This window comes from Eutrigla gurnardus (assembly GCF_963514095.1).
Source record: "Eutrigla gurnardus genome assembly, chromosome: 10".
NCBI lineage: Eukaryota > Metazoa > Chordata > Actinopteri > Perciformes > Triglidae > Eutrigla > Eutrigla gurnardus.
Genome location: NC_139924.1, coordinates 9,592,165 through 9,733,724, shown reverse-complemented (window position 1 = coordinate 9,733,724; position 141,560 = coordinate 9,592,165). Strand labels below are relative to the sequence as shown.

Sequence of the window (141,560 nt, the reverse complement as noted above, 5' to 3'; positions counted from 1 at the left end):
GCCTCTCCCAGGAGGTGGTGACGGGCGGCAGAAGGGCACGGATTCAGAGCATTTTGGTGTTAATTGAGCTTATTGGCCTGCTATTCACAGCCTTGACATGTGATTGATTTAAAGGATGGTGTGAGGCTGCGACAGGGCTGACCCTTCAGTGGCGGCTCCTTAGATACGGCCTTAGGACTGCACAGCTGTGAGGAATAATCCTCTCCCTCTCTCAATTTTTTTTTTTTCAAAGAAGTGCAATCCTCCCTCCTTCAGATTTTATTCGTTTTCCGACACTACGGAGATTACTGAGAGGAGGGAGAGATATGAGGGAGGGGCTGATACTTGAACCTGTGCACCACAGAGGGTTTTGGTGCAGTTAGACAGATATAAGATTCATCGGGGCCTGTTTACTATAAAAGGTTCTTTAACCTGTTATTGTCTACTATAAGACTGGATTTTGGAGCCTTAGCTGCATTAAGACTGGAAACAAGAGAATCTCACTCCAAATGTAACAAAAAAAACACCTACCAACACCTTGTAAAGTTCAACAATTAACAGATATTATCTAATTTGTTTAGTGTTCGAAATCTGAGGTGCAAAGGCAAATAGTCAGACACCACATAACACTGCTTTTATTTGACTTGACTAAGTTTTGTATTTTGATTTTGAATGGAATATATTTTAGAGGTGCTAGGATTGTGTTACTTTTGGACAGAGCTAGGCTAGCAGTTTTCCCCGTTTCCAGTCTTTATGCTAAGCTAAGCTAACAGGATGCTTGTCATGTGAAGTGTCAAGTGAGTCACAAATGTCCAAATACTTCACTCCCTTCTGTCAGAGCATTTACTGAGCATATTTGAAATTCAATCTTCATTTTCATTCTGTAAGGACAGTTTCTAAAACTGATTGGCAGGCCTTGACAAAATAAATGGCAACTGCAAGTGTTATTTCAAGTCAGATATGCTACTTGTTCCTTTTAACCTTGCTCGATCCACCAACCCCCCCTCGGTCCATTTTTAGTCCTTGCAGGCCGGCCTGTCTGACAGTCTAAAGTCGTTCAGTAGCTGGGCTCCGACTCATAGTGAAATACAATCAATCCCAGCACTTACCGGCACGGGACGCCTGCGGAGAGTTCATATTCCTGGAAAGAAGGATATAACATCTCCGGTTATGGAACCTTACAGGCATTGTTCCTTTTCATTTTTGCGCCCACAGAAATGTGAACAATTTCAACAACTAGATAACATTGTTTAAGCTTTCCCTCCTCTAAAAACGTTATCTTTAAATATTTCTAAATCCTCTGACCCCACTTTCCCTCCATGCAAAGCCTCAGCCATTCAAAACACCCCCCACCCTTCATCCGCTACGACTGTGCGACCGCGCTGCAGTATTGCTTTCAACTGCATTGCTCCCCAAGGACGTCCGAGAGTGGCCCTGAGTGTGCCCAGAAACTTCAGCCTTTAAAAACAAAGCCGAGACATTTAACTGTTGCAAATTGGGCCGGTCAGCGTCAGCCTTCCAGTGCAAACACCCCACACGTAGATAAACACACATCAGTCGTCTTTATTCTTTTTTTCGTTTTTGAACCTCTTTTATCTTTCTCGGCATTATCTGCTCATACAAACACTTTCATGAATCCTTCTCACTGGAAGAGGGCCTGTTTATTTTAGAAATACTTCACTCTTGTTGGCACCTCACATTCAGGACATATTTACGGTGACTGCGTGTTGACATTAAGACTTTGTGATCTCTCAAAAAGTCTGGATAAAGATCCTGAAGTTGAAACATAGTTATTCTCCAGACCGATGAATATTCAATACCTTCATACGACGGAGTCTGAGAAAAAACGTCAAAAAACGTTACATTTTTCTTCCCGCTGAGGACGCTCGGTGGTTATTTGCCCTTCAGGGCTGTTTTTAAACATCTCTAAATCTATTTTTGCGTTTCTCTGTTTGCTTTTTTTCTAGTTGATGATTCAGCTGCAGGACTGAAACCCTATAGACCTCTCTCCCACTGGAGCCATTTTGAACTTATGTCACAGTCGTTGTGGGATAGTTCGGAGTGAGGCCAGCTGTTGTGTACCAACTGTTTCCATGCAAACTATTATTATTCTCTTGGACATATTTATCAGCTGTGATGAACTCATGTAAGAGCTAATGAGCTACTTTCTCTTTTCAAATTAATTCATTAAGATGAATAATTACAGAACCCAGTTGCTGGCGGGAGTTTGAGCTTTGAGGTATTTAACATGCAGATTTTGTAAAAGGGGCTGCGACTCACTATCAGAAAGATTTACATGCACGTGCAGTCAAGACCCTCTTTTGTAATGTATGTGGCACTTTTTTTCCTGAATCAAATATCGCCAGCATTTTTTCTTTTTGGTTGAATTGATTTGATAAGAGCAACTAGTTACGAATCTGCAACTTTCTGCAATTTAATAAAAGTACACATTATAGGTGGATACATCACAGGTACTGCACTAAAGTAATGTTTTACGATTAATTAAAGATGTGCCACCAATTGACATGCATATTATGGAACATCACCACCAATTAAAAATCAAACATGCTTTCAAAGGTTTATTTCTTTAATTTCTGTGTTTTGAGCTGTTGTTTCCGCCATCACAGTAACTCTATGTGAGCTTCCACTGTGTATTGTTCTGGGGACCATTAACAGCACGGTCATAAATCAAGTGATTAAAGTATCCATGCTGGCATTTGTAAGCTTGCAAGCGTGGACAGAATGTGAGTAGTAGCTGTTGGCTCGATGCATTTATATTCAAAACACAGATACAATCAGCCATTTGTATAGAAACACATGTCAAAAGAACTTGGGTCATTTTTTGGGGGGTCAAATGATCTGCTGGTTTGATTCCAGTGAAGCTGATATTTTGAGGATATGACAGCATAGTCATTCTTTTCTACCTGCCACGGGCTGCAAAGGACATTATCTCATTTCAAAACACCGGAGGATGAGGAATACAGACGGACCGATGTGATGAGTCAGGTCCGTTCAATCACTTAATAGTACTACATAAAACATTGCATAACGGTGAAACTGAGACGCTTTGTGCACACTGTCCTCTCGTTACAGCAAATAATCATTTCAAATTGCGGCTCTGGAAAGAAGGGAACACTTAAAGCTTTCACTCGTCTCCAGTGTCTGCCCCCCCCAGCAGTGCATAAATTACAGATTATTACAACACAATATGAACAAAGACATGATTACATGAACCAAGCCTCAACAATTTCCCCTTATCCTCCCTGTCAGAGGCAGTGCGCGGGTCCAGATGTATTGCTTTTAAGTGTGAGGTGTCTCTTATTACACCCATAACAATCTCAGACAGGCCGTGTCTCTGGGATAGTAATGTCATGCCTGGCTGTGGCGAGGCCGTCCTATTGTTCTCCCCAGGATGTTTATAGCTTTGTGCCTGATATATGATAACCAATAAGTAAAAGGTAGTAATTACAAGGCCCACACTCCACCGGATCGCCTGATGAATGTGTGAAATAAAAGACGGGGGGTTCTTTGCGGAGGCTCGTTATAACAAAGACATTCGGAGACTTGACACACGGCGGTGTTATGAGAGGGCCGAGCGAGAGCAGAGGGAGAGATGAATAGCGTATATCCATTTCCCTCCGCCAAATGGCAAAGTAAATAGCGCTGACCTTCTTAAAACAAATTAGCTGAAAGCCACCGACCGTCCAAATAATAAAATACTCAGTTTCACGTATTCATTTCCCCCCCTCATTCTCCTTTCAGGTCATGAAAAAAATAACACGATTAGGTAGAGATAAAAATACAAAACGATAACACAATGGTTTCCTATTGTGGAGTCGAGGACACAGCAGCGGTGTGGTCAGACCTCGTGTCTCCTAAACTTGATCAGTGCCATTTATTCTTTATGGATGTCGCCATAGGAATGCAGAGGAGAATCAAAAGCCAACCAAACTCAATGTGCCCAATTTATAATTTCTAAATGAAGCCAGGCAGCGGTTTCACGTTGGATAACAGGAACAGTTTGACATTTTCTCTTTTGCTGTTTGATCTCGATGAGAATATCTATACAATGTTTGTATTTGTCTCTAAAGGCTAGAGCCAGCAGCTGGCTAGCTTAGCTTAGCTTAGCATATTGACTGGAAACGTTAGGAAACAGCTAGCTTGGCCCACTAGTGAACAGTCTCTGTTTAATCCGTTTAAAGTCAGACATCCAAAAGTGCCAGCTGGAGCCAAGAAACCAATATGCGCAAATATGGAAGTTGGCTTTTCATCTAACCCGTAAATGATAAACTATTTCTTTGAATTTCCCCAAAATCTTTTCAAGCAAATAAATCAGTTGGCTTCGTCGTTCTTAGTTCAACCCTCATGACACACAAAGAGGGTCAGTTAACTTTTAATCCAAACCGATTTGAGGGTCCAAGTTTGATCCACCAGAGGCTTTGTGACTGGGATGCTAATGCGTCCTGATATGTGCTGCGTACGCCGGAGAGAGATAGCTGTCCGATAATAATCTGAGGCCTTCTAAGGGCACACTCGGCTCCTCCAGGCCCTCTCCAATGACCCCTTGGCTTTGAAGTGTGAACTTGAACATGTTAAAGTGGAGAGAGGCTGCCGAGCAGTAATGGAACTTCAGTCAAAGCATTTCTTATTTGATTCACCAAGAGCTTCGTCGCTGACGTACAATGAGATATCATCTCAGAGTCTGGAATGCATTTCCTCCCGCGCTCGATCAGGCTTGATTTGAAGCTGGAGGCTTTTTTTTTTCTCTACCTGATGCCAGATCTGATAAAGGAGCACACAGTGCCTTCATCTAGCTCAATTTGTCATCTAGAAGAGGAGATTTCCTTTCATAAGTCACATTTATAGCCTGCTTATACAAAGTGCAGTATTTAAGCAGCAGTATTTTCACACCTCATTTGACGAGATATAAATATTGTGGGACACAATCAGCCCAAAGGAATAGTTTGCCATTTGAAAAATGCATGTTGCTTTTCTGCTGAGAGCTAGATGAGAATAGTCAGCAATTGGTTAGCTTAGCTTAGCTTAGCAGAAAGAGTGGGGGAAACTATAAGTGTCGGCGTTGTTTTTCCGAATAAACATACTTCAAAACAAGGCTCTCATTTACTTGAGAAGCCAAATGTCGTGGAAGAAAACATGTCCCTCCTCTTTAGTTTAATCCAGTTTTATTTTGGTTTGGGTTTGAGACATTAAGATTCAGGCTCAAGAGATAATCAGGATCAGTGCTGCAGTTCATCAGGTCAGGGATGTTTTCCTGGAGACACCGGGCTCCGTGTCAGCGATGGATTAATAACTGTTCTGAATGAACAGCATCATGCGTCACCGCTTTGCGTCGCTGCCATCGCTGTCGTGACGACCCTCCTCCTCCCTTGCACTGGGTGTCCCTGTGTTGTGTTTCTAGTTGTCTGTTGCAGGTGCTGAAGGGAGGGTCATCGGATGCATGAGCCCCACCTGAGCCGCTGTGTGCTCCGTCTTTGTCCCCCGGGGTGCAACACTCTTTATGGATTTGTAGCACTACTGTATAGCATGCCTGTCTGAGGGCAACACCAAAAATAAGGTTTCACATCAAACAGTAATTCATGTTTTATTAGGTTAGAATTCCAAACACGGGTTGAGTCTAATTTTTGGGACAAACAGGACAGTATTCTGGATTTGGGACAGCAACGCAGCAATCCATCTACGTCTGGGAACCAATTTATTGGTTATTGCTATCGGTATTATTTGAATTATACAGGCTGATTTATGTTGCATTAGCCCTGTTGATTTGACTATATGGGATAAGGGTTAATCCAAGAGCTTTTTTTTCTGGATGAGGTCCATCAACAGGTTTTCTCCTCCATTATAAAACATAACCAGGATGGAGCATAACTTTGGATAGAGTGAAGCTAGCTGTTTCCCCACTCTTTCAGGTTTGCTAAACTAAGCTCATGATTTTCCAGCCGACAGACATGACAATCTTCTCATCTCTCCATCTACAAAACAATGAATATTATTGCCTAACATTTTCAACTACTCCTTGAAAGAATGTTGCTGTTTTAAATGACTTAATGTGCAAGAGGCTGCAGCATCATGCTCATTTCTCAACAATATTTGTTTCCAGCATTGATCTAAATGTTCCCAAAGTCACAAGTCAATCGCCAGACCAGATCAGTGCAAAACTGCCTTCGGCGGAGTTTCAACGAAGGCTAATAGAGACAGTATGCAGTTGACAGCCACTTCAGTCCTGCAGGGCGAGAGGCCAAAATCCTTGAGTTCCACCCCTGTTTGAGAAAAGATCAAATGCTCGGTACAACAGCTGTGGAGCTGCATGATCTCCCCACTCAGCCACTAGATGGAAACAATAGTCCTCTACAGCGCACAATCACTGCTGTTTTGCCGGATTCATGTGCACTGGTTTTGTCTTTTGCCAATTTAAATCATTCTATTTATTGATTCACTGGGCATTTTTAGGGAGACCATGCTTCAAAATGTGTACAGCCTTGAAGAATCTGCCCCCTGTCGAAGTGCCCTCAAGCAAGGCAATGAAATCTGCACCCCGGCTGCAGGAGAACTTTGAAGAAAACTGACCTGCAGCGCTCAATATGGTTTCACATATGCATGAACACATTAGCAGAAAATGGTGAGTAATTATGAGTCAGCAACAGTGGCACGACACTGGGACTATAATTTTACGAGTGGAGCACATTTTTACACTATACAAGAATACTGGTGTTTGAGCAGTAGATCCTGATGAATCCAGAAGGGGAAGTTGTTGCCTCACATTTTTTTATCGCTTAATACATTTAAATAATACTTTCAGATCCATTTGGTGGTTGTTAATGTGGCTCTCTGGTGATAACTGACTGTTCAGGCTGCTCCTGATTGTGGTTCAAAGTGTTGAGTAAATACTCGAGTGGTACTAAAGTCGAACTCAGAGATACATTTTATATCACTTAAAATAAAATGGGCCAATGGAATATGATTCATTTTTGTGGAGGGGTCTCCAATGTTATGATAATTTATACTTTTTACTCCACCACATTTATGCAACAATTACAGTTCCTGGATACTTTGCAAATGAGAACAAAGAGAAGTGTATATGTATAACGTATTGCTTTGAATAAAAGTATTTTTGGTGTGTACATTCATCTGGCGCTTATATAGTGCAGATTCTTTCCTTCATTTTTATTTAATCAACTTGAGGGGGTGAGATGGGGCCCACAGCTCCATGTTGACCCCAGGAGCCCCAGGAGGGTTAATCCGGCACTGTTTTTACTCAACAAATTCTGAATGCAGGACCTTTACTTATATATTTCTACAATTACCTAAGCAAATACTTCTGCCACGACTGTGCACGAGTTATAATGATCCCACCATGTGTAGAAATGGCCCATTATTACTATTATATTACTTAATTATTAATACCATGCATCAATGACTACGAAGCTTATTTGAACCACTTTCCACAGTTTCTTAATTCATAGAGTGGGCTCAGCAAACTCTGTCAAATAAATGCAGCAGGCTAGGCCCACGCTTTTTTTCTTCTTCTCTGAACTGCAGTGGAGTTGAAGTGCAGCCCGAATACGAAATGGAAATACTCAAGTTTAATAAAAGTGCATGACCATAAATTGTGTAGTGAATGTTAAAAGAGTGCAGGCCTCCTGAATGCACTTCTTTTCACCTGTAAATTAGTAATGCACTGGGTTTTTTTTCCTCGGGTAAAAAAAAAAGGGTCTGAGCAACAATCCAAAGCAGAAATGTCAGAGGTATTTGACCATCCTCCAGCATCTGTCTTATAATTTTCCTTGTGTGGTGCTGCTGCTGCTGCTGCTGGTGAAATGTGAGCGTCACGCAGCCCCTCCTCCTCCCCCTGCGCCCCCTCCTCCTCTCGGTCTCTCCCCCGACTGAAGTCCCACTGTGCGGCTCTCAAACTTCAGTGTCGAGGCTGAACGCGGAGGACGAAGAGCCGACAGCCAAACAGACCCCTCTTCTTCTCTTTTTCTGGGACCCGCAACGAAATATCGGCCGCTTTGATATCCGCTCCTCGCTAACGGTCACTAAACGCTTTGAGGATTTACACTCAGCTCTCCGTGTGTGTGTGTTTTTTCATTTTTGATCCATTTTTCCTCCATTGTTTGTCGAAGTTTCCGACTGTCACGTCTTAGTTACGGACCCTTTTTTGTGATATCGACCTGGCCGTGGGATTAACCGTTTCAATTCAACGTTAAATTGTTGGACAGTTACTTTCTCCGTGAGGCTGTTTCTGTCGGAGTGTTTTCTGTCTGACGGAGCGGTAACGGTAAAGGTAAACTTCGCCATGGGGAAATAGCGGGGGGACCTCACCGTAGCCGACCCCGTGGGCTTTTTACTTTTTAGTGACTGTTTCGGAGCTTCCGTTTTTGACCCGACTAAAAAAAAAACGATGAGCATGGACGGCTGTCCGCTGAAGGTGGTGATTTTCCTCTGGTGTCTGCTGGTGATTTCGGGCTCCAGCTTCGAGATCGGCTCCTACGACCTGGAGCGAGGCAGACCGGCCAAATGCGAGCCCATCGTGATCCCCATGTGCGAGGGGATCGGCTACAACCTGACCCGCATGCCCAACTTCATGGACCACGACGACCAGAAGGAGGCTGCCATCAAGCTGAACGAGTTCGCCCCTCTGGTGGCCTACGGCTGCGACGTGCACCTCCGCTTCTTCCTCTGCTCCCTCTACGCCCCCATGTGCACAGACAAAGTGTCCACCTCCATCCCCGCCTGCAGACCCATGTGTGAGCAGGCCCGGGAGCGCTGTGCCCCCATCATGAAGAAGTTCAGCTACACCTGGCCGGACTCGCTCGACTGCTCCAAGCTGCCCACCAGGAACGACCCCAACGCCCTGTGCATGGAGGCCCCCGAGAACGAGACCAGGTCGGAGGGCAAGAAGGGCGAGGGCATGCTCCCGGTGCCCCCTCGCCCCAGGCAGCCGGGCACTGCCGCAGGCCGCTCTCCAGGAGGCGTGGGGTCCTGCGAGAACCCGGACAAGTTCCAGTTCGTGGAGAAGAGCCAGTCCTGTGCCCCCCGTTGCTCCCCCGCCGTGGATGTCTTTTGGTCCAGGCAGGACAAGGACTTTGCCTTCATTTGGATGACGGTGTGGTCCATCCTCTGCTTCGTCTCCACCGCCTTCACCGTGCTCACCTTCCTCCTGGAGCCCCACCGCTTCCAGTACCCCGAGCGCCCCATCATCTTCCTCTCCATGTGCTACAACGTCTACTCGGTGGCCTTCATCATCCGCTCGGTCGCCGGGGCCGAGAACATCGCCTGCGACCGGGAGCACGGCGAGCTGTACATCATCCAGGAAGGGCTGGAGTCGACGGGCTGCACCATCGTCTTCCTCATCCTCTACTACTTCGGCATGGCCTCCTCCATCTGGTGGGTCATCCTCACCCTCACCTGGTTCCTGGCTGCAGGGAAGAAGTGGGGCCACGAGGCCATCGAGGCACACAGCAACTACTTCCACATGGCGGCGTGGGGCATCCCCGCCCTGAAGACCATCATCATCCTCACGATGAGGAAAGTGGCCGGCGACGAGCTGACAGGGCTGTGCTACGTGGGGAGCATGGACTCCGGGGCGCTCACGGGCTTCGTCCTCATCCCCCTGTCCTGCTACCTGATCATCGGCACCTCCTTCATCCTCACGGGCTTCGTGGCGCTCTTCCACATCCGGAAAGTGATGAAGACGGAGGGCACCAACACGGAGAAGCTGGAGAAGCTCATGGTGAAAATCGGCATCTACTCCATCCTCTACACGGTGCCGGCCACCTGCGTCATCGTGTGCTACTTCTACGAGAGGCTCAACATGGACTACTGGAAGCTGAGGGGGCTGCAGATGAAGTGCGGGTCGTTCAGCGGCCTCAGCGGCGACTGCTCGCTGCAGACGTCCGTGCCCACGGTGGCCGTGTTCATGCTGAAGATCTTCATGTCGCTGGTGGTCGGCATCACCAGCGGCGTGTGGGTGTGGAGCTCCAAGACCCTGCAGACCTGGCAGGGCCTGTGCAGCCGGAAGCTGACGGACAGGACTAGAAGCAGAAAGCCGTGCAGCGGCGTCAGCTGCGGCAGCACGCACTGCCACTACAAATCCCCCGCCGTGGTGCTGCACATGGCCAAGACTGACCTGCACTCAGACAACCCCACACATGTCTGAGAGGGAGCACGACACACACACACACACACACACACACACACACACACACACACACTGCCAAAAGCAACCACATAAATTCACACACACTTACGCCCTGAATAAGGAGCTGCTAAAAGACTTTGTAAGAAGATGAGTGGTTGAATTGAACTGTCAGTTGCTGCTCTGCTGCTGAGGGACACACAGGTACAGACGTCACTATGAGAAACTATCTATAAAACAGTATTCAATGCATAAAGGGAAATGTTCAGTATTTTTACCCGTTTTTCTGTTTCATAGTGTTCTGTGCAGTAGACATGCCCAGTGTTTCAAAGATAAACAAAAACAAAAAAACAGAAAAGAAAAAAGACTGTTATGGGAGGTATCTTGGGAAATATTCTCCTCCCCAAAAGTGTCATGACTAACTGTATAAATCTGTATAAATGTTTTATTTATTGTAAATATATTTAATTTAAAGTTGGCTCTTATCAGATTTGTTGTTTAGATGCATTTATTAAAGCTAAAGGGAAATGAAGTGCCTTTTATAAGAGCTCTGGTTCTGGCCTTTTTTTTTTTTGGAGGATAATAAATGTGTGGAATTCACGTTCACCGTCCTCGCTGGTGTTACTGTTTGTCTCACAAGTAGCTCAGGATGAGCATTTAAAGGAGTCATCACCTGGAAATCGCAATTTCTCTTGTTAAAACATGCATATCTGTGTTTGACCTCAGTTGAAACTTGCCTGAAAGGCTGGAGTTTGAAAGTGGCGCCGTTTTTTCGCTTCTGCTCTTTTTCCGAACAGGAATAGCACACAAGGGTGTGCATTCCTAAAGCACGAGATTTTGATTCTGCGCCTTCGGTGACGTCACCGTGGCGGCTACTTGCATAAGCCCACCCCTCTTTCACCACCCAACCCCGCCCCGTCCGCTACCTGAAATCGCCGAAGCGCCGCCATTATGTTTTGGAGTCTGCATGCAGGCAAGCCCCCCCGGCTCTGTCCTTCCTGCGGCGAATCAACGCGCGCCTCATTACATATTATACAATGCACATCCGGACCAGTCAAAACCTCGCGCGTAATCTCGCGTGATAAAATCGCGGTACGAAAAAGGGTCAGAACAAGCTCAATGTTTGATTAAATTTTTTTTTTTTTTTTCTAATAAGTTTTACGAATTGATCCAAAGCGATCCAAGGGGGGCTGGATACGTATAAAACCAGGTGATGACTCCTTTAACCGTTTTAATAGCCGGATGTAACAGTCACAAATGATTGCTCATTCCAGTCTTGTTTTCTGATTTTCCTGCCATGCTTCTCCGGGGATTCACATTTCTTTTCTCTGTTTTTTTTTTTAAATGGGGGCTCCCTGCCAAATGTGTTGTGAGTGTGCATGATGCTACACATCCCAGAGGCGTCCCCAAACAATAATCCTCAAAGAGAATCGCTGATGAATAGAGTGGCAAACCATAGCAAGTGTTAATGTTTGCGTCATCGTCTTAAAAAATGCAGCAAGCGGAGAGGAATATATTTAATTAATGTTTTTAATCCTTGCACACAATCACCGTTGTTGCCCTCCTCGCTGCTCCATTTGATCCCCGTGCAAACACTCAGCACTTTGATCAGAGAGGAACCGATGTGAAGTGGATTTTAAGCCTCAACTGCACGGTTTCGCTGACAGATTTGAGTTTAGCGCAGGCACTCAAAATTGCGGTCGTTCATTGAGTAGATGGATTTTTCACTTAATATTCCAGTTTATGTGTGGTTTGTGGCTCCTGGAAGCTGCATTTCTGGTATATATTAAAGGGACCTCCACGATTATAAAAGATCCAAATTCCGATGTTTAAATGTCTGAATTTGATACACTGCAGGGTCTATACTTTTCCTAAAGAAACAATGCAACTACCGTCACGTATAAATAACCACTGACAGATCCAGAGGAAAAGTGTTCGTAGCATTATTTTCCTTAAATAAATCCCACTAAGTTGGGTCTTGCATCGAACACTTTCAGTAATAAAAGCCCGTTTTATTACACGCGAGACCCACCGTGTTCTCACATGGTCCAATAAAAAAAAAAGTGAAAATAAATACAATCGCAGCCACACGCGGCAGTCATTTCACAGCAAAACACAGTGGAAATGACAGTGTTTGACAGCAGTGGGATTGATTATTATGTCTGTGTAAGTGTGTGCCAGCAGCACATGGGGTTGATAGCATGGAGAGAGAAAAACATGACCAGGAGCTTATTTTCATTTTGTGCTGGAACTTCATGGGCGACGTCTCCGGAGGTTAAGAAGTTGCTTTGTTTTTGTCCAGGAGAGGCAAGTTTGTATACGACGGCACATTAGCATTATTATAGCATTATTGACTTAATCGGGTTGAATCAAAGTTGCGTTATGTCTCCGTAGAAGATGAACCACACTTTCCACAGTCTTGTGTGGATCTGTGCAACGCCCGAGTTAACTTGAATGACTTATTCCTTCCTTCTGCAGAACAACGTTAACTACCAACATCCTCCCCTTTTTTTTTGTTTTCATTACTTCAGTCATTGTAGACGTCGTCCATGGTTTGGCAGGCGAGCGTGGCGAGTCCTGGACCCTGACAACGTGTGGATCACATTTAACTATAGAACGGGGGGGGGGCTGTTTTGCTTGGAGCACCTCATGGCCAAGGGGGGGATCGGCCGGTGTGTGTTTTTGCAGCCACATGTTCCAGTTCACGGGCGCCTGAACGGGGGCGCGTGCTTCCTCCCCGGTTTACACTCCAGTGACACGACCCAGAGAGGCCGAACACTCGCCGTGTGAGACAAACCAGCCCGTCCCACCTGCACCGAGCTGCACTGATTAGATAGGAGGGAGGTGGCTGCAGAGGGTTAAGGACACGGGGGTCACTGCAGAGGGCAGGGCTCGTTTAAACCTCTTTTCCCTTCTCAGCAGTTCTGTTTTGCATTTTCTTGCCCTTTTCTGCACTTTTTTTCTCCACATATTGCTGAATATGACAAAGGTCAACATAAATGACTTGTTACAGCAGCAACAGGATGTGTTCGCTGTGTTTCCTTTTCCACAAAATATGAATTCTATCTGTCACATTTCCAGGTCACTGACAGCTATTTTTAGTCTCTCTCTTTCTCTGTCTCTCTCTCTCTCTCTCTCTGTCTCTCTCTCTCTCTCTCTCTCTCTCTCTCTCTTACGGAAAGGAATCAGTGGTGCACAGAGCTTCAGATAGAGGCAAGAAAGAAAGGTTCATACCAGTTTGTTTGAGCTGTGGTTTCTTTGGCGCCAGAGATGTGGCTGCCGGGAACACCTTCTCATACACACACACACACGCACACACACACACACACACACACACTCACACACCTGAGGTCTGCAGCGCCGGGGCAGCGGCAGCCAATCAACACCGAGCTGGTCGTGAAGAAGACCCCACCCCGACTTCCAGTAATGTCCAATTTCAGGAGCGAGTAAGCTCAGTCTCGCTCTAAAGATTTAGTTTGGCTGAGATCTCCGCGCTGTTTTTCTTCTCCTCTGGCTCACGAGGTTAAATAGTGTCAGTCGACATTTGTCCAGGCCAAAAGTGAGACTACTCCCAGAAAAAGGCAACACTTTTCCCTTATAGGTTTTTTTTTCTCTGGAATATTTCATTGTGTTGCCCGGGAGCGTAACCGCACGGCATTTATTTGTTCTGCAGCAAACAGAGGACGGGTCTATTTACCCAGGATTTGCACATTTGTTTGTCATAAAGAGGCGTAAAAACACCTTTTCCCGCTTCAGCTGCTGACGGCATGTTTTTGTCTGCCGAGGAGAAATCCCTCCATCTGGTCATGGGTCTGATTAAAGGCGATCATTATGGCATCAATGCGCCTCCCTCATAGACTTAAACCCCTGCCCACCCCTGAGGGGGAGAAAGAAGAAGGAAAAAAAGAGAGAAAATAAAGCATCCTTCATTACCCCTGCCCTCCCCTCCCTTCTGCAGTCCCTCACCCCCCTTGAGCGCTATCCCTTTCCTGTGCTGTTTTGATGTGTAAATGAGCGCATTGAAAACCTGCGGGCCCCCAAAGAGATGCTTTCCATGAAAATGCAGCAGTCAGAGAGCACCGGAGTTCACACAGCTCGCCACTCCTCGCAACCGGACTCCAATCAGACACCCAGTACGGGCTGCTGCTGCTGCTGCTGCTGCTGTCTGACACAAACACACAAATCGCACAATGACTCATCATCACACAGACATAAACATTGACACTGCGACCTCTGGGAAGAAACAGCTCCAGAGGTACAAATAAATAAAATAAAAAATGCACAGGCGAGTTTGAGAATTTGTCTTTTTTTTTTTTGTTAAAACGAGGATACAGTGTCAAGTGTCTGAAGCGGCTGAAGAAATACAGCAGCTGAGATTTCTCTGCAGCATCTATCACGTCAGTGAAATGAAAGGCTGGGAGATTAAAAGGCTGCTTCAGAGTACAGAGGATTGTCTGTGTTGTTCTGCGTCTTGGAATTTCAGAGGCACTGCAGAGGAGGAGACGCTCAAAGGTTGTTTTTTTCTTCATTCTGTTCAAAATAACATGTTATCTAATCAATAGCAAAACAGGAGCATATACATATATATATGTCAGATCAATCACAAGTCCCTTTCACGTCCCCTTTTCATTTACAGGTTTATTTTGTTCTTCCCAGATTGAGATAATGCCAACTATTAGTGGAATTTTCAAAAAATTTGGTGGCACCCTCTCGAACCATGACAAATATGAGGCGTTTCTACTGCACCATCGTTTGTCATTCAAAGCCAGATATGTTAAGGCTCATTAATCGACATACCGATCAGTTAACATGGAGATTCTCTGCAGTGTGGATTCAGTCCAAGCCGTAACTGCACTTTTTCTGACCCCCCCTCCCAATCCCCCCCCCCCCTAACTTTTTAGTCTCAATTTCCAGACTTCCATCCTTTCATCTCCATATAAAAAGAGAGAGCGGAGACATACCACTGAAAAAAGGAATGCACTTTTGAATTTTAATCAGAGCGAACTTTCAATAAAACATTGGCCAAAAAACGACCCAAACACATTATTTGAACTCGAATGAACTCAAATCCAGTCGGTTTTTAATCGCGGTACCCAAAAATCAGAAATCGCCATCAAAGGGCTTAACGATCTGCACACCAAACTACACCCTCGACAACGGTTCCATCTAATGTGTAAGAACAAGTGTTGCAAAGAAACTGTCATGTACATTTCAGCGATGAAGCTGGTGTTGTTATAACGAAGGCAGACGACATGAAAGGTTCGTGAAAACACTGTGGAGGGAAAAGAGAGCTTCAACGTAAAGCAGAGGAAAGGATTTCATTCCATGATGCTGAAGGACAGCGGAGTCACTACCCATCATGCAGCACTGCCTTTAAACTGTCAAGCTGTTTATTTAGAACTGATGCACTTCCTGCAGTGATTAAAAGCATCTATGGATGCATATTCTTGTATAACTCTTTGTTTGTTTTTCATATTCCGTCACAAATGTTGATAAATCACCACGTCAGATTCCCTTGTATTCGCAGACTTGGTGATAAACAATTTCTGGTTCTGGTTCTAATGCTGTCAAAGGATGCAGACGGGTCAAAAATGGATGCAAAGGGAAAAGCTGTGCTGTAACGCAAATTGTTAAAAAAAAAATGAAGAGTGAAATCCAGGCAGTTTATATTAAGAACACAGAGAGAGAACGGGGAGAAAGTTTCAAGCAAAAGTTTCAAGCTTTTTTTCTGTATCTTTTTTTTTTTGAGGGGGGGGGGGGGGGGGTTCATGTCCTTTGATCAATAGGCAGAAGACAGAGAAGTAAAGCTTCTCATCCCCCTGTACTCGTTCCTGTGCTCCGTCTGCCTGTGGCTGAAGGAGAGATGAATCAGTGAACAGAGGGAGGTTCCGCCGCTCGCTCTTCGCTCTTCTGAAGCCAACAGCATTGCTGTGATCACTGCTAATCTCCTTTGCTACTATGCTGCCATCTCCTCAAATACATTCATCTCATTTCCAATAGCGCGCGCACGGCCTCTTCCTCCTTTCTAATTAGACACCGTCAAGATTTCAGAAGTCACCCTTTGGTGCTCCGCGTCGGGACGAGATTGCTCTTTGAGCTGTTGGGGGGGGGGGGGGGGAAGGGGGGGTCAGTAATGGCAAGTATTTGTTTGAGGGTTAAATCACAGCAGGCCTTTCATCATGTTGTTATGTTGCACGATCAGAGGCTCGGGATTATGTAGGTCAGATGTTGGAGAGTGAGAGCGCCCCTTTTGTAGCTGCCATTTTTATTCAGTTGCTAGGCAGCACCCGCTCTAATCTCTTGTACCAAAGAGTCTCTCCCCGGAGAAAAAGAGAGAGAGTTACAAAGGACGGAGGGGAGGGGGGGGGGGCGTTGAAAAAAAATGTGAAAACAGCATCAACAAAGAACACAAACCCATGCAAGGACTGCTTTTAGAAACACTCTAAAGGGAGGGAGTGGAAAAGGACAGGATATGGGAGTCTAAAGCATGGCCCTAAAACCTGCTCCGGCCCTCCTGAACATCTTTAAACCCCGGTGGTTTGTTTGTGCATCTGAATAAAAGGACGATCAAGCAGTCGCACAACTCCAACCGCAGTGTGGGTTCAACAACAATGTCTGCACCGCTTTGCAAATGCCGGTAAAACAGGATTTCAGCGTTTACGTCACATCTTTCAACCCTCGTGTCGAGCTTTTTGAGGACAAGTGAAAGCGGGACAGTCGATGGGAGTCCAGAGTTTGGCAACCGGTTGTCTGTTAGCGGGTACCGAAATGGATCCCAATCAGATCCGGGGGATTCTCGACCGTCTGGCAAGTGTGTCTGCTGTCACACCGCCCCCCCCCCCCCCCCCCCATCCCAAATGTGCCCGTGTCACGCTCAGCCATCAAAGGCTCACCCCTCGGCTCTGCGTTCTCAGAGAGGAGACCCCCCCCCTTGGGACTTGGTTGCGTTTCATATTGGTTGTCTTGATTCATGAAGTTTCCAGACGATTCTACAGACTTGGCACTGTAGCACCACCGGTCTGTATGTGAACTATTATGCTACAGTTCGTTGCAGAAATAATCACGTTTTAGGCTCTAGTTGTGTGTTTATGGGGAGTTTTTGTTTTTTTAAACAGATTCATTTGCGAACTTTCGTTGTCTCGTTAGCGTCGGACAGAGCCAGGCTAAGCTAACCAGCTGCAGGCGGAGGCTGAATGTTTACTGTGCAGACATGAGAGAGGTGTCATCAGCTTCTAATCTTACTCTCAGATAACAAGCGTTCAGGATATCAAACTATTTTGGGGCTGTAGCGAATCGTTTGAAGTTTCAAAGCTTCATTCTTAGTTTTTTTTTGTACAACTATTTAAACCCAGAATTTCTGCACAATTGCAGATACAATGTCTGCTACCTACCACACACACAGAGAGCAGAGGAGAGACAGGTTACAAACCTGGCTCAGTTGATATTATTATAATATTTATAATTATACTATTTGTAATGTTTGCAAACATTTCCAGACTCCAGAGTTGTTGAGTCCAAAATTCAACATTTAGTGAAAAAAATGGATCTAGGATAATCATTTTCAAAAATTTTATTTGACGAAATATTCCACTTCAATCCATATTTGTTGGCGTTAAGTCTTTAACATAAACATTTTCACTGCAGTCAGTTGATGCAATAAAGAAACAAAAATCACTTTATTTCATTGAGGACTATTTCTTGTTTTTTTAAGGTAATGAGCATAAAACATGACGTTTGAAAACCAATGGAAGCTTCAACTTTAAAATAAGAACATTTGTTGCAGCCCTATTGCTTTATATTTCCATGTTTTTGGTAAGGACCTTTTTTTTCAAATCAGAGTTGGCAAAGATAAATCTCTTGGAACTCCAAAATCTTTAATCTAATAATAAAAAGGGAATAAATGAAGAATATTTTTCTGTCACACCAGACCAGATCCTGTTTCCAATAAGCTTGTAAAGCTACGCTAACTGGCTGCTGGCTGCAGCCTCGTAGGCCTTAAGGTCAAACACGAGGGTGGTATCAGTTTACTCATCTAACTCCCGGCAGGAACGCCAACGAGGATATTTCCTAAATGTTGAACTATTCCTTTAAAAGTGAGCGGGACACATGAAGGAGCCTCAAACAGAGGAGGGATTTTACTCCACCAGACTGTCTAAAGGTATAAAAGTCCTTTGTGGACCGGCTCAAAGGTTTGTATGGAGGGATGTAATTGGCTAATTAAAGAGACGCGGTGTGTTTTGGTGCCAGTGAGAGAGAGAGAGAGAGAGAGAGAGAGAGAGAGAGAGAGAGAGAGAGAGAGAGAGTCCCCATCATATCACCAGCAGAAACAAATCTGTTTTTTGATCTTGGCTTCTCCTAAATAAACATGTTAATTAACATTTGTACTTTTCAAGTATCTGCTCAGGTTGTTTATATTTCGTGGACAACATGAGATGAAAACCCAATTGGACATTTCGAGGAGGGGGGGGGGGGGTCAAACACATTTGGCCCCCAAAATTTCCTATCATCAATTAAGCCCTTTTTCCGGCCAGGACTGTTGACTCAGGCTGATCACTGTACATTAGCCAGTCTGTGTAGTAAAAGGAACCAGCTGGGGCCACACTCACTCTAACACTGGACCTTTTGTCAAGGTCTCAGCCCCCCTACAAGTAAAATAAAAACCTTGTTGCATGAGAGATACTCTTTGTGCGGAGGCAGACATTGTTCCTATTGTGGCGTGTCAAGGCTGACATGCCAGGTCCAACACAGCGCTGAATAAACTGTGGTTTGTGTACATACTGTAACTGTAGGCTGTGGAAAAGGAGCGAGGCAGCGGTCTGTGATGATCTTGGCGGCTGGCGAGGATTTTGGCATGCGGACGGAGCAGCAGTACCACATGCGGCCCTTTCCTTCAGGATAATAACTGCTTGTGGAGCGAGAGAGGGAGCGAAACCTGCGAGGATCAGCCTTCCTGTTCGCACCCCGTCACGCATGAGCTGGCAGGGTCCTTGTGTTGTTCTGGTCATGAGACATTTCCTGTGTGTGTTTTTGGGGTTGCATCTGGGCTTGTTTACAGCCCAGGGTAGAGCCTCATTAAGTGGAACATGGTACTAGACGGATGTGGAGGGGCTCAAGTGCCTATTAGTGGGGCCGGCCTGTAGCCCCAAACCAGAACCCAACTGGGCCAGGTGCTTCGTGCTCCAGCCTGGTTTCCACAACACAGACAAAACAGGGCTAAGACGGGGCTTACTCATTAGAAAAGTGTGCATCACTCATTTTTGCCAAAAAAAACCCAACAACTCTCAAACACCACATGTTTTCATCATCCGTGATTTGTCAGGTTGAACATTACTTTTTACAACTACATCAAGTCTGTCTTCTCTCAGTGCTTTTGAAATTCTCATCCCCACCTGTGGCACCTGATGGTTACCAGCGAAGGTCTCTATATCACATATAGTGTCACTGAATAGGGGGGGCTAACAGACGTGGATGTTTCGATCATACAAAGCAATACAGGATATCTCAGATCCTCGGAGAGGAAGTTCATTGATCGGGTGAGCAAAGACTGAAAACCGTTTTGAGCACACTGAGGTGTCCTTGGTTCATCCATTATCTCTTTGCATGATCAAGTAGCCCTACCTTGTTCATTGTGTGTGTGTGTGTGTGTGTGTGTGTGTGTGTGTGTGTGTGTGTGTGTGTGTGTGTGTGTGTGTGTGTGTGTGTTCATAAGCATGAAAACCTCACATCACACATGCCCCCCCCCCCCCCCCCTTTCAGCAGCAGCAGCTCCATGAATTCCTCCACAGCTCCAGTGTGAAGTGTCCTGCAAAGACTAAAGCTGTGCAGCAGAGGACAAAGCGGAGAGGGATTAGCGTTCCCCCCCCCCCCCTCCACCATCACCACCACCCCCCAACCGCCTTTCTGCTCATGCACACCCGCACTGTGTAACACTCGACATAATCAAACACTCGCCCAGTTTGACACACAACACAACCAAACACTCTTCTGGGGGCTATGCTACTAAAACAAACCCCGGCGCTGGAACCCCAGGGGCCCGAGGAGAGTGGCGGAGGAGCTGAGGAGGCGGATGTGAGGGAGGCCAAGAACTCGCCGTGTTTATGCTGAACAGCCAGAGAGTGGGAAACGCACAGGAACACGATCCCCATGTTTTCCCTGCCCCAGCTAATCTGACAAAACGACAGAGGGAGCAGATTCCCTTACAGAGAAAGCTGCCACTTAGATATTTATCCTGGCTAAGGCAAACATCTGGCCCCGGTGGGCTCCTTTCATAGGGCGATATGAGTGGGTGTGATACTCGGCTACATTTATTTGGGTGTGAAGTTTTAATTAAAAGTGAAAGCCATGCCCGCCAGCCAACCCCCCCCCCCCCCCACCCCAAGCTTTGTCTATCCCCTGAGCTTCGTCTGAGTGTGGAATGAAGGGAGGGAAGCAGAACTAGAGAAGAAGAGATAGACAGATGGCAAAAAATAGACGAACAAACGCAGAAGACATGCAGGTGAAGAGATGGGAGATAGATATAGAACCATTTATCTGCTCGGGGGTGTGACGTTCTCCCTTCTCGCTGTTTGTTTTCAGTTGCAGTCGGACGGAACGGCCTGAATTACAGACGAGGTGCCGTCGCTCCCACACACAGAGGAGGGCATATTGCTTACAGAAGAAATCTGCTTACTCTCCAGAGTCCAGAAGCACCCTTGTAAGATCGACCCCCGTTCCTCATTCCTAACATCCATCCTGTTTTGTGGGTTTTCAGGATTTTGGAAAATCGTCTCTGGAAAGATTTTTTTTTTTTTTTTTTTTGCAAGATATTTAAGTTGCTGCAGCTTTTTGCATCGTGGTCACAAGTCAGAGCAACGGTTTACGAGAGAGCCTGAGCTCATGTTGTGTTTACCGATCGCCTCCGGATACAAAGTGCTGGGGCCTCATTTATGAGCTGGCCCATGGATTCTCTTTAAACTAAAAAAAGCTCATTGTACCTACATCTTGTTTATAGCAACACAGGTAATAAAGCTGAACCTATCAGCTGTAACTGCCTGCAGCACACAGAGAATGTGTGAATGAGCTTCAGCTTTTCCAATGAAAGTCGGGGGAACGTCTCACTAACGGAGCAGAGAACTTTTAAGCATTTGTCAAGTAAAACAAATAAAAAAAAATGTAAATGCAGAGTTCTACAATCTTTACGTCCAATCCAAATAATGGATCCACACAGGGCAGGCAGGAAGGGTGGTGAATGGGGTCTTTATACATAAGAATTTTGTTTGCAGTTAGCTTAGCTTAGCATAACGACTGGAAACAGGAAACTTGTCTGTAATTTGTCTGTAAATGACGAATAAGAAATCTCCCGTTTGTTCAATTTGTGCAAAATCAAAGCGTTAAAGCGACACGCGGTGGTTTCACGTAGGTTTGCGTTCCGGACTATTTCCTCCTGTAGTCCTGTCGACATTGTCACTTTTTTTTTTTTTGCCCCAATTACACAAATTAAATTTAGTTAGAAACTGTTAGGCAGATTTTTATGACCTGCTAGCTGTTTCCTCGTTTCCAGTCTTTGTGCTGAGCTGACTCCACTATTGGCTCTCACCCTTCTAGGAAAAAAAACAAACAACAAAAAAACCCGCTTGTCTCGGTATTATCACTGACAGATGTCCAGCGCATGGATACGCTAATGAGTGTCACCCCACCACACTGTCTGCCAGGCTCTTTGCTAGAAGGGGTCTGGCCTATCATGTGTTACCTGGCCGTGCTCTCAGTGTGAGAAGATGTTAATTGGCGGTGAGGCGCCAGTCTCTCCCACCCCTCCCCTGGCGTCGTCCGGAGCCAGGAAAGGTGGCATAAAGCCTGGCCTCGGAGCGCTCCAGACTCTGTGGGTCCAGAGGGAACCAGGAGGCATGATCCAGTGTGTGTGGAGGCCATCCGTGAAGCACACACCTGGCCTGAACTTGTACACTTGAATGGAAAACCCGCGCAGAGACCACCACAGGGAGGTTGGTCTTTTTTCGAAATAAAAGAGGGCATTATTTTCAATGTAGCAGCGGCTCAAAGAAACACTCCTCGCTCGTGCTTGGTGTTCCCTCCTGGCTGATTGGAGTTCGCCCAACAGTGTGTGTGTGTGTGTGTGTGTGTGTGTGTGTGTGTGTGTGTGTGTGTGTGTGTGTGTGTGTGTGTGTCTGCTGGCTCCTGTCTGCCGTCTGCCTCCCCTGGATTGGACTCCTGTCGCCTTCCCAGTGAAGGACCACTCAACCTGGGTGGATATTCTTTCCCTCACATCTGCTATGAATTTACCAGAGCCAAGCCATTCAAAGGCTCCTTTATGGAGCCGTCAGCAGCCCTGTGACTGCTTCCTATTAACACACACACCTAGGCACACACACACACACACACACACTCAATTGTACTCATGCACACATTTACACTCATTCCTACCTTTTTTGAAAAGGTATTTCCTTAAACAATGTGTTGTATTCTTCTCCGTCAATCAGTTATTTGTTTCTTTTTTTTCTTCACACACACACACACACACACACACACACACACACACACACACACACACACACACACACACACACACACATAAATACACATATAAACACACACACATAAACAAACACAAACACAAACACACACACACACACTTACTCACTGACCTCCAGCTTCTTACTCAACCAAAGATCTGAACTTAAGTCAGCCCCAACAGCTGCAGCCTTCTTGTGTTTTTTTTAAGTGAATCACCCGTGCATGGTGAAGCGGTGCAGGGGTGGTTATCGGGCCATTACACACTTTAATCTATTTATTGCTGACATCCCCCCTCACTGGGCATATGCACACTCCAGAGAAACGTGAGCCGGGACAGCAGCAAGGCCATCATGTAACTTTAGATGGATCTGATTTGGAGAGAAAGGAGAGAAAATGTAGGTGTAAAAACTAGGGTCCGTCTTGCGATGGGGTCGCACCAGCTGTGACACCAAATCAGGCCCAATATGGTTTCCCCGCTTCCTACCACCCTACTTCCGGATCTTTTGCTTGGAACCACTCCCATCTTTGAACTTCTGTTTGACCTCACACCTGCAAAGTTTTGCGACTGCATCTTGCATGGTCGTGATGCTCTCATGGTCCACACACAGGCTGACTAACTCCGTGGTGGTACTTCCCGCTACAGAAGGTGCCTCCAGGACCACATTTTGCCATGATGACTCACAGACTGACTCACATGTCGAAAACAAAACCGGCATCACTGCTTTGGCTGGTAGCGATCCATGATCAGTGTGCAGTCATAGTGTTAATTCTGCAAAAAAAGATGCTTTGGGTAAACAGGATCTGGACTGCTGTGACAGGAAGTTAGAAGTAGGAGTTAGATGTTTGATTAAAAAAATAAAAGCTAATTCATAATTTGCCAAGAGCCTGGCTTAGCTGAGGTCTGAAAAGCCAAGACTGATGTGCCTTGAACTTGCATTCTTTCTACTGGCCACCAGGGGGCGACTCCTCTGGTTGCAAAAACTAAGTCGTGTTAGAAGTTGTGTAGAAGACTTTGACAGAAATAATTTGTAAAAAAAAGATACATTTTCTATTAGCGGGAATAAGAATCAGCAGAGAAGCTGATTTAATGCAGCTCTGTTTCATGTGTTTCATGTTAATTGGCTTTCTATCATCCATTGCTAAGCCTTACAAAGACTTTCTATTTATATATATACATAAATATATATTTATATATGTCTATATACATATATAGCCTATTCAACATTTTGGATCAGGAGCTCGACTGAACGGTAAGATGAAGCCTCAGTGTGAATCATGAAAGGCTTCAGCCCACTTATTACGTCTACAAGTTTGACTGCCTTTCATCTTCCATGTAGCGCTCTCATTGTTGCTGCATCCATATCTGGATCCCAGAGTTCAAAGACATCTCCGGGTGATTCTGAGCTTAATTTCTCAGAATGCCTGACACATTTTCCGATTTATACATATATTCTATATACATTGCTATATTATTGATAAAGAAGGAAGCAACGTGTGTGTGGGGGGGATATCCTACATTTACCTGTTTGAATCGATGAACCAGCTGAGGAGAAGCAGGTCCAAGTGTGTGTCTTGTGCCGGTGTCATGGCAGAGAGGATGCATGACTGACGTGTAAGTGCTGCTGTTTGGTCTGCAGGAAGATTCAGACTGTTGCAGGATCCCCTTTGGGGGCGAGCGCTCTGTGTTCCCAAGAGAAAAGCCGTCCTCTGAACTCCTCCGTCTCCTCACTCTCCTTATATCATCAAAGGGAGAGGACACACATGAGTGGAGAAAATTGGGGGAGACGGCTCTGTTTTGTGAATAATGCATTAATAATCATTTTGTACGTGAACTTAAAGCAGAGAGAAATTTAGGGCATGCACTGCGGTCACATAAGTTGGTTTTGGCACCCAATTTCCAGGTCACCTTTACGCTCTGTGAATGATTATGTTGCTTCTCTTCTGCTCTGGCAGACTGTCAGGGTTTTTCTCCCCCCCACCCTGTCCTCATTTTCTCTGTGTGCTTCCCTTGCAGCTGCCACCGTGATAGACTACTGACTGAGCTCATTCTGAAGCGTGCCATGATATGACACAAATGGAGTTTACGCTTATAGCTCAAAACTGCCTTCATCGCAACACAGACTCCAGCAGGAGAGCTGGAGCTCGCTGCGTCTTTTTAATGTGACGGCGCCGGTGGGACAGGTGTCAGCAGGCCTCAGTGTAACCTCATCTCAAGCTGGAGGCTCGTAGGAAGATATTTACAAAAGATTTGATTTCTTGAGTCATCCGAGTAGCTATTAAAGGTACAGACGGGTAACGGGTTTAAGTAAGTGAGGGAAGGTGTCAGGCCACCGCAAGCCTCCAGAACAGATTTTATACTCTTATTTTTTTACATTTCTCCACTAATTTATCAGTCACCTAATTGTATTAATTACTATAAACACATTTTGACATTTAAAGAGCTAACTCATTCCAGGCTCACTGTTTTTCCATCAGTATCATAATAATATCATTACGGTGAATTATTTATTCATGACAGCCCTACAGCAAAGATGTCATCTAGATTATTATTGTAGTTCTGTCGCGTGTCCCTCATTCTTCAGGACTTGCTGTCATTTCCATTTCCCCGGTTTATTTGAACTGAGGCTGATTCAGATCACCTGCAGCTGTGAGCGATTGGCTGCTAATCATCAATTAAGAGCAGCTTGGTGTATTCCTCCTATTGGCCGATCAGGGTGTGACGACGCCCCTTCTTTAAGGCATAAGAGAAGCTGAAAAAGTTCCACAACTCTCGTTTTGGCAGATATTGTTTGCCAGAAACGCACTTCTTTAGGCCCTTTTCTGTCTTCTTTTGCTGGTTTTGAGTGTTCTGAGACTGAAGTGGAGAGAATATTTAAAAAGTAAACCTTTCCTCTCAGGCCTTAGTGCTACTCCTACAAGAGGTTGTGCGTGCCATGTTGATGGTTTCCTTACAAAAGAGACATTTGTTTGTTATTTAAGAGGCATTTTTATTGGAATTTAAAAATCTTTTCTTTTTTTCATTGTGAAGGCAACTCTGACATTTGATTCTCCCAGTGAAAACTTGTGAATTATGTGGTTGAAAACTGGTTCTCAGGCTTCTTCCCGGCCAGCTGAAATCTGTGGGGATCGGAACAGCCCAAGTTAATTTTAAGTTAAAAATTAAAGAAGTGGGACATCGAGGTGGAGTAATGGTTAATTCTGTTATTCATTGGGTCCTGCTTTGTTTCATCTAATCACTGAAATGAAACACAAATGACAGAAGAAAAAGAGTGAAATATAGAAGAGAATGACGTTTAAACAAATTAATGTTTGATAAATGATTGAATCACTTACATTAGATTAAATAAACATTTTAATATGAGCATTGAGTTAACGAACAGTAAAACCAAACCCTGCCACAGTTCAGTGCTTCCACTGTCCTTTTAAAGTCCTCGCATGTCACTCCACAGACGGGAAGCACATCCCGTCTGCTGGAATGAGAGTGAGACGCACACTTGTTCTCTCCTTGCCAGATGCCCTCTGCACCGACTTGGACCGGGGGGTAAATATTTGCAGGGTGGGCTGCTCCGCTCTGCTGTTTTACACACTCTCTGTGTGGATGTGTCGGCCGTACTGCTGCTGTCAGTTTGCTCCGGGTTCAAAGATTAGTCTGCGCGTGGCCAGTGTTTGCTTGTCGTGGAGCCAGGGCACCTGCTGCTCCTGCTTCAACCTGTCAGCTCAGGCTCGCTGGTGTAACAGTGGAGGCAACACTCAACCTCACGACTCTATGAAATCCTGTCAAATTTACAAGTTGCTTATTAACACATTCACTAGTTATGGAGCAATATTTTTATCAGACGCGTCAAAAGTGCAGACATTCTCTACTCAAGTCAAAGTACAGCTACTTGTGTTCAAAAAGGAGTTCTGATTCAACTTCTTTACTCGAGTAAAAGTGGAAAAAGTACAGGCTCTAAAATGTAGTTGAAGTCAAAAGTATCCCTATCAAGGACATTTCTACTGGCTGGGAAAGCCTAACTCTCACGTCACATTAATAGGAAAACAAATGATCAATAATTCCCCTCAAATGCATTAAAACTGAAATAATGAGCCTGTTTTTAAACCACATGGAGTAGAAAGTACAGGTATTTGTTTTAAAATGTAGGGAGTAAAAGTAAAAGTTACAGAAAAAAGTACAGTAACGAAGTATTTGTACCATTTATTATTATTATTAATTTGGAGTCGTGTTCACCGGATGAACATCAAATATTCACACTTTTATCTCCGTTTTGGTCTCCACCGACCCCTGAGAGAATTATCTTGCTCTTGTGTGTGCTGCTGAGCAGGTCGTGAACTTTTAGAGCGCTTTCACCAAAAACGGCAGCTCGCTGTAATCAATGCAAATGCTCGAATGGCAAATATGGCCACAATAACAATGTTAACGTGCTCATTTTAGTCGTATAACGTCCACCATCTTAGTTTAGGTGTGTCAGAATACTAATGTTTACTTATTAGCGCTAAAAGAGTGTGATGGGGATGTCATTATTTAGAGGAATTAAGAACCAAAGTATTTGAGCCCAAAGATGGCAGAAGAGGAAATCTAAAACAGATTGTTTACAATTGATCCCAAGGGAGGGCATGAATGTCTGCACTGAACTTTCTTCACATGAACTGTATTTTAAACTATTTCAGGATCTCTTTGTCTTCTACCTTCCAAAACTCAGACATTCATTGTCATTCTTTTACCTCAACAACGAGTTAAAGCAGTGATTTAAAGCATGTCTCCACCTTTTTCTTGTTCCGCTAATCCACCAGAATTGGAATAGTTAATATATCATGACCGCGTTAATTTTTTATTCAAGGGAACAACAAGTTCTCGAACCCTAAAAGAGGCTGGAGTTCATTAGGAGTTCAGTCAGAAGCTCAAGTTTAATCAATGTTCAGGTTCTGGCTCCATTTCCCAAAAGAGTCAGCAACCAAAAACTGTCTGTCACAGCGACTCATTCAGCATTTAGAAGCAGAAACAACAATAAAAGACCTGTTTCCCTCCAGCGCCCTCAGGTCGTGGAACTCATAATGTCCTCTATCTGCCGTCATCTTCTTTTCTTGTACGTCACTGACCTCCGACCTTTTTCTCCTTTTATGGCTCAACATGCTGCAATGATTTCTGGGGAAGATGGGACACATTATACGCTGTAAGAAATGGCAGCTAAATTAATTATTTAATTAAATGGGCAAGAAACATCCCCAAGTGAAGCTTCATTCTAGCTGAATACAGTTGTCACCGTGCTCCAACGGCCCACTAATCAAGCAGTGTTTCCACTGACTTTTCCCATCTCTGACCTTTTACTCTGATCCATCTTAGCCGCCGACACCTGTTGCCAAATTACAGGAGGCTCAGAGGCTGTCCACACTTCAGTAGATGTTTCATAAGCTGCCGCTGTCCTCGCTGCACTCTCCTCTGCTCCAGACGTCGCAGACACACACTTTATTGTGGGCTTCATGCCTTTGGGATTTTCCAGTTGGTAGTAAGAGAGTTCCCTTAGAGATCAGCTACTACATGAGATGCAAAATCAATATTTTGGTCCATAAACAACTTTTTTTCAAATTCTACGGCAGTCTAGACACTTTAATAACCTTGTGTCAATAGCTCAGGTTTCTTGTGTCCACACCAAACAAGAATCGGTCTCTACACTTCTTCACATTTTTTCCCTCTCTGCAGGTCGACCAAATTAAAGGAGGATATTAATATTGTGCCTAACTCCTCTACATGAAGGGAATTACAGAGCCTGAGGCCAAACTCGACCATCATGCGCTTACCATACCTTACCGCAAAATGTTTTCATGGAACAGTCTGTAAAGAATCATGCCATTTATCCTCTAATGTCACCTTTTGGCTTCAACGCACACATTTATAAAAAGCTAATTTGGCTTCTTTTTGAAGATGCAACGTTTCCGAGAAATGAGTCCACTTCAGAGAGTAAGCTTGATATTTTATTAAAAATTAAAAGTATATAATCAGTCGGTAGTCACGGCAAACCCGTTTTCTCTCTTGAACAGATGGCAGTGATGTGTGTCGGACCAGATGCACACAAATAAAACAGGGAGAACGACGGACTTCATCCATAGCCTTTATTGGAAATTCTATACATGTGAATCCTCCTAACCTGCCCAAACCCAGCTTTAGAGACTATAAATATATATATCCATATAAAAAGAGAAGTGTAAAATATTTTTTTGCAGTCCCTCCAAGAACAAAAAGCTTTTACAGTCAGTCTCAACTTGAAGAGGGACAGTCACCTTTTTTGTTGCCAACCAGTGATTTTTAACAATTGTTAATCATGTCAGGAACAACGGCCGAGTTAAAACATATTTTAATAGAAGGAATGGGGGTAAAAAAAAAACAGTGACCAAGTGAAATCAAGGTCTTAAATGATGAAACACAGAAGCACAGCACAGAAAGAAGAGGGAAAACCAGTCCCATAAACTACAGGAACTTCTGCACTTTCAAAAAGGTTTAAGTTGTCTGAGCAGAAGTTATCACAGAACAAGTTGTAGAGCTAAAATACACCAGCACCATGAAACTCCCCCTGTCCTTTGATGACCGGAGAGCACAGTGAGAGTCACAGCTAAACAGCACGTCACTGAATTACTTGGAAACTGCTGGGACTGAAGTGTTCAGAGAGAAGGAGTAGAGCACCACCTGCTGACCGCACCAGGACATGCAGGGAAACTGTCATTTGGAGCCGTTTCACCCACATTTGTCACCTAAATGAGTGACATTTTTATTACAAGATGTACACGTGACCAATTAAATCATTTCTGCCACAACAATGAAAAGTAAAAAACAACCGACACGTTCTCTGCATTGACTAGGAGAGCCCTGCTTAATTAAACCTCTCCATTTATTTAATGTAATTAGGAGCAACAAGTTATCATTTACAATACAAAATAAAAATGTGCAAAAAATATCAAATATTCAAAAGAATGCCCATTTTCTTAACAAACATCACATTTATTGTTTTAAACACTGTTTACAAATGTTTATGCACATCATTTCAATAAAGTCTGGTCCTGCAGCTGCTGGCATAATAGGTGCAATTTACACGTGAGGAGTGCAAACCGACGGAGCATTGAGGTACCGGTTCGTTTAAAGTGGCAGGGCACTACAGAGGAGGAAAGGCTGGTCAGCTCTACGCGCCGAGGACGAGACTCCGAGTTGGGATCCCGTTTTTGAAAATGTCCAGGCACCGAGAGCTGAGATGAAACTTGTGATTTAGCACAAAAGTGATGTGAACGCATGTGCGACCTGCAGCCTCGACCCAGCTTTGTGAGAAAAATCTGCATCTGGGATGAAAAAAAAAAGAAAGAATACCTAAAACTAGTAAAAATTCTACCATGTTTATCTATACATTTGCATTTGACAAAAAGATCATCTTTGTGTCGTGATGCTTAGCAGTAAGAACGATTTAACAGGTGACGGGAGGAACTCGGCCATCAGCGCCGTTCTTCAGGCAAAAATGATTTTTCGGAGGGTTTCGCTTAAATGGACGCCATCTCTTTAACTGATGGCATTTAAAGTCAAATTACGTGTGTGTGTGTGTGTGTGTGTGTGAGTGTCGGTGTGTGTGTGAGAGAGATGCCATCAACTTGGAATTGAAATTCAAATCAAAGAGTCTTCAGAGCTACGAGAACCCATTCTTTATCTCAAATGTCTCAATTTTCTTGGTTTGGGGGGAACAGACATCACCAATATTAAACATGTTACAAATATAAATGTTTTCTTTTGTCGTTTTTCAAAATATGAACAGAATTTCAATAACACAAAAAGTCCTTCTGAGGATTGAGGAGAGAGGGCTCTTGAACATTTTTAGAAGAGCGGAACAGTAATTTTAAAGCAAAGAGACGACAAAAAACAAAACTAAAAAAAAAAAAAAGCACCCTGGACTTCATGAGCGTTTCTGTCTCTTGGAATGTCGCTGCTGTCTGGACCGGTCCTCGTCGCTGCTCGCTCCCCCTGCATCGTCCCGGCCCCCCCGATGACGAGTTCTCCGTGTGTCCCGCTCCCCATCGCTATCCTGCTCCCTGTAATCCTTCTTGCCCGTCGCGGCAGAGGTCCGCTTACTTCTCCTCCTCCCATCATCATCCTCATCGTCGTCCTCCTCACCACTCTCGCTCTCCTCTTCCCTTCGTCTTCGAACATTTCTGGTCTTCTTCCGGTTTGATTTGCCATTCTGCATCTTCTTCTTTGGTGCCTCCTCCTCCTCCTCCTCTTCCTCCTCATCTTCTTCTTCAGATGTCGCAGTGGCTTGGCTGACTCGTTTGCGTGAACGCCGGCGGAGGTAGCTGAGGCCAGGCAGCCCTTTTTGGAGCAGCTCGGTGAACGTCTGCTCCGTCTTGACCATGCAGGCGAGCACCGTGCTGCCTTGCTGGTTGTACTCCTCCGCGTTGGCGAAGACTTGCTTCAGGTCTTCAAGGAAATCCTGAGCGTTGCGATATGAGCCCTGGCTGAACTTTCCAAGCATCGTCTGGAAATCCATGGGCTGGGAGATGATGTCCAGGTAGTCTTCTGCCTCCTCTGGGGACACCGGCTCCCTGTCAGAAGAGCAGAGCGTGAGATGACGCCAACACTAATCATTTATGATGTCCGAGGTCAACCGACCAAGATAAACTCGATAGCAAACCAGAAAATCATTTCTGATTCATTAATAGGTCTCAAGAAACCAACACCTGTACAATATAATCTCAAGGATAATCTGGTTTCTTCGTTTCAGACCAAATAGCAACATAGAGCCTATGTCACTCGCTCACCTGAAAGGCCAGCTGTAGCGGAATTTCATCAGTTTCTTGAGGATTTCTTCACACCTCTCCAGTTCCACCACCTGCCTGCGCACCCCTGATTGGGAACTCTGTCGCACCTGCAGACACAAACAGAACAAGGCTGAGTCTATGATCTCAGCGGAAATGTAGTGTTTCCTGCTTTAAGTGTATTCTTTAATTCTTCCAAGTACGACGGAGGTGGTTTCTTACCAATTCATCGATGTCTGCAGGGCTGTTGGGGCCAGTCCTGTGTTTGCTGCTCTGACTACTTGAAGGCTGCTTCTTGGGTTTACTTTTTGAGCTTTTCTGTCGAGACGAAGACTGCTTAATTTTCTTCCTCGGTCTCACTGTAAAAACAATGTCATGTGATCAGGACAACAAAAGGACAAGGTCTAAGGCATAAAAACAGCAACTCCTATGGAAAGACTAATATTTTCTAAGTTCAAAAAAGGGGTAAAAAAAATGTATCATGTCACAGAGCCTGAAGATGTGGATTTATATTTTGGAAGTTATTGAAATTGATGGTTATTTAACTATTAATGCAGCATTAATGCAATGCCGTGACCTATCACAGCATCTCATGCTAAAATGAGGAGTAATCCGTTGTTAGGGGCCTGTTGGGGTCCTCTCCAACTATTCAGCAGCGTTGCATAAAACATTAATCGTCATCCTTGACATGCAGGCTTGAACTGACAGAAGGGATCATCCTGCCACATACTCCGTGTGAAGCCGGACTGAGACTTGGCTTCAAAGCAAATGTCCAGACCTGAGCTGTGCTACATGACAACACGCAGACAATAGAGACAGGGAGAGGACAGGGCCTCAAGTTCCCCCATCAGCATTCCTCTCATTCCCAACCATGGACCCCCATTTCTCAGAACCAAATACAATCTGGGTTTTAGTTGAATTGTTGTATTCTCTTATTGTTTTATTCGGTGTCATACAAATGTAATTCCAGTTTGAAGTTGGTACATTGAAGTCAAAAGAGGAACATGAACAGTAGTCGATACTCACAGCTGTGACCCATGGCTTTGTAGTCATTGTCTTCCTCATCCTCTTCATCTTCCTCAGAGTCCTCCTCTTCGGACTCCTCCTCGTCCTCTTCTTCATCGGTGTCTTGGTTGTAGTTCCTGAAGTTAAATTAGGAAAAACAATCACACACACTGAGCTCGTACTAATGTGTCAAATCCTATGTCGGTCTCACTCATGTGGAAGCCACCGTTCCTGCCGAGCGTGAGGCGGAGAGTTACCTTGAACGGGAGCCACGTCTGGCCACAGTCGGCTGACAGGCCGGGCACCGCCACTCTCCGGTAGGAATGCCGTACAGGGCCGGTCGCAGACAGAACAGGTGGAAGGCCTTGTTGCACTCATCACAGAGGATAAGTTTCTCATCATCACCTGGAATAGATCATAATAAATGTAAAATAAATAACAAGATAAGACTGGAAATTATTATTTTGATTCAGTATGCCCACATTTGTGTTCCCGTCTTTCTATGCTCCCTGTGCAAGAAACCAAATTTGTTGTGTTTTCTTTAATAGTCATCTTATCACTACAGGTTCACCTGTTTGCCTTCGGAGCAGCCAACTGCGCATGTAGACCTGCCTGACACAACTAGTCTGTCCTGCTCTGAGCCTGTCACTGCTGCCCTGTTTGGACCTGGGTCTAGACTCCATCAGCTTCAGCAGAGATGGTCTCTGCCTGAGCACTAGACGGGGAGTAGAAGGGTAGTACTGTAGCACTGCTCCACTCAAACCACAACTCCATAGTCTAGCACACTTAAGCAAGAACTGACTGTTTCTTTGAGGAAAAACAGAACAAACCATGGTGCTGTGATTCTGTGTCGGTGGTTCAGAACAAAGAAAGCCAGCGAAAAAAGTTATTTTTGTGACAATAAAGGGATGATGTTCTCAAAAGGCTGCGAATAACCTGCACATTTTATTTACAGCAAATTCCATCCTGTGAGACTAAACGAGTGAGACAGCAGCTTTACCTTTCCTGCGACAGACTTTGCAGCGAGCGTTCTCTGCAGACATGTCCCACTTTATGCAGGCATCCAACATTCCCAGCAGGACGTGCATGCGGGAAAAAGTTTGGGCCTCTCGGATAGCCGTCTTCCACTTCTCCACGGCTGTCGCCACCTAAGAGAAAAAAGCCCAGACTGTTTTAAAATCGGCAGAACTTTGTGAAGAAAGAGTTAAATAGTGGTAGATCTGTCTGTATCTCCTTTGAGTTTGAGGATATACATTTTGTTTTGGTTTTGTTATGCAGAGCCGTTTTTCCCCTTAAGGTATTTAAACAACAATAATAATATCTGAAAACCTCCGCAGCTAAAACCCCTTATACTAACAACATCCAGTGAGTTTTTGACCTTCAAAGTAAACTTGAACATTGCAGCTCTTACCCTGGCCTCTTCTGCCAGTTTCTTCTCGTCGTCCACCTCTTCAGCCTTGCTGCTTTCCTCTCCTCCTTGCTTTTTTTTCTTTTTCTGCTTGGGGGCCATGAAGCCTTGCAGGAACTTTTTGATTACGCAGGCCTGGATGGTGATGATGCACTCACCAAAGTCTTTCAAGTTTTCCATGTCTTTCAGCTGTGAATAGTCAGTTATGAATTACAATCACAAGAGACACTGCAGGAGCTATAAAATCAGTAACATTTTAAATGTATAATAAAACAAACTATATGGTATAATCAAACCTATTAAAAGGCTTATGAAAGTTGATTTTGCTTCTTTAAAATGTAACCTTGTGTAACCACTCAGTCACCTGCTCTTCGATGTCTATGTTGTCATCCAGGTATCCCAGGCCTCCCTTGTGGAGTCGCGAGGCTACCTCCTGGATGTCGCTGCGCAGGTATTTGAGCAGCTCTGCATAGCCATCACAGGTCCTGAGGCCCATTTTGCCCTTACGGGTCAGATGGACAGAGTGGAGGATGTCCTGGTACCTGAAACAGGGATGGGACAGCTTTGTATTCACCTGCCCATTTTCTCCATCACTGCTGCCATCAAACCAATATTAACTGCTCTGCCCAATTCTATCTTTAAAAATGCCATTGTTCATACTTGGAGATCTCCAGCTGTTCTGTATTCAATTTACCTTTTATAGAAAGCATTTCATAACCTACACGCTTGCTGTTGCTTTTACTTCCAACACAATGGATAGTTTCAAAATGAAAGGCATTTCTTTTATAACAACAACAAGAAGGTAAAAGCTTTAAATAACACATGCTGAATCACCCCCAACAGATCCCTTAAAGCTGGTAAAAAAAACAGGTTATACTTTAGAAGTAGCCATGTTTGTTCAAGTAATTATCTCATATAATGAGAGTGCACTCACTTGCTTTGTATCTTCGCCTTCAGTTGACTCTCTCTGACCCCCTGAGGATGAAGACTCTCCACTAGCTCCTCCAGCTCAGCTGGGTTGTCGCATATAAACCTGTAGTCAGAGGTAGAAAAAAATAGAATGAAAGATTAATATCATCCTTTTTCTTTTTACACGATCGAATGAAAGGAAGGAACAAGGCACTTACCAGAGGTTCTGTCCCTGGTTGGGAACAGTAGTTTCTATACAAACGTCTACTGCTGCTCCCTGCTGGGCTGCCTCACTTATAGCACCATCTATGCTGCCATCGTCCTTTTCAGCTCCTAAAACAAACGGAGCAATTATACAAGGAAAAAATTAGCAATTATGTGCAGATACAAAACTCCACACCAAGTAAAGCTAGACATGCATTTGAAAAAAGGGCTACAGAGACCCAATTTGTAGTTGATACTAATATTTGAGATTGTATATTCAGCCAATATTAATTTCTTAACAAATGGAAACACTTTGATGCGGATAACATATGCTTAAGTTACTGTACCTTGTGTATCTTGAGTAGCTGCCGACTCACCCTCCTCTTCCTCCTCTACCTCGGGCTCGGCTGGTTTGTCCTCGGGTGGAGGGGTGAAGCTGTAGTTGATGCTTTCATGCACCCAGCCTTTCTCAATGTACAGACCAGGAACCAAATCAGAGAAAAGCCAGTATCTGAACAAAAGCATGAAGCGACCATGGTTATAATTTACGTGGATAAATGGGAATTATTTGAATAACCTGTGTATGAAGGGTGTGGTTAAGCACTTACCTATTATGGTTTCTGTCGGTACCCAGCGGGGTCCTGCGCGTGACAAGTCTGGCTTTGGTTATACCATCCTGAAAGGCCTTTTCTACAGAAGCCCTCTGTTTACGCTTCCGCTCCTCTTCCGCCTCCCTCTCCATGCGCTCTTTTGGGAAATAACACGATAACAAACACATTACTACAATGGAAACCATACTGAGAAAAGAAAAGTTGGTCAGATGGCGTGTTAAGCTTGCCGGTAAACCTAACTTGATGTTTGTTTTTTTGTTTTTTTAAAGGCACATTGTGAAATGGATAACTGCTCCACTCCCTGCAACAAAGTTTACCTTTGTTCTGTCGGTCCATCTCCTCCTTCTCCTTTTTGGCCTGCATGGACATCAGCCGGCGGCTCTTCACTGAGCTGATCATGTCCTCTGGCTCAGGCTCTGGCTCCGGCTCCACCTTCATTTCTTTTTTGATTTCCTTCTTAGCACTCCCATCTTTCTTTTTCTCACCTTCTCGACCAGAAGAAAAGAAATATATGATTTAAAGCTTTGCCCTTTATGACATTTTGACAATAAAGAATCCAAACATATAGACAGTAAATGAGTAGCTTAACAAGTCGTTGATCCCGCCTACCTTCCATCTCCTTTCGCATCTGTTTCGCTGCCTTCTTCCGGTCATTGACCTCTTTCAGCATCGCCAGACGCTCCTTCCACACCTCAGCTGACCGTTGCTGCATTGCATCGACGTGATCTTCAACAGAGTACGTCATGAGTATGCGGTGGCAGAGTGCCACCAGCAGGCTGACCTTCTCCTCCGGACTAAGCTCAAACACCTCGATTGTCTCGAGCTTCTCCAAGAACTCACTGGTCACCACGTCATCAAAGCCCCCCAAAGCCCCGGAGTCCACCGAGCCCTGGGCACTCTCCTCCCCATGGGCGTCGCATGGTCGGAGGCACAACCGTGCCAGCTCCGACACAGAGTGCATGGTGAGAGGGATCTCCGATAAGGGCATATCCAGCTCACTGTAGCCTTCTGCCAGCTCATCCTGCAGCATCGTCTGAAGCAGCACCACCAGCACACGGTTCAGGTAGAGAAAGCCGGACCGTTCCCCTGCCAGCGCTTCCATCAGAGCAATTGATGTGATGGGATACTGGTCATCAGGCATCAGCAGCCCGGCATAGCAGTGAAGGAAGTCCACGACCATGGCAACGTCACCAAACAGGGTGTTAGGCAACCCCTCGGGCATGTCCACAAGCTTGAAAGTCGGCAGAGTCTTGTCACCTTCGAGCTCCTGGTCCTCGTATCTGCGCGATTGTTCACGGCGGACAATCATCTCCTTCTCACGTCTCTCCTTGGCCTTTTCTCGCAGTTTCTCTCTGACTTCCTCGCGCCGTTTCTTGATCTCTTCCTGCTTTTGCTCTTCACTCATGGCTGCCCATCGCTTCTTTTGCTCCAGTAGCTCCCAGCGTTTATGCACCAGCTCCTTGAGCTCCTCTGGCAGCCGGTCTCGATCATCTGAGGACAAGGTCTTTGCGGCCTTGGAGATGAGGGTGGAGAGGGAGTTCTTCTTGTCCTCTTTGCCCTTGTTCTCCTTATAGTAGCGAAGGAGGTGGAGAGCCATAGGGTGCAGTGGCTTGCCTAGTTTAGGCGTACCCATGCCAGTACTACGGGCTCTCTTCTTGGGGCTCCCAGAAGCGGTGCTCTTAGCCAAATGCAGCAGAGTCATCTGCTTCATCTTCGGTGTCTTAGCACCAAGTTTGCCGTCCTTTTTAGAAGCTTTGAGGACGTTGAGCTTCTTATCACCACTCTTTCCAGTTCTCTTTCCTTCTTTCTTGTCCCCGGACTTTTTGCCTGATTTTGGAGTAGAGGGAGCCGTGCTCTTGCCGTCTCCTTTCTTTGGAGTTCCTGAGTTCTTCACCTTGAGTGGGGAGCCATTCATTTTCTGAAATACACACAAGATGAGCCCATGAGCAATGACTTTTAAAAAGGCATAGCCCACAATCGTCAAGTAATACCTCAACAGAAATTATAATGTGCATACAAGTCAGCTAACCTGCATATGGCCCCAAATGGTCGGGCTTAGAGGCATGCCCAAAGAGTCTTTCTTCCTTTTCCTTTTCTTCTCTCCCTTCTCATTTCCTGAATCCTCTCCTGGTGTGTCAGACGACGTCTTGAGTCTCTTAGGTTTACCCTCCGGAGATGACAAGCTCTTGCGCTTTGCTGAGGGATTCTCTGCTAAAAACTTCAGACAAAAAAAAGTGTGAGCCAAGAACAAGTGACGTTTTTTAAAACAAGTTATATGTAATACAGTGCGTGTGTGTGTGTGTGTAGAATTACCTTGTGTGGATCAAGAAGAAAGTCGCTGAATTTGCTGGGCAAGGAGAATTTTTTCACCAATTCATCCTCGACCACCCAAGGAGCACTCTCTCCCATGCCCAGCCTCAGTGCATAGTGCCTGATGAAGTAGCGCATGATCTCCTTGGTTGGAGGCCGCTCCGTTCTGTAAAGACTATCTGTTGGAACATCACTGATCACCTAGAAGACAAGTCGGTGGGGAAGATTCAGCATCACCGTCTTAATATACTATCGTGACTAATTCTTGTCTGGGAGCAGTTTTTGTTAACAACAGGATACAGACCTTATCCTCATTGATGAGCTTCACGTCATACTTATGAGGAAGGAATTTAGGCATCACCCATCTCTTCTTCTCTTCTTTCATGGCAGTGGGTAGTTTCCTTGGTGAACGTCGTGCTCTGTCACCTGATAAGATGTAAAACAATATCATGTGAAAAAGAATTAATGTTTTGCCCTTAAACACACAGAAAAAGTTAAAGTGAAATAAATACAAACAGGGCAAATTACATGCTACCGAAGCCAACTATTGCTCCTGGCCTACAAATAATATATATATATATATATATAAAAAAGCACCCCTGGTCTTGTGCTTTAAAACAGACACACTAATAATCATTCTACAGCATGCATGGTGCACATCTACATTATCTATGTGCTTCAAAACTTAGTTTTCTCCGTTTAGTACTCACTGAGACTCTCCCTTCTGTTCTCCTCCTCTCTGGGAGGAGGTTCCTTCCTCTGGTTCTCCTGACTTGCATTCTCCTTGTCGCTGGACGGAGAGTCGCAGGCACCTTCAAGCTTCTTCTCCCCCGTCTCGCCTTCTGGGTTTTCCAGAGGATGGATCTTCACCACCTTCACCTGCAGACTTTTGTCCTTCCCGACCTTAAGTGAAATAATCTTATGAGAATCTCTTGGAATCTAGACTGCATACTGGTAACAAAACAAACTGCTTGCTTAGAGGCTGCACATTAATCAAAAATGAGAATATGCTTTGGTTAAAAGGTCAGCAATCATTTTAAAATGTCTAATTTGTTATGAAAATACTCAATAATTGATATGCTGCTCTAAAGATAACACTTATAGTGATAATGTGTAACTGAATGAGTGAAGAATAATGCAGTCTTCATGAGATCTAATTGCAAAGTTACATAAGTTTAGAAATGCATGAAGTCAGACTGACCAGGAAGTCACACTCTTCATCCACAGCATACTTGGTAAGGATTTCCAGCCAGGCCATTTCAACCAGTTTGTCTAAAGACACCGTGTTGTGGTGGACCATCTCCAGGACCGGCTTCTCGAACCACTGGGGATACTCCTCTTGAAGCCTGCACACAGAAAATGGTCAGCAATTGATTATTATTATTTTTTTAATTTATTTTTTTAAATAGGTTGTAAAACACACGGTCACGTTCACATCAGACATACATTGAGTTTGTTCATGGGTGTGGTGCACTCTATTTGGAACATGATTTCTTTGCCATTGTTTGGATTTTTGCAACGCACTCTCCCGGAGAACAGAGCATGACATAACAAGGCAACAAAGGGCTGAGAATGACCAGTAGGGGGAGCAAATCTCTTGGCTGATATAATTAGATAGAGCTTAAATACAGCCCATGATCCTGAGTGACTTGAGCTCTGGGCAGCTGGGCAATGCTCTTCCCTTTCTTTGCTGTGACATCTCCTTGGGCCAGACATACAATTGGGTCCACCTTCCTCTTGTGAATATGTACACATACACCTGTGGGCTAACAATCATTATAACTACTTTTCATTTCATCTGGTTATGGTCTTCCCCTTTGCAGATCAGGATAAGGAAACTCTCACCAGGCCATTGCGGATTCAAGGATGACTCAATCACACACCCTCTAAATAGAATGAGAGGAGGAGCAGCAGATTTATCCAATCATAGCAAAGCAGCAAGCCTTGTGACCTTCCCTGGGAGAGTATGGCTCTTCCGCGATACTACTGAGCTGCTGTTACGAAACTGAATTTGTTGGCATTTAAATAACCAGTGGTTATTTAATGGTAACCAGAGGTTTACTGGACATCTGAATGAAAAGCACTTCTATCCGCTGAACTGTACTCGTAAAATATTCACAGAACTTTTACAACGACCTATTCTGTATAGTTGTGGACAGCAGAGAGTAGACTAATGGCTTTATTTAAAAGTTGGATAGAACTGTGTACGTTCACACACAAACCACATGTAATACTCACAGTTCGGTGACTTCTTGTTCCTCCTCCCATGCTTCTTTGTGTGTGAGCTGATTGCTTCCAGTGCTCTTGCATGTCCAGATGCGCTCATCATACCTCTGCAAGCGTGCCTCATACTCTCTGTAGGCATTTTGTCAAGGAAATTACAATAATAAAGTGCAAACAGTTCCTCCTTATTTAGCCATTTACTCACACATTACAAGCAAGTAAAACGGTCTGTTTTTCAAATTAGTGTTACCAATAACTTTGGTACAAAACCTAAATGCATGACTATACTCCAAGAAACCAAATAGAGTGTAAAACTTATTGAAGTAAATCTGAGAAAAGGAAGACTGTGAAACAACAATAATGATGCTGGATGATTGGAAAAAGAGTCCTGGCTAATAAATGATGAACAGATGTTCTGTCGAAAAGCGAACACGCTTCTATTTTAAGTTGACAAGAATAAGAAATGTGACTGTGCTTCCCCCGATGACTGTAAAAACTACCCAATAAAAGGCAAGGCAAATTATCTGTGCTGCTATAGATGGGATAGCTGGAGGTAGATGTGAGGGCTGTACTTCATATAGCTGTTCTTCATGCAATCATGACTTGAGAGATTCATATATATATATATATATATTTCAAAAAGTACATACAAACAATATGTCACGACAGGAATCCAAATCTAGTACGTTTTAACTTATAAAACAGCTTGGGCAGCCGTAAAAACCCCTAACGTCCCATTTGGGTTTGCGTGCGTCACATTACGCTGTCGTGACTGGCTTCATAATCTTGCTGACAGTTAAGAACGTCTAACGTTCAAAGTTTAGACACCAAAACAAGTTGGTAAAGTCACGTAGCAATTTCATCAGAACCGAGATATGTGGCTAAAAACGCTGCCATAAATTAAAAAAACATTCTAAGTCGACTGTTCCTCTCTTGTCCAAATCAACAAATGTACCGGTAGCTTGGGCTAGCTAGCTCTACCCAGCCGAGCAACATCCTTAGCCCGTGGAAGACGACGGGCTATTGTGACATAATGATACCCAATGATAGCATCGTGCTAGCTACGGCGCTAGCATCGGTTGCTGACAGCGGGGCCGCGAACGCTGACAGCGAAAGGGGCGCATTTTAGCGAGTCCCGATATTCATCTAAAAATGGTCGTCATACATCACATACAAAACTCCATAGTGTCGCTTGTTTGGCGAAAGACCGCTTACTTCGCTACAATGAGTTGATTAGCAAAGCGGCGTGAACGTTAGCTGGCTAGCAAGGTTGTCATAAAGTGAAACGTTACAGTATGTACATGCGGGTAAGCACCAACGGGGGGAAAATGTCAGGTAACATCAAATTACGTACGTTAGCCAGCTCCTGTACACGTGACTATGTTAGCATTCAGTTAGCCAGGTAGACAAAGTCACTTATATAGCATGCCGACTGACTCGATACATCGAGACTGAGCATCATCATGTTAAAAAGGATACTCTTTGTTCCTGAAGGCCTCCTTGCTGTGCTCGATGATGTAGACCTCCTCTCCCGGGCCTGGTGGCTCGGCTAGCGGCTTAGCCAGTGGGTACGGTTTCCGGCCTAAAAGCGGTGCCATTTCAAATCCACAGATGGCACGAGTGCCAACGGTAAAAAAAAATCGAATCTTCTAGCAACAAACTAGCACAATAATATGCGATAATATGTCCTTAGCATGTATGCTAGTGTCCCGAAATATCGTAGCACGTCTCGCGTTACCACCGGCAGGCCCGGCACTCAACGTGTAGCAGCTAGCTGCCTAGCTAGTGGGCTGAAAAATGCTATCTCGTTGCAAAACAATAACAGTGCGCTTCTCGCCACCCGCCTCATTGCATCCTTCGTCTATTCTCTAGTAGAGTTGCCATGCGGGTTTTGCGCAACGTCTTGGATGGAAAACGGCTTCCCGGACTTGTCCCTCGTTGTAGTTAGTAAACTTTGAGCTCCTCTGGATGATCATGAAAGGAAGAACCGCACCGAAATCAAACTCGCGGCAACAGCCAGCGCTCAGTTCAGCAGGAGGTCTGGCGCGTTGTACAATCCGAAGTCTTTGAAAACTACGACTATTCTCGTTTAGTCAGTTGTATTCGCCGCATGTCCGTACTGTCGGGGCTCTTTGTCATCAGATGAGATAATTAGCAAGTGTTACGAAAAGTAACCTGGATCAATCAATAGGTTAATTCCTTGTCGAAATGGCGGGAGTTTCTAGTCCACCGGCACAATTCCGTCCACCCTCAGAACTCCGTTTCCCCGGCAGCAAGCGGCGTCGCGAGCACGCCCCGCCCTCCCTCGACGCCCATTGGCTCCCAGAGTAAAGCGCCTTCGTCGAATTGTCGTGATGCGGTCTCTCATTGGCTGATGTGGCCTGTCTATTGTAAAACTGGAGTAGCCCCTCCAGATACACCACGCCCGCATCGAATATAAACGAGAGGCTAGAGGTCAGCTGATGACAATAAAGATTATATAATCTATTTAACTCATTAGTGCTAAAACAAATGTCAACGTTTTGATAGTGTACTTGTTGAAAATGGATGTGGCATGCATTCCTCCTTGAATTATCGAATTAACATCTGAGTCTATTGTTTGGGCTCCATTTTGAACATGTCTGATTAAACAATAGGCCCTGCCTTTTTTTTACGAGTGAACGACTCAAGTGTATGCATCCCAACCAAAGCATCAATGAATTGAAACCGAATGGGAAAGTAGCATTTATTATGGTTTACCACGTCGCCAAGTTAGAAACATGGGCAAATTATATTATAAATATTTAACAAAGCCTTTTTCCTGCATGTGATAAGCCAAAAGAAGATTTGTTCCGAAAAGGGCCTCATATTTAATACAAAATGGCACATCTAATGGCACACCTAAACATCAATCTGCATAAAGCGAGACATTTAACACGTTTTCAAAATGGCCTGTAAACCCAAATAAAAAATATAAAAAAAGCAATAGGATACATGCAAAAGTAAAGTTCAACTGCATTAAGAGCAGAAACAGTTAGTTGCCAGAAAACATTTACAGCATGTGAAGTGAAATACAAACTGCTTTTCAAACACTTTGGAAAATGATCTCTTAAAACAGAATACTTTAATGACCTTTAAAAGTGAATAAAGATTTAGCTGTAAATACTTTTTTTTTCTCATTTGCTGAAATGTAATAGCTATTTGCGTAAATATATCAAGAGGACCGTTAGAATATTTTTTTGAAAGCTTGGCTTATCTGACTGAGGACAGGTATTGTGTGCATTTTGACAACATTATTATAAATGAGCTATCTCAGAACGGCATTTTCTCCTGTGCAAATCTTCTTTAAAGGGGGCGCTCCTGATTCATCCAATTCCTCCTGTCGAATAAAAAGGAACAGGATGTTACTTAAATGTTCAGATACACACAGAGATGGGAATTACATTCTTGTTTCAGCGGGGGAAGGTGTTTTGGTTTTTCCTAAACCTATTTTCAGAGAGTTGACCTGTGTGTCTGGGGTGCTCCGTCTGACAGCTCCTGATGAAAGAAGGTCCTCCTTGATGAGAGTGGGAGGCTCGTCGGCCCCCTCCTGTCCTAAATGAACTGGCTCTGCATTGACAAGGAAGGGTAGAAATATGTATCCGTTTTTTTAAATTACAGGAATGAAAACATGCTTGAGAGAGCCATCCACATACCATCCACACTCTCTTGGCCCAGCATTGGCGGTTGAGAGTCTTCGGTCCGGAGGCTGGAGGCGTGTGGAGGGCTGACCTGCTGCGAGCTGGAAGTGCTGCTGCTGTTATCCATTTTGGGCTGGTAAACGTCTGACAGAAAGCTCTGGTTGCTGTTTTCATCTGAAGCGGAGGGCAAAAGTGTCGTACTGAACATCGGGGCGACGTGCTTTCACGTCCTTTTACATTCAATGACTTTGTTCATGTGCTATTGTGGCTTTTTGACATGCACAGGCCCCAATCTTTTTTTAAAAATCCAGCCACAGAACTCACCAGTGAAGTCCAGTAAAGAGTTAGCGTTTTCCAGGACCACATCTTTCATTCCTCTACCGTCTCCACCTGTAGATTTGCTGCGATATATCTGACAACAAAGAGGGGGCTGTAAAATCAGACTACTTCACAGATTCTTTACTGTAAATGTGTTGTTTTTCTTTACGTGGCAGAGGCCCCCCACCTGCTTTGTTTCTGTGACTGGCACCCACTTGAATATGCGTAAGGATGTGTCTCCAACTGTCACCCATTTCTTCTCCCTGGGGATGAAATCAGTTTGGCTTAATTTGGAACAGGAGCTCAGTTCTCAGTGCTCAGTTAAGCACCATCTGCTTTAATAGCATTAACGTGTAACATGGGAGCTACATGCTCGTGTCCTCTCCGTCCACAGACAATTCAATCACATCCTATTGTGCTCACTTGCAGCCATCGATCACTTTGCACGTGCGTGTAAAAAATAGAAAAGCCCGCGAGGAGATGGTGTCCGAAGGTGCTCGTGACCCTGCTGCGGGACTACGGGACAGTCGTCTACATTACGGCGCGCGGCGTGTGAGGCTGTGGCCATATTGACAGCTCTCGGCGGAAAAAAAAAAAAAAAAAAACTCGGCTAGCTCCGCCTCTCCTGTCAACGCGGGGCATTGATTGGTCGGCGGCCCCGTCAATCATCTAACTTTTCCGACTGAAGTTTGTTGAGCGACGCAGCAGATACCGAGCTACTGTCTACCGATACATTTCCCTCCATGTTGTCCACCAGACAGCCTACGTACCATTTGCGCACCTTCTCGATGGCTGCCAGGACCTTTTTAATGTCGTCTTTAGCCCGACTTCGGGTCTCGGCGCGGCCTGATCGTCCCGACATCTTGATGGTGTTATGATTCATCTACAGATGCATCTGAAAACTTCCAAGACCAAGCCCCAGTCCTCCGTTACAGTGGGAATCTCGCGAGATTTCATCGTCTCATTTTTTTTTTTTTCTCTTTTTTTGTGGGGCTTGGTCCTTCTTAGTATGCTAATCATTACTGTATTTACTGTAATGAATGGGTGGACACAGTTGGAGTTATTTATTTATTCATTATTATCTAGTTAGAAGTTCCTATTTGTAGCGGATGTATTCATTTATATAAGAGCAGTACTTCTACTTCACCTGAGTATTTCCATATAAATCTACTTTAATAGGTCACTTCTGTTTCTATTTTCACTGCAATTCAGAAAAATTGTACCACAACTGACTACTTGCACCTTACTACATACATACCAAACCCAGTATTGACTTTTGTTACATGTATTTACATTACCTGTATTTGTATTCATATGCGTGAATCGTCAAACTACATGTTGTTTTTATTAAATTAACTTGTCTTAGATCTGCACCTATTTTTGTAACTAACGGGCACCTTATGTTCATTATTTTTGGTTTGGCACCGTGAACCAGAGAAACACAATGTAATTCCTCTCTATTGTACGGCAGATAGAAGATAATAAAGGCTCTTATCTTATCCCTTTTATTATACTTTTTTACTCAACTGTGTTCATGTGAAAGGTGTTTCTAGTGGCATTCCAGATGAAGATTATATACAAGTGTACAGTGCATTGTTAGATAAGACCTTTTTTTGGCTTGTGACCACATACAGAGATACAGTATCTAGTTGGGGCCTGTTGTCCCATTTTAGATGTTTCTTGTCAGCAAGGTTGTTGAAGAGAAAGATTTCCCCACCAGAAATCTCAGGTGGTTTCATTAAAATAATGATTTGAGGTTCAAACAGCAACACTCCCATACCTCAGAAACAAGACGAGAATATTCCAAAGTAGGACTACATCTGAGTAGAGCTGTTTGTTCTTCCCTACCCCATTAATCATCCAACAACCACTCAGATGTATCATTTGACTCTCTGGTGGGGGCCTAACCCCGGATCCACTGGCAGTATTCAAATATGATATTATAATCTGTGTAACTCAAGAGTGAGTTATTTTACTTTTGATACTTTAAATATATGGCAGCTGTACTTTTGTCCTTTTACTTAAGTGAGATTTTAAACGCAGGGCATTTACTTATAATGTTTTTACATTGTCTGAATACTTCGTCCACCGTTTGTCTGTTCGGCTGTTGTTTACATTTTTGTGCACTGGAACAAGTTCCAGCCAGTCCTTTTCTTTGCTGTCACAGGTTTATTTTGTATTTTCTTTTTTTGTGAATGTGGAAAACAATAAAATGGTAAATGTACTAGTTTTGACTTCTGGTTCCCATCTTTGACCAACAGAGGGCAGCATTGAGTTGTGCAGAGCAAATAAGAGTGTGGGACTGGGACTGAGAGCAAAGGTTGAGTCTGTTGCAGTAATTATGGGACTGGTCGCTGACAGGAAATCATTAATTGCTTGCCTATATCAACCAGAGAGCAGTGTCAGCTCTTTTTAACCAGCTTCCTCCACTACCTATCAAAACTGATCCGATTGGACTGTGGTTTATTTATAGTAGCAGGGAAAACCCCAGGTAAACATATAATAATAGAATATAGAATGATAAGCTCTTAGCTATCAATACTTAATACCAAACTGTACAGTATAACTGCTTAGAGAGTACTGATAATAGCATGCTTCACTCACAATGTTCAGAGCCAGTTTAATTGTTACTCGGACTATATTTTTTTGTTGTTGACATCGTAAGGCAACCAATTTGTTAATTTCCTGCAGAGCATATGACTTGAATTACTGTATTGTTATTACGATTTGGGGCTTATTGGCAAAATGTGATGTTGTGCCTAAGACATTACAATTTATTCAAACTTCTAAGGGTTTGTCTTGTGGCTGTCTTTATTAATTATGTCCCTCATGATCCATCCATCCATTTTCTACCGCTTATCCTGTATTTTAGGGTCACGGGGGGGCTGGAGCCAATCCCAGCTGTCATTGGGCGAAGGCAGGGTACACGCCAGTCTATCGCAGGGCCAACATGTAGAGACAGACAACCATTCACACTCACATTCACACCTACGGGCAATTTAGAGTCATCAATTAACCTATCCCCATCCTGCATGTCTTTGGACTGTGGGAGGAAGCCGGAGAACCCGGAGAGAACCCACGCTTACACGGGGAGAACATGCAAACTCCACACAGAAGGAACCCGGGCCGACCCGGGAATCGAACCCAGGACCCTCTTGCTGTGAGGCGAGAGTGCTACCCACTACACCACCGTGCAGCCCCTGTCCCTCATGATGAAGCTCCTAATTAAATTAATTAGAAGATCGTCAGAGCAAAAGGGCAGTGATTCTGCTTTATATTTCCAATAAAATTGCTGCTGTCTGCGACAACAAGCATCATTTCAAATAAGCTTCACGTAGTTTTTCCACAAAAATCACAACAACAAAAAAAGAAAAAATCACAGCGCATTATTGATGACGTGGGCGGGGTCTGCTGCAGCTCCAGCCAGTGTCTGACAACACTGGGCGGGATCTGTGACGGTTGCCAGAGAAAATCTCCAAATAACAGCGACGCTGAGCAGCAGCGTGCGGCTGGACGGTTGTCTTCTCCACTCCTACAGCAGAAGCGTGGACGTGTTTCTGCGAGGACACCGCGCGTAAAGCCGCCCTGTGGGTTTTCTGTGGCTTTCTGCATAAATGAGCGGTTATACAGAAGTTCTGTAAACTTCCCGCAATGTGTTGCACACGTCGCTTCTGTTTTGGACAACCTCAACAAGAGTTAAAGCGTTTGTAAAAAAAAAAAATCTGTAATCGTTTAGATAACCTTGTATTGCTCTTTTAACAATTCCAATTAGTAACACGTAATTGTGATGCACACTGGAGCTTTTCATTTACGGACTAAAAACATCGCAGCGCGTTAACCAACGGGGGGCTTTATTTTGAAAAGCGGAAGTGTTCCACCTCTAAACGCGGCGCGCATCACAGCGGTGCCGTTCCTGTCATTGAGTGGGGTGGTGGACGGAGAGGCCAAATGATCTAACGGGGCGACGAGTCCAGCACAGCATGGACTGCTGCCCGCCATAGTTAGTGCAGCGTTCTTGTTTTTTTTATTGTAGCATTTCACAGTCCAGCCTTTTTACCGTCTGAAAGTTGTTTTCTTTCGGTGCCGTGAAGGAGGAAAAAAACAAAAAAAAAACAGACGACAATGGATCGAGTGAAAAGCTCCATGCAGCAAGTACCCAACGCTATCCCCAAAGTGATCCGACGGACCGGAGGGGCCAACAGCCTGGAGCTGGAGAAGGAAAACTTTGAGAGAGGGCAGGTATGGAGCATTAATCATTAATGTAACCACAGCAGTGTTTTCCTGAAAGCGTGGGGGGATAATAGTCGGGATGTTTGCTGTCATTGCTTGCACAAATGGACCGTGCCTTGTGAGATGTTGTCTGAAGTAGAAACCACACAGGAGTAACCACATTTTAACATATTAAGTGAAACCCTTCAGGTTTTGATTCATCGCTATTCACGTTCTTGGTTGATCACCAGCAGATTTATTCCAGTGTTGCTCCCCCTGATGTCTTCCTGTCATCACCAGACACCAACGAGTCCACACTGTACAACAAAAGAGCTGTTGAAATGTAGGTCAATGGCCCTTTGAATTCAAATAACTGCCTATATCTGCAGAATGGAGCAGAGGAGAAGGAGTGAAGTTGAAGCTTTGTGGAGCTCTGTTGGGTATGACAGGCTGTCAGTGCCCTGTGTAGGCCTCAAGGCAGGATCACTGATGATGATGATGAGATCTTAATTGGTGATATGTTTAGTTTTCTGATGAATAATGAATGCAGCATAGCTCTGAGAGCCTCGTCTGACTTTGCATGGAGTGCTTTCCCAGTGAGCCAGCGAGCATATGTATGTAGGCTGGCTGTTCTGCCGTGAAGCTTCCTGCCCGGTGGTCTCCCCTCCCCTCCCCTCTCCCAAGACCAGGCACATGGGAGGGAAAAGGGGGCAGAAAGTAGGTCAGATCAAGGCAGCACAAACCGCCGTGGTAGTGCTGCAACGTGCTTCTCGGTGGCTGCTAAATTGGACAGTAGGTATTTGGCGATTCCGCGTCTGGTCGGGCGCATACAAGTTTGCCCACCCCTCTCTCAGCCCCCCCACATGTCTCCCTCTCTTCCATCTGGGACTCTCGCAGCGTGGATTAGAGGCTGGGAGAGGCACATGCATGGCTTTGTCCCGAGCCAAGCCTGGTCACTAGGTCACTGTCAGGCTCCTGAGATCACACCCTCTGGAAGTGTGTCAAGGCGGAAAATGGTTCACAACACACTTTCCTCTAAGTTGTGATAACTTGTGCTGTGGAAATGGAGGTAAAAAGAAACAGAGTCTGAACGGAGGAGGACTTTTGCCCTCAATTATCTGAGATCAACTCACATCTATGATTATTAAGCTATTCATCTGTGGTCCGACTCGTCCACATTCAGCTCGTTAGTTCTTTACGCCATTGGTGCTGAAGTCCTCTTGTTGTTTTTGTTTCCTTTCTATTTCTATCTCCATCTCATGTGGTTGACTTTTGACCGGGGGACCCAGACCAGTGGCAGCCTGTGCAGGAATCAATGAATCTGCTGTCTACTTTACAGGGGATCAGCGAGAGATAATCTCATCTGATCTGTTGTGCTCTAAAGCTGGCCAAATCTGCTGGGTGGCTTGCTTTCACCTCCCGTCTGTCTGCGTATATCTGTCTGTCTGTCATCTGTCTTCAAGCTTCATGTTTGTATCAATACGTCCGTATTAAATACAAAGTTCTTCCATATTATTGTGACAGAAGACGGAGGCAAGCAACTTTTTTTTTTAGTTTGTTGCTATGCATGTGAGCGTGTTAACCGTAGAGCATTAAAGCATTAATGCCTGTCAGCAGTATGACAGTACAAAGGGTGAGCAGTAGATTATACCTTATACATGCAACCTGAATTCTGTATTCTACAGTTGTATGAGAGCAGTGCGCACGGCAGCCAGCAGGGTCGCCTAAAGCCATAGCTGTTTAAATGCCGATTCCTAGAACTGCTCGTCTGCCTCTCTGTTGAGTTGGGTAAACAACCAGGGTGTGTTCAAAATCCTCTCCGTCATAGTGTCCACACTGGGTTATAAAAAGAACCAAACAGGGCAGCCAGATAACACACCCCGCTTGCTTTTAATGACATGTTTCACCTCATAATAGCAGCAGCCAACTCTTTCATTCCGGAGGTTAGAGGGGGGATTTAAAGTGTGGTGTGTGTTAGTCTCAAATCAACATTATTGGAGTGTTTTGGAGGTCTGTCGTGTTCTCAATAGCAGTACGAGATCCGTAAATAAAAGTAAACTGGACATTTTATAAACTTTATCTCTCCAAAATGTCAAGAGATAACAACTCTCCTAGATTGCAGAAAATGTCTCCGAGACCAGGAGAGGATTTTTTTCATTTGAAAGCTGATCTAGGTAGTAATCTCTGGACGCATATGAGCCATAATTAGTGCTTGTGGAAAACTTCTGGGGCACCAGTTCCTCAGCTGGGACATGCAGCATGAGCCCCTGAGTGACACCACATTGTACGTTACATAATTAAGGCCTTAAATTTAGACTGGCTGCCAGCTTCCTGCTCCTTTACCACGCTGAGGTCACTGCTGTTTATATCCATATTTGAATATATGGTTGGCAGTGGGTTTGCATGTAGAGCAGTGTTTTAGATTCTATCTCATTGAACTGTCGATATGGTGGTTGGTTTGGTACATTTGCATATAGCCTCTTGGAGTGGTAGAAGCTGGACTCAGTAAGGTTGCGTGGGGAACATCGGCAGGGGCGGGACTTAGCCTCTCTTTTGTAACAAGTTTAATTGTTACAACCCATTGTCAATATATTGACAATTCTGTTTAAACAAATTAGTTGTTTGCTCCAAAACCTGCCCCACAAACCATACACACTGCAGAAGGAACCACCTGGTGTTCACGTACCGCCTAGTTGGGAATCACTGGTGTACAGTTTGTGTGGACCTGCTTTAATGGTGTTCGGTGCCCTGGCAGCTGTGGAATTCAGGCGAGGAGCGGGGCCCTGGCCCTCGGGCACCAGCAGGACTCAGCAGGGCGGACGTGGACAAGAATTTTTTAATCACTCCGTTTCTGTGCCTCTGACTGTCTTCTGTCTTGCTCTTTGCCTTGTTGTTCTCCCCTCCGTCGCCCTTTGTCTCGAGTCTTCCTTTGCATCCTGCAATTCAGAATGCAGGGAAGTTATGGAGGGATATCCGCATACATGCAGTATACACACACACACACACACACACGGACAAGCATGCAAGCGAGACCATTAAAAGCACTGAGGCAGCAGAAACAGCAGGCGGTGGTTTGTGGCCTCATTGCACCGACTGGCTGTAGAATAATAGAGCCGGACGTGAGTGACAGGTCAGTAAGTGGAACAAAGTGCACCGATGAGTTCCTGGTGGCATTAACAATGGTTTTGATTCACAGATTGTTTTGGCGTTCGCGTCTTTGTTTTATGGCACGGTTAAAGCGGAAAGGAGCGAGACAGGGATGGAGTGTTGCTTTTTGTTTCACGTGCAGCAAAGGTCAAAAGTCAAGATTGAAACCTACATCGTTGATGTATGCAAATTGGCCCGCCTCCTTTTTTTTTTTAAATGATCATCCAAACTCAATCCAGTCATACATTCTGCGCCGTCACCGGCTGGATGATATGACGTAAATGTTACTGTGTTAATATGGATATATAAACACCATGCAATCACATATAAAGTAATTATGTAGTCAATTAATCAAACCGATTTGCAATGAGCTGTTCCTTATTGTTCTACATTAAAGCTGACAGAACTTTTTATATAATACTAAACTTTAGCTGAATGTGTTCATCATTCTCAGACTCCACTAACAATGTGACAATAATATAAATTATGGCCCAGCCCTTGTGCTTATCATACTCTACCTCACATGAATTGCTTTGAATTTACAACATGTCAGAATGAAAGGGAAAGCTTGTTTATGGCTCAAATAAGCACAAAGTACGTAAACAGTATTTTCCTTTTAGATGTCTGAGCTCAAAGATCCTCCGCAATCCTGCTGAAATGCAGCAGTCTGATTTAGGAATCCTATAGGACTCACAGACGGTAGACACATCTGTATGTGCTTTGAACAAAATGCTGGATCAGCACTGGTTGGGGTTTTGCATTGGGTGACATCCAGTGGGCCTACAGTACATCGTAGCCACAAAGTCAGTCTGTGAGGGGAAGACAGACCTCTGCGTTAGAGGACTTTAACCCCTGCACTCAGGCTTCAGCTCAACACAGACCATGTTTCGGTTCAAGGGACATTAATGTGAATCACTTTTATTACAGTAACCTTGTTGATGTTACCTAAGAAGAAAAAAATCTGTGAGCAAAACTCCCAGATCTGCATTTTCTGTCATCCTTTTGTTTGGTCGTGGATTTGTTGACAGACTTTCATTTTTAGCAGGATGTAGCAAATTCCCTGTAGCTTTGAAATAAAGCATAATAAACCATCAAATTTCAAAAGGTATGCAACGTCACCATTTGATGAAGATGTCTCCAACACTAAATGGGCAAGTTAGTTACCCGAGTCAGATAAAACCCTCCCTGTAAATCTGGAATATTTGAGGAACGAATATACTCTGCGTCATTAATGCTTAATTTAAATTCTGAGATGCTTACTGGGATGGAAAGATGGCAATGAGGCGATGACTTATCATTTAATGTGAAAACTTTGTTTGATAGCATAAATAAAAAGGGGTTTGTGGGTGGCTGAGTGGAAAGCCCAGTGACAGAGTGGGACTGCTGTATGTGAGAAATGCTCTGTGAGGCCACCCTCGCGGCGAAGGGCCCACGCCGTACCAGGAAGTGAAGAGACTTGGCGATAAAGAGCGGGCATTGTCTGGAGACGGACCGTTTATGTTGAGCAGCCTGGAGGTTTAATGTGCAGCCTCGATGGTATAATGAGTAGCATATTGATTATCGTGGCTGGCTGGTCTCGCTCAATCTGTCAGAAGCCTTTTTAAAACAGTGGCCTGGATTTAAAAATTGATCTTGTGGGCTTATTGTCTATACATGGCAAGAGGTTCATAATATCCTCTTAATACATTTACATAATTAACTTATAATAATGATAAAAATGTTCTTCATAAGCCCTAACTTAAAACAATAGAAATTTAATATTTTTATGATGTAATAAGTGGTGGTGCTGAACTGGACTACATTATACTGGAGTGTGTTTTTTAGTATTTTGAATGAATACAGATATGCAGGACGTGATATAGCAACGCTACGCAACCCACAGCTCTTGTGACCAAGTTCCCGTCCACACCGCACATCACGTCTTTTCTCACACCAATGTCCCTGACAAACTTCAGCATGTAATGTAAGGATGTGTAACTGATGGTGGAGGTGGCGGTTGTAAACTTTCCACCTCCATGAGGAAAGCGATATCTCTGAAGGGTTAAGGAAGGAGGAGGAGAAGCATCAGCGGTTACTGTATGTGTGGCACGCACAATACCAGGACCAGCTGAATGGCATTCAGATGTACATTAATTAATTATTTTCTTATTTACAAATGCAATACATGTCGATATGTCTCCTGTGAGAGATGCTTAACACGTACTTGATGCACCACATCAAACACTGTGTAGAAGACAAGCTGTTGGGTGATGGTCTCAGAGAAACCAGATGGGGGCATCAGTTGCCTAGACTTGCTCTCATGTGGATGCTGAGCTTTTTTTCCCTTTTCCCCTTTCTTAAACTTGCTCATTTCAAGGCTTCATATGATTTCTATAATATCACACACACACACGAAAACAAGACCTAAAGATGCATTCACATCTGAAAAAGGCCTCACTTTGAAGAAAACAAACATAATGTGCAACTGCGGATCTGCACAGTTAGAGTAGGTATAATTCTCTTGAAATACCGTTTCAGCCTGACTTTAAGGTCATATCTTGTGTGTGTGGTCATTTGCCATTTTCCGAAAAAGGCTCAAGACTCACCTGTTCAGACTTCACCTCGACTAGCATCATGACCCACTAACACCCCCCCCCCCCCCCCCAAATATAAAAAACCCTTACCTATAGCACTCTGATCGTAGCACTGTTGCTCTTGAAGTACTAGTTTACTCAGATGAGGACCTAACACTTGTTCTATTTTTAGCTCTTACTTTATCAGCAATGATACGTTGTGGTTTCTTTGTTTCCTTCTTTTGACAAATGTACTTATTGTAAGTCGCTTTGGACAAAAGCGTCTGCTAAATGACCTAAATGTAAATGTAAATGTGTGGTGTTTGTGGCAAACTCCGGAGCAAATGACCCTTTAATTAATGACTATTGATGCAATCACACCAAGTTTTTTATTTCTTTATTTCTTTGGTTTGTGCTGCAGGTCAAGTGAACCAATCCAAATCTAAAAACATGATTAGTGATGACACCACTTCCTCACAAAAGGAGCGAGAGTGGAAATGCAGCTGTTTTGTCATTTCCTGGAGACCCCCCTCCCCTCTCAGGAGGACCCCCGTCGGCCCCCGGACCCCATCTTGGGAACCACTGGGTTTTAAGCCATCCCTCTCCGCAGGCTCCATGCTACTATTGTCTAACGAGAGAGCGGGCTATTTGCAAAATAAAGGTAGCCCACTATCTGCTCTTAGCCGCTATGTGGGGCTGATGCATGCGAGCGGGGAGGGTTTTCTTAACGAGACGCCGGAACGAGCGGGTATTATCCGCGGTAGTGCTCCTGTGTTCCCCCCGGGACAGCCTCGGCTTCTCGGCGGTCGGATGCTGGAAGTGCTCGCTATAAGAGAGCGCGCGGGGCTCGCGGAGAAAAAGGGAGAAGGCACGCGGAAGGAAGGAAGGAAGGACGGATAAGGGGGGCATTTTAATACCAAATCGGGACACATGTTGAGCTAACGGCCCGCTCCACCCCCCCTCCTCCTCCTCCCACCTTCTCCTCCCAAATGCATTTGTTGCCTCAATCTCTTCCCCGTTACTAATTACTCCGCGTTGGGATCCAGCGGATCTGCTCTCCGGCTCCGAGGATCCGCGCTCAGCGCTCAGAGGGGCGATCATGGATCTCGCTAAAATCGTAAGTGCTGAACAACTGATTTGTTTTCTTTACAACAACAAAAAAAATCAACACACACGGCGAGGCTTGGGCATGTTTTTTAAGGTGGAGGTGGGGGTGGCGTCCCAGAAGTCCTGTTGCACACACACACACACACACACACACACACACACACACACACACACACACACAGTTTGATAGTTATGCTCTGTGCAAGCAGAAACTTGTTGTTGTCTGCCGGTTATAGCAACTTAATGTGGCCGTGGGAAGTTTGGAGTTTGTTGTGGAGGAGAAGGTGTGAAGGTCTGGGACACCGGGGTCCTTGAAGGGGATCCAAGGCCCCCCAGCTAAATCGAGAGACCGTTAAATAATGAATAATCCAAGTAAAAAGAATAAGACGCTGAGCTCTCTGGTTCATAGTCTCACACTGTACGATGACTGTTAAACAAGAACAGCAACCAAACCACTGCATCTTACATGACGGACACGGCTTTAAAGCACTAGGGTTTAACCGAGTCTATTTTAGGGTCCAAGACATGGAAATGTGTGAGATGGGCTCCTCTGTTGCCCACAGCTTTCTGCTTTCCACACGGCCCAGTCTCCAGCTGCAGGTTAGAGAGTGTGTGTGTGTTTGTGTGTGTGTGTGTGTGTGTGTGTGTGTGTGTGTGTGTGTGTGTATGTGTGTGTGTGTGTGTGTGTGTGTGTGTGTTTGTGTGTGTGTGTGTGTGTGTATGTGTGTGTGTGTGTGTGTGTGTGTTTGTGTGTGTGTGTGTGTGTGTGTGTGTCTGTGTGTGTGTGTGTGTGTGTGTGTGTGTGGAGAGAAGAAAGTTCAGCAAAGCACAGCTTAAATGTGCCATGAATGCTAATTGCGGATCGTGTTGATGTCTGTTGGAGACCAACCTGAAAGACAGAGTGCGTCTTTGTGCAGCTATCGGCGTGTAACACAAATTAAAGAGACGCTCTGTGTGATTTAAAGTCAAGTACTCAAGCAGGACAGTAAAAGCAATATTTAACTGTGTGTGTGTGTGTGTGTGTGTGCGTGTGCGCGTGTGTGAGAAAGCGGAACAATCTGTCATTTATTTTCCTTTTGACTCGGGAGTGCTGAGAATGATGTGCTCGAGGCTAACAGGCAGGCTAAAGTGTACTGGAGCAGGTGCACGTAAGCCAAAGCAACAAGACCGGCCTTTCACTGCCAACATGGATGGATGGGTGTACTTTTAGCCCTTGTGTAGAAGGTGTGGGGGAGGGTGGGTGATAAAAGAACACCCAGAGTCCTCTTGCCAGTGATCCTCAGCTAAGGGAGGCCGAGGAGTTTGCATTGAAGCAAAACATAGAAATGACACACATTCATAATAACAAAATGTATAGAATCCATTCCTTTTGATAACCCAAGGTGGGAAAAAACACTCTGATTTCTGAATCCCAGCTGCCCACATGAAGTCGCAGGTCACGCCTTTTAGGTCGTGTGGTTGAAAATCTTCATTCAGTTACACTTTACAGGTTATTCGAGACAAATCTTTTGGTGTTTTCGGGAGACTGTGTCGTATTGTGCAGGAACTTCTCAAGGCCGTTCTCCTCGCTTGCTGTCTGGTGTTCAGCGAGACACAGTGGTATGAAAACAAAGTCCGATAGTTGGATGGATGCAACTCTCCTCAGCAAGCAGACTCTACCTTTCCCACGGCGGATATAAATGTGCGATGCACAGCTGAGCCAAATGCTTGCTCGATTCAAGAGACTTGAAGAGCTTGATTGCGTGACAGACTTCTTGTCGTGTGATGTTTTTCTTTTTTTATTCCAGATGGCAGATAAACGACAATTTTTTTTTTGTCACTGCAAGGAATCTTGATGCTGATTGCTTTCATTTCCTCACGGTTGTTTACAAGTTTTTTTTTAAATAAAAAAAAGACAGAAACGGCAAAAGAGTTTTTTAAACTCATAAATATTCATTAACGGACTCATTAAGAACTAAAACTGAAATGATAAGTCACGACAAGACCAGGAAAAAAAGAATTATTCTGGCTACAATAACAGAATCACAGCACACAAATGTATTTTCCACTTCCTTAGACCTTTTATTATTTTGATACTGATATACTGTTATTTCAAATCACACGCATGTACAGAGCAGCGAAGTGTCTCCCTGATTGACATGCCTGTTTTTGCTTCAGTAAAGTCGATGCACATCAGAAGATCGCTTCAACAAATTCAACACCTTGAGCTGACACTTGCCAGTCAAACAGACTGTGGTGCTTAGAAATGGAAGAAAAACCCTGTTTGCTGCAGGTGTTCCACCGTTGTGAGGCGCTTTAATTGGCATCAGATCACAACACACGCCTTCGCTGAGTCCTCCAGGAAAAAACGTGCCCACGCGCATCCAAACTCTGTGATGTTCACGCATGTTCGGTGTTTTTGGAGTAACGAGCAAGTGGGCTGAGGAGCCTCGGCGAGCTGCACAGATGTTCCTTTTATAACGTGCCGTTATGACATCACCGGTCCTGCAGGAAGTGGAGCTTGCGGCTCCTTCACACGCGGCTGCAACAAAAAGCCGTCCCATTGGGAGAGGCTCATAAACCTGCCACGGGGGTGTGGACCTGAGAGTTTAATTATGCTGGAGCCCGGCCCTCCACTATGTGTGTGTGCGTCTTTAACCAGCTGCTGCCCTCCCACCTCTGCCCTCGGCAACAGAAGCCCGGTGCTCTGAGGTCACACACTGCAAATATCCTGAAGCTTCATGCTTTCCCCCCCCTTTTTTTTAATGGGCTCTTTAGAAATGGCGTCATCCCACTGGGCTTATCTGCATCACCAAATTCCCTGTTATTACCGGGATGTGAGATGCTCTGTGCATTCAGGGAGTTGTTTCAGCCCGTCGGCCTTCATGATTATGATAAGGCTGATGGATGCCGCGGCAACAGATGCTTCACCGTCACCGGGGAGAATTAGGATTCTGTTCCCTCGTCGGTACAGCAAGAACTCCTGTGAGTTTCTACTTGTCCTTCTCACAGCTGGGTCTTTCCCGGCGTGCATTCGTGTACACGGGAAAAGTAGCTGCCCTAAAAATAGTTTTTTTGTTTTCCCACCACCTTCCTCCGGTCGGTGCCGGCCAGGCTCCTTTTCACGAGGTGTGGAGTGACCGTTGTATGAGAGTGGACGTTCCTATCAAATGCAACACGTAAAGCGGTCCTCATACAAGCGACACACAGAGGGCTCTGTTCAGAGGAGTGACCTTTGGAATAGGGTGGAGTTTACTTTGGGGAAAAAACGTTTGGGCCTAAAAAACACTTTGCCCATTTATCATCTGATATTTTTCTAATGCGTTTTGTAAAAAAAAAGAAGAAAAAAAAAGGAAAAAAAGTGCCATTTCATTGTGTGGGAGGATGTGTGTGAGGCTAGCTTTCAGTACGAAGCTGTGTGTCGAAATGTGAGGAGTCTTTTTAGCCCGATAATATCTAAGTACACGAGAGGTCTATAGTCACGCACAGGAACAGAAATACGCAGTTTTGTTGTGTAAACAAACCTTGAAGTGAATCAGGAAACATTCAAGCTGCAATAATCTGTATTTTCAGATCAACATGAGAATGCTGTATGAGAGGAGTCGCTCGTTTGATGAACCCACGAATAATTATCGTCCAACTCTACAGAACTTTTACCTCTATCAAGTATTTTAGCCTCTTTCAGCTCGTTGTTTTGGTTTTGGTTCATTCTCACTCGGCAGCTGCTTTCAGTGTCTGATAGACAGTGTTCACTACCCGCTCGGCACCAAACCAAGGTGTTTTAAATGTCAGTTTAATAACCTATGTTATGAGTTGTGTTGTTTTTATTTTTTACGTTGACTTATGTTCTTGACTGCAGTACTCGCTTTATTGTTTCCTGTTTATCGTTTGTAAATATCGTGCACACTGAAGACTTATATGTGAAAACGTATTTGGCAATAAACCTTTCTGATTGACCTTTATGATTCTATAAATTAGGGAGCGATATCTGGTTCAAATTCTGTGTTTTGATTTTATTGTCGAGCTGACCCTTTGCTTTACATGTGGATCATCGTACCTTTTTATTTATCAATACTATGTCCAGCTTCTCAAAAGGTCAGTTGAGGAGATCTGTGTGATTGTGTTTGCTGATCTGAGAACAAGGTGACAACACTGAAATGGTGCAAAGCTACCAGTATAAGAGCTGTGGTTTTCCTTGAACGACCCCTGGAAGAGCGAGAGGGTGGAAGGAATGAAGTGTCCGACTTGACCGGCTGTCTCTGAGTCGACTAGCACGGTTTCCCGCTAAAGCTGGCTGGATCTGGGTACTTTTCAGCAGGCAGGCAGGCAGGAAATGGGCGGTGCGGGGTGTGTCAAGACAGGAAGCCTGACTTGACCGCCTATACCTCTCCTCCCCCACCACCTCCAACCCTTGTGTGTCAGCCGCAATAGCCATGCCCCCACCACTGCACCTCAGCATTACAGTGTTGCTGCATTCACATCCACGTCCATGCATGGTTCCTCTTTTCATTCCTCCCTCAATCCCCTCGCTGTATACTTGCCGCCGCGATGCAGCACCTACATTTACACTAGAATGTCAAGAAAATGTGTGAAAAGCTCTCTGTTGCACGGAGAATTCAAATTATTTATTAACAGAAGGAAAGTCACACACTTTAGAGAAATGTCCTTGACGCCAGTTGGGTTCAGTGACTTTTCAGAGATGATGTTTAATCATTTTTTGTATTATGATATTTTAAAATGAATATAAATCAAATTCTTTCTCTATAAGAAAGTCAAGAATAGGAAATGATGATCTGATAAATATGTGAAGCTGAAAACACAGCAGGGTCTCTGCCCTCCTCCCTCTAGACCTATAAATGCCTGGGGTCGTATAATCATAGCACCATAAGTCAGATTAATCACTCCAGTCCCATGCTGCATCATCGGGGTCACACAAGGATATGTCCTGCGTCTCCTCCACCATGAGAACTTAGTGAGTGTTTCCAAATTTACTCTGCACTCTCTCATTTGGACCCGGTGAGGTTTTTCCAGTCTTTGCCTCATGATTGAACGCCGCTCGCCGCGGGGCCTCGTCTCATTATTAATGTTGACATGAAATGTGTCACAGCGGAGACGGAAATAACCGCTGTCTTTTCTCCGCCGTCGCCACCACGGGGTGACCATGACACGATGACACAGCTCCAGGACTAACGAGCAAATCAAATTTACTAGGCATGCGTCGGTCACACGATCCTTGCGGATCGGTAAGCAGCGTTCAGGGTGGGGGGGGGGGGGGGGGGGAGAGCGTCGACGAGCAGAGGGCCGTTTCATTTAGCAGGCAGAAGATGCTTCCTCTCTCTCCGGGCTGCGCTGACCCTCCAGTGGACACGGCCGGGCTGCCATCAGCATATCAATGCTTTCTGCAGAAGGGCCGATTGGGGCTTGCCAGGCTCAACTTAACATGCTTTCAACACTGTATCAATAACACTTTTGTTCGAAAGCAAAGCTGTGGGGAGGAGAGGGGGGAAAAAGAAAAGATGTTTCTGTTGATACCAAGATGCAAAGAGGAGTTTTGTGTTCAGCTGGCGAGTAATTGATTGAATCCTTATTAGAGCCGGAGAGGAAAGTGTTGAAGAAGAGGAGGATGAGAGCAGTTGAGGTTTCTAAATGAAGGAGGACTCGTTGCTCTTCTTCCTCTTAATCACGTGTTTTTTCACCTCTGATTTAATATCTCATGGTTTCACTCTATCAGCTGGTCGGCGTGGCCACACCGCAAGGAGCTAACAGGTCGCCGATGCATCGATGCCAGCAGATGCATCGATGCCAGCAGTCCCGGGCAGCTGGCTCTCTCATTCAACCCAAACACAAAGTACAAAGTCTCACTGTGGGCTAATTGGGTCATCCTCATGTGGGAACCAGTCGCACTGCGAGTTTCTCAATCATGCCTTGCGTTTTTTTGGGCGTGAGCGACGGAAGAGAAAAGGGGGAAGCAAAATGGCCGGAAATGAAATGATGAAAATGTCCATTCATCGCGCTCTAAATGTGACATGAATAGCTTTATGTGCTTGTGGTGGAAATGAAGCTAGTATGTTGAAATGAGAGTATTTTTTTTTTTTTTTAACAGTGAGAGTGGAAATAAACAATAACAGGGACCGCATTTAAAATATGCAGTTTTGTGGGTTTATGGAAACATTGATTGATTTTTAAAGAGAGCAGTGTGTTGATGCAGATCAGCTTTAACCAAATGAACCAGAATGAGCGTTAAATATTGACTGTGATAGTTAAGCAGCAAAGTTAAGTCTTTAATTCAGTTCATTTTAATTTGAAAAAGTATTTTTCATGTTTGCAAACACAAAACCAATCCGTTCACAGCCGTAAAATAATATGTGTTATGTCAAAAAATATGGCAAAGCGCCTTTATCGCCCTGCCTTCAGGCTTCTAGAATAAAACCAGGCACTCCCTTGGCTTGGCCAGGAGATCTGTGTTTCAGTGGTTTCATGTGTTCTTAATAGCTAAAGATGAGATAAGAAATTTAAATAGGAGTTTTGTGATTTCTGGACAAACAGGAAGTGTGTTAAGTGCTGATGCTCAAATTTAACTCCGTGACCTTTCCTTTGTGATCTCAATCAGAGGAGGCAGGAGGTAGACTGGACCGCAGTCTTATTTCAGCTCTCCTGCACAGAACAGTGTAAGCCCCGCTGTGTTTGACCTTTTACTCACACACACACACACACACACACACACACACACACACACACACACACACAGCCAGTGTCTTGGCTCGGGTCGTGTGCTGATGCAACAGGACAGGTTGTCTCACTCGTAGCTCCCGTTTAATCAACATCCTGTGGTCATCCGTCCCGTTTAACCACACGAACCGCGGCGCAGACGGGTGGGCGATGAGGAAACGGCCGCCCGCAGCTCTGCATTCCTCCTCCTGCCCTCAGTTTGCTTTCGCCATCCGCTCTCTCCGTGACTTAACATGAATCTCACTCATCAATTAGATCTGTCAAGGGCACAAAACTCGTGCTTTGCTCAACTTGCCGCAGCTTGTGACGATATGTCATCCAGCTGGACGCGTGGAGGAGGATGCAGTCTATTGTCTGCTGTGGTTCGGGCCAAGACGGGAGCTGAATTAGTTTTTTCTGTAATCCCAGTTTATGTTTGAGGGGTTTTGTTTAGAGATCAAATCTTATTTTAGATTCATAATAGTTAGTAGCTATTATTTATGGATACAGAAGTTGGCAGATGTTCTGGTTCAGAGATTCAAATTTTTAAATGATTTTCAGCATGGGTTTGGCTCAGCATAGTAACATTGATCGCTACCAATGTTCTTCCTCTTTCCCTCCCTCGCTCCTCCTCCTCTGATTCATCACGGTCAACTTCCAGTCCTGACAGCTCACATACTGGAAGAGGAGGAGCAGAAATCAGAACATCTGTGGGAAGTGAGATTATGAAACGGGCCTCCCGTCCTCTGCTGACCCCAGAAGCCACACTCACGTTTTCATGATTACCGTAGTGACAACATGCGTGTTTGGCTTTATTTTTATTTTTTAACTTTTGAGTCGAGGGATTTGAGATGTCTGGTTTTCATCGGTTTGGCTTTCCTCTGATGTGCAACATGATATGTTGGCCAGACGCTCCCCAGAACACCTTGTTTTGACGAGCATCTGAAACGGCTTTAAAGACTCAAACAATGGAGGGCCTGGAATTTATAGTCAGGAGATTTTTCATATTTGTTTCATCACACGGCTTTACTGTTTGGCTACCTTACTTAGCCTGGATGAGATATAAAGAAGAACAAGTACAAGAGGTTTTGCCATGCTAGCAGGTGTCGGTTGGCCCACCTCTTTGGTCCGGACTGAAATGTTCACCAATTGGATGGAATTCCATTAAATCTGTTGATATTCCATTCAATTAAACTTTATTTATACAGCGCCAAATCACAAATTTGCCTCAGAGAGCTTGAAAAAAAGAAAAAACTCCCTAAAAAACCCTCTTAACCGGATAGCCCCATGTACCGAAATGCCCTAAATGTAAATGTACCGAGATAAGTCACTGTCCTCTCCATGAATAAAGGCAAAAGGAAGAAGATGTCGTCTACAGATTAAAAAACTAAAATAACAGCAGCAGTAATAGTAGACAAGCAGACAAAACAAATTGTAGACAATGTTTACCACCAAAGAGAATAGCAGCAGTGGAGCATCGTGGTCTCCAGAGGATGAATCCTCTTGTGGAGTGCTACTGCACATGTGGAAAAAAGCTGCCTAAATTGCCTCAGGTCATGTAACTCGAGTCAGCGTTGTTTGTGGCTGAAGACTACAAGTTTGGAAAAAAAAATATTTGGGAGGTGTGGAGCGAGAAAGTGAGCTTACCAGACCTCTGTAGCTCATCTCTGCTTGAGGCTAGCAACGTTAGCCGCTACTAGCATGGCACAGAATCACAGAGCAAACTTTTGGCAGTCGAGTTGCATTGTGGGATATGTAGGAACCAGAAGGAAGAAGAATGTGTGGAATAAAGAAATATCTCTCTCTTTGTGGAGTGCTGTTTTAACCTGTGTGTGTGTGTGTGTGTGTGTGTGTGTGTGTGTGTGTGTGTGTGTGTGTGTGTGTGTGTGTGTGTGTGTGTGTGTGTGTGTGTGTGTGTGTGTGTGTGTGTGTGTGTGTGTGTGTGTGTGTGTGTGTGTGTGTGTGTGTGTGTGTGTGTGTGTGTGTGTGTGTGTGTGTGTGTGTGTGTGTGTGTGTGTGTTGCACGTCAAAGTTAGACGATTAATTTGAGCAGAAGTTGGAGGGGGTTCATTTTTAGCCTGGCCAACATTCCTCGGTAGACTTCACAGCCCGGACCGACACTGATCGTCCGCACACGAGTAGCTGCCGGTGCTCCCTCGTTTAGTCCGCCTGCTTACAGTCCCGACTCATTCCTCGGAAATGTGAACGCAGGCCTCTGGTCTTGGAAATGGCTGAGGTCTGTTTTGTTTCAGCGCTTGCTTTGTGTCCACGTTCCCTTCAGAGACAATACACACGATTGTCTCTCCTCTTTTCTATTTTATGACCCCAAATCTTATGATTCAGCCAGACTAAGGAAGTGTATAGAAATCACACTATTTCTTTTCTTACATCCACTTGTAGTGTCGTGCAGGTGGGACACGTAAAGAGAGATGTAATGACATACTTGTCTCTTGGTGAGACAGATGTTTGGCTGTGAAGAGCTCCTCAAAAGCAGAGAGGAGCTCGGCCTCTTCGGCTGCTGCCTTGAATACTAACTCTGCAGAAAAATAGGTCAATCGCGCTCGACTAAAAAAAAAAAAAAAACTTGATGCTTTCAGTCCCAGATGGTTAGAAATGGAAATGGCAAATTTCTCCAAGATGGAAGTGTGTCAACTTTTAAAATGAAACACTTTTTATGTTTTTTTTTTTTTTTTCTGTAAGCGGTGTGGAAAAAAGCTGTGAGCTGATTTGTGATTTCTCTCCTCTGTTCTCCCTTTTGCTCTCCCGTTCCTCCTTTTCACAGGCCGTCAGCATCAATAAGGCCATCAACACACAGGAGGTCGCTGTCAAAGAGAAGCACGCCAGGAATATCCTCATACTGTCTCTGTGGGTGTGTTTATCCTGGTGTGTGTGTGTGTGTGTGTGTGTGTGTGTGTGTGTGTGTGTGTGTGTGTGTGTGTGTGTGTGTGTGTGTGTGTGTGTGTGTGTGTGTGTGTGTGTGTGTGTGTGTGTGTGTGTGTGTGTGTGTGTGTGTGTGTGTGTGTGTGTGTGTGTGTGTGTAGCTGTTCCTCTGCGGCTGCAGGGTTACATTAGTGCAAGATCAAAACAACAAATGTGTAGAGAGCTAATTTAGTCATGTGTAATTCCCAGAGAGAGGAGGAACTGAATACAAGATGTCTAGGGCTCATTGTGTTTTGTTTTTTCACCTTTTTTTCGAAATGAGATTTGGGAAATAACTTTGTTTGTTTCAAATTTTTAAGAAAAACATGCGATTTGGCATTTTAAAATACCATCTGCAGTTCAGATACTGTCCTTTGAATCATAGCTTTCCTTTGAAGTACAGACTCCGGGACATAATCAGCAGCTCAGTTGTGTTTTTGTCTTTATTTTCAATTAACTAAACTATTGTCTGAGCTGTCAACATCGGAGAAAGAAAGCATAAATAACGAGGAGGATTCTTGAGTGTATCAGAGAATTAAAAAGACTAGATGTTAAAATGTCACACCGGTCACGAGCCGGACTGATAACAACCCAGTGATCCTTGACCAGCCCCGTCACCCTGCATCTTGGGGACCCATCATGAGAAGGGCGCCCACACCTTCTGGGCAGCCGTCAACCGGCTTCCTCTCTCCAGCAACGCGGTGCTCTGCTGGAAGTTCTGCCACGTCTTCCACAAGCTGCTGCGAGACGGCCATCCAAACGTACGTAAAGATGACCGCTCACGTCCTGGAGCGGGTCGTTTGTGGCCTCATCGACCTTTTAGTTCATTACACCTGATGAGTGCTGTTTTTATGAAATCTTTCCCCCTCTCTCCCCCCCTCCAGGTGATAAAGGACTCCATGAGGAACAAGGCTGATTTAACTGATATGAGCAGGATGTGGGTAAGGAAGCACACAGAGATTATTATATTACTGTGGTCTCATCGCAGCATGCAGTCACAAGGAGGGAGATCAGCTCAACTATTCACTGTCTTTTGAATATCAGAAAGAAAAGATACTCTAAACATTACTAATTCTAAGGGCAGCTGTGATGGAGGTCACATGGTTGTCCTGAAGCATCATCATCATCTATGAACCCACTCCGGTTAGATCCCGTGTAAACACTAATCCTGACTGTGTGGGGCTTTTGACAGCAGCTGGAATTCACCTTAGATTTGATGATTTGGAGTGTGATTTTCCCTTAAAAGATAAGGAGAATTCCTGGATGTTTTGTTTCATCGCTCAGATTTTTGCTGAAGTCACTAGGCAAGAGGCTACAGGAAGTTTAGTCCCTTTGACCGGGGGTTGTGGCAGGTCTTTCCTGTTGTGTCATCGCCAGCCGCTCTCCCAGGCTCAGGGGGAAAAAAAGGAAGTGAGAAGCAATTGGCCAACGAGCTACTCATATTCAACTTTGTCCACATCGGGAGGCCAAACACACGAGTGAACTGAACTGAAAGATGCTGGCTGTGTGCAGCAGGGTGAGGGAATACTTTGGCTGCCGTGATATAATTCAGCCCCGCGGCCCCGTTTTTGCTCACTCTTTCATGTTTGTTGCGCGGTGCCTTCAGCCAAAGAGCCAGGACGAGTTTCCTCAAAACACTATAAATGATTTTGCTGCCTCGGTTTTGTTCTTGAACCAGCAAAAACTTGAACATTCTCCAGGAGGAGAAAAGGATTATTATCTCCCCTTTGATGATGTCTCTCCTCTTTCTCTTAATGCCCCCCCTTCCTCCCCCGCTCTCTCCCCCCCCCCCAGGGTCACCTGAGTGAAGGCTATGGGAAGCTGTGCAGCATCTACCTCAAACTGCTCATCACCAAAATGGAGTTCCACATCAAAGTGAGTCGGCCCGGCCTGTAAAATCCCGTCTCCTTCATCACTCATTATCTTTGTCTCAGACTCTTTTTTTTCAGTGCCAGCGTGTCTCTGCAGGAGGCCGGCTTCATAGACAGTTCTGGCTTTTACACTAATGGCCTCTCAGGAATCTGTAATGTGGCCTTTTTTTATGAGACAGCGATGCGGGGACCGAGGGCCAGCGTTGATGACATCACAGGACGATGGAAGGGTCAGGGTGGTCTTAGCGGGTTTGCAAAGACTTAACATGAGAGTCAACTGAGTAATGTGAGACGTTGGCTGGTGAAACCATTAATCTGTAGTTATTTCACTCCTCTGTTTTTGCTAAATTTGTTGCGTCACGCAATGTCAACAATCAGTGCTGAGCTCAGAGAGAAGGAGACACAAATTCTCTCCTCAAACACTAGATGAAGGTCAATTAATCAACAATCAGTTCTTGTAGACATAATCAAATATTAACCTTCAACAAAGCAAAGTCCTATAGAGTATATCTGCTTGGATGATCACTATCCACTGCATACAGGCACATTTCTATTGAAATATGATGACTCGCCAGTTAGTCCCTACACCTGCTCACCATTACACAAGCAGAAAAAACAAGAAGCCAGTTTTCACAGGTTTAGTGAACCAGTTTTATGTAAATCCAGCGTTTGATTCGGAGCCAGGCTTTTGTTTTGATTGGCTTCAACCAGTAAGACAGAAATCTAAAAGAATGCATCACAGCAGTTCAAAGTCTAGACAATACATTTACCTGAGGGATTCAAATACTGGCCAGCCAGGAAGTGCTCGGATCCTTCACATGAAGGGTATTTTTCAACCTGGATCCTATTTCCCCATGTTTCTATGTCTTAGCGACTAATGGGGGGGTGCATCCACATTGTTGAAATCAGGTAAAGATTCAAAACAAGCACTTAGTACTCGTTTGTGAAAGGGGTCGCTCATGGTAACGAAGCCACAGAGTATTATCACCTGACTGCAGCTCACCTTTGCTTTAGAGAACTTTATAAAGGAGTTATAAAGCATTATTGTTTTGTTTTTTTTGCCCCACAACTTTACGATTTTGGTTCATTCTCGCCACTCTCCTCTCCTGCCGTACACTACCTGCTCAGCACCAATCAGCAGACAGACACCGGTTTAGTGGCTGAACAGCCAGACGTGTCAAAAGGGGAGTTGGTAGAGACCAAAACCGGAGTAATCAGAGTGAATATGGGACTTAAATTCATCATGTGGACACAAGCAAGACACCTGCATGACTTATGAAGTAGAAGTACAAGTACCTCAGATTTGTATTTAAGTACAGTAGTTGTTTAAATGTACTTAGTTACATTCCAGCGTGTTAATACAACCCAATATAAACATCGGCTTGTGAACAGTCGCATGTGTTCGTCTCAGCTGGGCGTTGAACCTCCTCCTGTTGTCTTCCCTTTCAGAACCCTCGTTTCCCCGGCAACCTGCAGATGTCAAACAGACAGCTCGACGAGGCGGGAGAGAACGACGTGAACAACTTGTGAGTGTGGCGCGCTGCTGCGGATTCGTTGTTTGTTTCCGTGGTTATTGCCGGCCAGGATGCAGATAATAACAGTTTCAGTGTTATTTCTCAAAATGTGTTGACCAAAAGTGTGATATTGAATTTTATTGGATGAAAAACCACAAGACCGTTTTCATCGTGATGGTTTTAGAGGTGTTGTTAAGTAGAGTAGTAGAAAAAAAACTGTTTAAAAATTCAAATGGCGAAGGGGTTTTAAATTTAAATTAATTTGATAGACATAATTGCATTTCATTCTTTCATCAAAGCGTATTCTTCACAAAGCACAAGGCCTAGAAGAAGGAGATGGAATAAAAAATGGAGTGGAAAGGTTTCATTTGATGTTCATCAGTGGTTCTCCATTTTTTTAATCCGCTTCCAGGCACTTTAGTGCTGGGGCTGCTACAATTACCTGCTTTAATAACTCCTGTGCCAGTGGTTCCTGACCTTCTTGGCTTGGCACCCTTTAAAGAAACAGCTCATCAGAGGTGACAGCTCTAATGAGATGTGAGCGGTTCAACTACAGACTGATTTCTTTTTTCTCTTCTTAGATGATTAAATAGTTTCAGGCCTGAAGAGGTAAAAGTATCCAACGTTTCACTATAAAAACATTTAAAAAATTGGATATGGGGAGAATTTTTTGTCGATTTTTTCCCAAACTTTGTCTCTGACTCCACCAATCAGACGGCTGAAAGGAAGTGATCCAGTGATTTTGAGGAATAACAAGGAAACACTCGTCTGCACTGAGCAGGATCATTTTTATTTGAAGCAACAGCGGTGAGAGGAGGAGGAATCACGTCTGTCAAAACTTCCTTTTACGCTCCGTCATCCAAATCAAACCACTACAGCATTAATGCCCCTTCCCACTGGACAAACCCCTGCTAACATCTGGCCTTTTGTCCGTAGTTGGAAAGGTTACGATCAGCATTTATTCCCGGGACAAATGACTCTGCAGCAGTCATTGTATTTATCGGCAGTGACGGAAACATGACCTCCGGTCGGACTCGCTAATTTCCGCCCCCTTTTTTCTGGCACAATGCTTTGCGACACGCTTTGAAGTGAATGTTTAATCATTAAGATCAACGGGGGGTTCAGACAATTATTATAATATATTATATCATCGTTACATCTCAGCAAGACCATCGCCAACTCTGGTTTGAGCTTTGAAAGAGATACTGAATAAGTAACGGATAATTAAATGCTTTTGCAGTAATGCTAATTTTTGCTTGAAAACGGGTTTATGAACGATGTGCGTACTAAAAAAAGGTAATCTCCCTTTCTGTATCTCCCCTCTTTTAGCTTCCAGTTGACGGTAGAGATGTTTGACTACCTGGAGTGTGAGCTCAACCTCTTCTTGGGGGGTAAGTTATTCTGGTGTGCTCTGGTCTCCCAGCTGGTCTTATCTGAGCCAGAGCATGATGTCTCACACACACACACACACACACACACACACACACACACACACACACACACACACACACACACACACACACACACACAGATGGATAAGACAGACAGGAAGACCCAGTCTGACTGATAGGTGTACTGTATCTATTAGTGGTTAGATACTGGACGGTAGGCTTGCTGTTGTCTGGGTGAGTCATTCTGGGTCTGAGTCTCTTAAAGTACCGACGGGACTCAAAATAGATGTCTGGGCTGTAACCAGGAGCTCATTCATAAATAAACAGAAGGAAATTACTTTCTTGTTTCTACGTATGATTCTGCACCTAAATGACGTTAGATCCCCCTCCTCTTTCTCTCCCTAGAGAAACCTCATCTCTAATAGTATTCAGGACCAACCTTTCCTCTGAGAACTTAGATATTGTCCACTTTGTGTCTGTGATCTGATATTCAACTACATTCACACCCAGATCTCCAAACCCTCGTCAGCTTCCTCCTCCAGTCTGGTGTATTTTAAATGCATCACGTCATCCAGGAGGAAAGAGACCAGGCGTGTGTGCGTGTGTGCGTGTGTGCGTGTGTGCGTGTGTGCGTGTGTGCGTGCGTGTGTGTGTGTGTGTGTGTGTGTGTGTGTGTGTGTGTGTGTGTGTGTGTGTGTGTGTGTGTGTGTGTGTGTGTGTGTGTGTGTGTGTGTGTGTGTGTGTGTGTGTGTGTGTTGTGTGTGTTCTAGCTGTACAGGAAACCACACCTCTGCTGTGCACAGAGGCTCTCCAGGCTTTGGGGGTGGTGTGAGCACGGTGGCAGGGAAATGAAAGAGGGGCGTAATGATAGTCAGACAATCCTGTTACTGTTCAGGTTGCTGCTCCACTTTTAACCTATTTCCTGTTTTTTTTTTAATCAGCAACAATGATCCGTGTGTTGTTAACATTAGTGAAGGAGAACAACCCGATGGATTCATGAAGCAGTAATGATTGCTGAGCCTCGTGCATCTGCGGCGTGTCTGTAATGACACCTTCACGTGACTGTGTGTGTGGGTGTGTGTTGACCTTGTGATTACATCTGTTGATCAGGCATGTCTTTGCCTCCCCAGTATTCAGCTCTCTAGACATGTCCCGGTCGGTGTCGGTGACGGCGGCGGGCCAGTGTCGCCTGGCCCCCCTCATCCAAGTCATCCTGGACAGCAGCCACCTGTACGACTACACCGTCAAGCTGCTGTTCAAGCTGCACTCCTGTGAGTGACGCGCACCCCTGTTGGTAAAACTGCACCACTACAGGCTAAAGTAGACTTGGCACACAGTAAAGGTTGCTTCATGCCCGTCAAGATGCAAATGTATAAACCCAGGTTGGTAAATCATTGTTATATCAAAGCTAGAGATCAGTCGAATTGTGACGGTGAAACGAACTTGAGCGCAAATTAAAGTTCAGTCCTTATTTAGTCAATATTTTCATCTGCATAAACTTGTCTCAAGCTGTTGAGCCACCTATTCAGGCAGGAGGTACACGCTCACAGGATTTAATCATTCGCATAATCAATCACCCTAAACTGATAAATAAGCTTTCCCTTCACACAAGTCCTGCTACGAGGAAGCAAGATACACATCCTCATGTGTGAGAAGCTGGAACCAGCTTTAGTCAGTCCTTGTTTTATGGGACCTGAAACTATGGAAAATACTAGTTTAGGTAAGATATGCCAATAAAATAGTATAAAACAAAATGTTTATTTTAGTTCTATTTTAATTTATTTAAACGTTAAAAAAACAAACAACTGTCCGTCTGTGCGTGACTCATGAGCCCTCCTGCTTCCTATTTGTAGACATTTGTGAACACAACAAAATATGGTGAATGCCAGAAATTCTCTTGAATCACTTGAACACTTCACAACACATCTGCTCGTAGGAGTGGATCCATTGCCTCTCGAGCAGCACTGGATTGAGCTGTCGGGTTTCCAGCTTCAGCTTTTTTAGCTCTCAAACGTCCCGCGGTTCTGAAATAATGAGTGTGAACACTTTAAATGCATATATATATATACAGAATACCTGAACAGTTGCAACACTGATGTGTTTTGTGTCTGCTTGCAGGCCTCCCAGCAGACACTCTCCAGGGACACAGAGATCGCTTCCAGGAACAGTTTAAGAAGTAAGAAGTTCACAGAAAGCCAGCCGGTCACGGTTTCACTCTCCCCGCTGACTGAATGTGATCTGAGGACCGAGCTCCGACAACCGCGTCGAATGAATCATCAACGTCAAACTCTTCTTCCTCCGTCTCTCTGTTTCAGGTTAAAGAGTCTGTTCTATCGCTCCAGTAACTTGCAGTATTTCAAGAGACTGATTCAGATCCCACAGTTACCCGAGGTGAGACCACACCTGAGCCTCAAGTTAACCCACCATGGGTGTTTGAGGTTTCTGTTCTCCAATGAACTCCTTTAACAGTTTAACCTTATATAGCAGTTGTTTTTATGTATTTATGTATTCTGTGTTTTTATTTTCATATCAGCGTCTTACCTTTTTATAGCCCCTCTTCATTTTACCTACATGGCATAAATACAGCTACATGTGATTTAAATGGACACGAGAAAAGAGACGAGCAGGCCGACAATATCTACGCTTGACTCACTGTAACTCAGATATAACATGAAGTGAGAGTAACAAGCCCTGCACATTATTGTAGCTGTATTCTTTCCATCTTCATTTTTGTTTTAGTATCACCAAATGTCAATAAAGTTTGCTTTTAAAGCTTTTATCTTGTCTAAGTGAACACTTTCATGGAGACTGAGCTGAATCTATATGAGTGTGTCAAATGTAAACACCGAATATTGACGTAATCTAGATATCAATGGGGAAAAATGCAGATTTTTTTAACTTGAAAATAAAGATGACATTATCAGGGGTTGGAGACATTTTGGGTCACGTCTCGCTGCAATCTGCAAAAGCCTGGTAGAAGCGAACAACAAACTATTTAGTGATTTCAAATGGATATTTTGTCATTCTTGCAGAACCCTCCTAACTTCCTGCGTGCATCGGCTTTGTCGGAGCACATCAGCCCCGTGGTTGTCATCCCCGCCGAGTCGTCGTCCCCCGAGTCGGAGCACGTGGTGGAGACGGATGACCTCGTGGACACGGACGTCCCTGTGCTGCCGGTAAGTTTCCCCGGATGGTACCTTCTGAAACGCCATCCGTCTGTTGTATGGATGGTCGGGAGATGGATGTTGTGTTTGTGGGAGGAGTTGGGCGGGAACAGATGCAAGCGTTTGATTTTTTTACACGCAGGTTGCTTTGGAGACCAAGTTTGACGACCTGTTTGGCACCTCGGCCGCTATAGACCCCTTCAACTTCAACAGTCAGAACGGCATGCGGAAGGACGACAAGTAAGGCCCATAAACCTTAGATCTGTGTAGCTGTCAGAATACCAAAACAATAACCCACGACAATAAGGTCGATTGATTTCCTGATTGTATTTGCATGTTTTGTCCATCAGAGACCGTCTGATTGAACAGCTGACGAGGGAGATCCAGGCCCTCAAAGAAGAGCTGGAGTCCTTCAGGCTGGAGGTGAACAGGGAGAAACCACTCACTTTTCGTTCGTCTCTGCACACACAGCTTACACATGTCTTGATTTCTTTCCTTTCTCCTCCGTCCCTCGCCAGAGCGGCCGCTTGTGTCAGGCGCTGAGGGGGCGTGTCAACGAGCTGGAGGCGGAGCTTGCGGAGCAGAGCCACCTGAGGCTGCAGGCGGCAGGAGAGAGCGAGTTCCTGAAGGCGGAGCTGGACGACCTGCGGAGGGTCCGAGAGGACACGGAGAAGGAGCAGCGGAGCCTGACGGAGATAGAGAGTAAGGCTGGACGTCTGTCACTGTAGCAGGACGTTTATTGGTCGATGTCAATTATATCAAGAAGAAAGCAAGAGGCCGTAAAATTATGCATCATATTAGGCCTTCATTGTAGTCATGATTTACCCGCGGTCTTCCTCCCCTGCAGTCAGTTATTGTGTCTCTCTTTCTGTTGTGCGTTCCTCACCAGAAAAAGCTCAGGCCAATGAGCAGCGCTACACCAAACTGAAGGAGAAGTACTCGGAGCTGGTTCAGAGTCATGCAGAACTGCTGAGGAAGGTGAGAAAGACGAGTCTTACTTTGTCAATTTCACTCAAATCCTCCTGCGTCCTTTTCCCCTCCTAAAAAAACATCCACCTTATAATAAGTTCTGTCCTCCTGTTGTCCCTTTTTTTTCTTTTTTTAATTTCCCCCAAGCTAAAGTCCTGATTATTTTGGAGTGTTTCTCTGTGTGTCTCCATCTGTGTCCCACATCCTTGTGTGTGTGTGTGCGTGTGCGTGTGCGTGTGCGTGTGTGTGTGTGTGTGTGTGTGTGTGTGTGTGTGTGTGTGTGTGTGTGTGTGTGTGTGTGTGTGTGTGTGTGTGTGTGTGTGTGTGTGTGTGTGTGTGTGTGTGTGTGTGTTCAGAACGCAGAGGTCACCCGGCAGATGACGGTGGCTCGGGCAGCACAGGATGAAGTGGATGCTGTGAGACGAGAGATGCAAGACAAGGTGAAGGCCGCTCAGGAGGTCGCAGACAAACAGGTTCGTTAGCGAGTTAGCCCCGCGGGCTTTCAGTCCAGATAAGATGATCTCTTATTATTCCCACAGCGGGGGAGTTTACAGGATTACAGCAGCACAGAGGATGGGGAGGCAAAAATAATGACATATAATAAAAAGAGTAATAATATAGATATGACAGATAATGATGAAATAGAAAATACGATATATGAAATGTTGCTTCAATATTTTTTCAATATCTCGCTCAGGAGAGGGACCAGCTGGAGCAGCTTCAGGAGCTCCAGAGAGACCTGATGTCCAGCAGGACGGAGCTGGACTCCCTGAAGACCACCACGGCCTCGGCACAACAGGTCACTCCCCCATTCCGCTTTTCTGACGCTCCTCACACATGCGGATCACCGTGAATCTGCTGATGACTAGATCTCTTGGAAATTGCTGTGAAACTCTTTATTAACGGTCCCAATTTAAAACGGATAATAGCGGCTGCTGCCAGAAAGTGTGAAGTGATTAATCGGACCTCGGCGACCCTAATGGAGTCTGGATGAAAATGGGCTGCTGCCTTCACGCCCTCTTATAATAGTCATCAATTATTTGGCGATCTCACTTGCACCTTACTTTTTATAGAATTGGATGAGCCGCTTATGGGACTTTTTTTTTATTTTTCACCTACTCCACCGTAATCAATGACATATTCCCAACTCATGCTCTTGTCCGTCGCTCCCTCCATTTCAGGCGTTATGTCATCACGCTTCTAACTGTCCAACCCTAATGGCTGCTCGTGACTCCCTCTACCCCAACTTCAGATGTTTTTTCTGCACATCTCCCATCCGTCTCTGCCTCCCACTCACCACGTCCTACTTTTGTTGCCACTTCTTATCAACTCTGTCTGTCCTCCTCCTCCTCCATCTTCTCTCCAATCTCCATAGTCCTTTATCGCACACAGCCCACGTTTTCATTGCTCTTGTCGTATGCTCCCAGCGCTCACTAGCTCCTGCACCAAAAGTATACCTCCATATTCTTAATTTCTCCTCCATCTCTCTTTCTCTTTTATTCCCCCGTCTCTGTCGGACCTGCTGGGACTCAGGCTGTAAGTCTCACACATGTTTTTATTACCTGCAGAACATTTTCATGCACTCACGTCAACATTTAACTCGCTAATGCTCCAAAAATGTAATTTCACAAACACAGGATCTGATGTAACTCTTCACTCGGTTCATGTAACTCCGTTTGTTGCATTGCAGCAAAGTTGCGCAACCACAGCTTCCCATTGTTCTTTATATTGCAAACGTAACCTCAACCGCTCTGGAGACTGTACGCCTCTCCGCAAACTTAAATGGAGGCAATATTGTTATAATCAGTGACTCGAAGAGTATTGTTTTCTGTTTTAGTTTTATTGTGAGGTCAGAGCACTCGCATCATACCACATCCCGCCATGTCATGACAGCTACGTATTATCCCCACCGTGTCTTCCCGTTGGATTTATTGTGCCTCGAAATCATCTCCTCCGTCTTTTTATGGCGTCCACGCAGTCAAGCGAGGTCCTCGGCACCCAGCTGGTCGCCCTGGAGTCAGAGAAGGCAGAGCTGGTGCAATCCCTGTCCAAGGTGGAGGCCGAGCTGGCGGTCCGCGGGGAGGAGCTGGAGCGAGTCCAGACGTCGCTGGCCACCGAGAGGGAGAGCGGGGTGAAGACGGCAGAATCCCTGCAGAATCAGCTCAATGAGAAGGTGAGCAACTGTCTTTCTTAATTAGCTGCCGAAATCAAGTGAGGGGACCCCGCATGTCAATGAACTTCTTATTCATTTTAATGACGTTTCTGATAAAGGTGTGTGTGTGTGTGTGTGTTTGGGTCCACAGGAGAGCAGGGAGCAGGTTTTAGAGAGCCAGCTGGTCGCAGCTCGCTGGTCCAGCCTGCAGGGAGCCGTGGAGGAGGCCGAGAAGATCATCCAGGACTCGCTGGCTCAGATAGAGGACCCGGCGCACATCAGCTGCACCAGCTCCGCAGGTCAGAGCCGCTGTAATACAGTGTCGGGATGCTAATTAGTGCTGTGTGTAGTGATGTTTGCTCACGTGTTATTTTTTTAAATCCCTGCAGACTACCTAGCATCCAGATGTCAGGCCTCTTTAGACTGTATGGAGCGACTCCACTCTGCCAGAGAGGCCTTCCTGGCTGACAACACAGGTGAGGGTACACTACGTGTGATGAAGTTATGTTATAAGCTAGTATATAATTAGGCCTTTAGGTCCCTCGTTACCAACCACAGACCTTTTAAATGATCATTTTTTAAAGGTTCTGAACACCCACACAGGTGTTTCCACTCATTAATGTGATGTAATAGTAGTGTAACTACATGATAATGATGGTGACCCCTGAGAAGGGCTCCTATCAGGCAACATAAGTGAACAAGTCAGTGAGGATGTACAGATTTATTTAATTCGGCTTCTCAGGAACTGTTTTTGTCTAATTGTTTTATCTGTTTGCCCTCGTTTTAATGTCTTACATTTGTATTCTGAAGCCTGAAAGTCCTAAAGACCTCAATTTTTCTTCCGTGTAGGTGTTTCTGAGCTGGTGCGAGTGGTGACCCAGTGTGGCCACCTGGTGGGCGACACCATCATTCAGGGCAGTGCCACCTCCCACATGGTGCCTGTGGAGCAGGCTGATGGTAATAATATCAGTCTACTTATCTGAACAAACCAAAACATGGGTGGATAAACCAAAGTCGCTGACGTCATTCAGGAGTAATGTGTCTGGGAGACGCTGGCAGCATGGACAAGTCTGAACATGCCTCAACATAATGGAGCTCTGGCCAGCAGTCTTATTACTGCAACAGAGAAGAACTAAACGAAGACTTGAAATCTAACGTTTGAATGCCAACGTACAGCTCGATGCTGTCCTGCATCTAAAATAAACAGTCCGACAGCTGCTGTAGAGGTAGTTTAGGGTTCCCCTCCTCCTCCCATCCCAGTGGCTGTTTCAGCTGTTAGCTGACTCTTTGCCTGCGGAGGGGGGGGGGGGGGGGGGGGGGGAGTCAGAAAAATGAACACTGAAGCCACTAGGGGCACCAATGCACATCTGCGTTTACAGAAGCCATATATTGTATTTCACAGCATGGAATATGTTAGCTTCAATACTTAATATTCTATCTATGATGATACGATATGAAATCAGACTTATGCGGTTTGTTGATGTGTTCTCATGACGTGCCTCCTCCCCGTCCTCATCTCTCTCAGCCCTGTCCGAGAGTGTGAAGGCGTGCGGGGCTGAAGCTCTGGGTCTGCTGGGCCACATGAAGCAGCAGAGCAGCCTGGCTGCGGCCGACGGCGGCAGGCTGAAGGCGGCTCTGGAGGCCATCCTCGCCACCGCAGAGGTCCGTACTCAACACACATGTGGGTCAAAGACAAGAATGAGTTTAACAGTCTAGACAGAGATGAAAGGTGACATGCCGTGTGTTTAATGTCTTTCATTCAGAAACTGCGTCCTCGGGGTTTGGAGCTACAACAGGGGGAGCTGGGAGATCTGGTGGAGCAGGAGATGGCTGCCACTTCCACTGCTGTGGAATCAGCAGCTGCCAGGATAGAGGTGTGTGTCTGTGTGTGTCTGTGTGTGTGTGTGTGTGTGTGTGTGTGTGTGTGTGTGTGTGTGTGTGTGTGTGTGTGTATCCAGTAGTATTAACTTCTCCTCTTTTTTTTTACTCCTCTGTTCATCCCAACAGGAAATGCTCAACAAGTCTCGAGCAGTTGATACAGGGATCAAGATGGAAGTCAACGAGAGGTAAAGCACAGATTAAAGCTGCGATCACTTATTGCCGTGAAAATAATGGAAGGCTGGCCGCCTCAAATGAACTGGAGACTTAAAGAATATTGCATTTAAATGAGATTCAGGCGAGTGCAGGAAGGTTTAAACTACATCTACCAGAAAGATCAGCCTCATTATACATGCGAGAATATAACATTTTTATGAAAATATTAAAAAATGATGAAACACTTCATTTTTGAATGGCATTCTATCATACATTGTATTAACATCAAAGAATAATCCACAACTTGACCATAAAGTGCCGGTTGAACTGTCCGTGGCTAGAATAACAACCACCACCTCTGTAACGAGAAATGAAAGTGTTTGTGGGGATAAAAATATGAAGATTGAGGAAGCGATTAATTTGTCGTAGATGAACGCATCAAGCCGAGTGTGCAGTCGTGTTTGTGAAAGAGAGCTGACCAAGGCAGGTAGTGGAAGCCAACAAAGGCAGTGGACTGGAAAAGGAAGTGGGGATGCTTCCCAACAAGGCAGCACAACAGTCACATGATATTCCAGTGAAGCTGCAGACGGTCACACACTGAGTCCCGATGTGCAAAGAATTGAATCAGTTGAGCCGCAAAGCCTATAAACCGTGAAGTCTGGAGTCTGGATAACAGATTATAATATCACAGATGTCTTACACCATTTATTGATATGATGCAGGATGTGTGTAATTAAACTGTTTTCACAGTGCTGCTGCAAGAGATAATTATGAAAAGAAACCAAAAAACACAGAAGGGATTTAGGACAGTGATGCGTTGATGGTACACTAACTAGAACTGCCATTTCCAAACAGGGAGGGAGTTTCTTTATGTTTTGAGCTGTGTCTTTCAAGGAAGGATGGTTGGATGAAATCAAGGGGTCGGTTGCAGCTGTGATGTCACTCATTGTTTTTGTGTCCTCTGCTCTGTCGCCCCCTGCAGGATTTTGGCGTCCTGCACAGAGCTGATGCAGGCGATCAAGCAGCTCGTCGTGTCTTCCAAAAGTCTGCAAAGGGACATCGTGGAGAGTGGCAGGGTGAGTTTCTTCTTCTGTGATTTAACGGTGCGGAAGAGATATGGGTCGTGTTATTAACTGATTTTTCAAAGTCAGCTATTTAGCATTATTTCTCTAATTCCAACATCCACTGAATGCAGCTTTAAAGTATTTTAATTGCAGTGGATATATTTTGTATCCATGTAATCAAATGTTTACCATTTTTACTGTTTGTAAATGTTATTTTTCGGTTAAAAAAACAACGATAAGCCTTTATTTATCTCCAGAGGGGAAATTCAGGTTTTAAAGCAGCACAAATATTGCACAATTACAAAAAAATAGAGAGGTAAAAAAATAAATGTAAGAATAATTCAAATAAGACGAATATACACCACGTAGAAACTATACAAAACTACAAGAATGAACAAGAGCAATTAAAGAAAGACATGTAAACAATGTACACCAGATCAATGGATTCATTACGTTTACTGCTCTTGTCTTATCTAACTATACTTGTGACTTGTAATGGTGGAGTGTTGTATTAATATAGCAAATAGAAGTATTATATAGTAGTATATTAGTAGTATAGTATGAGAGATAAGATAGTCTTATATCTTATGAGATATAAGACAGTATAAGGTGTACTGCATTAATAGTATTGTTTTAATAATAATATATAATATAGTAAAGTGCAGCAATATAGCATAATAGCACACAATCAATATGATATATTATGATACAGGGTTTAGTATTTGATTTAGCACAGATCTTGATGATACCGTCCAGGCCAGAGCTGGAACGATTAGCTGGTGGCTCCAGCTTCCCCAGGATGAGAATCAGCTGATTTTCCTTTTATTCATTTTAAGTAAACTGAATATGTTTTGAATGACTATGTTATGAATGACTTGGACTTTCAGGAATTGTGATGCGATCAGAAACAATTTTAAACAAAACAGAAAACTATGGCGAGATTCTGTCGTTTCAATATTCCCTCTTATGTCCACCAGGGGGCAGCCTCCCAGAAGGAATTTTATGCCAAGAACTCCCGCTGGACTGAGGGCCTGATCTCTGCATCCAAAGCAGTGGGATGGGGCGCCACAGTCATGGTGTAAGTATCAGTCCTCCCTCCTCGGTGTCTCCTACTGACTCCTGAGTATAAACAGGATTTAAAGGTCTGTAAATCAGGTCTAAAGCCTCGGAGGGCCAATCATTAGTCAGGTGGCTCTCGCTGTGTTGTGAACAAAGCGGTCTCAACCTCGGCATCGTGTCGTTCCAGAGATGCTGCTGATCTGGTCGTGCAGGGCAAAGGGAAGTTTGAGGAGCTGATGGTGTGTTCACATGAGATAGCCGCCAGCACGGCACAGCTGGTGGCCGCCTCCAAGGTGAGCGACGAATACGTGGTTATAATTCTCCTGAGATCATTCTGAACGCTAGCTAACGGTCTTGTTGCCGTTCTCCGTCTCCAGGTGAAAGCAGACAAAGACAGCGGGAACTTGCAGCGCCTGCAGCAGGCGTCCCGGGCCGTCACACAGGCCACCGCAGCCGTCGTCGCCTCCACCAAGTCTGGCAAGTCCCAGATTGAAGAGAAGGGTAAGAGAATCACATTATTTATATTGATTTATATATGTTGTTTGAGGCGGTTCAAATCTAGACGTTGTAAGAGAGACCTAATGTGTGGTTTGTGTCCAGATACGATGGACTTCTCCAGCATGACTCTCACGCAGATCAAACGACAAGAGATGGACGCGCAGGTGAGCAGCAGAATACAGCAAAAATAATACATTTTCACATTATAAAATGTGCCTTTTAAATTAAGCAGAGAAGCTAAACTTCCCTTCCAGGTAAAATGTTCTGGCTTTCATTAGAAACACGGAAACTTTTCTCTCCCATTCAGCCCATAACATGACTTATTACTAGGAGTGAATTATGGAATAAGTTATAGTGCTAAAGTTTCCACATTAGACCATAAAGGTGTATTGTTCTTTATTCATTCAACGCTTCTCCCCGTGTTGTGGCTCCGACAGCAGAAAAACAAACCAAAAAAAGCTCTTAGACCTGCTCGCACAAACGTCCCATTGTTGTAAATTCACTGCTTCCACGCAAAGTGTTTTTTTTTAAGGAGTCCCACTAAAAAGAAGAGTACAGCTGTGTTTCACTGTTTGCGAGAGGAAATGACCTGTGCTTGTGGCTGCGTTTCTTCAGGTCCTGGTCCTGGAGCTGGAGACCCGTCTGCAGAAGGAGCGAGAGCGTCTCGGCGAGCTGAGGAAGAAACATTACGAGCTGGCCGGCGTAGCGGAGGGCTGGGGCGATCAAGAAGAGGGTAAAGACCAGAGGAGCAGCAGCTATACAGTAAACAAAGCCTAAATGTTGTAGTAAAAATTACTAAGTGTCTCCTTCTCCGTTGGCTCAGGTTGAGACCTGCCACCCGTGTAGACCCCCCCCTCCACCAGAAGACCGGCTCCTGTCTGCCTCTTTCTATTTATACGCCAATCACTCTCTTTCTTCCTCATTTTCATCTCTCTCTCTCTCTCTCTCTCTCTCTCTCTCTCTCTCTCTCTCTCTCTCTCTCTCTCTCTCGTTTGTCATCGAAGCCAAATTTAAAAGGTGCTTCTTTTTTCTAAACCTGCTTCTCCACCCGCGTCCAAAAGCTTCCATAAAGGACGGCACCAAGGGCTCAGTGTTGAAGGGAGGAACAAATAGATGTAAGGAGTCTGGGTGGGGGGGGCAGGTTGGGAGAAAAGATGCACCCCCCCCCCCCCCTCCCTCCCCTGCCACCTCTCCCCCAGGACTGTGTTGGGTGAAGAGCAGTCGAACTGGAGTGGATCTGTTCTACTGAGTATTTATTGTCTTTTTTTTTTTTCTTCCTGCCCCGGTTTGTAACGCCGACAGAGACGCTCAAGACATCCCAGGATGCACTGCACAAGGGCCAAACTCTTCAGCAGCAAGAGGGGGGGGAGACCAGTGACTGTACTCGTCCCCCCCAGCCCCACGATGGCACGCCTGCTCTCCCACTAAAACCAGTGTTGTGAGCGTATAAAGCCGCGGGAGCATGTTTTTAACCTTCCTCCTCGTTTCTTCCCGTTCTTTTCTCACTGTGAGTCGAGTCCGTACCACTTCACCGGCTGGATAACTGTGACTTTCTGCCTTTCACCGCTCCACCGTTAACGACCGTGACTGTTTACTCGAGCCAACCTTTTTTTTCTTACCGAGGCTCACATGGGAACTCTAAAACCGCTCCAAACTGGGAAGTAGTTTCATTAAAGGAACGCAGCACCTGTTCTCTCTCTCTCTCTCTCTCTCTCTCTCTCTCTCTCTCTCCACCCTGTGAGCATTGAGACTGCCAACTACCTCATGCTACATCATCAGAGGTAGAAATGCATCATGGGTAGGACCGTTGAGAAAAAACACGCTGCTCAAACACTAAAGGCGCTGTCATTCTTTCGCCATTTCCCATTTTTTGTTGGTTAAAGTTCAGAAGGTGGGATTAGTGGGAGGAAAACCTCCTTTTTTTATATAGAAAAAAAGCAACAACTGTTCAAGTCCAGCAGAAAAAGCAAAAGTTGTTAAATAGAGTTTAAGACCCTTATCGGTGCATATTTTTTTACAAACGTTGCGATCAAGCATCTGATGGAGAAGCAGCAGCTTTGGAGGTGCAGCCGGTCGGCATGGTTATTTCCTGGAGACGTTACTGAGGCTGAAGTGGAAATCTGCCAGAGCGACAAAAAGAAATCCTCGATGAAGTTTGATATTCCCACTTGAATGTCGATTTTGGGACATTTGAGCCATGAGAAGCTTTTTATCTGGTTTATCACGTGATCCTGCCTCTTCAAATCCCCTGCAGGACAGTTTTATACATCACTAACTAACGGGCTGCATTGCCAGGACCACAATGGACTCTGAAGGACGCAGTGTTTGACAGCCTCCTAAAGACCAAGTAGCTGTGTACATAAACTACAAGCCTTCTTTCATTGGAAACTTATCTTTTTGCTTCTGTTTAACCTAAAAGCATTCAATAGCGTTACCTTTTTATTTTTTTGCGTCCCTCCAAGCGATTATTCAGCTGAATTGAATTGGGGACACAAAATGGTACACGTGAACACCATTGGGACGGACTGATGGACTGGCTCTTTGCCAGTGGACTCTGCCTTTGTTTGAACCATAAGATGAGCAGGCATCTGTTTGTGAACCCAACACCTTATTTCTTCTTTCCTGTTGTAGACGACCACGATGATTCTCTTGGAGTTTGTCTCTGTGTCTTAACACGCTTCGTTTCGACGCTCTGCTTCAGATGTGCATCTTTTAAAACAAACAGTTGTGACACTGGTTTTATTTAACAGACGCTGGTCAAATAGTATTTGCCAATAATTCTAGTTTTAAACCACTTGCAGAAGCAGATGGGTTGCGTCACGAGACAGAGAAAAGCGTTTTTACCCATCAACCCCCCCCCCATTTGACTCCATCCATCTGCTGCCCCAAGCAGGTTAATAACAAACAGCTCAGTGTTAACTGCATTCATGTTGGGTCCAGATCTCTGTGTTTAATAATGATTTTAGCCGTCTTGTGTCACTTCTTCCACACCTGATTTCATTAGAAACTGGAATGTAAATCACCCCAAAAAAAGATGCCGTTAAAAGGAAGAGTGGACCCACTTTTAACAGTATTTCAAGTGTCTTGAAAGATGAATTGAATGCACCTTGAGTGATGTTTGGTTGTATTTTTGCCCAAATATTCTTTATTAACCTCTCTCTCTCTCTCTCTCTCTCTCTCTCTCTGTCTCTCTCTCTCTCTCTCTCTCTCTCTCTCTCTCTCTCTCTCTCTCTCTCTCTCTCGGGTCTGTGTCTGTAGTCCTACCAGCTCAGCCAGCCTTTCAAACTGCCTCACACTGTAGTCAAAGAGAAACAAATACTCACATAGCAACATTGAAATATGTCTTTGTATGATATACTAAAACTATGTTGGTGGGTTTGTTTTTATTTTTTCAGTTTTTAAAATAAATATTTCAACTCGTTAAAACAGACTCAGATGTGACTGCGGGTTGTTGTTGTTTTTTTTATCGTGCCAGACGAAGCAGCTACTGTAAGAGATGATATAAAAAGAAGTTAACTTTGTTTTTCCTCCACACGCTGTTATTCTTGGAAAAGGTGGATATTATCACCCATTGATGAATTGCATCTGCCACTGGTTTCTATTCTATTCTATTAATCCTCTTACCTGCCGATGCTCTGTGAATGTTTTTAGTGCCGATATAATAAGATAAGAGGAGTGACTTCTTTTATAACCTTGCATCTACGTCAGAGCACAACTAGAATCCTAATGCGCCGGATTGATTTTTCTTTTTTTGGTTTGCTTCCAGTAAAACATTGGCTCGTGCCTTTCAAAGTGCTTTGTTGCCGTTCCATTTCAAATGAGACGTCAAATTAGAGACGGAAAAGAAAAGTAACTTTGTAGAAAACGCCTCGGCTGCTTCAGGTCCTACCAGCCTCCTCCGACCACAAAACACAAGAAACAACAGATTTGTTAGAGGCACCAAATTAATGAGTCAGCATAATCTGAAACCACTGTGTTCAGATTACAGAAATCCCTAATCTGGGCTGCTCCAGGATCAACCGTGTCTTCTGATAAGAGTCTTAAGTCCACGTATCTGCAGTGAAGACTCCCACTGAGACTTTCAGCTTGAATAGTGGGGCTGTAAGCAGAACAACTATAAAGGTGTGTTATAACAACACAATGACGCAGGACTCCCGGCAGTTAACGAGCCACACCTGTTGTCAGACCACGTGCGCCTCCTTCAACACGCAGGACTCCAGCGAGGTCTACGTGAGCAGAGAACGAAGTCACTGTCCCTCTGTGTGTGTTGTAATTCCAGCTTCTCTGCGCTCTGTTGACATAGCCGGGCCGCCAATGCATGCCTGTTTTTAGTGCACGTGAGCGTGCCCCGTTGACGAGCTCGTGGCCGACGCTCTGCAATGCACTCGCATGGCAGTGATGGCCGATGACGTCATCGAGGAAGGTTAAAAACGGTCGCCATTGTTTACACTGTTGGCTGCGTGAGAATCTACATGCAACAAAAGCTAAGTAAGTAAAGTAAATAAGACTTTTCGAGATAAAAATAAATAAATATAGAAAATGTAAAAAATAAATATAGAAAATGCCCGACTGACAGCTTCAAGTTTCTGTGTGGAGACGCTGGAAAAGACCTACGGAAGCGTATTGCATTCACTTGAGTAATTTTTTTTTGGTTTGTTTTTTGGAGTAATTATTTCTGTTTTTCTGAGTAATTTATTTCTTTGGTCTGTTTTTCGGAGTAATTTATTTCTTTGGTCTGTTTTTCTGAGTAATTTATTTCTTTGGTCTGTTTTTCTGAGTAATTAATTTTTTGGTCTGTTTTTCGGAGTAATTAATTTTTTGGTCTGTTTTTCGGAGTAATTTTTTTTTTTTCTGTTTTTCAGAGTAATTTTTTTCTGATTTTCTGAATAATTTTTTTTCTGAGTTTAGACAGCATTTGAAACAATAGACGCATTCATTCCTTTGTGAAAGCTCGATAATGGAGGCCAACATGACCGACTTGTTTAGTTTGATCAAGTTCTACTTTGATCTGGGATTAAGACACTGGGAGATAGTCCTGTCTTTGAGTCATATAGATGGTATTACCATAAGTGTATCCACTTTACGCAGGCACCTGAGGACTTTGCGGCTGAATAGCTGAAGATGGGGCATGTGTATGCAGGAGTCACTACAGGTCCATGGGAGTCACTTGCAGGTTGGAGGTTCTCGCGGGAGTTCGAAGTATCGCGATAATTCAGAAAAAAAATTACTCCGAAAAACAGAAAAAAAATTACCACGAAAAACAGAAAAAAAATTACCACGAAAAACAGAAAATAAATTACTCCGAAAAACAGGAAAAGAATTACTCAGAAAATCAGGAAAAATAATTAGTCAGAAAAACAACCAAACAAAAAAAAATTACTCAGAAAAACAGACCAAAAAAAAAATTACTCAGAAAAACAGACCACAGAAATAAATTACTCAGAAAAACAGGAATAATTACTCCAAAAAACAAACCCCAAAAAAAAATTACTCAAGTGAATACAATACGCTTCCGTAAAGACCAGACGAGTAATAAAGCAATCCAAATAAAAAAACCTAAAGAAATATACAGACATAACGGACAGAACACATGTTATGTGTTACTGGAGTTTCAAAAGGCCTTTCTCATTGGCTGCCTTACAGCATTGTTCAAGTCATGAACTGGAGCTGGGTTTTCTTGTTTTTCTTCTACTACTTGGGCTTAAAGGTCTAATTAAAAAAAAAAAAAAAAGCAAATTTGCTCTTATTGTCATGCATGAAAAATACCGTGTGCCTTTTGTAAAGGTCGTTCTCAATCTTTTGGTGGAGATATCAGATGGGGGTCGGTATATTGTAATGACAAATAGGTGACATAAGAAGAGGAGCCCACAAAAACACTGACTGGTTTCTCTTATATTACAGTTTGTTGATTGTTAGGCCCTTCAGATACACATTTTTTAGAATCTTAAAATTGTAATTTGCTTCTCTCAAATAACACCAGACTTAAGAGCTTTCCAGACCAAAGGATTCCCTCTAACGTTGAGTACGACTTGTTCTTGACATCACGTCACTTCCACCTCAATCCTTGTAATATGTGGTACAGTATGCAGTGGTGTTGTTTTGCTCCGTGCTGCTGTTTTGCCACGTGGGTAATGTGGTGGGTGGTGCCTGTGAAGGACTGAGCTGTGCTATTTATAGTCTCTGCAGTCCTGAGCTCGGCTGCCTTACAGCAGGTCTCCTGGCAGCAGCAGCACAGTCTGTGTAGGTCTCCCCTCTGCTTTCCAACACAAGCAGGGTCACTATGTGGGCCGACGTTTACCTACAGGTCCATACAGAGGGCTGATGTAATAATAAGTAAAACATTGTGGGATCCACGGCCTCAAACATAAAAACTACGTGTTCAATCAATATATGACAAATCTAAAATTAGACTTATATGAAGCAACGTGCAGAACGTGTCCCCAATATAAGTTTTTCCTCTTCTTCCTTATTTTTTTTGTCTCTTGGAGGTATTATTGTTGTTTTATTTATTTCATTGACGTGTGTTTGTAATTCTGCATTTAAGGGCCCTAATGCATCCCAGATGTTTCCATAGTACTAGATGGGCATAATGGTTCTTCTCACTGTCAAACGATTGAATTAATATTTAATCGTCCTGAAAACCAAAATGTCATTTCAGAGCAAATCAATCTCTATTAAGTCCCTTCTGGCCATAATCAAGTCATTAAAATTCTTTTTTCCCCCCTTTTGTCTAAAGTGAGAAGAAATTTCAACCTGTTTCCAATAATTCAGTATTTTTTAAATGAGGAAGAGTATGGAGGTCTCTGCACTGGAGACAAAATAACAGCAGAGTATTGCTACTTTCTCAATCTATGATGAATCCTTTACCTCACATCAATTCTAGCTTTTCTCCTTCAGAGGTTCAGTTGTGCAACAACATTTCTCAGACACCAGACGTGTTTTTTTCTCCTTGTGGAAGGGTTTCCAGGAGATGAGACATATTGTGTTTCTGAGCAGCATTCAGACCTTTAGATTTTAGTTTAATTTCCCTTCTTATGCTTTCTGTTCTGAAAGGATCAAGTTGGACTTTGATCCCAATGAAAATCGCTGAATTACGCAAACAGGAACATGTCAAGAATGCAGAATCGCTGCTGAATGAGATCGGATTGAGCTGGGGTGTTTTCATTAGAATGAATGACCTTTTCTTCATCATCTGTTGGCCTGGAAACGTGTTGATGATGTCATGGAAATAAGGACTACAAGGAGAGATGAGAAATCCCTTTTTTATATCTTTTAATGTTTTTCCTGGGGAACTGCACTCCATCTGAATATCAGCCTCCTGAACGTCAAAGTGTCATCACTCTGGCCGGCCTTTTTCAATGTATTCTTTTGTGCTTGCCTTGCACATTGCTCTCCAGCAAGGCCGGCCTCTGCCAGCTTTTTGAGTGCCTGATACAGATATGAGGTAACTGGAAGGGGGGGGGGGGGGGGGGGGGGGGGGAGCTTTCCCTTCTTCACCGAGGCCTCTTCGAGTAAACAAACAAGCAGGCAGCACTTTGCTTCCCTCAGAGGCCGACGATTCCCCTCAAAAACAATAGAGAGCCACAAAGCCAGCTTTTAGGTGGTGCTTAGCTCGGCTGGTGCAGGAGTTCTCCCGGGGACGCTCCGTGACTTCATAACGATCATCAATATCTGCCACCACTTAGGTGATGCCTATAATGGGCGCTTTTAGAAGTGATACTGCACATTTTTTATTTAGTGAAAATACACACAAAAGGTTCTTGAAGAGAGTGGGTTGTTGGTCCTTGTGCTACGAGTCAAAAGACTTTGAGGAGAATGATCGTGTGTGTGTGTGTGTGTGTGTGTGTGTGTGTGTGTGTGTGTGTGTGTGTGTGTGTGTGTGTGTGTGTGTGTGTGTGTGTGTGTGTGTGTGTGTGTGTGTGTGTGTGTGTGTGTGTGTGTGTGTGTGTGTGTGTGAGAGAGAGATGCAGCTGAAAGTAAATTAAAGCAATTAATCAGGGACAGTTTCATAACATGGCAAGTGGCTGACGTTTGTATTGTGCTTATCCCTCAGCAATACTGAAGTGTGTGTGTGTGTGTGTGTGTGTGTGTGTGGGAGTGAGAGAAAGATGGATGGTGAGCCATTAAAGAGGCTTCTGTTCTCCCGAACTAAGGACCAGGAGTTGCCACAACAATGAAAAACATAAGTGGAAACGGTTTCAAGGAAGAGGGACGTATGCTTCTTCATTTTTGCGTCTTCCATCTTCATCTTTAACATGCACACATGAGTGGTTTTGAATCTTCTCATCTAACGATCTCTTAAGATTTTGGTCTAGGGTTCATGATTAGATTTTAACATCCACTCGTCTTATTGGAAAGTTAAAATTTGATTTATCTTTTTTTGGGTTACACTTTTGTTTAATTCATCTCACGTTAAGATTGAGTTAAAAAAGTGTTTTTGTTTCAGAAACATTCTGTGAACATTTCTTGCTTAGAAAACTTTACATACATTAACATAATATTCATATATTCTGTGCTTCTCTCTCTTGTAGATGCTACCACATCGCTAAATTAAACACCTGAGAGGCACCAATGAAGTCTAGTGCTGCAGATCTATATTTAGGGTCCTGCTATGAATTATGTGTGTGTGTGTGTGTGTGTGTGTGTGTGTGTGTGTGTGTGCGTGCTGCCAGGCCAGAAGTAAAAGCCCAAGAACCAATCCAATGTAAGGATAGGTGTCCTCATATGCCCTCTGTCTTGTAAAGAGTGTGTCTGGGCAGAGCAGACTGTGGTAGTCTGGTGGATTGAATCTACAGCATCGCACGTCTCTATGTGCAGACTGATGGTGTGTTTTTATTAGCACGTCTCCCAGGATGGTAATTAGCTTTTTTTTAAATGTCAGATCCTGTAAGCATGAAACAAAAATACCTACAGCTAGAAAATACCAAAGAATGTGAGCGTCGAACCCCACGTGGCCCAGATGTGATCGTCACAACATACATGAACATCTGTAAAACAAAACAAAAAAAAAGAAGAAAAAAGAAATGTAGGTCACATCGGGTTACACATGCTGTCCTGCTTTGCCCATTTTGCACATGAAATGTAATCATTGCACATGTATAGTAATCCAGACCGTCAGCCCCTGCCCTACTTTTGTATGAGAGACAGAGACAGACAGAGAGAGAGAGAGAGAGACGTAAACATAGACAACAACAAGAGGTGGTCTGGTCAATCAAAGAGGCAGAGGAGGGGTGAGCATGGCAGACCCACACAGTGAAACCAACTCTACCACTGAGAGAGAGAGAGAGAGAGAGAGACTGGGTTGCTAGGAGACCTCTCCCCAATGCAAACACAGCACCATCTGCTGCAGTGAGATTTGGAGTGGGTTCGCCAAGTCGGACAGAGAGGGAAATCGGCCCAGGAGGATGATGGGAAACAACACAACAGGAAGAGACGGGGAAGCACGGGAGGAAGAGGAGGAGGATGGAAGATGAAATGGAGGAAAGAAAAGCAAGACATGAGAGTGGAGGAGGGGAGGAGAAGGGAGAACAGGGAGGGAGGGGAGGAAAGCACGACAAAAAGCTTGATTAATGTATGGCTAAAAGGTGTGACTCTAATACCGACTCATAACTCTCCTCCTCTGCATGCGGTTGCTGCTGCTGATGTTGATTTTTCCTCCCATTAGTAACCGATGATGCACATGTTACCATGGGGACAATAAAAACATCCCATCAGATATCACAGTTCAATTGGAGTACGCTGTGTGCCCATGTTGTATGATGGTGCCCGGTCAATTCCCACAGACATCCAGCTCATAATTAATCTTTTCTTCACTGATGTGATAATTGCTATTAAGTAGGAAGATTGTGATTAGTTAGCTGAAGCTGCACCTATCATCTGCAAAAACATAATATCACCCTACAGTCCCACAACAACATTAAAATGGGCCAGACTAGCAAACTTGCCTAAATTAGCGGACTAGGACTTTAATTTCTGTAACCTCTGACTGTATTTGTGATTTCATGTAAGCCACCTTTTTTAAATCGCATATTTAAATTTATGTTATTAAAATGTAAAAAAAAAAAAAAAAATGTTTTCAATTTTTACATCTGAACCTGCAATTCTAGCATTCAGCTTGATCCCGTTATAAATCTTTGGTCACCGTTCAGAGGATCATCTCAAATTTGGCTGAAGACGAATTAATTACAGAAAACCTGTATTTTTTGAGGGTTAAGAGGCACACGGGCATTTAGTGAGCAGGGGTGGTCTAACTAAAGATGCTACTCTGTTGGGCTCCAGGAAACAATTTGTTTCCAAATATCTCAGTCTCCCAACTTAATAAAGGCACATTGCTAAATCATCGAGGTACATGGATAGACTTCAGGTTGCATAAGAAGAAACAAACATTATATTCCATCCAGATATCAAGGTGCATTTTATTAGATGAAGATCCAATGATATATATATATATATATTTATATATATATATATATATATCTGTGTATATATATATATATAGTCAACATCCGCGTCCTCCTTTACAAAAGACATTAAAATTGAAACATTTTCAGTAAAAAAGTAGTATCGTACAGCCAATGTGGGGTACCAGAGAGAAAGCATGACATGACCTACATCATATTCATTCATTCATCGTATGGATCATAGATAAAACACAATACATTAACACTATTTACAGTCTGTAACACAGAGGCTGACATGAATGGTAATCCTCATGGTGAATACAGTAAATAGAATATATTCATATATTAAGATCTTTTGTTTACAAAATCATAATGCGCATATATATATATATATATATATATATATATATATATATATATATATATATATATATACTTATATATATATATATCTATATATATATACTTATATATATATATCTATATATATCACAGAGAAAGGCTATCCACAACCTTGGCTTTCAGCTATACACACACACCCCCCCTTTTGTTTTGCAACACGTTGCCCAAGCAAAATGAGATCTTTTGTTTGGTCAATTTATTGTCGATGGGTGGGTTCTTTGGTTGGGTTTAATGTTGCAGACTTGGACTGAGCGGTCAGCTGCTTATCGTTACTTAAGAGAGTTGTCTCTTTAGGTTTGGTTGGAAGTGGAGAGCCTTGAACAGTGCTCACCGTACACAGGGCAACTTCCAGAGCAAAGGGGAACTTTGTGCGACAGCCGAGGAAACTAATTTGACTAATTCTCGTAAACCGGGATCACATTTAAATCTCCGTAAAAAGGATCTCGCAGCTCTGATGGACTGAGGTGAAACTGATTATTTGTTGTATTACAGCACAAGGTTTCATTGCAAAATGTGATGAGGACCGAGCACAAAACTGGTCGGAACACTTGTTTTACTTCATGGATGGATTCTCTCATTTGAAAAAAGAAAAACATTTCCATCGGAGAATAAACAGCTCAGCTCAAGTGGCATCCTGGCTTTAAGCAAATGAAAGGTAGCATCAAGGTACCTGAGCAATGCTTCCCATTAATGTTACGTCAAATATTACCCAGGTGTCGTAACTCAAGGCCCACGGTGCAGTGTGTGTGTGTGGGGGGGGGGGGGGGATCTCACACTGTGGATGATGTGTTGATGCGTTGAGGAACAAAAATAATAAGCAAGTGGGGTCTATCTAGTGCATTGCTTCATAATGTTGACCAGCAGGTTTGTTATGTTTTCTGACGGTCGGTTAGTGAAGATCAGTAACAGCAGTTAAAAAGCAGTCATCCCAGACTGAAAGAGAGCCTAAGAGTGATACCGTTTATACACATGCATCTACAGTAAACGCCTCGTAAAGCTCATAAATTCAGTAAAACAACTTACTTTCTGTATAATTTCTCTCTTGGCCCATGAAACCAGTCATGCATCGGCCACTTCCTTCTTCCAATCTGCTATTTGCTCGATAGCAGGGGCTGTGTTTGTACCTTCGACACCAGAAAGATGCTCCCGGCGCTCGCAAACCTTTGGGAATTCCAGCCAAAGTTATTCACCTGCTTATGTTGTGTAATTCTATCCGGCCAAGTAACAAAGCTGGATGCAGCGATGCGTCTGCCGGCGCCAGGCGCACGCGGAAAAGGATCAGCAGATCACTTTACATGTCTCTTTGTATTAAAGGCTAAGTAAAAACCCCGGGGGAGCTGCTTTGCTGCTGCAAGGGCAAATTCCTGTGAGGTTTTGGGGCAAACTGGTGGCTGGCTGTCTGTGTCTCTTTCACTCTCGGCCCTTTCTGAGCTGCATTCGCTGGCAAGACTGTGGAGTGAATCCCAGCCAGAAGCCATGAAAGCCACAGCAAAAAAACTGGATCGGGTTCTTTTCCCTTGTTGAGAGAGATGGGAGGCAATCCCTACACCCGACCCGACACCCGTGTGCCTGGGCCTCCGTGCCAAGCCTCGGCGCCAGGCTTCATCACTGGCCCAGCTGGCATGGCGGCGTTCAGCTGGATTTGTTATAATCATCTTAGGTCATCTGATTCAAGCTAAGGACAAAGCGAATGCCCGTTAGCTCTTCAACCAAGGCCAAGGAACCCCTCCAGGGCTGGCCTGACTGGCTAAATGCCCACTGACTGACCTGTTGACAACTGGTTTTAAACGTTTCTGTCGGACCAGATGGAACACTTCATACAACGAAGGCGTCTCCCAGCAGGTATAGAGGAGTGTCCCCACCTTCGGAAGAGCTATTGAATGTTAAAAACACAAAAACATGGAAGTTCTTGCTGGCCAGTCACCTAGTCCTGCTAGCTGCCTGTCTGTCTCTCTGTCAAGCTGGGATGTCTGGGGCCTTGATGGGAGTGTGTCTGTCAGGAGGGTGGGGAGGGATGGGCAGAGAGTTACAGAGGTTAATGGTAAATCAGCCAAACCAACGTCACACACTCATCCACCACACAGGACCCCCCCCCTCCCCTCCCCTCCCCCCTCCCATCTATCCATCCCTTTGTCCATTCATCCCCCTCTCCCTCTTCTGTTGCTCGTCCCTCAGTCCCAGCCGTTGTCCTTGATCATGTGGGCCAGCTCGATGATGAACTTGCCCTCTTTATACTTCTGACTGCTCTCAAAGGCATGTTCCTGGAGGGCGAGGAGAGACGGTGATTAATTCAAACGCCGGACCGACAGAGAGTGATGACGGACAGTAAGAAACGGACACAAAAGGTGCGTTTAAAACAAAAAAACAAGCCCGCTCATGACAGTCCTCTCATCTGTATATGAGAATCCTTGACTCAGTCCTGGCCTGTCTCTGCTGCCGGCTCTTTGGGAGCTGGTTATGTAACTGTCAGTCACTTAACACTGCAGAGGAGCCTGCAGAACCAAATCTCTGAGCGGACGACATCGTCGTACTTTCATCTGGCAGGAATGTGTTTCTCACCACTACGAGAGCCAAAAACCCCCCCAAAAGGCCACAGGTTGATGCCTCGCTACAGCCGACACAGATGTGGCGTCTGCTCTGTTGTTGCAGGCTGTAACATGCATTTCTACTGTCAGTATGTCATCTGAAATTCCTCTGGACTACACACAGAATCTTATCAGCTTAGTGTCTTTCCATTCAGTGAAACACAATCATTATTTTTCAGTTTATTTATTCGTTTCTCCTACATAGTATATTGAATGCAAAATGTCCATTTGAAGCAAGGTTGCAACAAGCTTCCTGAGAGAGGCCTGGCAAGAGAATCAAGTAGCAGTTACTGAGAATTAAATCAATATTCATGATGCCTGGCGGCACCCACCAATATGTAAGCAGGTTTCTCTAATGGCTTATACTTTTGTTTTATGGATAAATACCTGCAAAAGGAACCACATCTCTGTGCTTAGTTCATGCTAACGTGCTAAACTACATGATGAATGTGGAAAATATACATAAATCCAAGGAAATGCATAAACATAACATTGACATCAGGACATTGCTTTGTTATTGTGAGAGTTTTGGCATGACTTCCTTCCTCTGATATGTGTTTCATGATGATCTTTACTAGAGCTTTTCCAAAAGACTTTTACAGGATTGCGTCTTCGGTCAACAGATGTCTCTTATTGTGGTCACATGATCAGCTGCGGCGCTTATCTTACCTCAGCTTGTGCCAATTCCACCTCCCATATACCCAAATTTAGATATTTCAAAGACAAAACCCAAGCCACAAGATTAAAAAGGGGTCTTTGAAAATATGCTTCAACACATCATTTAAAAAAACATAGTATGGGGATCATTTCAACCGAAAACTATGAAAAAGGCCAGTTTTGCTCATCAAAGCCATTAAGAATGACACAAAACGACAACTTCTGCTTCCTGTCCAAGTCCATCAGCAGCCGTGCGTTCTTGTTAAAAGGCCTCCCGATCACATTAAGCCTCTCTTGAAAGCAGAGTGACAGAGTCGGCTGACACAAATGTTCTTTCCCTGTCGGGCGTCTCTACCTCGCTTTGTCTTCAGCTATTTTGGCTCATCGCTGCAGAGGCACGTTATCAGATTTCTCTGTTTTAGAAGTGCAGTAGGTCAAGCATCTCGCTAGAACTTTGACGACCGCGGAAAATGAATACCGCTGCCGCAGATATTAATGGAAACCTGCCATTAAGTCCTATCTAGTGTCTGTTGGCTTGGGCATGCATGACCTCTGTTTTTCTCTGCCTTGGGGGGGGGGGGGGCCTTCAGTCCTGGACCCTCAGGGACCGGGTAAATGGTGGAGTGTGAGAGGCTGCGAGGGCTTGAAATAGTACAAATACAAATGGGACAGCACTTCGCAGCGACGGATCACGTTACCTTGATGACACCAAACACTATTGTGGGTATGTTCTTTTAATGGTGATAAATGATCTACTTGTTGGTTTGTGTTGCTTCAACAAGTAAAAGAAATGGTTTGTGTCTATATACCATCTTAAATCCTCCATGTTAATGTTATGTGTAATATGCCAGGCCTTCCACATGTGTTTGTTTTTGTAACGGCTCCGGGCTTCCCCTGGTAACCCCGTGTTTAATGCTGTGCATTGTGGGTAATTCCCTCAGGCAAAGTCTGCAGAAACGTGGTAGCAAAAGTGTGAGTAAGGGTTCAAAATGTCTGCCCTCGACAGCGAGGCGGCCTCACAGACCTGGTGGCAACGCACCTCGAGTGTGGACATGGGGATCGGGCCTATCTACTTTTGGAGCTGGTTCACCAGGTCTTCATACCAGGGTCAAAAGGAAAACCATCGTTTTTAGAACCAGGGTTTAAAGGAAAACACCACCGCATTCCATACTGAACTATGTTCTGCTCTGATCTTAGACGAGGTGCTACATACCTCCCTCTCCTCTGTGCGTGCACTCAATGGCTCTTGCGCGCACTCCGCGCAGCGCTAATTTGCTAGCATGTAGCTTGTCCGAATATATTCCTTAGGATCCAAAGGAGGGTGAAGTTAGAAGCGACCAAGCACTTCCACGTTGTCCCTATTTAAATACGGTTACGTGAGTAGTTACACGACCCAAGTTTGGTTACACAAAATGAAACATGCCAATTTTTCTAAGCGGATAACAAGGATAACTATATAGTATGGCGGAATAACAACTGGAAGCACTTCGACGTCGGCGCAGTAATATCATCACTCCGCTCCCCCTCTTACTTCCGTCAATAGAACCTACGTGACCTGCACGCCGTCGCCTGCACTACCTGTAGTAGTTTGTGCACAGTTGAGGAAGCATCAGGTTGTAGTAAGATAGTTTGTGAACAATCAAACATCATGGTTATAACGTGCATCGTACAGGGTTGTGAAAAGAAGCAGAAGGTATATAGTCCCGTCATGTTTTGAGTGATGATATTACTGCGCCGACGTCGAAGTGCTTCCAGTTGTTATTCCGCCATACTATATAGTTATCCTTGTTATCCGCTTAGAAAAATTGGCATGTTTCATTTTGTGTAACCAAACTTGGGTCGTGTAACTACTCACGTAACCGTATTTAAATAGGGACAACGTGGAAGTGCTTGGTCGCTTCTAACTTCACCCCCCTTTGGATCCTAAGGAATATACTGGGACAAGCTACATGCTAGCAAATTAGCGCTGCGCGGAGTGCGCGCAAGAGCCATTGAGTGCACGCACAGAGGAGAGGGAGGTATGTATCACCTCGTCTAAGATCAGGGCAGAACATAGTTCAGTATGGAAATGCGGTGGTGTTTTCCTTTAAGATTAGAAACCAGTGAATGTTAGTGGAGGTTGGGCAACGAGTGCTGTTGGTGGTCAATAGAGGCTTCTCAGAAGTCAAACAACACACATTTTGCGTGTTTGACCCTTTAAGGCAGTGCCCTGCAGTGTTAACTCTCACCTCCATGTGGACAGTTTTTCACCAGTGACAGCTGCTCACGCTCAGCACTCTTGATGTATGAAGACAGCTAACACGTGTGGATGCTGTTAAGTTCACCCTGATGGGGACCTAAAATACCACCTGTACTAAATAGATCCCGCACATGTATTTCGACATGCTAACGTGGCTCTGATATCTGCCAATGTTATTTAAACTGGAAGAGTACGCTGCATGTATGGCAATCTTCAGTCCGGAGTGAGAAGTTAAATTATGTCTTTCCACTTCCACAAAACTTAAAAGCTCATCACACGTCACCCGAGATAAATTCAGACTTCTCCTCCATCTGTTCGGAGAACTCTAGCTCATAATTAATTCAGCCCACGCAGCCGAAACTCGTTGACCGAGAGAGAAGAGGAGGTCCGGATATAATTAGGGTGCAAAATAAAATTAGGGTGTGCTAAAATAACAACCTCCCCCCAGTTTATCGTCCTCTAACCTTGGGACGCCGTTTGATGGTGCTTCAAATCAGCCGAAGGGCACTTACATATTTCCAGCCCAGGGTGGTCTTGCAGTTCTCACAGTAGATATCTGCTACAGCGTGCAGGCCTGTGAGCAGGACTCTCTCCTCTGCCGGGCCACACCCAACGTTCACCCTGAGACGGAGAGAGGAAGGAAAGTTAAGAATTAGTATTGTGTAGTATGTGAGTCGCTCAGCTGCAGGTACTGTCCGCCTCACACACCCAATCACACAGTGCATCCTGAAGGGGTGCCAGGCCAAGGAGCAGCCTCATTCTCACTCAATACGTCTGATAATGAGTCAGAGGCACTGACCTCCATCTACACCAGCAACACAACTGTGTGGAACCATATGTTAAATCCCCTGATCACTGGTCCAAGTCCAGCATACAAGGCATAACCAGGTGGGTTGAAATGCAACAAGAGAGGAGACACTCACACTGAGTTGAACAGGTAGGCTCTGCCTTGGCTGCCCTGGAACGACTGCAGAGACGAGATGAGACAAGGAATGAAAACGCTGGGACAGGTTTCGTTTCCTCATGACGTGCCCACATGCGGATGACTATTGTACTACTTTAAATGGTGTGTCTGCCAACAAACCGTCCATGCGCTACAGATAACAAGATCACCGCTTTTGCAATTACTTTCTGCAGGCCTTTATTTTCCACAGACATGCGTTGTGACTGCTAGAAGGCCTTTGTGCACAGCTGACCAGTGTTTTCATATTTGCATGTGAAGAAAGTGATGGTGCATTCATAATCCAGTGCACTAACCCGTTTATAAAATAACCCATCCGCAAGCAATAGCGTGTGGCCGACACAGACATGTACATATATTCTGTATTATTGACTGTACAGTAAATTGCTTGTGAAGCAATTGTTCAGTCTGTAATGATCCTGTTTCCAGGAACTACCACCGTTTTGGTAAGACGAGTCAAGTCGCCAGAGCAGCTTCGCCGGTTACCTTGGAGATGAGCTCGTCGTGGTTGGCCAGGTGAGCTCGGCAGTGGATGCAGCTGTACGTCCGGTGGCAGCTCGGCAGGTACGCCTGGAAGGTCTTGGAGCGCGTCATTCTGACCATGGGCGGAGTCGGCGGGCGGTGCAAGAAGGGACTGCCAGCCCAGGTCGGCTCACAAGGGAAGCACCGCAACACACAGGTGAGGGCCGTGGTGGGCGGTGGGTTGGGAGGCGAACACCTGAGCATGGGGAGGAAGAGCGGCTAATGATTACACGGTTGTGTAACAGCTGCTTCACTTAACCTTAAACGTGTTGTAAACTGAGCCACAGGTGCATCGTTTGCTGTTGGGATGAGGAGAGTCCTCCTACACCGCTGGGAAAACCTTAAATGTGATGCAGTATGAATGAGGCACTGCATTTCACTGGAGATTGTACTTTAGGAGATGAGGTCCAAACATGGTGCACATAAATAGTAAATGGACCTGCACCCACTCAAAGCAGATTACAACCCCTTTCACACGCACATTCATACACTGATGTCCATAAGAATCTAGTCTAGTGACGGACATTCACACACATTTACAGCAATTTTGGGTTCAATATCTTGGGACGTTTCGACATGAGGATTCCATCACAGGAAGCCACTACTTCTACCAAGACGCCCAAAATCTGTCCTAGTCGGTCACGTGGATCATCCATCGGAACCTACGAATTTTGATAGTTGCTTCAAGTCATTTTTCAACATGCAAGTGACGTGGCAATAGTTCTTTGTACAGGTTTCCATGGTTCCTGGAGGATGAATCGGCCATCCACTGACTTTTCCTCTTTAGCACCATCAAGGCGAAACTTGAATTTGTCCAACGCAGGTATTTGAATGCATTTTTTTTAAGATCCATTGCTTCAAAGACAGTTGACATTCTTTGTGTTTCGTGCTACAAATGTTGGCAGGCCAACGTGTTGAACTAAGCTGCATTAAACACTTAGCATGTTGGTTGCGTGCATGTTAGCATTAAGACATTAGCATCAGCTCATGACATTGGAACTGCTAGCGTGGCTCGACTTTTAGTCTTAGCTGTCATAGGTGCAGCTTCTCAAATATGACTATTTGCTGCTTTACTGTATCATATTTTAAATATTATATCATGGCAAATTGAACACCTTTTGGATTTTGGACTGTTGGTCGGATATTTTATTTAGCAAGCTTGCACTCTGGGAAAATATGGTGGGCTCTGATGTGGCAGAAAATGGATAATTAAATTGATCGTTAGTCGCAGCTGTCTCCATTAAGCTGTGATCAAAACCATTCTGCACTGACTCCGGTACAGACAGGCAGCAGCTCTAGCTCACAGTCTGTGTTTAAGTCTATGTTTCAGTCTAGGAGGCTGCAGAGATAATCTGCTTAGTGTAGCACAACCGTGAGGATCGTGCTCCGCTCGCTCTATGATATCCAAATAAACCAAGCCCTTAAAATACTTCTGCTGGTGTGTCCTGGTGACTGAGGAGATTATGAGCTGGCCTGGGAACCCATCCCAAAGGGTCTGGGCCAGCAGGACAGGCGTACGTTTCCACTAACGCTACAGGAGATGGTTTCGGGGGCCTGTGCTCTCTACTCTGTGAAGCAGATTTAATCTCTGCAGTTTCATTTAGATTTCAGCCCTGTAGCTCTCAAACAAAAATAATAAATCACAAAATTGAATCTAGTTTTAAGGCACAAAGGCAGTATATACACCTTATATATCAACTACGATTTCTTTCTTGTTTAAATGTATCACAATAGAATATAAAAACATGACCTTTCCCAGCTAAAAAAAACAATTACTTCTCTCGAGGATTACGAGTCTATAAGAATCTGTGTCGTTCCGTCACCTTCACAATATGCCGTCTGTCTCCTTTCCTTCCTGTCTGTCTTTACTGAACCATCTGGAAAAACTAATAAAATACTAAACGGGAGCAGGAGGCCTCCGTGAGTTCAGGGCAAACAGGAGAGAGAGAGAGAGACAGGCCTCCTTTATTTTACTGCCCTGCAATATGATTGTTTTTAGTGTCGGAGGCTGATAAAGGCTCCAGTGCTGATGGGAAGGACCGGGCGATATAAATAAATAAGGCAGTGAGACGTGCCCTTGTTTTCCCTTCTCTGACACGGTGCCAGCGGCGTGGGTTAGGGGCACAAAGACACGCTCAGTACAGTTGTCGGAGTGACCCCTGGCACGCGCACACGCACACGCACACGCACACACACACACACACACACACACACACACACACACACACACACACACACACACACACACACACGCGCACACACACACACACACACACACACACACACACACACGCGCACACGCACACGCACACACACACACACACACACACACACACACGCACACACACACACACACACACACACACACACACACACACACACACACACACACGCGCACACACACACACACACACACACACACACACACACACAGACTGCTGTTTTATCCTCCCGGTCATTTCAGGACTGAGTACAAGGAAGAAGTGTATGTAGGATCCAGGCCTCTGAGATCTGATCAGAGATGGCAACAGAACATTTACCTGCATAATTAAAGGGAGATGAAATTATTAGTGGATTAATCAGTTAGTCAACTGACTGAATTTATTTATTTTTTATCATTATTGAAGTCACGTTTAACCATCTTTTTTTGCAAATTTTGAGTCTCTTATAAATGGAATAGATTTGTTTGAAATGGCAAAAATTTCATGAATGAAATTTTAATTCAGCAAGAAGATCTCTTACATTTGCACAAATCTGTGGGATTGTAGCCTAGTAATTCATCTGAAATGCTGTAGGTAATCTAGGAATGCAAGCTTCAAATTTAAGCTTCAAATTTAATGACATTAAATCCAAGCTTCTTCTTTTAAGCCTCTACCGCTGCGTTTGTTACAAGTAACTCGGGATAACTGCACCGACTGAATGTCTAAGATGTAAATGTGATGTATAGACGAGTACCTGTCTCACAGCAGACAGACAAGAGGTTTACTCACTACCTATAATTAAAAAAAAGCTCTGTGCACTGTGTTAACTGTCAACATGTTGATGGTGCATCGTGATGCGCCCTGAATGCATAGACCTTAAACAGCAGCGCTGGATTATAGTATCACACGTGTTGCACATCTTCTTGTGGGTCATACATAATCCATGTGGAGTTCTCTCTGTGTATTATCTCTGAGGAGTCGCTTCATTACAGCCATAACCAGAGTATCAGTGGCTTTGGATGGAAACAGCTGGGACCTCTTACTCACATGATTTTCATCATGTTGCTGTGTGATGATCCATTTTGATAATCAATCTATTGTCTTTGTTTTTTTAAGCAAAAATCACGAACCATTAGTTCATCTGTCTCAGTCATGATGATTTTCTGTTTATTTTAGCCTTCGTTCTTTACCATTATAACCTGATTATCTTTAGGTTTTGGACCGCTGATCGACCAAAACAGACATTTGAATGCTCAACTTGGGCTCTAAGCATTTATTCACTCTTTCCTGACATTTTATATTATTACTTTTTCATCACCTTATTAACCGATAATAAACAGAATCATTAGTTGCAGCCCTAAAATAGGGATGGGTCGATATGACTTTTTAAGGCCAGATAAGCGATGCCTGGGCTTAGAGTTCTGCTCCGATACCAGCTTTTTATTAATACGCTTCATGACTCACTGTGTAGAAGTGACTGACATCATTCTTTTATGAACATAAAGGCTCAAACACTGCTTTCCTAACTTTGTAGAACTATACTGATACAACCGATACCACCGATATCTGAGTATTGGATCAGGGCATCTCTATCTAGAAATGTTATGGCTTTAATTTAGTGCTATAACATTTCCGGGGAATGACTTGCAACATCTAAAAACCTTGATGAAGAAATGAGTAACTGTACATGAAGATGTCCTGGTCCTGATCAAAGCTGCACTCAGACGCCGTTTGACATTTCAGAACAAGTCAACACTCATCTCGGTGGGTGGATATGACTGAAACTCAATTTCCAAGGCAACATTGTTTGTGGGAACAAGGATGCTGACGTGCTGTAAAACGCTGACGCAAAGAGTCAATCAGGGCTGCTTCAAAATAAAAGTCTTTACAAAATAACAAATTGCATAAATGATCAGATGACTAGAGCGGTCACAGCGATTCAGCAGCAGGAACGTTTAGCAACAACTGTATAACCTCAGTGTGTGTTTTGGTGTTTGTCCATCTTTTACTGGCCCGTTTGCCTCTCAGCCCGTTTTGTGTATATATATATATGTATATTTGCCCCGCTGTCACTCTGTCTATTCATCAGTTCTGCCACGGGTCGTTTGAGGTCACCAAGCTGTCCATTCTGGTCATTTCTGGGTGTCATCACAAAAGGCTACGTGCCACGAGTCTCCACAGCCAAAAGGGCCCTTGTATCCCGACAAAAAAACCTTTGTTATGTAACACACTGATGCTGCCGCCGTTGATGCTGCTTCTGACAATGATCGAGAGCAGGAGAAAGACATAGGGGGGGGAGGAGTTAGAAGGGGGGGAAGATGAGAGTCAAACGGGGACAGGGAGGGAGTTAAATGAACGGAGAGGGAAGAAGCGGTGTATATGTCGCTTCAGCAGCGGATGAGCTGTGTGTCCTACGCTGCTCCGACACCATTTCCCCTACTTTATGCTGCTCTCCATTCAGTCTTACACCGAGCAGCAGCATGACATCACCGACTAGAAGAGGGGGAAAAAACGCCTCTCTGCCCCCACGACCGTATCAAATCTCACTGATGAAGCGACGCATCCCAATGTGTGTGTGTGTGTGTGTCTGGTTACTGTTGCTATGTTTAATCTGTGCTCTCATCTCATTTTCTTCTGTCTGATCTATTTTGTTCTCTGTGGAGAGACGGAAGCTTGTTTTCAGGTGCTGCAGACACTAATACTTGCTGTATTTCCTGGAGGGAAACACTCTTGTCGTGGCTACGTTTCTGTGTGTCATTAAAAAGTGACAAAAACACAAACAAAACAAAGCGGGTGATGTGACTCAAACCTGTCATCCTGTAGGGACAACACCTTGAGCACAACTTTTTTGTTGATGCAGTCGAGTTCTTTCTGTGAAGGATCCCCTTTCAAGGCCTGCAACACTCTGACCCCCATCTTTGATCCATGCGTATTGACTCCCCACATAATCGATATCCATCTGCATGCAGGCCTCGCAGCGAAAAGAGATCAGTGCAAAGGTTGTGACTTGATAAAATTGATAAGTGTCTCTTCTGTCTCACGTGGACTTGATTCAGTAGAGTTGTTTTTTGGGTGGTGGTGGTGGTGGTGGTGGAGGAGGGGGCGGGGTCGAGGGATGGGGGGGAGATTTCCACCTGCTGGCCTGTTATTGACTTGTATGGGACTGCTGATGTCACGTGGGCTAACACATCAATCAAAACACAAAACGTGAAGGCTTAAGGTTTACAGTGTGTGCGTGCGTGTGGACGTGCGCGTGCGTGTGTGTGATTATTGAAAGAGGTCACAGGCAGTGGCGCACTTCATCTGGGGCAGAACTTTAGCCACCATACGCAGCACAGATGGCGGGGATGCCTCAGCTCAGCAATGCTGGAAGAAAAACACACACACACACACACACACACACACGCGCGCGCGCGCGCACGCACCACCCACTCTGAAAAACGTCAACATCTGCAGATCACAGGTGACGATCACAACATGCGTATAACACGATAACCCGCAACGATCGTCGCCGACGTGCACCATCACGACACGAGCGCGCGCACGGGGATATGATGGCGCAGGAGCGCCACCACAAACAGCATGTGTCCTAATAATAAACACTAGCTCCACTGCAGAGTAGAGCTCAGCGTCCACGAAGAAAACATCAGTCCAAGAACGATGAATACATATGACTGTCATGTAACACATGTTGTTGGCAGGATACAAACCACAAACCATGAATTTAGCTGTTTTTGTTGTAATATGACAGCACCATGTGGCTGCATGTTAAAAGTTTCCTCGGTAAAAAAAAACAAAGTAGGCTATTGGATGAGCTGCCTACATCACTACATCGATGCTGGGATAAGCTTCATAGCGCGTCATGAAAACAGTGCGTAACAACAAAAGCACCACGGTGGGAAAAATAACGCAGAGCAAAGAGAGGAAATCGTTTTTACCTTTGAAGAGAAGAAACAACGTATCTCCACGTAGCTCAGAAAACGTCGCACCTCCTCGTTTTCCTTCGTGGCAGTGCCAATCCTAAACCCACTTTCGCATTCCTTCCCAAAGGCAAATTTCCTCTTTCTCTCCGGCCCTGGCAAGTCCTGCAGAGACGCAATGTTTTGACGCGCAATGATGCCCAACAGAGTTTAGAAGAGACGGCGAGGGAGAGAGAGAGTGATGAAACGGCCAGTCGGAGCAAGAGGGTTCACGGCCAACGACTTCCGTGTTCGCAGAAAATCTGTTATACGGTAGGACTTGATTCTTTACTCCGGTTTCTGACCTATATTTGATGTGTTTTTTCCTTTAGACGTTAGCAGCGTTGTTTGAAGCCTATGTTACGTATACATGTCATGCCAAACACAATGTTTTTAAATACATAAGCTAGTATCTCTATTGTCTTCAACAATGTGTGCGTGTGGTGGCAGTTGTTTAACTTTACCAGTTGTTGCTTTTATTTTGTATTAGATGGATACACTATGTCAAACTGTCATTGTGTTGTTTTTATTATCCACGACTCGTTTTACGCCATAAAGTCGCGTTTAGTTTTGACCTTTTTACAAGTAGTAACCCAGAAGTTAGCTAAACAGTTACTGTAACAACTGTGCCTCCGTCAAATACATGTTTTACATTTTTTTTTTACGTTTGCTAACCATCACAGCACAGCTTCTACGTGAAATTTAACGGCGTGTAGCACGTCAATTTGTTACCTTAACCTAGCAACCAAAACTTTACCGTTAACACGACAGACCAAGTGCGCAAACTCCATAGTACGTGAGCTATCTTGAGTGCCGAGTTAACTTTGGCAAAATCAACACTGTCCGTTGGCTTGATGAATAACTGACAGCTGTATCGGCCAATCAGCACACTGATACGGCATAGCAACAATGAGCTTATTCGTCGAGGGTCGAAGGCAGTGACCAATGAGCTCACTGGAAACATTTTCACTGACTTCTCTATGAATGTACACTACTAGCTACATGTGAGTGTAATTTTATGAAAGGAGGAGAGGTAGAGCAGACCTCACTAGTGAAAACTAACAGGATAATGTCTGCACGGATGTTTTTTATGTAAAAAAAAACATAACGTCCAACATCATTAACTTTTCCGCTACGGGGAACACTTAATTCTCTCCAGTCTATGGCGCCACCTCCTGTCAGTCTGCAGGTGGTTAACCCATTTAACTTGTCGTATACTCTCCAGAGTTCAAAACAACGTTAAAAAGCTGTTCATAAACTATACATACGCATAGTTTATATTCGAGAATTTTTCTGTTTATTAACAGTGATAAAAAAAACATCTCCATTTTCAATGATCAAATGAGATACACAACACAATTTACCAAATCTTAATTTAAGCATGCAAAACAAACATGCACTCAGTACAGCACAGGTAATGTAAGATCTGTAATACGATTGGAAGATCACAATTATTTTGGATGCATAGGTGTTCTTAAAGCAACATATCATCAGACGAACACCAGTGCAGATTTCCCTCCCAACCATTCGTTGACAGTACTAATACAAAATGCCCAACAACAAACTAAATACAATAAAACAATACTGGTTTGACTGTAAAATACAGAACAATATACGGTACATTCAACCAATGTGTGTTCACAAATTTGGATTAGAGAACATCAGTGGTACGATAATCCTCATGATCTTCACTCTTTCATACTGCGACACCCACAGCGAGGGATTTTTAAAGAGCTGCTGCCTTTTATACATTTCAATTTCAACTGACTGCAATTAAGCAATCAATCAACATGTACCAGTGTACAGACTGTATTTCCAATACGCTTTAAAACCCATAGAAATATTCAAACAAAGTTACATTCTGAAAAGGATACGATTCATTGTTATCCATTAATAGACAAAGTCAGTCAGCCTCTGTAATTTCATTGCACTGAGGGTTTTTCTTACAGAACAGTTCACTTCAATGTAAATATGTAAATATATAGAGCAATCCTACCTTAGTATTCATTTGAAACTCAATGTAGCCAAGGACTGTCTGCCCATTGTTATCTATGACAAGTAGTGACACATAGAGAAATATCTATCTCACATCTTATCAGATAGGTGTATTATTGCATGTGTTAAGTGACATTCAGATCGTACAAAAAAGGGGAAAACAAATCAGACCTTGAAACATTATAAAGCTGCTAATAAATTAACATCAAACTGAATTTGCTGGTGTTTTACCCAGCACAATACAAAAACCATAATGCAGTACTGTCATTTACTTCTTTTTACTTGAAAGCATTAAAAAAAACATCTGTAAAACATCAAAAAATATATATATATTTTGAAGTCAAAAGCCATTTATCTATTGTGAAATTCAAGGCTCATAAGACTTGCAAATACTGTAGTTCAATGGCCATTTTGTCCCATTTTATTGATAGGTGCTACATTTCAAATTCAGAGTATTAATATTGCGGCAAACAACTATTTGCTATGTAAAGACAAAGTGGAGCGAAGGCATCCTGAGGAGAGAATGAAGCCACGCTTCCTCTGTGTGTGTTGTAATGTGCTATGCTTCGTTAACGTAGTCGGTCCGGCCGCGTGTGCACGTCGTACATCCGAGTGTGGTGCGTTGTCGAGGAAGCATAACGCCCATCATCCGATTCCCCCAGGTCCACGCCTTTAGCTCTGTGCTGTTAGCAACGTTAGCTGCTGGGTGCCGGCTCAGTTGTCGCCATGTTGAGAGCTGTGCGGAGACAATCCCTCAATCATAGATATGCCCTGAATTTGGAACTTAGCACCTTGTTAATTGTTAAAAAATATGGGTGGTTTTAAATCTCACACTGTTGTGTATGTACGCGGGTATCTAGCCAGGGAACAAACCCGAAAGGAGATAATCATATGTAGTGGATGTGGTTAGTGTCCTTAGAGAGTATTTTACGTAATTGAAATTGTGAGATGAGCCCCGCTGTAGTGGGAGGGTGGGTTGGTTGCTTGGTTTGGCAATCCGTCCGGTTGAAGGGTGAGGTAGATTGTCACTGGGGCTTGGAAATGCCGTTCCTATCCAAGAAGTCTTTAAGCCTGGTGGGAAAATCTGTCATAACTCCTGTGGCTCCCAAGTCGAATGCCCTCTGGAAGTCCTCCTCGTCATTCAGCACCCAAATGTAAACCTAAAGCCAGATGCAGGACTCAAGTTAAAAACACACATAAAAACATGTGTTTTTCAGCCATTCTTGGAAATAAAAACAATACTCAGAAAATGACTTAATCTTGGCAGAATTCTACATATGTCCCTCGTTGCTCTTATTCAAAAAAGCCTCATGAAACATAAGCAGAAAGGTCTGGACTTCAGAGAGAGTAAAAATAAAGAGAGACAGAGACAGAGGACTATTATAGAAGCTACATAACAACAGCTTTACCTGTATTCCCCTGGCAGTTAAATGTTCAAAGAGAGATTTCCTCATCAGCAAACTGCAAGAGAAAAATAAATACTCATCTGCAGGGAGAAACTTCAAGTGTAGCAAAGCTAGAGAGAGATTCAGTTGCACCGTTGTTAAAGATTTGCATTAATCATGGCCACAGAGTAATGTGTCTGTATGATTCAGCAATGAGTTATCAGAATATGATCTAGTGTCACAGTTCACCAAAGTATCAGCACTTTAAAAAAAAACACAAATATAGTGTTCAAAAGAGAGAAATTCATATAAGTACTAACAAATACACGCACGCACGCGCACACGCACACGCACACACACACACACACACACACACACACACACACACACACACACACACACACACACACACACACACACACACACACAATGAAAGTGTATTAGAAAGCCCAGGTATACGATATACATACAGATTTGTATATTTATTTGTACAACTTAGTGACTTACGTGTCTGCCAACCAGGTGAGGAGTCGCTGACTCCTTGTTAACCTGTGGGGATCCCTCAGTCTGCAAAATCACACAGATGAAAAATAAATAAAGTAACATCAAACCAAGGTGAGCCTTAACACAAATCCTCTTGTAGGTGGTAGAAATGGTTATAATCAGTGCCTTCACTTTTGCGTGACAGGTTATTGGAGGGATGTGATAAGGAAAATCCCGTTATCCTTAATGAAGGTCCAGCATGTATAATCTGCTCTGTGACCTTGATCCTTATGATCCATGTTGGTTTTATTTATTTTAATGACTTCATTAGTGAGTGAGATCATCTTTCAGCATTGAGGCCCAGAGAGACAGAAAGGACACAACCAGTGAACAAAATGGATACACCTAAACTACTCCATAAAACAGTTGTAAGTGCAAGGTCCACTTACTGGAAGTTTCCTTTGCTCATTGCTCAGAGATTGAATTGTACCATAATAATCATTTTCAGCTAAGTAATGAGCTGCAGATTAAAACATCTCCAATTTCAATTGAACCTTTTAGGTAAGATTTTAAACTCGGGAGATGTGATGGTAATGATGTATTTGTATGTGTTTATCTACTTGGTGATAATTGAAGGCATGGGAATCTCCAGGAACTGCTCCTTGAGGGGAACGAAAGGCAGGAGGCCAGTGTAGAAGAGGCCTAACAGCTGCAATACTCTGGGGAGGCTGAACAACACTGGAATACGTGGGTTCTGCAAAACAAAACAACCAGGATTTATGGTCAGTTCCCTGAAATTTCAGATGTCTGGAATTTACTCAAAAGTGAAAAACTTCGAGCACATATCAGATTTAGTAGTTGTATTGGAAAGTTCCTGCTTTCTGTGGCGCCTTATCCATGCCAATATGAGGCCTACTAGATGACGAAATAACACTATTACTTGTAGCAAGTGCTTTTTAAGGGAGATTGACTCCGTAAAAATGACTCATTGTGAATGTACCTCTTTGTAACACTTCTTTACAATCTGGTTGCTGGCGTTGCCCCAGACTGTCAGATGCTCTCTGTCGTACTTTACAACCAGCTCAGAGACCTGCAGAGATAGTTTCAGCCTGTTTATGTACACCTTTTGATATACAACAATGTAACCACGACAACTTCTTCTTTAAGAGCAAAATAATCTGCAAATACCAACTGCTGTTAAATAAATGGGGTATGGAAAATTGGTAAACACACACACCTTCTTGATGAGCGTGTCATCGTTGGCCTTGATGTCAATGTTGACGGGGGTTTTGGGAAATGCATCAAAAACATCCGTGAGTAGAGGGATGCGTTTGTCCTCTCCACCCTCACAGAAACACTCTGTATAGACAAGGACAAGAGGAAAACAGGAAAACTTCACATTATACTCAATAAGGGACATTGACCCGAGTGTATTTATCACATATATACATATATATAATGTATAATATAATGTATAATGAAGGAAGCAAACTTTAAATAAATGCAATATTTGTGTTTTGTTCCTATATCACTGGAAACTCTGAGGAACAAACTCACAACTTGAGTTGCTCCTTTGCATCTGTATGTGGTTGGTGTTTGCTTTGTTGTAAATACACCGGTCATGGGTGTGTAATGCTCACCTCTCTGAAAAGTTACACCCAGCTTGCACAGGTATGGAGGGAGCTCCTGCAAAGAGCACACAGCACTTGATGGTTAACAGACAAGAAATATGGCCTGTGGAAAGTGTCTGTAAGGTCAGGTCAGGTCATATCCGGAGGAAGCTTAGTGACTTCAAATTAATCACGGTCACTATTAAAGAAACAGGAAGGCAAGGACGCATTAAACCATTATTTAATGTAATGTCTGCTTCTTTTTACAACAAGGCCAAATATCGGTGGAACTGGGAACCCAATCTTGGGTCACACAAATATTTTTTTTGCTGGTAAATTATTAACGGCCTTGCAAAAGTTGTTTCATTATAGATTAAAAGTGTAGGCTATCCAATATGTGAAACACAGAGCATAACAGATCATCTGTTGGTTCCGCAAAAAATATTCATGTGACATATCAGTTGGCTTGGTGTTGACCTCACCTGACCATAGCACATGATGATCCATCAATGCTGTTACATCATTTACAGAAGTCCATAAACAAACACGACATTAACTGTTGCTTGGTTTTAAATTCAGAATCAGATATCAAATATTTATGAACCAGCTCCATAGTGCTAATAAAAATGTTTCTCCATGTCTTTCCATACTTAAGATTATGCGATTACTTATTATGATTAACATTTTCCTTTTTGTAGGTTGCCTAGAAAAAGGAAAAGAGCTAGCCACACTCATTCATAGAGCTGAACGAGAGATTAGGAAATAGTAAAGTTATTTCTCTGTCAGATATAGAAATGGGATTATATGGCAGAGCAGTAACTCACAGCGTAGCACATGTGGGAGATGTGGCTATTGATGCCAGAGGCCCTCTGCAAGCTGGCATCATGTGAAACCACTACCTGTTCATCTTTTGTCAGGTGGCAGTCCAACTCCAGCATGTCAGTGCCAAGATCCACAGCACTGCATGGACACAACACACAGCACATAGATTGGATTTATCACTATACCTGGGAGACTTTGTTTCATCACATTTCATAATATCTTGAAGCAGTTCACTTTACAATCCATTTAAAAATCAATGAGAAACAATCGCAGCAGTATATCATCTGAGGCGTCACTGCCTGTGGGCTTTAGTGTGGATAAATGGGGGAAGACAGACGGGCAAAACAGACAGTGAACACACACACAAAGATCAGATGACACAAACTGCCCACAATCACATGAACAAGCACCAGTTCTGTTTCACAGGTACACGGAAAAATCAGATGAAATAGCCTTGTCATTGTGAATAAGATCTCTACTCACTGCCTGAAAGCTGCCATGGTGTTTTCCAGGTTTTCACCTGCTCCTGCAATAAAAACACGTGTTTTATTTATATTTACATAACTGTGCGACCCACAGCTGGAACGCTACCGCAGCCTATCAGAGAAGACAATGAACCATAAAAACTGTCTGATGGAAGCACAGTTATACACACATTACATAATAACCAAAACCATGCAAATATATCTACTAATATAATGGTAACAGACTAACAATGTGGATGTAGCTGCCAGGAACAAACACGGAACATGTATTCAACTGGAGTTACAATGCAAAAATGCACATATACTCCTCACATAATAATAATCACGATCAGTTACCAAGTGTCCAGCTATGATTATGATGATACTATTCAGAGAAGAGATTGAGAAAAAAGCAATCACGATATATGCTGAAATCACACAGACTTGCCTCCTCGATGGGAAATGTGCCTGCTGAGAAAAGTCTCCCGCTTCTTCCGGTGCAGGATATTTGGGCATTTCAGCAGCAGGGCAGAGGTGAGCACGTAGCCCGTCACTGTTGACAGGACATACACAGCAGCACACATCTCCTACCAGCCAGCTGGAAGACAAGTTACACAATAAAGTCAACATCAAAGTCAAAATCTACAGTTAAACAGGGTTTTGATATACTTACTTTTACTTCCAATTATTTGGGTCAGCCATATAAGCTCTGGGTGAGATGCAGCACCTTTTTGTCTCTCTCCTGTATTATATGTACTTTCCTCACCAACATTTTAATAATAATTAATAAATTGGACTTATCACCATTTTCAGAAAAAGGTTGGCACAGACATAGCAAACAATCCCGCCATCAAAGGGTACAGAAAGGCACAGGCATTTATTTACTGTGACTGTCGTTGTGAGTGGGGCAGTTTGAGTTGTTTTAGCGTTGGATACATTATTTACACTCATATAATATGCTAACTACATAACATTACGGTCATTCTCTCTCAACGCATGACTGTAACAACTGTTAACTGACAATAACGTCAACAAGCGTACTAACGATAGTGCACTAGCTAAATGCGGCTAACGTTAGCTGAGCTGGGATCGAACTCGCAACGTGAATGAATCTTACCTATTTTTCAACAAAGTGATCCGGTTGTCCTCCTCTCTTCGCGCCGTCTTACCTACGTTGCCCAAGTGTGAACTAGTAGGTGTCCTACTTTGTATGGAGATAAACTTATAAGACGACCCTCACCACCCAACACCACAGCTGTCTGTGTCAAAACATTCACCGGCTGCTGTCAGGTGTATGCGCATGCGCAAGCATGTGCTCTCTCTCTCGCGCGCGCCCCCTCAAAGGCAACAACGATGGCATTTCCGCCGAATATTTCAAAAATAAAAGCGGCACTTCGAGAAACTTCTACAGTTTGTTGAATCAGGATCAGAATACTTTATTTCCTGAGCGATTAATTAAGAATTCTGATTCTGAATCACCAGTTTTGACGGTAAACTGATTTAGTCCTTCCATAAAATATGCAAATTCTAACAGGGAGCTGGCTGAACCATGGCAAAGGTAACAATATAGACTTTATAGTCATTTCTTTTCATATAATATTGTTAACAATAACATATTGCCTTTAGCTGTGTGAGTGATAGCTGAACAATGTGATCACCAGAGAAGTTCAAGTTAAAATCTTGCACATTTGTACCAGTCAAAGTTCACTGGAGGCAATAAAATGTCCATGGAGGAGTGATACACACCTTGAAGAGAAACACTTCAACATAGCATTATTTGCAAATCATTTCCTGGTGCCGCAACATTTATAAAGCTTTATTGGATATTATTTTCAGTAGGTTTGGGTTTGTTGTCCGTGTACTGTGAAAGTGTTCACAAAATGCCTCAAGGTTTGAGAGTCGTTCTGGAGGAGTGGAAATGTCTGGAAGAAGAGTATCAACAACTTCAGGTAAGAAATGGATTGAAATCAGCCGACAGTATTAGATTATTCACTACTGTTGTGTTACTCAAACCACACTCCTGTAAAGTGCTGAAAGTGCTCCTGTAAAACTGTTGTATGTCTGTAATACTTGGTTGAAATGCTCCTTGTAATCTACATTTTATTTTGGTTATTGGTGTAACTTCCGTGTTCTTCTCATCCAGGAGACACACAGAGTGTATTTACGGAAATTGGATGAAATTACCAAACTACAAAACAGCTGCTCTTCCTCCATTTCCCGTCAGCGTGAAAGACTAAAGGAGGTGTCCTACCTAGTGAAAAAGTGCGTTTACACACACACACACACACACACACACACACACACACACACACACACACACACACACACACACACACACACACAAATCTGCATGGAAACAGATTTACAATAGTAACATATAGCAGTACATCTACATGCACATGTACATCTACATTTAAAAATACATGATGATGCCATAAAAATGCATTAATGGCATTACCTTTATAAAGTGGCATATATGAGAACAATTATATAATTATATATTTCAGGTTGTACCTCAATCTGGTTCTTGGAAATGTGAACGTCACTCTTCTCAGCAAACAGTCAAAGTAAGCAACGACCATCAAAGCCAACGCACAAACTGAAATTTGCACTTTAAATGAACATTGAATAGATTCCTTATTTATAAACCAAACATAATTTTTTTTTAATTATGAAAAGCCCTGCTGCGTATACTGAGACCCGACTTTGTCATGTTCTTGTCAGATTTGCTTACAAAGATGAATACGAGACGTTCAAGCTGTACCTCACAGTCATCATGCTGCTCTTCTCCTTCATGTGCTATTTTTTTGTGAGCTACAGGTGAGCATCGTCACATCGCAGCTCCTCCAGCCTACAATGTCGACATGCAATGTCCAGCTAATAAACTCACACATTGTCCACAATATAACATACTGTATGTTTAAATCCAGACCTTGTCTCGTGTCCCTGACTTTAGATTTCTTGATGCAATCCTCCATTTCCTGCTGGTGTGGTACTATTGCACATTAACAATCAGGGAGAGTATCCTCATCACCAATGGATCCAGGTCAATTCCACTACCCTTCCAACCATACTACCAAAAGAGGGACACATTTCTCAGAAATAAAACATATTAGTTGCCCTCTGACCTCTCATTTATTTTACAGTATTAAAGACAGTTAGTCATTGTTGTTCAAGCAAATCTCCTTTTTCAAGCAAGTCAGTTAAATAAAAAGTTACGAGTTAAATGTCTAATACTAAAATGTATCCTGTATCATAGAATCAAAGGCTGGTGGGTTTTTCATCACTACATCTCAGCTTTCTTGTCCGGTGTAATGCTGACATGGTGAGTAGTGGAGGAGAAACAATGAAGCGCTATCTTAACACATTAAGATAATAAAATACATACAATGCTTGCTGTGATTCCTATCCACACCATCTTATGAAAAATACGTCCACACGTTTTAAAATGTAATAACACACGTCCTCCCTTTCGCACTAAAGGCCGGATGGGAACCTGTACAAGACATTCAGGAACCCGTTCCTCGCCTACTCCTTGTATCAAAGTGAGATCAAAATACTTGAAATGCTTTTGTGGTTTGCATTTTTCCAAATAAAACCAGGTCTGATCTGTGTTTTTAATCTGGAACTCGCAGGTTTTGTGCAGTGTCTGCAGTGCTATTATCAGAGCGGATGTCTGTACAGGCTACGAGCCCTGGGAGAAAGACACAACATGGATCTGACCGTTGGTGAGATACACCGTGACGCGCCAAGGACAGAGACTTGAGACTCACTCAGCCAGGCAGATTATGATTAAATACTTTAGTGAAGATATTTAACAACAATGCTCCATCGGGCATGTCTGGGATTCCTTATAGTCACTGATGTAATAAACAATTTTGATCTTCTGCTCTCTGTTTTTAGAGGGATTTCAGTCGTGGATGTGGAAAGGGCTGACGTTTCTGTTGCCGTTCCTGTTTTTTGGTCATGTGAGTACAGTTTGTGACACTGAAGTGAGTCAAAGCTGAACTTGAAAAATATCCTCCAACTATTGCTTTAAAAAATAATGCTTTGTCATGAATGAGACCATGACGGAGCAGATTTTCTAAAAAAAAAAACTGATGTCATAGACTCCATGTTTATCCTGCACATTTAGGCAGGATTTGATACAATGTTTAGCTTTAAAGGGATCTGAATAGCTTTTATAATATTGATATGACTTTTTCCAAGACAAATCCTCACATTCTCATGTTTTTCTTGTAGTTCTGGCAGCTCTTCAACAGCCTCTCTCTCATCAGGACGGCTCAGCTCCCCGACTGTAAAGAATGGCAGGTCACTCTCACACTCACCCACATTTTATTATTTTACCCTATGCCTGCTTTTATGTTATGAGAGATTAGCTTTGTTCAACTATCACCTACCCTGCATTAACGCGTCTTATCTTATTATCTGCATGTCCTCATGTTTTGAGACACTACGGTGTGAATGAAACTGCATCAGTGATCCCCTCCATTAAGAAAAAGATGATTAAATATATTATGCATACTCATGTGTTTCTCTCTATGTTCCACACAATGCCAGGTCATGATGTGTGGTCTCTGCTTCCTTATTCTGTTCATGGGAAACTTCTTCACCACTGTTGCTGTGGTCCGTCACAAGGTCAAGAGCAGGAATCAGAAACCAAAGAGTCTGTGATCCAACAATAATAACAAACAGCAATAACATGTGACCAAATATTGTCTCACATCAACATTATTTATGCTATTAAAATATGATAATTTTTGACTCTACCACTACAAAACATACAACGTGTGTTACAAAAATGTAAGATTTTTTTAAATGTCTAATCAATCACCGTTAAAGTTTGAATTATGCCCCACAATACCAAAAAGTCTAGTAAAATACGAAGAATGTGTAAAAGCACCCTCCAATAAAGTGTTTTCTATTACCAGTCTCTGTGAAGTTGTTATTTAACTTCAACATATAGTTTGTGCTTAATGTGTCGTAATATGTCTGACTGCAGCCCTTTATTGTAACAGTGTCATGGCCATTAAAATAATCATTTTGATGAGTCTGCCTTTCAGTCCTTCGGGGATACACACGCACACACACCGTCGAGTGGTTGGATTACATAACCGTGACCCATGGCCTGCTGAGACCGTGCACGTACACGCTGCACGTCGGCGAAGATTTATTGTCGCACGTTTTGTGCGCACGGTGAAATTAGGTAACGCCTTTGTAGACCGGTCCAAATTGAGACGAGTGCCCGCTGACATAAATACATAAACACACTTAATTTGAGCAGTGTATTTAGAGATAAACGTGTATTTAACATACAAACATCTACAGTTTACCAATGAATGTGACTATGCCGGGGTTCGTATGTGGCGTTGAAAATGTAAGCGTCCTCCCCCCCCCCCCCCCCGGCTGCCTGGCTGCAGTTGGTATGATCCTACATGGCGGAAACTTTCCTTCCGTGTTGAGCGGAGTGTCAGCCTGACACAAAGAGGGAAGACGAAGGTAAGGACTCCACTGAACTCACACCTTTAACCGGTTTACATCCAGCTGTAGTCTGTGGCAATATGTGGCAGTTACACGTCGGCGATGGTAGATTCACACCGAAGCTAGAAACTTAAAGTACAGTTAATCTTTTTCAGTGAAAACACTATCTCAAGAGAAGCGCCGACTTCGGTGTTACGCAAACTGTCGAGGGCAACTTATATCTCTGGAGCAAAGTCGTTTCATTGACATGTAACTGGAGTTTGTAATGCGGGTTTTGTACTCGTCGAGGTTTATACAACGCCATTCAGCCTCTTCATTAAGTTGTGTTTCTCCAGAGTGTTTTCAGTCTGTGTTGTCACGGTCCAGGCAATAGTCGTGCCCCCTGCGTCTTTCTCCTCCCGCTGCCCATCTTCTTAAATGTCTCTCATTTTATTTGACCGCCATCGCTGTTTCCCAAACGGGTAACTGGTGTCTGCGTTACACGTGCAGCTCGCACTCACACACACGCTGCCGGTAAACCGGTGCCACTACTCTCCGAGCGTTGCATCACTGTTTGCTCTGAGCAGAAGAGGGGCATTTTTCGGGATGAACTCCAGTAAACCTCTGCCATGTCTGATTTCATTGATCGTTCGACCCTCACAGCCAGTGAAGCCTCTTTCACTTCTCTCCACGGTGGCGACTAACCCTTCTCACATGATGCATACTACACAATGTGTTGGCCTGTTAGTTGGCACACAATATGTACAGTATGCAGTGTGTCGAGGGTGGGTTTCTATAGCGTTGCATGCTGTGTCAGCAAACCTCTTCTCCCCGTAATCACGAATAGTCAATTATTTAATTGGATTCTTATGGTTTCCTTCATGTCATGGTTTTAGAAAGGACACGCACCACTGTGTGACTGTAAACAAGACACAGTAGAACCAGTAATGACATTCTAAATTGTCAGAATAACTAGTAAAAGGTGCTGTTTAGTTGGGTTTACTGCCTGTTTTTTTCTTTTTTGCTAACTGTACACACATGCGTGCTACACAATGAACTTCAGACCGGATGACTTCTGTTCTGAGTTTGGGTCGTTAGTTGACCTTGCTGGACAGATAGGAGACTGTCTGTGGCTATTTCCTTATCTCCTGGATGATCAGACTTAACATTATATCACAACAATAATGTATTCTATCCTTATTGAGATAAATGGGACAAAATAACAGGAGACATAACTTAATAAATGGGACTTAACATTAATATTACAACAATATCTGAGTGTTCACAAAGGTGCCCTAAATATTGATTAATCAACCCAGCATATTGACTGATTAGCTTATTGCATTGCAGATATATCTTATTTTCGTAGACTTCAATTTCAGCTACTAAAAAAAGCAAGAACCGTCAGTACAGAGATGCCAAAGGTGTGTCTGGGATAATTCAGAAATCATGTTGCAATTACATAGTTTGTCAGTCAGCGAGTAGTCTGACTCATCAGATGTAGACTGCAGGTGTATACGTCTGCCACTGTCTTATTTTCCCCTGTACTTAGTACTGCCTAAGATGATTGCGATTGGTTTAAAGAAATGTAGGCAAGCTGAAGCAGTTTTCCTCCTATACCAGAATGATAATGTTAAACTTTCTGTAGTGCTGACAGACAGCGCTGTGGAGATAGGTCTGGCTAGGGATGATATAGGATTTTATCGCGGATCACAATTAAAAAAACAGCCACATAAGTTGATTGTGGTAAATTTCCATTATTGGGGATAATCATACATATCACGAGTGACATAAATAAACTGACTAGCTTGCTATTATGCTAGACAAATTATTATTCAAAATTTAAACTAGTGAGTACAATTTGCAGTAAAATATATGAACAAATATTTATATTAATAAATTAATTTGTCAGGCAGTCCAAAGTCTGCTAATGAGCAACCCAGTGCTTTTTGTGAGTGAGTGTGGTCTGTGTAAATGTTCAAACGCTTGTCTAGCTGTGGGGTAGCCAGGCTACAGGAATTGGAGAAAATCCGATCTCATTGTTTTCACTCCTTGAACTAAGTTGAAACTTGAGAGCGCCGAACATGATGTCCTTTCGTGCTCAGTGTGAAAAAAGCTGCTGTCGTTGATGCACGACAAGAAATTAATCATGCGTCGAAAGCAGCGGGTTACAATGTTACAGCATTTATAGAGCTAATTAATGCTTGCACAAAAGCCATCATTGTATGTTATGGCATGTAGAATACTGCTCACATATGTTAGCAATCATATTGTTCTGTGCAGCATCTGCAGTTTTATGCCAGAGTCTCCAGTTTTTCTTCAGTTGGAATTTTTAACTGAGACTGAAGAATTAAAATTGATTTTAAAATGCAGATTTCTAAATTGCAGTTTGCTTAAATCTGGTGGGTAGTTTTTCAATTGTTCTCTCAATCTGTAGAATATGTCACAGTCATAACAAATGTCTTCACGCTATTTATTTAGTTTAATTAACAGTCCAATACAGTTTTATACAGTCATATGAGCCAGAATTAATCAACATTTTCTGTCAAATATTCAATCGACCGTATAACTGTTTCACACCATTTGAATACTGCATGGCAGACTCAGGCCTAACACTGTTTTTTCTGTCCCTATGTAGTGTGCTTACACGGCAGACATGGACGCAGAGACTACCGCCCACACCGAGCCCGTGATGGAGGAAGAGGAGCCTTTTTTCAGCAACCTGGACATCTTCCTCTTCTCCTTGATCGCCGGTCTCGTCATTTATTGGTTCATGTCCCGCAAGAAGCCTGAGCCCATCCCCGAATTCAAGAAGCTCGACACGCCGTAAGTGTCCATATAATATTCCATAGACGTTATTATTTGAACCCTGTTAAAGCAAAATATGTTGAAGGTAAAATCAACCTTCCTATCTGTCCCTGCTCATCTCCTCCTCCGCGTCTGTGTTCTTACCTGCTCGTATACAATCATTACTTTAAAAGGAAATCTAAAGCTGGCTTGTATTTGTTTTCACAAGGGAGTATGTTGGTGTAGCAAGCAGGTTCTTTATTAGGCAGCATGTGTTTTTCATCACTGGACATGGCTTATATTTAAGCATAGAGGAGAATGATAAATAATTTGCCTACATCATTCTTCAGTGTGTCTTATTACATAAAGCAGGTGAATTAAAAAATGTGTCACTTAGAATGTGCCAAGTCGACCCCATATGGGCCAAGTGTGTCAGACAGCACGGTTTAATGCTTGTAAATGTTCCACTAGTAGCGACCTTTGTTTCTCTCTCCTTGACCTGCTCTGCTACATCGTCTCTGTTACTTAACATATCTGATCTCCTTCTCGCTCCTGTGTGAGTGCATTTAATCCTCTGTTCCCTCCCCTCAGCACTACAATCATCTAAATTACTTTTAGTTGATGATTAATTGCCATACATATAATTGTGATCAACGATTTACTTGTCTTTACTCGTTCATTTTATGCCGCACATCGCTGTTGCTGTGCCTGGCTTTGCAGCTCGACCTTAATCCGTGCGGTTCATTTCAATGGCTACTCTATTTTAATTTGTATATGCAATGGGGAAAACACAACGCTTGTGTTAACCATTCCTGAATAACCGTCCAGACAGTTCAGGAGGTCATTTTTAATTTATGGGCGAAGGTGCTGTCTCAACAGATGAGTTTTCAGTCTGCAACAGAAGATGTGTAGAGTTTCTGCTGTCGTTATGTCAATTGTGGAGTAGGGCTGCAGCTATCGATTATTTTAGTAATCGTGTATTTTACCGATTATTCCATTGATTAATCAAGAAATTGGATAAAACATACGTTCTCCTTATTAAAAAGGAGGTAAATGTACAAAAGAGAAAAGAAGAAATGTCTCTTAAAATTATAAATGATGAATATTGGCTTCCTTTTCAGTAAAAAAAATAATCAAAATTTGTATTGCTATTGAATTGCATATTATAATTTTTTCAGTCAAAACCAACCCATTCAGTGCATTAAAGTGGCATATTACATTCTGGGTTTTAAATAAACTATTTTCAGAAATCCAAAAAACAAATAAATAAATGTGTGTGAGAGATGGAGAGAGACTATCATAATGACAGCGCAGGCTTTCACAAATTAACTGCATTTTATGTTCTGTGGTTATTTTCTTGAGCAAAACTTTGCTAACTAAGGGACATCATAACTAGCCACCGTATCTATTTATGTTCTTAACTAGCCATTACATATAGCCATCATTTACGTACATTCTTCACTAGCCTAACGTACCCAAATTGGTACCTTTACTACGTTGGTAACGTTAACATGTGACTGGTCCGATCTGTGAACTGGATGCTTTCTGTTGAAATGCTGAAGCATTGAAGTTGTGCTGTTGTGGCAATTCTGGCTTCACAATGAATACATTGCACAGGGTTTTCAGGTTTTTTTCAGTTTGAAATGGTCCCAAACTTTTGACACTTTATGTTGTTTTTTTTTAGTCCCATCTCTCCGCCTGGCTCCTCGCCAGGTTCTCCCTCTCTCTCCTTTTTGCGAGCTGACGGTCTAAAAAATCAAGTCTAATTAACTCACATATCCACAGTGTAACCGCATTGTGCAACATTAAAAGTAATCATCTGTGCGGAACACATACACTGAGCAGTATGTCATGGAGTAAACGAAGCTTCGAGGCAAAGAATTTGAATTGATTATATTTTGTAATCGAGTTACTCAAGGAATCCCTTCAGCCCTGTTGTGGAGCCAGGACTTTGTAGATCTGGGACCCCTTTGTAGTGAGGCACTCGCACGCTGATTGGCAGTAGCAGAGTATAGTAGACTGGCTTGAGTGTATGATTTAACCACGTCCTTGTTGACGGATTAGCCTGAGCCATTCATAGACCGATAGGTAAGTACCAGTGTCTTGAATTGGATTCAAGCAGTCACCTGGGGCCAGCAGGGGAACAGGGTATTGTGGGAGAATTTGGGTAGCTTGAAAACCAGCAGGGCGGCAATATTCTGGATGGACTGCACATTTAATTACATACTTGCTTGGATCAGAACCTGCATCACCTCCGGGATGAGGGATTTGACATATCCTCCTGATGTTGTGGAGAATGAATCTGCAGAAGTGCTGTCGTCTTGTTGATGTTTAGCTTCAGGTGGTGTGCAGACATCCACTGAGTAATTCGGACTGACAAGCAGAGATTTGGTCTGTCACCTGGTTTTCAGACCTGGGAAAGTAAGGGATCAGTTAAGTGGCATCTGCATAGCTGTGTGAAATGCCATGTGAGTGAATAACAGGGAGAAAAGAAAAGGGGACCCAGATTTGAACCCTGAGGAACCCAACTGAGGCTACAGGTTTCAGACATGTTCTATAGTATAGCAGGTCACTACGCACAAGCTCTTCCTGACAGAACCAATGCTACTCTTATAACATCATTGTTTCATCCAAACATTTTTATGTGATTTATCTAAAAACTGGACGGCCCCAAGGGGAAGACTTTCACAGGGTTGGTCCGAGGAACCTGAGATGAAGAAGCGAAGATAACCGGACTTTGCTGGCTGTTTGTGGACCTAAACCGACACCCTTTGGATTATTTGATTCAGTTTTTGTGAGCTGGATTAGCAGGACATCATCTCTCCTCTTTTTGAATACCAGGATGGCAATGAGAAGAAGCAAAGTGTCTGCTTAGAGAGAGATAGGCTAGTGTGCTGTGCGATTTTCTGTTGCAATAGTTGCGCTTTGTGAGTGGCCTTATTGTTTTACAATATTAGCCTTGGTGGTGTGTGTGCAAAGGGTGTATAGCATAGTTGCCTTGGCTTGAATCTTGAAACCATTATATAATAATTGCAACATGCAGAATCATCACTTCTTAGTTGAATGATTTGGCTTAGTTGAGGCTTTGCTGAATTTAAGTGGACTCTCCTTCCACTGGTATCTTTTTAGGTCCCTCCCCACACACAGCACAATTTCTTTGGTCACCAGAGTAAAGCCTTGAGCCATCAGCAGCCTCACTCGCTGTGTGGCTGAGGTCTTGTGTGGTTATGTGAATGAAGGCCGAGTGGGGGAGATCCTGACAATTTGTGCGAAAACAGGAGGTTGGCTCAAAGGGGGGAAGACCCCTGTAGAGCAAGTTTTACTTTGGGAAGAGTGTGCATGTGTGGAGGGTGGGAATACAGGAAGGGGACACAGAGCCCGTCTCCCCTCCCCTTAAAGGGGGCAGTGATTACCTAACTGTTATGAAGGGGGCGTAGTCTTCCATGTCTTTCCTGTGCTTTTGTTTTTGGCCCTGAACCCATTTTGAAAATTCCCTGGAGAGTGAACGAGGAGGGCGAGCCAAGCTGCTTTTGTGAGTCCTCTCCAAAGGTGGAAAGTTGAGGCAAAAGACAAGCAACCCTTTCTTTGCCCTGACTTACTTTTTTTCATTCTTCGTTCCCCACTCCCCTGTTTTTCTTTTTAGTGGGTGTGTACGTGTATTTGTGTGTGTGCGTGTGGGCTGTGCTGCTCTGCCATTGGATAAAGGCCATGTCACAAATGGAATCCTTTTATGATAAATGAGGTTGCCATAGCAATGACATTCCCCTCTCTCCTCCAGTGAGATGGGGGCGGGGGATACTTCAGGAAAAAAACCTACCATTCACAGCTCCCCCCCCCCCTCCTTCAATGGTCCACCGAGGAGTTGGTCTGATAACCAGCCAAATGCTCAGAATGGATCTTGTAGACTTTTTCATTCCCAACACCTTTCAGACCGGAGAGGAAAAGGGGCGGGGATGAGGAGGAAGGCATTTTCAGCTTCAGAGTGTTTCAGTGTGTGTTTGTGTGAGTCAAAAGTGTGGGTCTGCAGCTCGGCTACATTTTATGGGAAAGTCAGTTTCCCACCATTGTGTCCTCGGCGGTTGCCAGACACTGACAGGGCTTGTAGGTTGTGTGTGTGTGTGTGCGTGCGTGCGTGTGTGTGTGTGGACGCTGCTGGTTTCACAGAGCAGCACAGGAAGAGGCAGAGTTCAGATCGTGTTGGAGTCTCCAAGGTGAAGGAGGGCAGTTCTTCCAAAACCTGCAAGTGTCCGGCTGCTTTTTCTGGACTGGTTTTATTTTTCCATCCTGCGGTTGTAGAGTGTTGACTGCTTTGGATTTTGAGCGTGGCGGTTCCCGCCGTGGCCTAGCCGGTGGTGCTAGTGGCAGTGGGGAGCAACAGGGCTGCATGCCATGGGCTGTGTCTTCTCCCTGCCAGAGGACAGGAGAGATGCTGCTGAGAGGTCAGTAAAAGTGCTTAATTTGCTGCTCCTGCTAAGGCACAATATGACATTTGTTAAAATGTTTGAATGGTACTTGCCTGAAATTAGATTGTCATAAGTGTTTGCCACCAGCTGGTGTTTATTCTAACTGTTTAGTTTGATAACCGAGATCGCACATTTTTAAATGACACCTTGTAAGTGAAGTGTTGAACTTGTGACTTGTTTCCAAGTAAAACAGTGTAAATTGCTTGTTTCTAGCACAAACTGGCAAGATAGTGGTCTCAAAAACCATACAATGTTCCCAGTAGGTTATATAAGACATGGTCATAAAATCTGTTTCACTACAAACACAATTTGATTATTGGCTCTTCCCCCCCCCCCTCTTTTCCACAAGCTCCTCGAACACTGTTCAGTCACTTACCATTCTGTTGCACGTTTCCAGCCTTTGGGGTCAGATTGCAAAATGAAAAACGTGTCATTGGTTGTATTTCTTCTTTTGAAGATCACCTCCGTGTTTTAGTTTTGCAGATTAAGACTGAACTGGCTGTGTGTGCTTGTTTGAAAAGGTTTAGTTCCTGGATGGATGGATTAAAATGTTTCTACTGACTATATCTACAGATGATGAGCTCTGAGCTATTTGGAATGGGCTGTAAGTTATTTAAACAAAGACTGAATGCCATCATGCAGCCAGTTGTTTTCATGTGGGACTCGCGCCATTGCAGGAAGGAAAAGGTGTTCAAGATTAAGAGGCCATGTGCATGTTATCACCGTCAAACCAAATCAGACTTAATTCCTGCTTTTAGAAATAGTGACATTAAAAAAAGTGCAAATGCAAACACAGTGTTCTCTACTTCAATTTGAGGCTGGAAGGCTGGAAGTATTTTTACACTTAATAATGTTGTCAACTATGATTTGTTAAATATATCTTTTTTTATCCCATATGTTAATCATTTCCCCTCTGTATTTATCAATAAGACTTTGTACTTTACTGAGATGAAAATAAAGCTAAGCAACCCAACTATTTATCAAATGTGGAAATGATAAAAAACAATATCTGATGGGGCTGTTATTAGTGAATGAATCAATTCATGACACTTATTGAATGTGGGGCCTGTAATGCTGACGGACTTTGTTGATAACCACTTAGACAGCTCCTGCTTAAGCTGTCAGGAATGCTCCAGCTTGGGGGCAAAGGCTGTTTTAAATTTTAATAAAGAATTTACACTTCGCTTCAGAGTGCACTCTTAACCACTGGGGCCCATATTTATGACATGTTGGATTCTGCACACGGCCGTTTGGTGAATGGGGTCCTTTTAAGTTGTAAAACGTTCGACTATATGCATGTTAGAGGTGAATTATTGCAGATAAATATATAGTTTGCTTTAATAGCTATACTGCAGCATTGTTGCTTTTGGATGTGCAAAATCTGAAAGCACTGATCTGCCATACTATCCATGCTTGTAGTTCCGTTTAGGTGTATTATTCCTGTTTCAGTGCAGGCTCAATTGTTCACTTGGACCTTTGATGCTGAATGAAGCAGCGTTGCCTTTTATTCCCCTCAATAATAGGTTTGTCTTCATGTGTCAGTTTTTTATTTTTTTATTTACCCAGTGTGTTGTTTTGATCTGTTTCCGTCCGTCAATTACTCACTGGATGAATTTAAATCACGGTTACGTATCGACCACTTTGCACTTGTTAATACTGAAAATATGCTTAGCACGTGAGCTTGTACATACAGTTCATATGACTAATGCTTTAATGGTTGCTGAGTCACTGCTTTGCTACTTACTGTTGTAAGAATGACTCGACAATTTGCCCATGTTGCTCAATAGTTGGTACTACAAATGTATTTAGATGCTGACTATTTAAATAAAAAACTTACTTTAATGACACTATTTTTGGGAGAAATTATGATACCACAATATGTCAAATGAACAAATGAATCCCATTAAATAATCAAACTCCATGTTTTAATGAAATATATTGCAAAACATCAGACAAAACTCTTTTGCGTAAATAAAACAAAAACTTCAACTCATTTACTTAGTTTTTAGTAAAGGTCTGCTTAGAATCATTGATTTGGCCAACACTGTTGTCATATGATCATAATGACCCTGATGATGCAATTCCATAAAGGTCAGTGAGTCAAAATGTGGAAATATTAACTGGTTCATCTTTTTTATTTGTGGACACGGAGGACATGGTCCGTGTCTGTCCTTACATGTGCGGTAGACGCTACCACATGTAGCATAGCGGTCACTACTAATTGCCAGTATGCAGATTCTGCATAGAGCCCACATGGACATCTTCTGATGATGAAACCTACATAAAGCGTTCCCTTACATTCTTGTGGACACAGAAGTAGTTGAGCTCGTTTGAACTGGGTTTTCGTTAAAAAGTAGACGAGTAGGATTTTTTTCCAAGTTAGCCCCACCTCCGCTGCTCAACAAGGCTTTTTTCCCCTACACTGTGTCCGTAATTTTTCGTAGCTTCCTCTTGGATGCATGCTTACAATCTGGCACCTGGTTGCTACATTTTATGGAGGTTGATGCCCAGAAATGTCCCACACACACTTCTAGTAGGTCATGAGTGATGATTTAGACAATTATTTAACCTTTTAAAAAAAGTCAGTCTTACTACTTTACTTTTCTTCAAGTCGCATTCATCAGGATGTTATGAATTTAGTCCAGATTTATATAAACCAAAGCTATTCAGGCATATACAATTAAATAGTACTTCCACAGCTCCAGTTGTGAGAGTGATCTGAATGATGTATTTCATGAGGAAAGATGACACATTTTCATTTCATTTCCCACAACTGAGGTTTAGTGATCATCATTGCTAGATAGATAACGTAGCAATGACAGTATCATGGTAAAGGTTGTCTCTTTGTGTTCGTTTAGCCTTACATTACTGAATGAGTCAAACCTCTTATTTCCCCAGAGCACCAACCACAAGAGAGACCAGTTTCATCGAGAAAATGAAGAAAACTGTGAGTGATGCTACTTAATCCTTTCTCATCACATCTGCTTCAGTTGTGTTCTGTGTTAACGGTCTCATGTTTCCAACATGGATATGTTCTCCAGAAGCAGCCATGTTGATGTTGTTCCAAAACATTACTCAGGGTTTTATAAGAAGACTGTGAGCCATTTGGCTTTTACAGATGAACAACGTTGAACAGTGTTGGGGTTGAGGCCCTTCGCCAGGTGTTGATCGACCTCAAAGCTGCTTTCCCCAGTAAAACTCTCTTTGATGTTCGAGTCGAAGCACTTCAGTTGTAAAGTAGATTGTAGTTAGTTTACCTCCTCCTTGGATGAAAAATACTACGACAATAATGGCCTCCCCTGCTAATGTGATACTGTATGTACTTCTCCATTTAGAAACACTGTTTCAATGTTGACAGGCCGCTGTTTACAAGCCAGCCTTGAGAAAAGACTGTTTTGAGTCATGTGGTTTATGCAGCAAATAGTTCAGATACCATGATGGTGGCAGGAAGGAACTTTGTTCCACATTGCCATTTAATTTGTCTTTGTTTTTCTTTTGTTGTGGATTATCATGACACTGTTGGCAAGGAAAAATGCATGTACATATGCAGCTGTTGTTTATGTAAAGATGAGCTGTATGATGGAGAAATGTTTTTTTTTTTTTATTGTAGTTGTGGGAGAAAACATTTACATGCCCCAAGTAAATGTTGTTTTTTCTGTAAATTTGTAACCAGGGCAAGAATATCATTGTGTTCTACGGCTCCCAGACGGGCACGGGAGAGGAATTTTCTAACAGGCTGTCCAAAGACGCTCAGCGCTACGGCATGAAAGGAATGGCTGCCGATCCAGAGGAGTATGAAATGGTAATTTGCATCAGTGGAACAAAAAAAACCCACAGAATTAAAATTAATAGAGGTCCGGCTGCTTCACTTGGACAGTACTTATTATAGCTGCCAGTTAATTATTTGTGATGGTGTCATGGAAAAAGTCAGTGCGTTACTTTGGAAAATGAGTCATTCACTTTACACCACCATGGCTATAATGTGATTCTCCTGCATTGTTGGCATGGGACTTTAGATTTTAACTGAACCAACAGTTTATAATAACAGCCAGAGAAACATGTCCATGCAGAGTGAGTCTATATAGACGCCATGACAGCAGGCACTCTGATCATAATGCATATGTTATTTCAGTCAAAATTATATAAAGTGCATTTAGCATGACTGATTATTCAAGACTGTGCTACAATGCTGCTGTTAGAAGCAGTATAGGCAAAAAAAAAAGTGAAATCAGTGGGTCTTCAGTGTTCCCTGTCCTGATTGTGCTGTCTCATGTTCCAGGGGGAGCTGTCCCGTCTGTCTGAGATTAAAAACTCCCTCGCCATATTCTGCATGGCCACCTATGGTGAAGGAGACCCAACAGATAATGCCCAGGACTTCTACGACTGGCTGCAGGAAAATGACGATGAAAACCTCTCCGGACTAAACTACACTGTGAGTCTCTACACCAAGTTTTACTAATTTTACAGTCATTTAAGAGACAGAGAAAATCAATTAATTGTCGCAATTGAGAAAAAATGTAATGCTTGGAATTAGTTAAAACTTGATATATTAATAATTTGTTAAAATAAATTGATGATTAATAGTCTGTTGATTCATTTATGGATAAATTGTGTTCTCATGTGAGCTAATATGACGTCTGTTTAGCTCCCAACCAAACCTCTGCACTATAATGATGGAAAAACAATTGAAATGCAAAGGAGTTCCCTTTGATATGTATATATATATATATTTTAGATGTAACGTTACATGAAAGTTATGGACACAAAGCTGTTTATTTTCTGAGCCACATCATGTCGGTGTGCCTCGTCGGGCTTTGTCGCTGCCGTGCAGCACACAGGCTTCACTAGCGTGAGCTGCATCAGCCTTTGTGTGCAGCATGAAAGAAAGGGCTCTGTGTGTTGTGTTGTCTGGTCTGTCCGTTTAAGTTTATTTAGATCCCCGTCTGCTGCAGCCTTGCAGCCGCTATCTTCCGCTCTGTGCATGTGTGTCATTGTGTCATTGTTTGGGTGCAGGGCCATGGCCTCATTTGAGTGAAGAACTTGACTGTGGGAAATCAAGTTAAATTCCCAGGCATGGTCTCTTCCTGAGTGATTACTGATTATTGATTTTGTATTTAAGTGGGATACGTTGTTTTACAACAAAACTTGATGAATGCCAGTGACATTACAATTTTCTGATTTCATTGTTAACAACAGCTTCAAATTCATCATGTAAGTTCACTTCCAATTGAACGGCTTGTTGTGTTCACGATGGTCCACAAACCGATGGCTTGTTCTGTCTCCAGGTATTTGCTTTGGGCAACAAGACATATGAACACTACAATGCAATGGGAAAATACGTTGACAAAAGACTGGAAGAACTCGGTGCCAAGCGCATCTTTGACCTCGGTTTAGGAGATGATGATGGCAAGTAAGTAACCTGTTAATCCTCTGAGCCAAAAAAGGCAATGATGACTAAGCATTTATTAGTTTAGAGGTTTCACTGCTGCACAGATAATCAATCAGTGATCCTATAAAAAACGCTGATCCTACAAATACACGGTAGACAGTGAAAGCAGCATTTCCACTACATGAAGCCACTCTTAAACCTCCCACAGACCAACTTATCAACATTCCACACAAGTAATTTCATAATTTAAATCAGATTACTACCCTCAGGAAAAAGGTTTCTATTTTGACCCAAAATGATAGAACTCATCAGTATGTTTGCTGCATCAATTACATGCAACTTGTTTATTTTACAGCTTAGTTTCAAAGGATAGTCCATCATTCTCAAATGGTTTTGTTTCGTCTTATTTCTAAAACATACATGTTAATATAGTAAATTATTTGATAAACGAGGTTGAATTCAAATGTCTGGTTTTGTCTTTCAGTCTGGAAGAGGACTTCGTTTCATGGAGAGAACAGTTCTGGCCGGCCGTCTGTGAGCACTTTGGAGTTGAAGCTTTAGGAGACGACTCAAGGTCCATTTACAGATCATTTCACCGTTACCCAATGTGACAATATACTTTGATTGATTTAGGTATAAATTAATTTGTTAGAATTTAGATGATAAAGGCTTTGAAAATCACAGACTGAGGTTACAAGGTGATCACCATTACCAAATGTGACTTATCATACTTTTTGTATAATTGTTTTATACGTCCTTATCTTAACTCTGACTGATATGGTTATGTCATGCTAAATCCGGACATATCTGATGAATGATAAACCCACCCACCTGTATGACAAATGAACAAATGCCAAGAATAATTTGTTATTTTAACCTAATTGGGAATGCATCAAACTAAAAAAATATCAAAATAATAATCTTCACATAACCTTTAAAAATGTTACTAGGAATGAAATGAATTTCCATATGTATGCATGCGATGTCGCTAACTTTATTTCCCCCCGCAGCATACGGCAGTACGAGCTGAAGGAGCACACCGACATGAACATGAACAAAGTGTACTCAGGAGAAATTGGCCGCCTTAAGAGTTTTGAGGCCCAAAAGCCGTAAGTACCGCTGCAAAGACGCTGCTCCCTGCCGTTATCATTCATCATGACAGTGCAGTCTGTGATCGCTCACATTTCACCCACATTTTCAAGTTTACCAAAGTTCACTTTGTAAAAACGAAGCCCTCTGCCCCCTAGTGGACATTGGAAAAACATTTCCACAGCACTTTTTTATCAAACATTTTATATTTATAGAGTGATCGATTTATTGAAGTTAGATTTTACATCTCTCTTGTGACTATGTTCAAGCCTTTGTAACTGCATTTTAGCATTTAAATGTTGCTCTCTTATTTACAGGCCCTTTGATTCGAAAAACCCTTTCCTGGCTCCAGTCACTGTCAACCGCAGACTCAACAAAGCCGGTGATAGACACCTAATGCACCTTGAACTAGACATAACAGGCTCCAAGATCAGGTGAGACCGGATGGATGTATATATCTCTATTTAATAACTAAAATAGTTTATGTTCATAACTGTAGGGCCTCTTGAATACAGGTCAAAGTCTGAATTTGTCACGCATGCTGTGATTTCAGATACGAATCAGGAGACCACGTTGCTGTTTTCCCCACGAATGACTCAGCATTGGTGAACAAGCTGGGACAAATCCTTGGAGTGGACCTTGATTTGGTTATCTCTCTAAACAACCTTGATGGTACGGCATTGAAAGCTCTGAAGCCTGTTGACTTTACTAGCTTGTCCCTGAAACCCTCCCTCCATATCTAGCCTTGCATTATAGGCTCATTCAATACAGCCGAATTGTATTTTGTTATATAACGGCAATAGTGTTATTGTTGACTTTTGTTACAAATGAAATGGGTTTCCTATCATCATGAAGGTCATTAGATGTACTTTGTAGTGGCATAGGTGATATTTCAGGAAGTTCATGAGGTTTATTAACATTGTTGAACGTGGCAAAGTGCTTTATAATGAAAGACTTGTTGCACAATCTGAGGTTATCGCTTTATAACTTCTGTGCATAAGTGTGTTTTGTGAAATGAAATCAAATATTGTTAATTAAAGCCTGATTTTAATAGAAATACATTGAAATGTCCTTTTATTTTTCAGAGGAGTCCAATAAGAAGCACCCTTTCCCCTGCCCCACCACCTACCGCACAGCCCTCACTCACTACCTGGACATCACAAACCCACCTCGCACCAACGTCCTCTATGAACTGGCACAGTACGCCTCGGACCCCAAAGACCAGGAGAATATGCGCAAGATGGCCTCCTCCTCCCCTGAGGGCAAGGTCAGTGTCAGGTTCACCTTAGCATCTTATCCATCTATGTATGTTTGTGGTTCTGTTTTTCTCTTTTCAGCCCCTTTCACCTCATTTACTTGATGTTATTGTCTTTTTGTTGGTGCCTTTCCACAGGCGCTCTACCAAGGTTGGGTGCTGGGTGCGTGTAGAAACATCCTCGCCATCCTGGAGGATATGCCTTCTTTGAGACCTCCTGTTGACCACCTGTGTGAGCTGCTGCCTCGTCTCCAGGCTCGCTATTATTCCATCGCCTCCTCCTCAAAGGTATTTCACTGTTAAATCACCCGGGACCAGTAGAGTCCTGTTCTTTTGTCAGAGACTTACATTTTACAAATAGTCTTGGATATGGGTATTAGTAGCAAAGACTCGCAAACATGTTGGTCAGATATCAGAACGAGAGGGCTGTTGGTAACCCTCCTCTGTTCTGTAGGTTCACCCCAACAGCATCCACATCTGTGCCGTAGTGGTGGAGTACGAGACCCCGACTGGCCGCATGAACAAGGGAGTTGCCACCAACTGGCTGAAGAACAAACTGGTCTCTGACAACGGCCACAAGTCCACAGTTCCCATGTACATCCGCAAGTCTCAGTTCCGCCTGCCCTTCAAGGCCACCAACCCCGTGATCATGATCGGCCCTGGGACCGGAATAGCTCCCTTCATGGGCTTCATCCAAGAGAGGGGCTGGCTCAAACAACAAGGTATTTATAGACACCATGTGGGTGTATGTTGTCGTTTGTCTGACCTTTTTTACAACCTTATGTCTCTCCAAGGATGGAATGATGAGGGGGAAATACATCCACGTATATCTGTGTCATTTTTGTCCTTGTGTATCTCATACTGCCCACAAAATCAAAATTTTAAAAAGGTTTAAGGGTTGATGGATACAAGTAATCAGTGCTTTAAAGGTCCCATATTATGAAAAACAGGTTTTCTCTGGTTTCTACACCTATAAACTGGTCCTCCCTGAGCCTGTCAACTCTCAGAATGAGGAAAACAAGTGACTCCTGCATGGTCTCTGTAGCCCACCCACTGGTACAACGGCACTCCTACAGGCTGTTCAGATTCAGCTCCTGTTGTTACGTAACGAAGGAGTCATTTGCATAGACAAACTCCTCTGATGATAGGAGATATCCAAGAGGAGACGTTCATCAGCGAGGTGAAGTTCAGTGTGTCCTGGTGAGACAGCAGTGAGACAGCAGTGTTTCACAATGTCGTTGCTCACAGCTAGACACGCAGATTGCTCTGTTGTTGGTTGAACAAATCAACATAAGTGCTTATATTCTGTCCCAGCTACAGAAGAACAGAAGAGACGGTGGTTGCGTTTCATTTTTAATGACAATATGCCGGCTAAGGTCCGTGTTAGCTTGTATGTGTGTGCTAAACACTTCACATCGGATTGCTTCAGTAACGAGGGTCAGTACAGAACTGGCTTTGCCTCGACACTGACCCTCTAAAAGGATCTGTCCCAAACATACGGGACCAGCAACTTCACCTGAGACACATAGGCGAGCCATAGCGATACATCCATGTAAACATTGGCACATGCTACCACTAGCGTAAGCGGCATCGTCTCCGTGGCTCTCCAAGTAGGCGATGACAGACGGAGCTCATTAGCATTTAAAGGTGCAGGCACAGACCTGTTGGACCAGCTGTGTGAAAATTGAGGAAAAACAGTATAATATGGCACCTTTAACAACCTTAATTCAGGTGTACCTATTAGTTTAGTAGGATTTAGGTGATGGAAAATGTGCTACTTCTAAAACTGATTAATGTATATGCGGTTGCTTCTGAGAATTACTTGATCAGTTAGATTTATAAAAACCTCAGTGGAATAGCCCGTATGGAATAAACGGCACATACAAAATAACCAATGCTTTGTTTCGTTTGTAGGAAAGGAGGTTGGAGAGACGGTGATGTTTTTCGGCTGCAGACATAAGAATGAGGATTATCTCTACCAGGAGGAGCTGGAGGACGCAGAGAAGAATGAAGTTCTAACACAGCTTAATGTTGCCTTCTCCAGAGACCAGGAGCAAAAGGTACAGCTGTCTACCTACACTCGTTAGTGTCCCATACACTGAACACGCACCAGAGCAGTGGTGTAGTGCGGGCTTTGGCAAGCTGCCATGCTATTTCTGTGGAGAAGTTTCAGCCAAACTAAAGGAGGGGATAATAAGCTGGTGACCATCGGCTAATCAGTTAACAGACTCGTGTGAAATGTTGACCTTTTTGTTTCAAGAATTTCTTCCTGTCTGAAACACATGAACATGAGGAGGCAGCCACAGAAAAATGTAATTAATTTAAGTGGCGAGCCACACTTCCTCACTGCCTGGTGTGTTTTCACCATCAGTGCTGGACAAAAGCAAAACATAGTGCATTAGACTACAAATGTACAGTATGCTGTGTAGGGGTGTTGCAATGAAAAGGCATGGACAATAACCGTCATATTTAAAAATGAAATATTGAATGCATATGTGTCTGTGTGTGTCTGTGTGTGTGTGTTTTCCAACCATGTGATGCCCATATGAACAATGATTTTCTTCCCAAAATAAAGGTGTACGTGCAGCATCTCCTGAAGACAAATAAGGAGCACATCTGGAAGCTGATTCACTCAGACAACGCTCATGTCTACGTCTGCGGGTAATTAACACATTTGACCAGCAAAATATTCACATTAAATATTGTGTATTCAAAATGATGGAAACTGTTGGACTAATATCTTTATGTTGTGAAAGAATACTGATTTAAGTTGATTTTTAAATACACTTAAATCGATAATGCTGCTGATTTGTGAACCATTTTTATGAATAAAAGAGACAACAAATGCTTAAATATGGAAACCCAAGTTCTTAGTGCTTTGGCACCTCCTAGTGGCAAAGTGAGAATTGGTTTATACTGCCAACATTCAGGACTCAAAAGCAAATTACCTCCACCATGTTTGAGGTGAATATTATTGCTAGCTGATGATCACGTTTATGATAAAAGGGAAGTATCCTCCAGCAGATGGACGAACAAGAAATATACAATATGAAAAACAACGCTCAAACAAAGGTGACAACACATCTAAAGTGATCTCTCTCTCTCTCTCTCTCTTGATTTAGGGATGCAAAGAACATGGCTAAGGATGTGCAGACAGCCCTCTACGAGATAGGAGAAGAACTGGGAGGCATGACACGCACACAGGCCACAGATTACATCAAGAAACTGATGACCAAGGGACGATACTCACAAGATGTCTGGAGTTAAAGAGCCTCGGACCCGGCCTCGGTCTCACAACTCAAAAGTGGCGGTTTTAAAATTTCTATTTAATTGTGAGTCTTGTTTTATCAGGACTATATATTAAAAAACAAACACTTGTTCATCACCCTGGTTCATGAGAGCTACAGGTAGCGGAAGATCATGAGGCAAACACTACCTCAGCAGGTTTTGTTGATAAATGCTTTCAGCAAATTCAGTGTGTATTTCTGTCTGTGCACTACGCGATGTGTCTGGACCACCAGCATGCACCTGCTGGTGGTCCTCGCTTGAGCCGTGGTCTCAGACCAAAACCATGGTTACCCTGTCCAGAGAGCACTAAGAATCTCTGATTATAAATGAATGGAATTGTGTAAATGTTTGACTGCAACTCTGTGCACTCTGGGGTTTGGGTGTGGGAGCCAGCTGGCAATCGTGCAAATGCAGCAACGAGTCATCTTCATTTCAGATTGAAATTTGGACAAATTTTTAGTCGACTGGAGCAGCTTTTCTAAGTTTAAAAAGCGGCCGATGGCGACTCGCTGCGTCCCACTGCTTGATGTACATGATGCGACAACGTAAAGACTTAAATTTAACGTTTAGAAAGCTCGTTCAGTTTGCCATCTTGAGGAATTTGTAACTTTCATCTAACCGATTAGTGGACTGTAGCCGTAACACCACAGCAGATAATACTGGAGCATACATCCTTATTAAGTTAACATACAGTAAACAGCGTTGTGTGTTCCTGTTGCATTGTGAACGCTCAGACGCTTTAGACCTGAAAGGGCGCCATCTTCAGGTTCTCTGAGATGGTGTTGTCATACTTTAGAAAGTACCTAAAAGAGAAATATGTATAAATCGTAATAATTAGTATGCAATTATCTTTTGACATGGGATTTTCCTGTTATGCATAACTTGCTGTTCATTTTTTATTATAAGTAACAGTAACCTTTTGAGAGGCACAAAAGTGATGCAAAGGAGAAAGGATTATGTACATTTGAGTTCCCGTAAAAGCAGGCCTCTGAACTTGAAAGAATCTGTAGGGACCCTGTAATATTTGTAAAATGTTAATTTGAAATTTAGTCCTTAAAACCAGATATGACCTCTTAAATGGTGGTTGTTGAGCTGAGGAGCATGAAATGGGATTGCCGTGTGTCAGTAACACTCGAACTATGACAACTGTAGCTGTTCAATTGTTATCTGTATTTTATTTTTTATTTTATTATGTCTTGTCCAATCACATACCGGTATGCACCACTACATGGAGAGGATGACCAGACATATCTAAACCTTTTTGTACGTCTGCCATCATCTGTCAGTCGGTGCTCATCTCAGTACGTTGGTGTGTTGCAGGAGGTCTATCAGCCGGTTAAAGCGAAGCCTGTGCCTTTATAACACTGCCTTATGTATCAGGTACCATTTACACCCTGATGCTTCACTGTCTTTTTAATAGTTTTTCCCCCTTAATGCTTACATTGTTATAAAAAGTCACTTTACCTAGTACTGTCACTTTTTGTCATTCCACTTCATGATGTAATAGGTTGATTTTACCAAGGCATGCATTTTTTTTAATGAATAAAATTTTGAATAATTTGTTGGGCTCAACTTTGTCAATATATATAACTCAGACATGAGGTTTTTTACTTCCATCACCCCATGACACCCTGTACTCTAATATTGAGAGATTAAAATCCGTTAGGGCTGCAGTGTGTTTGTGTTTCAATTGGAACCGTTTGTTATCGTGAGTAAAAGGAGTCGTATGCATTTCCAGGTTTATACTTTAATATTCAAAGAACTATTTTCTCATACTGTCTATCTGAATAAACCTGTGTTCAAACTGTCTGAAACGGAATCAGGTTTTTAGACGACAGCTTGGGTCCATGTTTACTTCCTGTCTCTTGACATTCACATACACAGCAATAAGGAAATAGACTGGAGCACATTAACATTTTTTATGTTTAAATTGTGAATTGGTCTATGTATTGTATGATTGTGACATCATGACACAGAAGTACAGACTGCTTGTTTAAAGGCACGGTTTCTTTGACAGCTCTCACTCTTCACAATCTGGGACCTTTTAAAAGTAACATTACCAGCAACAACCTCTTACTAGAGGTCTACTGGCCTGTCTTTATGATTTTGTTATGATTATATAATGATTTTATATGGTCCTTGTCGTAAAATATATGTCTAGAAACATGTCATAGCAAGAAGAGCATTTGTGGAACTAATGTTAATGATGATTGATTATTTCAATTAAGTGTCCCAGTAAGCCAATCCCAGGGAGCAAACATAAACACATGGACAGCCTATTTCATCTTTTTAAATTGACAAAATGGCTCATGAACTGCAGTTCTAGGCCAAGGTGTATTGTATTGTTGCTGTGTCAGCAGCAGGAGGCGGTATTGTGATTGCGCTGTGAATACGAGCAGCCCTTTCTAACCGAACGAAGAAGAAGCTGCTTAAGGGAAGTGTTGCGGTGGACTTCCAGCTCAATTCTGTGGCGCTGCGTAGATGTCAACCAGGGTTTTTAGCAGCTAATCAGAAGAAACGGACTTCATTGTATTTTAAACTATATATATAAAACCTCACGAAATGGCCACTGGTGAGTGAATGTGTCTTTTCGTTGATATTTTGGTGGTTGTTGTGTCGCCACATAATGAAAAGTTGATTAGCATTTGAGCTAAATTAGCGGGTAACCGCGAGGCCAGAATGCGGGCTTCGTCTATGTCATGGAAGATGGCTCATCTTTCGTTAGCTGAACAAAGTTAGCTTTTCCTGTTCATTGGCTAACCGTTTTTTTCAGTGTTGGGTTTGATTTGTGGTCACACTTAACTATTCTTTACTATATTTTAACCCACGGCAGTATATCGCAATGAAGCTTCCTAAGCTGGGCCTCGCGTCGGCTAGCTACGGTAGTTAGGTTAGCTGGGTGTCGGCTAGCGAACGTGAATGCGTCTTTGTTTATACCCGGGCTATTGTTTCACTGTCGAACGACAAACATTTGAGCCGCTAGGATTTATGTGGTTAAGAAGTAAATGGCAATATTCGCATCCAGGCAGCCTGGTTTAAAGTAAACTACCGAGGATGGATAGCATTTACGAACCTACGGTAGTTTATCCGGTTACAAGAGTTAGCCCTAGCCTTGACCACATTGACCGCCATTTTTTACTTGCTTGGCGTGGTGACGGGCCTGTTTGCTAGCAGTACTACTTATGCCTTCAAGCTTCTAGTGCATCATCTCCTTAAAGTTGGCCTCTATGGGACTTCGCACATGGATTTTTAGAGACCGCATTGTAGGCCTTCCCGGCATCTTGTAATAACATTAACACTCCGTTTCGTTTTCCTTTCAGATTCAGGCTACGGTGGCTCACAAAGGTAATCGAAACTTGCTTAATTAATTTCCTTTTTATGTGTCAATAAACTCCTGTACACAGTATTATTGAAAGCATGCTTAACACATAGTGTGAGATTCAATATTTTTGATGCATCTAAAAGTGGAAGCTAACTACTTTATTATGTGTTTGAAGCTATGGGTCATATGGCGGCCAGCAGAGTGGACAGGTAAGACCCTTGCCTAAGTTACTATCAGCAAGTTGTTTGTGATTTTAAGTCTGTTTTTAATTATGATTATAACTTTGGCTTTCTAATTAGCAGGGTTATGGACAAGGAAATGGCAGTGGCTCTTATAGTGGACAGGGTTATAGTGGTTATGGACAGCAAGGCGCAGCGGCACCAGGTATTGTTGATATTTATTTATTTAAAAATTGCAATGCTGAGCAGCAATATATCTATGCTTCTTTAATTAGTTAGATTATCACAGAAAACGTAATCTTTACTGTGAGATAATTGCCCCCCAAAGGGGAAGTGTTCAGTAATTAAATCGCAGGCCTGTGTGAATTTTGTGAATTTTCTTTTTCTGTGACAGAAGGGTTTGGCCAGTCTCAACCACAGAGCTTTGAAAATTATGGACAGGCACCATCTGGGTAAGATGCCAATGTTTCATTGTTTAGACTTTCTTAATTTGTGTCTGTGCCACATGATTCTCAGTTGCCTTATTTGCTGTTAAGTAAAATTAAGATTTTAAGAAGTAATTGCCATACTAGAATTGCAGCATAATTGAAAATATATTACAAAACTATACAAAACACATTTGTTGGTGCCAGAGTTTAAATTCACTTTGTAAAAATCCCAAAATAAAATGAATTTTATAATTTAAGTAGGTCTGAAACGAATACTCGAGTAACTCGATTTAAAAAAAAAAAAAAAAAAAAAATGCTTGAGGCAAAAACGTTAAATTCCCCTCTCGGCATTATGCGGCCTGCTCAGCAGGATCATTGTTCCACAAGGACCGGTTTTGAGGAAGCCAGGGCTCCAGAGTGTGACCATTTTGGGTGCACATGTGACTAAATATTAGTGCAGCTAAATATGCTCCTTGGTCGCACCGGTCCTCCAATCAGCGGGTCTGTTTATGTGTAGCGTAATGTTTATTTCCCCACAGCATACACAGATGGGGAGGAGTCAGACATAACATTTAACAGTGCTTATAACATCACCAAAGATGAGCATTTTAAGTTTATTTTTAAACAATTTAGGTTATTTTGTGTAGAGATTTAAATATAGGGGGGAAAAACCTCATTTATCTTTTAGCTTTATTTTTTCCTTTATTTTTTTCTTATCTTTATTGCTCTTTATAGTCATTGACCGAATGTGTTAAGAAATTAACAGTGGATATGGGATTACTCTATTAATCGATGGAATAATCGGCAGATTTCTCGATTACAAAAAGATTCGATAGCTGCAGCCCTAAATTTAAGTAATAATTCATGTTGCCATTTCCTCCTCAAAGATGAAAACATCTCATTGATGGATTAACATATTTGGCATCTCTATTGCACTCACTGTAATGTTCAAACTACTTATACAGGTATGGCGATAAGTCTTCATCATCATCATCATCGACGACGACGATGCCGCCATCAACTTACGGGCAACAAGGTTCCTATGGTAGCCAGGGTCAAGGAGGAGATAACTATGGACAGCAAAGCTCCTATGGTGGCCAGGGGCAAGGAGGTGGAGGTGGAGCTGCTGCTGCTACTGCTGCTCCTGCTGCTGCTGCTGCTGGCGGCGGCAGCGGTGGCTATGGAAGATGGAGTGACGGTACTAATCACAAGCATGTACATTTTGAAATGGAGAATACCTGTATTCTGTAATTACTGATGAATGCAACATAAATGTGCTATCTTATGAGTCAGGTTGGGTAGTTCCTGATACCTTTTCTGTACACCAGGTGATGGAGGTGGTCAGGGTGGGAGGTTTGGACGTGACCAAGGAGACCGTTCTGAGGGAGGGGGCTTCAGAGGCAGAGGCCGCGGTGGCTATGACCGTGGTGGTTTTGACCGCGGTAGTGGATATGACCGCAGTGGTGGATACGACCGTGGGGGTGGATATGACCGCAGTAGTGGATACGACCGTGGCGGAGGAAGAGGCGGACCTCCTGGTATGGGGTAAGTTGCATAATGCCACTGCCCCCAAGGTACCTATATACACTGTGAAATATGAGACATGACTTGTCACTAAACACATTATCACCCAGCAACTACAAACTATCCACATAGATGATTTTCACCACTCATCTGCTTTGTGCTCCAGATCCCAAAACTGGGTTTAAAAAAACAAAACAAAACTGGAAATCCAAAGTTATCACGGATCACACGGGTGATATTCACCACCCCTCTGTATTTTTTTTTTTTTTTTTTTTTTCAAACCCTGATTCATGCTGGTCTCATGATCATTAAGCACACTTAAGTGGTGGTTAATTAGAGATGAGTTGTTTTACCCACTGGGGATCTACTCCGTTATTATTGCGGTCTTAATTAAAGGAATTGGGACTGAACATGTCCGTCCAAATAGTGTTGCAAAGGGTCGGAAAATTTCCAAGGGAAGATAAGTCTAGAATGTTTTAAAAAAATAAATACATTTTCAAAAAAGTATAATTTTCTTAATTAACTCTTATGTGGGGGAATTCACATATAAAGACGACACCCTGTCTTATGGCACGTTTTAATAATATACCCATTGAATTGTAACAATGCACTTCAGCACACGCTTCATCACCAGTACAGATCATTGGCCAGACTCGTGTAAGTTTTCATTATATTGTTGGAGTGAATTTTTCTTTCATATTTCAGTTGAGCAGGTGGAAACCTAAAGCAACCGTTTGCTATTTTCCTAACTGTTACCATGTCGTGTGTAGCGCAATTGAGATTTCAGTCTTTATTTCTTTTATGAAATAGATGTTCACTTTAAATCCTACTACACATTTTCAGAGTCCCTTTTTTTTTTTATTAGGTGTTAACCCATTGGAAAATTTGCTAGCTACCGCATGGTGCATTTCACACTATGTATTTGACAAATTATTTGTCTGCTTTATTATGGTATAGTAAATGAAGCCAGAATAGATCTCTCCCATATTTAAATTTAATTCCTATTAATTCCAATAGAAAATTTCCTGAAATCTTGCCACCATCTTTGGCACCACAGACCCGGTTGTGCAGGCACGTTATCCCAGACGTTATGACAGTTTTTGTCCATCCTGCAACAGAACAGTTGACAATTTATACCGGCCAGGACGAGACACCATGTGTCATTTTTAGCTGCTGTGTTGTATTAAGTCTTGTCAAGTAAATATGAAGAGCTCTACCTAAACCAATGTTTCTGTAAGGAGAACAAGGAGAACACATCATTTATTAAGCTGTGGAAAAATA

The 141,560-nt window shown here is 43.4% G+C and overlaps 9 protein-coding genes across 14 annotated transcripts in view; 5 read left to right on the top strand and 4 right to left on the bottom strand.

The window, feature by feature from the left end:
* The first annotated feature begins 7,925 nt into the window (after positions 1–7,925).
* Positions 7,926–10,746, top strand: fzd9b (frizzled class receptor 9b). Its single transcript, XM_084019663.1, has one exon. It carries the CDS (start codon positions 8,399–8,401, stop codon positions 10,154–10,156), a length of 1,758 nt encoding a protein of 585 aa, XP_083875789.1. The 5' UTR covers positions 7,926–8,398; the 3' UTR covers positions 10,157–10,746.
* Positions 10,747–29,612: 18,866 nt separating this feature from the next.
* Positions 29,613–42,350, bottom strand: baz1b (bromodomain adjacent to zinc finger domain, 1B). The gene is made up of 21 exons (XM_084019386.1): positions 41,576–42,350; positions 40,112–40,228; positions 39,075–39,219; positions 38,584–38,776; positions 38,178–38,299; positions 37,877–38,074; positions 37,593–37,781; positions 36,173–37,481; positions 35,881–36,048; positions 35,561–35,699; positions 35,300–35,463; positions 34,967–35,081; positions 34,774–34,872; positions 34,204–34,381; positions 33,843–34,028; positions 33,432–33,579; positions 32,689–32,836; positions 32,453–32,568; positions 31,649–31,785; positions 31,430–31,536; positions 29,613–31,213 (listed from the first exon to the last, which is right to left on the bottom strand). The coding sequence occupies exons 1-21, from the start codon at positions 41,692–41,694 to the stop codon at positions 30,568–30,570; spliced, it is 4,743 nt and encodes a 1,580-aa protein (XP_083875512.1). The 5' UTR covers positions 41,695–42,350; the 3' UTR covers positions 29,613–30,567.
* Positions 42,351–42,807: 457 nt separating this feature from the next.
* On the bottom strand, positions 42,808–45,010 carry bcl7bb (BAF chromatin remodeling complex subunit BCL7B b). The gene is made up of 6 exons (XM_084019387.1): positions 44,844–45,010; positions 44,261–44,336; positions 44,080–44,167; positions 43,771–43,929; positions 43,581–43,684; positions 42,808–43,454 (listed from the first exon to the last, which is right to left on the bottom strand). The coding sequence occupies exons 1-6, from the start codon at positions 44,954–44,956 to the stop codon at positions 43,383–43,385; spliced, it is 612 nt and encodes a 203-aa protein (XP_083875513.1). The 5' UTR covers positions 44,957–45,010; the 3' UTR covers positions 42,808–43,382.
* A 3,009-nt stretch (positions 45,011–48,019) lies between these two features.
* On the top strand, positions 48,020–83,840 carry hip1 (huntingtin interacting protein 1). 2 transcript variants are annotated; one of them, XM_084020041.1, is made up of 31 exons: positions 48,020–48,312; positions 64,558–64,621; positions 65,313–65,455; positions 65,579–65,635; positions 66,489–66,569; positions 68,015–68,091; positions 69,409–69,470; positions 70,601–70,741; positions 71,589–71,646; positions 71,786–71,861; positions 72,503–72,646; positions 72,777–72,874; positions 72,985–73,057; positions 73,153–73,336; positions 73,524–73,612; positions 73,960–74,076; positions 74,301–74,402; positions 75,582–75,776; positions 75,907–76,054; positions 76,145–76,231; positions 76,605–76,712; positions 77,281–77,417; positions 77,519–77,629; positions 77,763–77,821; positions 78,772–78,865; positions 79,831–79,931; positions 80,100–80,205; positions 80,290–80,413; positions 80,513–80,574; positions 81,026–81,143; positions 81,234–83,840. In XM_084020041.1, the coding sequence occupies exons 1-31, from the start codon at positions 48,196–48,198 to the stop codon at positions 81,236–81,238; spliced, it is 3,138 nt and encodes a 1,045-aa protein (XP_083876167.1). In that variant the 5' UTR covers positions 48,020–48,195; the 3' UTR covers positions 81,239–83,840. The 2 variants fall into 2 exon arrangements, with proteins under 2 accessions (XP_083876167.1, XP_083876168.1); XM_084020042.1 differs by lacking the exon at positions 48,020–48,312 and adding an exon at positions 54,645–55,098.
* A 9,528-nt stretch (positions 83,841–93,368) lies between these two features.
* On the bottom strand, positions 93,369–104,466 carry ypel2b (yippee-like 2b). Its single transcript, XM_084020046.1, has 5 exons — positions 104,316–104,466; positions 98,141–98,372; positions 97,617–97,660; positions 97,206–97,314; positions 93,369–93,473 (listed from the first exon to the last, which is right to left on the bottom strand). Exons 2-5 carry the CDS (start codon positions 98,255–98,257, stop codon positions 93,384–93,386), a joined length of 360 nt encoding a protein of 119 aa, XP_083876172.1. The 5' UTR covers positions 98,258–98,372; positions 104,316–104,466; the 3' UTR covers positions 93,369–93,383.
* A 1,157-nt stretch (positions 104,467–105,623) lies between these two features.
* gdpd1 (glycerophosphodiester phosphodiesterase domain containing 1) lies at positions 105,624–112,394 on the bottom strand. 2 transcript variants are annotated; one of them, XR_014597880.1, is made up of 12 exons: positions 112,213–112,394; positions 111,544–111,693; positions 111,115–111,157; positions 110,634–110,769; positions 109,840–109,885; positions 109,437–109,558; positions 109,200–109,289; positions 108,820–108,953; positions 108,224–108,283; positions 107,741–107,792; positions 107,205–107,491; positions 105,624–107,067 (listed from the first exon to the last, which is right to left on the bottom strand). XR_014597880.1 is itself a non-coding variant. In XM_084020045.1 (11 exons), exons 2-11 carry the CDS (start codon positions 111,677–111,679, stop codon positions 107,357–107,359), a joined length of 954 nt encoding a protein of 317 aa, XP_083876171.1. In that variant the 5' UTR covers positions 111,680–111,693; positions 112,213–112,394; the 3' UTR covers positions 105,624–107,356. The 2 variants fall into 2 exon arrangements, 1 of the variants encoding a protein (XP_083876171.1); XM_084020045.1 differs by having other exon boundaries at positions 105,624–107,491.
* Positions 112,395–112,738: 344 nt separating this feature from the next.
* tmem120ab (transmembrane protein 120Ab) lies at positions 112,739–116,061 on the top strand. Its single transcript, XM_084020470.1, has 11 exons — positions 112,739–113,044; positions 113,239–113,357; positions 113,603–113,662; positions 113,820–113,915; positions 114,052–114,141; positions 114,355–114,420; positions 114,579–114,640; positions 114,731–114,823; positions 114,999–115,063; positions 115,338–115,406; positions 115,656–116,061. Exons 1-11 carry the CDS (start codon positions 112,976–112,978, stop codon positions 115,767–115,769), a joined length of 903 nt encoding a protein of 300 aa, XP_083876596.1. The 5' UTR covers positions 112,739–112,975; the 3' UTR covers positions 115,770–116,061.
* Positions 116,062–119,196: 3,135 nt separating this feature from the next.
* On the top strand, positions 119,197–136,386 carry porb (P450 (cytochrome) oxidoreductase b). 2 transcript variants are annotated; one of them, XM_084020043.1, is made up of 15 exons: positions 119,197–119,381; positions 126,704–126,752; positions 127,479–127,607; positions 128,085–128,237; positions 129,091–129,215; positions 129,679–129,768; positions 130,205–130,303; positions 130,601–130,717; positions 130,837–130,955; positions 131,369–131,550; positions 131,677–131,826; positions 131,993–132,260; positions 133,453–133,598; positions 134,114–134,199; positions 134,661–136,386. In XM_084020043.1, exons 1-15 carry the CDS (start codon positions 119,212–119,214, stop codon positions 134,803–134,805), a joined length of 2,028 nt encoding a protein of 675 aa, XP_083876169.1. In that variant the 5' UTR covers positions 119,197–119,211; the 3' UTR covers positions 134,806–136,386. The 2 variants fall into 2 exon arrangements, with proteins under 2 accessions (XP_083876169.1, XP_083876170.1); XM_084020044.1 differs by lacking the exon at positions 119,197–119,381 and adding an exon at positions 123,712–123,781.
* An 873-nt stretch (positions 136,387–137,259) lies between these two features.
* taf15 (TAF15 RNA polymerase II, TATA box binding protein (TBP)-associated factor) overlaps positions 137,260–141,560 on the top strand; it is an 8,802-nt gene continuing 4,501 nt past the window's right edge. The window contains exons 1-7 of one of the 3 annotated variants that reach the window (XM_084020074.1): positions 137,260–137,398; positions 138,147–138,171; positions 138,324–138,357; positions 138,451–138,532; positions 138,722–138,779; positions 139,721–139,953; positions 140,084–140,300. In XM_084020074.1, the coding sequence (XP_083876200.1) occupies positions 137,389–137,398; positions 138,147–138,171; positions 138,324–138,357; positions 138,451–138,532; positions 138,722–138,779; positions 139,721–139,953; positions 140,084–140,300 (659 nt within the window). In that variant the 5' untranslated portion in view covers positions 137,260–137,388. Of the gene's footprint in view, positions 137,399–138,146; positions 138,172–138,323; positions 138,358–138,447; positions 138,533–138,721; positions 138,780–139,720; positions 139,954–140,083; positions 140,301–141,560 lie in introns of those variants that run through there. The other 2 variants (XM_084020073.1, XM_084020075.1) reach the window with 2 other exon arrangements.

Bases quoted from the DNA above. Each gene is read 5' to 3' on its own strand.
- fzd9b (XM_084019663.1), top strand. From the start codon at position 8,399: ATGAGCATGGACGGCTGTCCGCTGAAGGTGGTGATTTTCCTCTGGTGT.
- baz1b (XM_084019386.1), bottom strand. From the start codon at position 41,694: ATGGCACCGCTTTTAGGCCGGAAACCGTACCCACTGGCTAAGCCGCTA. The intron at 37,782-37,876 runs GTAATTCTACAC...TTTTGTCTGAAG, and splicing joins TTCTTCTTGATCCACACAAG to TTTTTAGCAGAGAATCCCTC. The intron at 37,482-37,592 runs GTTAGCTGACTT...TGTGTATTTCAG, and splicing joins CCATTTGGGGCCATATGCAG to AAAATGAATGGCTCCCCACT.
- bcl7bb (XM_084019387.1), bottom strand. From the start codon at position 44,956: ATGAATCATAACACCATCAAGATGTCGGGACGATCAGGCCGCGCCGAG. The intron at 44,168-44,260 runs GTGGGGGGCCTC...CTTTGTTGTCAG, and splicing joins CAGTCACAGAAACAAAGCAG to ATATATCGCAGCAAATCTAC. The intron at 43,685-43,770 runs GTATGTGGATGG...TTGTCAATGCAG, and splicing joins GGGCCAAGAGAGTGTGGATG to AGCCAGTTCATTTAGGACAG.
- hip1 (XM_084020041.1), top strand. From the start codon at position 48,196: ATGGATCGAGTGAAAAGCTCCATGCAGCAAGTACCCAACGCTATCCCC. The intron at 74,403-75,581 runs GTCACTCCCCCA...GCGTCCACGCAG, and splicing joins CCACGGCCTCGGCACAACAG to TCAAGCGAGGTCCTCGGCAC. The intron at 76,232-76,604 runs GTGAGGGTACAC...TCTTCCGTGTAG, and splicing joins CTTCCTGGCTGACAACACAG to GTGTTTCTGAGCTGGTGCGA.
- ypel2b (XM_084020046.1), bottom strand. From the start codon at position 98,257: ATGGTCAGAATGACGCGCTCCAAGACCTTCCAGGCGTACCTGCCGAGC. The intron at 97,661-98,140 runs GTAACCGGCGAA...TCGTCTCTGCAG, and splicing joins ACGACGAGCTCATCTCCAAG to TCGTTCCAGGGCAGCCAAGG. The intron at 93,474-97,205 runs GTAAGTGCCCTT...CTCGCCCTCCAG, and splicing joins CCACCCTGGGCTGGAAATAT to GAACATGCCTTTGAGAGCAG.
- gdpd1 (XM_084020045.1), bottom strand. From the start codon at position 111,679: ATGTGTGCTGCTGTGTATGTCCTGTCAACAGTGACGGGCTACGTGCTC. The intron at 109,886-110,633 runs GTGAGTTACTGC...TGCTCTTTGCAG, and splicing joins TCTCCCACATGTGCTACGCT to GAGCTCCCTCCATACCTGTG. The intron at 108,954-109,199 runs GTACATTCACAA...TTTGTTTTGCAG, and splicing joins TAAAGAAGTGTTACAAAGAG to AACCCACGTATTCCAGTGTT.
- tmem120ab (XM_084020470.1), top strand. From the start codon at position 112,976: ATGCCTCAAGGTTTGAGAGTCGTTCTGGAGGAGTGGAAATGTCTGGAA. The intron at 114,142-114,354 runs GTCAATTCCACT...CCTGTATCATAG, and splicing joins CTCATCACCAATGGATCCAG to AATCAAAGGCTGGTGGGTTT. The intron at 115,064-115,337 runs GTGAGTACAGTT...TTTTTCTTGTAG, and splicing joins CGTTCCTGTTTTTTGGTCAT to TTCTGGCAGCTCTTCAACAG.
- porb (XM_084020043.1), top strand. From the start codon at position 119,212: ATGGACGCAGAGACTACCGCCCACACCGAGCCCGTGATGGAGGAAGAG. The intron at 119,382-126,703 runs GTAAGTGTCCAT...TTATTTCCCCAG, and splicing joins TTCAAGAAGCTCGACACGCC to AGCACCAACCACAAGAGAGA. The intron at 130,718-130,836 runs GTGAGACCGGAT...CTGTGATTTCAG, and splicing joins ATAACAGGCTCCAAGATCAG to ATACGAATCAGGAGACCACG.